The sequence below is a fragment of the Camelina sativa genome, chromosome 20 (genome assembly GCF_030686135.1).
Source record: "Camelina sativa cultivar CO46 ecotype springtype chromosome 20, ASM3068613v1".
Lineage (NCBI taxonomy): Eukaryota > Viridiplantae > Streptophyta > Magnoliopsida > Brassicales > Brassicaceae > Camelina > Camelina sativa.
Window position 1 is genome coordinate 14,361,864 of NC_141899.1, and position 126,844 is coordinate 14,488,707.

Genomic DNA, 126,844 nt, shown 5'->3' on the forward strand with positions numbered 1-126,844 from the left:
TATAAACTACATAGGGTTCTCCCTGCTCAGGCAAAGCCAACACTGGCGTAGTAGTCAACATCTCCATAAGGCTTTCGGAGCCCTCCTCACACTCCTGTGACCACACAAAAGGAACATCCTTCCCTGTCAACTTAGTCATAGGGAGTGCTCTACTTGCAAAACCCTGTACAAACCTCCTATAATATCCTGCCAAACCAAGAAAACTCCTGATCTCTGTGGCATTCTGCGGTCTAGGCCAACCTCTGATAGCCTGAATCTTCTCCGGATCTACAGAAACCCCCTCTGCAGAAACAATGTGGCCTAGAAAACCCATCTCACACTGCCAAAAACTACACTTGCTCAGCTTCGCAAACAACTTCTGCTCCCGTAGCTTCTCAAGAACTGCCATCAAATGCTCTGCATGCTCGTTAGGACTCTTAGAATAAACCAGGATATCATCGATGAAAATGATGATAGACACATCCAGAAACTCCTGAAACACGCTGTTCATCAATCTCATAAACGCTGCTGGCACATTAGTAAACCCGAAAGGCATCACCACAGACTCATAATGCCCATACCTCGTCCTGAAAGCCGTCTTCCTCACATCTACCTCATCTATCGGTATTTGATGATAACCCGACGCCAGATCTACCTTGGAGAACCAAGTAGCACCCCTCAACTGATCCAATAACTCATCGATCCTAGGAAGAGGGTACTTGTTCTTCACAGTGACCCAGTTCAAACCTCGATAATCCATACACAACTGGAAACTCCCATCCTTCTTCTTCACAAACAACACCGGCTCTCCCCACGGTGATACACTAGGACGGATGAATTCCTTACTCAACAAATCCTCGAGCTGCTTCTCCAGCTCTGCCATCTCTGCTGGAGCCATTCGGTAAGGAGCCTTGGATAACGGTGTTGTCCCCGGTTCCAGTTCAATAGTAAAAAGATCCGACCGAGATGGTGGTTATCCCTGCAATGACTGAAACACATCCTCAAACTCCTCCACTACTGGAATACCGCTAACCGTAGACTTCCTCACTGAATCTGGCATAGATATAGTAACCAGATAAGCCTCACGACCCTTCTCGCTCATCTTCTAAGCCTGAATGGCTGTGATCACGAGACTCCCTGAAGTCGGTCTAATACCCTGAAAAACCAACATCCCTCCTGGATGTTCAAACTCCACTCTACCCCGATGGCAATCCAAATGCACCATATGCCGATGCAACCTATCCATCCTGATAATAACATCATACAACTCCACTGGACTGATAAGTAAATCCGCTGGCCACGACTCTCATGCGATCTGAATATCAACTCCTCTAACTCGTCCAACAACTCTTAGGAACTTGCCTCCCGCAACTCTGACAACTCCTGTACGCTCCTCGGGATCTCCTCTGATTCCCGCACTCTCTGCACACTCTGGAGTAATGAAGCTATGAGAAGCTCCAGAATCAAACATAACGTGGGACTTAAACCCGCCCACCAACAAAGTCCCTACATAAACCTCATGTGTTGAGAACCTAACACTTTATCACAGGAAAACATAAAATCTGAACCTACTAAAAATTCACAAAGCTTAGTTACCAGAAATTATACCTGTGATCGCCCCGGCACTGGTTCCACCAGTCTTTGCAGTCGTGTAAACCCGTGGCGCTTGCTCAATCCGTGCCACCTGCTGACCTCCAGGCTGCACCTGCTGCAACACTGCCACTACTGCCGGCTGCAACTTTGGGCACAAAGGCCTGATGTGCCCTTGCTCCCTACAATGATAGCATACACGAACCCCTGCCGTCAGAGCACTCCTCCTGGGACAGCTAGCAAACTTGTGATTCTTGCTCCCACACTTGAAGCAACTCGCACCACTCGACGTCTACATAGTCTCCCACCTCCTCTTGGTTCCCTGCATAGGCTTGCCGCCCCTGCTAGAACCTCCATGATGTTGAGCCTTACTAGGCTGAACTGCTGGACTAACCGGCACTAACTGTGCCCGGATATCCTCCTCAATCTCTGCTGCAGTCTCAACCAGCTCTGTACGCGTAGCATAACTACGTCCTCTACAATGGACCCTCAAGTCATCACAAAGAGCCCTCATAAACCACATGATCTGGGCCTCCTCAGGCTCCATAACCCGACCCCCATAACATAGAAGCCGACTGAACTCCAAGTCCAGCTCCCGTACTGACCGTGTCCCTTGGGACAACTGAAGGAATTGCACCTCCAACCGGTCCAATGCCTCTCTAGGAAAATACTTGCGGTTGAACTCCAAGACGAAGTCAGCCCAAGTCATCTACCTCTGCACTCTCCTAGCAGCCACTGATATCCACCACACCTGAGCATCACCAACCAGATGATGGACCCCTATGTCCACCAAAAACTCCTAAGGACATCTCAGAGTATGGAAGTTACGTTCCACACTCGTCCTCCACGCATCTGCTGCAGTAGGATCTGTACCACCCGAAAACCGCGTAGTCTCGATGCCCTTCATCTCCTTGAGCATGGAAAAATAACGTCCATGTGCTCCTGCATCCGCAGCCACTGGCTGGCGCTCCTCCACCACCACTAGTGGCACTCCCTGAACCTGAGTCGGTACCACTGCTGGCAACCGCTCCAACAACTGTGCTAGCATAGCTGATAACATCATTATTTTACCCATTTTAGCTATAGTTTTATTATGCATTTAGGATGAGTTTGATATGACTTCAAGGATTTAATGTCTATTATCAAGTATTTTGGGTTTCAAGAAGGTTTTACAGGTTTTATAGCAAAAAGGACCAAAAGGCAAGGAAAATACGTTTTAGGAAAGTTTCAGAGCTTTACAGTACGAGCAACGTTTGAAGAACTTCCAAAACTCATATTTCGACGTACTTGGTGTCTATGGAAAGCTGAAAGAGTCATCTTTCTCTTCGAAGTGGAATAAAGTCGATCCATACAACTATCCGGATGATATGCCCGATTTACCTAGACGTACCTTAAACCGACCTAAGAAGAACCATCAAGCCCATGGGCTTTAATTTGAAGGCCTGATCACCGACCACCACGGCGGCCCAGTCCAAATCTTCACCACCGTTCTAGAAGCTTCCTACGCCGCCCTTGCCATGCACTTATCAAGAGAAGACGTTTCTACCCTTACAAAACCCCAAACCTAGACAGTTGCCTATAAATACTCTTCTAAACCTTAGGGTTTAGAGTGTGCAATCATAGGAGAAGCCAAGAGACACGACCAGAGGAGCAGCCGACGTCCAGACCTCTCCCTTGTCACTCTCTTTGAAGCTTTGAGATCCACCAAACTCTTTCTCTTTCTCTTGTTCGTTTGATACACTAGTTTTCTTAATGAGAAGTCTTTACATCTTGTACTTGATTCTAAGAAGTAATCTCTAAACCTTATTCTTACTTTTTATTTATTTATGTTTATGAGTTTATTAAACCTTGCTTTGAGGATTCCCTTAAACATTCTAGAGTAGTTTTCTAGTTGGGTTTAAAGGGATAAATCAAAGGGGGGAGATGATCTTAGTTTAGGTGACAATTTTTAGGGTTTGTTAGATTTAAATTCTGTTTATTCTATGCTTTAATTCTAAGTCTTTGCTTAATGCTTTAAGTTAGCCTCATCAACTAACTATGATCTAAAGTGTGTGTGCTTTGCCAAAAGCTTGCATGTGTGCTTGACTTAGCTTAGATGTGTGGGGAGACATAGGAAGCACATACACCTTACCTATGGAATTCCATGGATGTTAGTCGAACCTGTTTTAAATGCTTTGATCTATGCGTTGTAGCCTGCGACAGTTGAGTTACGGGGTGTAGTGATCTTAGACGGTTAGCTTGAGAACTTTAAGTTAACGGTTTATTAGTGTTTTGTAGTCCGAGTTTTAGATAAACAAACCAACCCTAAAATTTCCTAGATAGATAGATCATTGAACCCCTGCGATTTCCCCTTGATACCCTACGTTTGTCTCATTTATTTTACTTGCATTTTTATCATCGTTTATTTGCTTGCTTTCCGTGACAACAAAACCCCCCCTTTTTATTGAGTCCTAGCCTTACTTACCTCTGTCGGATTCTCTAAACATCAACTCTCTCTCTGTGGGATCGATCCTTAAATACTACTACTGATTAGCTGTGCACTTTCAGCAATTGTGTGGTCTTTTAAGGTAAAAGATTTGAAGTGAAAAACCACAGACATCAATAGCCGCAAAGTCAACACTAGGGACTCCACCTGCTGGGAATCTCACACCCGGGACCCTATCATCACCGGCCACTGGAGTATCAACTCCGCCCCTTCCGGCCACACTCATGGAATCCTCCTGGACACCCTGCGACTCGCCAACACCCTCAGCTGTCACACTCTCGTCCGCAGTCTCACTCACTGCTAGGCCTCTGCCCCTACCACGACCACCTCCGCGTCCACGACCACGTCCGCGTCCACGAGCACGACCAGCAACTGCACCATCTCTAGCCATCTGCACTACCATGGACAGAAGACTAAGCAAACAATTATATTATTACACAGAAACATAAACTCACCATGGAATACCAAAGTAGGCTCGAAGAGGATGTTCTAGGACTCCATGCCACACATAATTGACTAACTCACATAATCAATCAAAGCATGCAAATCCCAAACATCTACAGCACAAAGCCTAGTGAACCCAAACCTAGAAATGTAAGGACTCTGATACCAAACTGAAAGGACCCAACTTTCTTAAAAAATAATAAATAAAAAATATATAAAATAAATATAATATAATAAATAAACTACAACTTGTGGTCAGATACCCACTAGCCACCTAACCACAATCACATTCAACAGTAGAAATAACCAGTATCAATATCCAATAGAATAACCAATAATAATCCAATAACAAACATTCATTCCAAATCATAAACTAATAATCCAATCAACATAAACTAGAGAACCATCAATCCTAAACAATATTCTAGGACTCAACTCTAGCAACCTAACAGAAGCCAGACAACCAAGCGAACCACTAGAACAACCTCCTCTTCATTGCCTTGATTCCACAGTCACACTTTGCCTTTACCTGCACCACAAACACAACTTGCAATGCATGAGTATTTTATAAACACTCAGTAAGGCAATCCTCCCATCTACTGGGCTATACACACAAGCAATAGAGACATCTCTAACCATCAACCAAAAATCAACAATCAACAATAACAAACCAGGACTCTGCATCGACCGACACCAACATGCATCGACCGACACAAGGTTGCATCGACCGATGCTAGATGCACATGCATCGATCGACACTCGCACTGCATCGACCGACGCATGCTCGACATAACACGAAAACCCTAGGTTTTACGCGCCGTCCTCGCACTTGCATCGACCGACGCACAAAGTGCATTGACCGATGCAATGCCGAGCATCGTGTTTTCCCCGAAGCTTCTCACCGGATCTTCGTTCCTACAACCACAAAACTCGATCCCAAGCCACAAGAAAGCTTCCTAACGTCCCAATTATCAATCTAACAATCCTAACAACACATAACAAGCAAATCAGAGAGATCTCTAGCTTAGATAAGAAATGGTCATGCACTTACCTTTGCCAAGAAGATTTTGAACCTTAAACAAGCAAAACAACACTCCTAGGAAGCTCCTACAACGATCCTAGCTACTGATCTCTACACGAACAGCCTCAAATCTCCAGAAATCACCAAGAACACTCAAGAACACTTAGGGAACTTTTCTCTCTTTTGTTTTCTCTCAAAAATGGCCAAATCCGTCGAATGAGACAAAAACACAACTTAAGGGTTTCCTAACCCAAAACGCAGCGTTTAACTTAAGTCAAAACGCAAAAAGTTGAACCTGCATCGACCGATGCACCATCTGCATCGACCGATGCAATCCCCTAAACCGGGATATCGGTTTGCGGATGTTATAGATCTACGGAAGGTCACCTCTAGGTGATAGACTCACGCTCCAGGCATTATTTGCTCTCGACTTTTGGACTTTCCTTTACCCATAGGTCTAAACCTTGAGTTTTTATTGGCTCCTCATCAGACCTAAGTCTGCATGCCATAATGTTGGCTCCTCATCGGGCCTAAGCCTGCATGCCATATATAAAAGGAAGTCCAATATTCGTCTCTTGGGTTACCACCCTACAGCGCGCCCCTGGATCGTCATCCGAAGTCGATATTCCAACTATACTCCCAAGCCACAAAGTCTCAGAAAATGGCAGTACTAGGAGAACCAACGTCCCCCAAGAGTCGCGAGCAAACAATTCTGAACACGTCTGAGTCATATCCCTATCCAGGTTTCCTTCCCATGGCTCGCGTAAAACATCCCAATGTCCTACCAACCACATATCCCCTCACTGGAATACCTCATGACCGCACAAGGATCATATACATGCCACAAGGGCCAAACAAATTTCCTAAACAGGACCGCCACCAAGGCCACTCGTCCCGAAGGACCGTCACAAAGACCACTTGTCCCGAAGGACCGCCTAAACAGGCAACATTGGCTAAACAGTTCGCCACAAAGGCAACACATCTGGCTAAACAGCTCACCACAAAGGCCACACAATTGGCTAAACAGCCCGCCACGAAAGCCACAAAACTGGCTAAACAGCCGCCACAAATGCCACACAATGTCTCAAAATACCGCCACACATGGGCACAATGACTCAAAAGTCCGCCACTAAGGCCACACAAGCCCCTTTAAGGCTCACAACCACTAAAAATGGACAAATTCTAACTCAAATAAAACTTTTCAATTTTAGCACTTTCCACTTTTGGAAACCTCTATTTCAGGAAACTTTCCTCCAAACCCCGCTTCACGGAAATTTCGTACCCCTAACACCACCTCATCTTGTTACTTAGTGAAACGACCGACCTTTTTTTTTTTTTTTAATAATAAATAATAAATATAACATAATAAAATAAACTACAGCTAGTGGTCCCATATCCACTAGCCACCTAACCACCAACACATTCAACAGCGGAATAACATAATCAATAACAACCCAATATTATAGCAAAGGCAATATCCCAATACCAAACAACAAGAAAACAAGGAAGCAGCAACCTAGCAATGTTTCTAATGACCCAACTCTAGCAACCTAGCAATGCCAGACAACATCCAATCGAGTCCCTAGAACATCCTCCTCTTCATTACCTTGATTCCACGATCACACTTTGCCTTTACCTGCACCACAAACACAAATTGAGATGCATGAGTATTTGATAAACACTCAGTGAGGCAGTCCTCCCATCTACTGGGCTATACACACAAGCAATAAGATCTCTACATGCCACAAACAACAATCAATAAAACAAACCAGGCATTATACAAAGCACACAGCAATCCGTCGTAGCTGAAAGAAGGGTGTCGACCAACACTAGATGGTGTCGATCGACACTGACAATCTGGTGTCGACCGACACCATACTGGTGTCGACCGACACCCTGCCCGACACTCCCGAAAACTCTAGTTTGTGTCGACCGACACCTCCACATGGCATCAATCGACACTCGCCAAAGTCTCGAGCCGTCCTCGCGTTGGTGTCGACCGGCACCCCAACTGGTGTCGACCGACACCGTTGCCAAGCAGCGATTTCCTTCGATCAAAAACTCCGAATCTCGCCTCCAATCTTCTCCAATCCGCTCCTTACACTTCCAGAGGCCAAACCTAGCCAAAACAGCGACGAAATATCATAGAGAACTCAAAGAAACAACCACATCAGCACCAAATCACATAAAATCTAGAGATCTTAGCTTAGGTAAGCCATGGTCATGCACTCACCTCTTACAAGAAGATTCTGACCAACAAGAACGAATTCCCTCACTCCTAGCAAGCTTCTAGCTCCTTCCCAGCCTTAGATCTCCCAAGAACTGCAAGGAATCTCACCAATCTCTCTCACAAGCTCAAGAACACTCTCTCTTTTGTTTTTCTCTCAAAAACGGCGAATACTGACAAAAACACGACCTTGGGTCGTTTTCCCTCTTTTACACTCAATTTAGGGATTCCCTAAACCAACCACGCAAACCGGACAAATAAAAACGAACCGACCAAACCGGCCACAACTGGTGTCGATCGATGCCTCACGAGAAGGTGTCGATCGACACCCTTACCAAATTACCAAAAATTGGTTTGCGGGTGTTACACTTAGTCGCACAACCAACCACCCCTAAGCGACCAAGTAAACAAGAGAGATGGGCTGTAATACTCCATTCCCGCTCCAGCCACGGATTACAGATGGGACCAGGCTAGACAAGCTCAAGTCGCGGCTTGCTTCTCATACCACTTCTTAAACCTTGCCTTCATCCTCGCCTCAGGCTCCCAAATCTGCTCCTCAACACCATCACAGTCCCAAAGGACTCTAATCAAATAAATCTTCTTCTTCCGAAGTTCCTTGATCCTCCTCCCGAGAACATTCACTGGTCTCGCCTCCAAAGTCATGTTAGGCTGAAGATCTTTAGGAATCTTAGCCAACAACTGATAATCCTCACGGAGACACTTCCGCAACATAGAAATATGGAAAACCTTGTGGAACGCACGCATAACCTCAGGCAACTCCAGCTTATATGCTACCGGTCCCACCTGCTTAATCACTCTGAACGGACCCATAAACCTCGAACTCAACTTAGTCTGTCAATGATCTGTTTGGACCCCGCAACATAGCCATCTTGAGGTACACCCTGTCTCCTACCTGAAACTCAAGATCTCTCCTCCTCCTATCCGCATAACTCCTCTACCTATCCTGAGCCTCCTTCATGTTCAGCTTGAGAACCCGAATCTTCTCTGAGGTCTCCTGAACAAGATCTGCCCCAAACATGCTCCTCTCCCCCACCTGAGTCCAGCATAGCGGTGTACGGCATGGTCTCCCATACAAAGCCTCATAAGGAGCCATTAAATACTCGCCTGATAACTGTTGTTGTAAGCAAACTCTACCAGGTTCAGGTGATCTGCCAAATGGCCACCCCAATCCAACACACACATCCTCAACAAATCCTCCAGCGTCTGGATCGTCCTCTCTGACTGTCCATCTGTCTGGGGATGATAAGCTGTACTCATATGCACCTTAGTGCCCATCTCTGCCTGAAATGCCTTCCAGAACACTGAAGTGAACTTAGAATCCCTATCAGACACGATACTCACTGGCACCCCATGCAATCTAACTATCTCCTTCACATACTTCTTAGCCAAGACCGCTGCTCCATCAGTCTTCTTATTGGCCAGAAAATATGCTGACTTAGTCAACCGGTCCACAATGACCTAGATAGCATCAAAAGTCCGAGACATTGGCAATCCTACCACGAAATCCATCGTGATCATATCTCACTTCCACTCAGGAATTGTGATAACACTCTGATTTACATGTTTTTAGCATCCTTTTTTTGTCCATATTTTGCATTGTTCATACCTTTAACTTAGCATTTTTAGACCATTTACTGTAGGAATCAAGTTTTAGAGCATTTAGGGTGTCGCATTTCTGCATTTGCATATATTGGATGAAAACAGGTGCTAAAGAGCCAAAAATGGGGAAAAACAAGGACAACTTGAGCATGTACCCGAAGGAGCCATCGAGCTACAAGAACAAGTCCGAACCCCAACACGATCGAAGAGGATCGAAGAGCGTGAAGAAAACCAAAGATTCACCCGAGGAGTTACCCGACTCAAGCCTCGTGTACCCCATCGAGTAGACCATCGGGCAGGTCTGGGAAGCTAGGTCAAATGGGTTTCCATATATAAACCCCTCTTTCCCTAGCTCGCAAACGAGCACGCCGCAGACCCTCAAACCAGAGAGCGAGAGCTTCTGTGAGAGAACTGAGCGACTCAACATTTTTTCTTGTTTTTTGTACTTTTAATTTGTAGTTTTTCATAGATCTTTTATCCCTACTCTTTTCTACTCTACTCTATCTTTTAAAATAATGTCATTTTCGTTTATTTCTATGGCTTTATCATTCGTTTCTATGTCCGAGTAGTGTAGCAAAGTTTCTTGGGATGGGATAGATGATTAGGTGTTCTTGATCGGTTAGGATGCTTTAGTTGATTGTTATGATAGATAAATTTCCTTCTAGGTTGATGTTTTTAATGCGCTCAACAGACCGACATGTTGAGATTAGATCTAGGGCGTTTACAATGCTACAGGCCGAAAGGAGTAGATAAAATGCTTGATTAGGTAAATGCTAGAGGTATACTTAACTTTGATTGACAAAATCAGATAAGTCTAAGTGTACTGACAAAAATGAATTGTTCTTAATGCCTGCTTGTTCATATTGCTAGTGCGACAGTGTGGTAGTATGTTCAAGGTTGATTGTTACTAGTGCGACAGTGTGGTGACAAGGTTTTAGAGGTTCATTGTCTAGGAAATAATTGCTTGAGGCATGTAAGGCATCCGTATTGGTCTAGAACACTTAGGATTCGATTACCCCCATCCTTAGGAACTTTCGTATTTCATTTCTTGCATTTTCCTTACTTACTCGACCACTTACCCGATCAGGTACACGATAACCTGCATCGAGTAATACCTCGAGCTGTTCATAGTTCACTTGTTTACTCGATCACCCCACTCGATCCTGTACTCGATTGCTTACATCGAGTGCTTAGGTCGTGTGGTTTACTTGTCTATATTCTTTTACCCTTTTTATATTAGGACTATTAGAACCAAACCCCCTATTGCTTGGCTTGACTTGCTTGATTCTGATTGCATCCTATCTGCTAGCAAAACACAACCATTTGGATTGATAACCCTTTGTACTACAACTGCATAGGGAATTGATACTCTTGGTGAAAACTAGTCTATCAATTTGGCGCCGTTGCCATTTGGTTGTTTTATTTTGCTACGTTTAGGATTTCAGGACTTGCTAGATCAAGTTCGTTTGTTTATATTTGTTTCGGATACTGACTTGTTTGCTTTCGCCTTTGTTTATTTTCACTCTCAGGTACAACCCGAGCATCCACCCGACCCGTCACTCGATCACATGGATCGAGTTGATCCTCGAGTACACACTCGGATACTTGCCTGTGCATGCAAACGCGATCCAGAGGTAGCCAGAACCTGAGTCCTTTCATCGACAACATCAACAGACCTTGGCTACTCAGACAACAACAAGTTCAACCGGAACTAGCAACCATTAAGGAGACGATGAATAGTGAGAACGGTCCACCAGCTCCTCAAGCAAGGACCAACATAGGAGCAGGAGATGCTCCGACTACTCACACTCAGAGGAATGGCATTGTGCCACCAGCTGTGCAGAACAACAATTTTGAGATCAAGAGTAGTCTCATCCAGATGATACAAAGTAACAAGTTTCATGGACTGACAATGGAGGATCCATTGGATCATCTGGATGAATTTGATAGGCTCTGTAGCCTAACTAAGATAAATGGAGTCCGTGAAGATGGATTCAAGCTCAGGCTTTTCCCATTCTCTTTGGGAGATAAAGCACACATCTGGGAGAAATCGCTCCCTAAGGAGTCCATCACCACTTGGGAAGCGTGCAAGAAGGCATTCCTGGCCAAATTCTTCTCAAACTCCAGAACCGCAAGGCTGCGAAATGCAATTTCCAGCTTTGTACAGAAGAACAACGAAACATTCAATGAAGCTTGGGAACGTTTCAAGGGGTACACAACTCGATGTCCACATCACGGATTCAGTAATGCTTCATTGCTGAGCACACTATACCGAGGAGTGGTCCCCAAGATACGGATGTTGCTGGACACCGCAAGCAATGGTAACTTCCTCAACAAGGATGTTGATGAAGGTTGGGACCTAGTTGAGAACTTGGCTCAGTCTGATGGCAACTACAATGAGGAATATGATCGCTCTGTGCGATCTACAGGAGAGGAAGATGCCAAGTACAAGAGGGACATGAAAGCCCTCAATGACAAGCTCGATCAGCTCCTCAACCAGCAAAAGCATGTACATGCTATATCAGAGGAAGAGCAGTTTCAACAACAAGATGGGGAGATTATGCAGCTAGAGGATGTTAACTACATCAACAACCAAGGGGGTTACAATAGAGGGTACAACAACTTCAAGTCGAATCCGAATCTGTCTTATCGGAACCCGAATGTTGCGAATCCTCAAGATCAAACCTACCCATCTGCAGTTCAAGGGAACCAGACCCAACAGAAGCCTTTTGCCCAGTACAACCAAGGCTATGCGCCTAAACAACAATACCAAGGGACCTACAACCAACCACCAGGGTTCCCACAACACCATGGTCCACCGAAAAAGTCCCAAGAAGCCGAGTTACGTAGTCTTATTCAGCAAATGATTCAGCAACAGGCTACAGCTTCTATGGACATCACGAAACGATTCGCCGAAATGAGCAACAAGATCGACTTAGGATACAATGACCTAAATGCCAAGTATGAATCACTCAACATAAAGGTTTGATACCTGGAAGGCCACCAAAACAACCAACCCGCACCAAAGATCAATCAACTGCCGGGTAAAGCTGTTCAAAACCCCAAGGATTATGCGACTGCTCAAGCCATTTTCCTGGATGATGACTATGAGGACTACCTCACTGGGGACAGTGATGATCAAGATGGGGAGGATGTGGATGAATCAATGAAGAATGAGGCCAAATACTATATATCCGAGTATGAACCCAAGCTTACACCCAAAGAGACTGATCGAGTTGATGATCGAGCACTAGTTCGAGAATCACAAACTGACGAACAACTCGAAGTGGAACCCGATGACCTACACGATGGTGTTGATCGGATGATGCATCGAGTAGATATTGAGAAAAGAGATCAGCCTCAACCACCTGCACTGGTAGGAGGGGAGTTGGAGGAAAGGTTCAATGCTGCACTTGACATCCAGTTGAAGGCGCTTGCAGAGCGAATGGCTAAGCGCAAAGCTCCACCACCTAAGCTTTTGACCCCACATGAGCTTCAGCAGGAAGCTGCAAAGGAAGCAGCTAGATTGGAGAATGAGGTTAAGGAGGCTGTCAAGGAGATCGGATTTGAAATTCTGAGAAGTGGAATTTGTTTGGATCCCTAGGTAAGAATTGAGGAAAAACTTGAAGATCCTGGCTCTTTCACATTGCCGTGTTCAATAGGATTTCAGATTTTCAAGAGCTGTTTGTGTGATCTTGGAGCTTCGGTCAGCATTTTGCCGCTTTCAGTTGCTAACAAGCTGGGATTCACCGACTTCAAACCAAGTAAGCAGTATCTGGTTCTAGCTGATACAACGGTAAGACATCCGACTGGCATTTTAGAGAATCTGCCTCTAAGGATTGGGAGACTGGAAGTGCCTACCGACTTCATGATCCTGGATATGGATAAGGAACCGGATGATCCACTGATTCTAGGAAGACCATTCTTGGCAACAGTTGGTGCGGTGATCGAAGTGAAACGAGGCAAGATCAGGATATAACATGGTGAACACCTCAAGATGGAGTTTGAGGTGAAGAAAGGGGTTAAGAGGCCAACCATAGATGGTCAAGCTTTTTCCACCAGGACCAAACAAAGAAAAATGCTACATCTTGAAGAGGTTAACACCACATTTGCAATGGAACCTGGACAAAATCTGGGAGATCTTTTGAACCAACCTACTGTAGTGGAGAGGATTCCAGAACCTCTTCCACATGGATCCCATGCTTAAGAAGCATGAAGAGTCAAGCTTAGTGACTTTAAACAAGCTCACTTGGGAGGAAGTCCCAAAGGTATCTTTTAATTTTAGTCTATTTGCTTTATTTTCTTTTATTCAATTTTTTTTATTTTTGTAATTTTATAAAAAAAAAAATGGAAAATTGGGAAGAGGAAATTGGTAAACCCGAGGGTCAACCCGACACCGTACTCGACGCGCTTGATCGTGTCCCTGCTCGGGTAGCGAGTGGAGTCCAAATTCCACAAGCCAAGCCCACTCTCGGCGAAGCCCACCAACCAAACCCTAGCTTATTTAAGGGTCTCGACTTTCTCTCCCCAAGCATCACCGATAAGTTTCTCTCAACCCTAAAGCTTTTGTGTTTCATAGTTTCTATCATCTCTCAACCTCAAGTCTTACTCGATTTTCTTTGGAGACTAACCCTATTAATCCCAAGAACTAGTTTTTCTTTCTCTTCTCAAGTAATCGATATGGAGCCAACCGCTAGAACCTACCAAAGGAAAGGAAGAAGATCCACCTCCGCGCTGCTACAACCGGCAGAGACGCCGCCGATGTTCAACAACCCCAAGGAAGAGGAAATGTTCCACATTTCCGACCTGGTGGACGTTTAGCCTCTCTAACCCGATGCACAACTCGATCCACCACCCGACCAGATGCTCGAGTAACCGATCGAGTAAGCCCCCGAGTTCGCTCACCGAGTCCAATGGCGAGTACTGTCCGCCGTTCTCCTCGACGTAGGGACCTGTCTACGTCCAAAAAGACACTTACTTATATAGGAACCCAGATGAGGAAACCCAAGTGGATAGATGGAAATAGGCAAATGGTTGATAACACTGTTCTGCCTATTAGGTGGGTGATAGATGGAGGGCAGTGAAAAGATGGTGAATAGACAAATGGTTGATAACACTGTTCTGTCTATTCGGTAGCAGTGGAAGATGAAAAGATAGATGGTGGAGTGAAGGACGCCACACAGATCTGTGAAAGGATCTATGATAAGTCAAATCTCAGTCTTCAAGGATTCACACACAAGAAGAAGGAGAAAAGGGTGGTTGCTTCTATCTCAGAAGAAAACCTAAGAAAACTCTCATTTTATTTCATAAAAACTTGAAAGGTTACACTGCTGAGAAGGGAACTTATATAATGGTCCAGCAGCGGGGGACCTTCTAGGGTCGAAATTTATTACAAATAAAAGGACTAAACTTGCTAAAAAACAACAGACTCGATTTTAGAACTTAAATAAATAAAAAAGACTCATAAAGACCCAACGGTCGATTCCTGCAAAACAAGAAAGAACCAACATTTATTATTTGAATTCAAACACTTACCTTGATAATAGCTCTCATGCACGCTCCAGCCCTTCATTGATTGCTTCGGAAATGATGAAAAGAACGGGTTCTTTAATTCCTTGTAGAACTGGAAAAAATGATGCTTGTGGAGTCTTCTCTTTGGAATCTTCTTGTTCAATGAGAGTAATCAGACTTGCAATGGACTTGTTGAATTGTTCCCTTAAGGTCCTTGCTCCCAGCCTTGTCATAGGTTTGTGTATCATTGTTGGCAGAATGGGTTCTTCAGGAATTGGTAGAACGGGTTCTTCAGGAAATGATAGAATGGGTTCTTCGGGAAATGGCAGAACGGGTTCTTCCGGAAGTTTACTATTGATGTCCTCTTCATTCCCTCTCTCTTGAGAAAGTTCTGTCTGCAGAACTATTTCATCTGCATGTAAAGGAGATAAATCAGCAACATTAAAGGTAGGAGAAATGTTCAACTCACCTAGTAGCTCAATTTGTAGGCATTGTCATTGATTTTCTCTAAGACCCGAAATGGTCCATCTCCTCTTGGTGACAGCTTGGACTTCCTCTCCTTGGGAAATCTCTCTTTTCTCATGTGTAACCAGACCCAATCTCCAGGTTCGAACGTCAGCTCTTTGCGGTGCTTATCCGCATGCTCTTTGTTCTTTGCACTCTTCTTCTCAAGATTCTCTTTAACCTTTTGGTGGAGTTTCTTTACAAAATCAGCTTTGGTGACTGCTTCTGCACTATAATAAACAGCTTGGGGCAGAGGTGTGATGTCTAATGGGGTTAGAGGATTAAAACCATAGACAACTTCAACTGGAGAGAATTTGGTACTAGAATGCTTAGCATGATTATAAGCAAATTCAATATAGGGTAAACAGGATAACCAGTTTTGGAGATTCTTACCCACCGTAGCTCTCAAAAGAGTGGAGAGAGTACGATTAACTACCTCAGTTTGGCCATCAGTTTGAGGATGACAAGTGGTGGAGAAGAGTAGCTTAGTTCCTTGCTTTTTCCACAAAGTCTTCCAAAAAGTGGCTGAGAAATTTGGTGTCTCGATCTGAAACAATGGTCCTTAGGATTCCATGTAAACACACAACTTCTTTGAAAAAGAGCTCAGCAGTTTGAGTAGCATCATTTGTCTTGTTACATGGAATGAAATGCACCATTTTAGAGAACCGGTCCACCACAACAAAGATAGAATCTCGGTTGTTGATCTTAGGTAGCCCTAAAACAAAATCCATAGAAATATCTATCCATGGTAGGTTAGGAATAGGCAAAGGCATATATAAACCATAAGGATGTGACCTGGATTTTGCTTTCAAACAAGTGATGCACTTTGCGCAGAACCTTTCCACATCTCTTTTCAAATGCGGCCAAAAGAAATGTTCCATAAGAACACTTAGAGTTTTATCACGCCCAAAATGTCCCATAAGTCCTCCTCCATGTGCTTCTCCTATTAGCAGCTCTCTCATGGATCCTTGAGGAATGCACAGTCTTTTGTCCTTAAAGAGAAATCCATCATGTTGGTAGTATGACCCATAAGCGGCTTTGCTTGTTTCCTCAAAGGCTTCTTTGAAATCTGGATCCTCCTCATATAGACCTTTGTTATGATCAAATTCCATGACTTTAGCCTCCATTGTAGTGATCAGAGCATGTCTCCTTGATAAAGCATCAGCTACAATGTTCTCTTTGCCCTTCTTGTACTTAATCACATATAGAAATGTCTCCACAAATTCAAGCCACCTTGCATGTCTCTTCTTAAGTGTAGTTTGTCCTCTTAGGTGCTTGAGTGTCTCATGATCTGTATGAATAACAAACTCTTTGGATAACAAATAATGTTGCCAAGTTTCTAGAGATCTTACCAAAGCGTAGAGTTCTTTATCATATGTTAGATAATTAAGTGCAGCTCCACTGAGTTTCTCACTGAAGTATGCTACTGGTTTTCCTCCTTGAGTTAGAACAGCACCTATTCCTGTACCAGAAGCATCACATTCAATTTCAAACATTTTATCAAAGTTAGGAAGTACCAAAATAGGTGCATTTGTTAGGCTATCTTTGAGCAGTTTGAATGCATCCTCTTGTGCTTGAACCCATTTGAATTCCACATTCTTTTTAATCACTAATGTCAAGGGTGCAGCAATGGTACTGAAATTTTTCACAAATCTCCTATAGAAGCTAGCCAGCCCATGGAAGCTCCTAACATGTCCAATGGTTGTTGGAGTTGGCCAGTCTTGTCTAGCTTTGATCTTTTCCTCATCGACCTTTAGTCCCTGAGAACTCACAACAAATCCTAGAAACACAACTTGATCAGTGCAAAACGTGCATTTCTTAAGATTAGCATAGAGATGTTCAGCCTTTAGCGCTTTTATCACCATTTCAAGATGCTTTACGTGATCTGCAAAACTTGTGCTATAAATCAAGATATCATCAAAATAAACAACCACAAACTTACAGATGTACTCCCTTAGGACCTGGTTCATTAACCTCATGAAGGTGCTTGGAGCATTGGTGAGTCCAAATGGCATGACTAACCACTCATATAATCCTTGTTTTGTCTTGAAAGCCGTTTTTCATTCATCACCTTCTTTCATTCTGACTTGATGATAACCACTCCTTAGATCAATTTTAGAAAAGATAGTAGCTCCATTAAGCTCATCTAGCATGTCATCAAGCCTTGTAATAGGATGTCTATATTTGACAGTGATGTTGTTGATTGCTCTGCAGTCTACACACATTCTCCAAGTTCCATCTTTCTTAGGCACTAGAAGAACCGGTACAACACAAGGGCTTAGGCTTTCACGAATGTAGCCTTTTGACATTAGATCACGAACTTGCTTTTCTAGCTCCTTTGCTTCTTCAGGGTTTACGCAGTAGGCTGGTCTGTTAGGCAATGCTGCTCCCGGAACTAGATCAATTTGATGTTTGATTCCTCTTATAGGCGGTAGTCCATATGGTATCTCCTCAGGAAAGACCTCTTTAAACCTTCCTTGTAATTCAAGCACTTCTGGTGGTAAATCATTCTCCTCTTGAACTGAAAACAAACCTTCCTTAAAGATCATTAGTAGCACCTTGTCCTGTGAATTAATTGATTTCAAAACAGTAGAAGGTGTTATGTAAAGATTGGTTTTGTTTGACTTAGCTCCCTTTGACATTGTTTGTTGCATTTCATGCACTTCTTGAGGGGTGAGTGGAGCTAGAGTATGCTTCTTGTTGTTGTGTGAGAAGGTGTAGTAGTTGGTTCGGCCATTGTGTAAAGTCTCCTTATCAAACTGCCATGGCCGTCCTAGAAGAAGGTGTCCAGCTTGCATAGGAACCACATCACACACAACTTGATCTGAATATTTGCCAATTGTGAATGGTATGGTGACTTGCTCGGAGATCCTTAGTTCAGCCTCATCATTGAGCCACTTAAGTTGATATGGATGGGGATGCTTTGTCTTTTGGAGACCTAGCTTATCAACCAAATACTTGCTGGCTACATTAGTACATGAACCACCATCAATGATTAAGCTACATACCTTGGAGTTTATGGAGCAGCGAGAGTGGAAGATATTTTCTCTTTGAATTGTTTCAGGATCAAAAAGAGTGCTAAGAGCCCTCCTTATGACTAGAAGCTCTCCCATCTCTGGATAGTCCACAATATCCTCCTCAGATTCAACATGTTCTTCTTCCTCATCTTGTGATTCATACTCTCCATTGGCTTTAAGGATCATTACTCGCTGGTTTGGGCACTCCCTTGCATAGTGTCCTTTTCCCTGACATTTAAAACAAGTAATATCACGAGCTCTTTGGTTAGTAGGCTTACCTTGCTCTGGTTTGGTTACTTTTGATGCCTCAGGTGCAGCTCTTTTAAATCTCTGGTCCACATCAAGAGATTTTCCCTTGTCTAAAGGTTTTTGAGGTGGTGGTGTCCATGGAGTCTTACTGCGGTTAGTAGAAGTTGTCTTCCTATTGATGTGTTGTTCAGCTTGGACTGCTAGATGCAACAGCTCTTCAAGATCATGATATGTTTGTCTTTCCACCTTTCTAGCAATCCGATCATGAAGACCATCTAGAAACTGCGCCATCAAGTTCTCCTCAGACTCTTCTACCTCCAATCTGTTTTTAAGAGATTCAAACTCTTCAAAGTATTCCTCAATAGATTTGCTTCCTTGTGAGAGCTTGCGGAACTTCTTTTGTAGCTCCCGGTGGTAATAAGCTGGGACATATCTCTTTCTTAGCTGAAACCTCATATCATCCCAAGTAGTGATTGGTATATGTCTATGCCTCCTCCTTTCAGATACATCTCTGTCCCACCAAGCTAAGGCATTATCTGTAAGTTGAGCTGCAGCTAGGGATACCTTTCTCTGTTCAGAATAGTTGTAGTAGCCAAAGATATGCTCCATACGTCTTTCCCAGTCAATGTAAGCTTCAGGATTAACCTTTCCAGCAAATGTTGGCGGATTGAGTTTAAGATCATAGCCTCCTTCTCTTATGTTGCCTTCATCTCGTCCTCTACCTTGTTGGTAGTGTCTCCTTGGCCTTTGGTGTTGATTAAGATCTTGATATTCTTCCTCTGAATCAGACTGATCTCCATTATCAACCTCATGATTTCCTCTTGGCAAGTTACGAACTGGTGCTCTTGGTGCAGGTGTGGGTTGTTCAATTTGTGTCATGCGATCACCAAGCGTTTGGAGTTGGGTTTGAATAGCTGCAAGCATCTCAGCCATGTTCACCTCTCCTCCTTGTTCTCCCATAGTTCAAATCGTTTCTTTAAAGAGTAAGAAAAGAGATCAAGTGCACAGGAAGTCGAAAAGTCCAAATAAATGACAGATCTAGGATTTGGGAGGGTTTTGGGACAATCAAATAAACAGATCTGAATTTTTTTTTTTTTTTTTTTTTTCTAAGAAGACAAACAGTCAAATAGAGCAAAACTCACGAAAATAACAGATATAAAAGTACAAAAACGAACTGAAACAAACACAAACTGAAATAGACACAAACTGAAGCAAACTAAGGGAAACAAACTGAAACAAAAGGATAGATAAAACCTGATTTGGAGCGTTTAGCTCTGATACCAGATGATATAGGAACCCAGATGAGGGAACCCAAGTGGATAGATGGAAATAGGCAAATGGTTGATAACACTGTTCTGCCTATTCGGTGGGTGATAGATGGAGGGCAGTGAAAAGATGGTGAATAGACAAATGGTTGATAACACTGTTCTGTCTATTCGGTAGCAGTGGAAGATGAAGAGATAGATGGTGGAGTGAAGGACGCCACACAGATCTGTGAAAGGATCTATGATAAGTCAAATCTCAGTCTTCAAGGATTCACACACAAGAAGAAGGAGAAAAGGGTGGTTGCTTCTATCTCAGAAGAAAACCTAAGAAAACTCTCATTTTATTTCATAAAAACTTGAAAGGTTACAATGCTGAGAAGGGACCTTATATAATGGTCCAGCAGCGGGGGACCATCTAGGGTCGAAATTTATTACAAATAAAAGGACTAAACTTGCAAAAAAACAACAGACTCGATTTTAGGACTTAAATAAATAAAAAAGACTCATAAAGACCCAACGGTCGATTCCTGCAAAACAAGAAAGAACCAACATTTATTATTTGAATTCAAACACTTACCTTGATAATAGCTCTCATGTACGCTCCAGCCCTTCATTGATTGCTTCGGAAATGATGAAAAGAACGGGTTCTTTAATTCCTTGTAGAACTGGCAAAAATGATGCTTGTGGAGTCTTCTCTTTGGAATCTTCTTGTTCAATGAGAGTAATCAGACTTGCAATGGACTTGTTGAATTGTTCCCTTAAGGTCCTTGCTCCCAGCCTTGTCATAGGTTTGTGTATCATTGTTGGCAGAATGGGTTCTTCAAGATTGGTAGAACTGGTTCTTCAGGAAATGATAGAATGGGTTCTTCGGGAAATGGCAGAACGGGTTCTTCCGGAAGTTTACTATTGATGTCCTCATCACTTACCGACCCTATGGAGGTCGATTCTGATGCTGGAGGAGAAGAACAAGGTGAGATCCAAACCTCTCGATCAAGGAGTAGAGCCGCAAATGCAAGGGGGAAAAGACCGGCTTCGGAGAAAGCTGAGAAGGTGGTTGAGAGAGTAGTGGTTGAAGAAGATCAACACGCTGAGGAGGAGGAAATAGAAAGAACACTTAGTATTCGATTACCCCCATCCTTAGGAACTTTCGTATTTCATTTCTTGCATTTTCCTTACTTACTCGACCACTTACCCGATCAGGTACACGATAACCTGCATCGAGTAATACCTCGAGCTGTTCATAGTTCACTTGCATACTCGATCACCCCACTCGATCCTGTACTCGATTGCTTGCATCGAGTTCTTAGGTCGTGTGGTTTATTTGTCTATATTCTTTTACCCTGTTTATATTACGACTTTTAGAACCAAACCCCTTATTGCTTGGCTTGACTTGCTTGATTCTGACTGCATCCTATCTGCTAGCAAAACACAACCATTTGGATTGATAACCCTTTATACTACAACTGCATAGGGAATTGATACCCTTGGTGAAAACTAGTCTATCAAATGGGTAGACTCTTTAGTAACCCGCCTAGAACCTGATGATCAGCCTTCACTAGCTGACATACATCGCACCTCGCGACTGAAACAAGATCTTTTTGGTGTGGTGAATGATGAATGATGATGAATGTATGCAATGGTGAGATGTGAATGGATAGATGGATGGGTGTTTCAATTCCCCTTATGCTGTTGCAGTATAAGAGGTATCAATCCTAAATGAGTGTTTGTGAACAATTAAGATATGTATATGAATCTAAGTTAAGCCAAATGCAAAGATTGTTTGTCACTACAATCCTAAGATGAAAATGTAAAGATGCAGAAAGTAAAACTACAAGAACTAAGAACTAAAAGTGAATGGAACAGAATGATTATGACTATATGAAGCTAGAACAGAAATAGAAACTACTATGATGAACTAATGCAAGACAATAATGAACAGGACAATGAGTAGATGAAACAGAAATGCAAATAGGAATGAAACAGAACAATCAGAAATCATAAACAAGAGTTCTAGGGATGAACTCGAGCAAGCACTCGACCGAGTGTAGGTCGAGTGCAGGGTCGAGCTGGATAAATCCGGGAAACAGAGCAACACAATAAAAACAGAGCAATGCAAATACGAATCAAACAACAAGCAAGCAGCAGGATTAAGACTTAAAAATCAATAAACAAAGAAGGCCTTGAGGAGGGATTCATGGGCTGAACTAATCATTGTGGTTATCTAACTTGGTCAACAAATCTCAAGCAAACTTTGAGCTAATCTCTAGACATATAAATCTAAGACAAGTTTCTTCCACTCTCATGGCAAGAAACAATCAAACCCTTGCAATTCTAGACTTGTTCTCACACAGTAAAGAATCTACACAAGCAGGCATTAAGCAATACATCTCATACCAAACAAGACCTCTAATCTCTTAGCAAGCCTAATGGTAAGCTCTAGATCTAGCCTTATCTATGCTCCTTAAACATTGGTGTGATGCTAAGATGCTTCAAATCAAACCCTAACCTCTCAGTTCAGGATCAGCATTAAGAACATCTAGCCTAGAAGAGATCTACAACAATCAAGCTTGACCAAATCACACAAACCACAAGATCAATCCAGCCTAACCCATCCTCAAGATCCTAAAGGACTACTCACAAGAACACATGATGAACACAAAAATCATAAACCCAAAAAATATTGAAACTTGCATCAAATGAAAGATAACACAGAGATCTACAATATTGATGAAGAAATAAAACTCGAAATCTTTATATCTTGAAAGTTATGAAACCAACAAAATACAAGAATCTAATCTTTTCTCTCTCTCAAACAAGTACAAAATCTAAGGAAAAATAAAAAGTGCAAAAAGAATAATTCCCAAAAGGGTAAAAACTAGGTTTAGAGAATATCTAAAAGCTGGACTCTTTTGGTGGCTGCAGGTACAAGGCTTTATATAGGAGAGGGGGTGGAAGCCCTAAAAATACTAAAAGACAAAATAGTCAACGGCTCGGTCAACTCGACCTGTGCTCGGTCGAGTGGCAGGTCAAGCTGGCTTCTCTCGTGCATTCTCCACTCGGTCAAGTCCTCCTCAGCACACGGTCGAGTGTCTGGTCGAGTGTGCGGTCGAGTTAGACTCTGGACCTTGTTGTTTCAGCCTTAACTCTCTTGCTTTCCCTTCATGGTTGCTTCACTTCTCCTCAGCATTGCTTCCAAGCTTCTTAAGCTCCAAAATCACCTGAATATGCATGAAAGGATGCAAATGCAATGCATCTAAACTATAATGCATTATTAGTGCTAAAGCTACACAATAATGGCCTAAATGGATAGCAAAAGATGCAAAAGATGTGAATAAACTAAGGGAAAACCAGGTAAAATATATGAACATCAGCGACCCAACTAGCTACATCCTTCTTCATCCCGACCCAGTGATAGTACCTCTTGAGATCATGGTACATCTTAGTCGCTCCTGGATGAATAGAAAACTTGCTCGCATGAGCCTCTCTCAGGATCTCCTGCCTCAACTCCTCATCCTTGGGCACAAAATCCGACCGTGCACCAAAATAGTACCATTAGCTGAGACCTGATACTCTGAATCAACATCGTTAGAGGCATTCACCAGCCCTAAATCCTTCTCCTGAGGCAACCGCACCCTGCTTAGAAGATCTGCTCTATTAACCACCTCCAAACCCAACGGTTCCTGAGAAGCAGCACACAACCTCAATGCACTGATCTCTCCTACTAGAGACTCCATCTCCTGCTCCTGAGCCGAAGCTACCCTCTTCCGATTCAGAGCATCTGCAACCGTGTTAGCCATAACTGGGTGATAATCTATCTCCAAATCATAATCTGCCACAAGCTCCATCCACCACCTTTGTCTTACATTCAGCTCAAGCTGAGTGAATATATACTTCAGGCTGAGTGAATATATACTTCAGGCCCTTATGATCTGTAAATACCTACACCTTTGCACCATAAAGATAAGATCTCTAAATCTTCAGGCAAAAACTACAGCAGCCATCTCCAAATCATGAGTAGGATAATTGCCCTCATGCTTCCGCAACTGCCGCAAAGCGTAGGCAATCACCTTCCCATGCTGCATCAACACACACCCCCAAACCAACTCTAAATGCATTAGTATAAACCACATAGGGCTCTTCCTGCTCTGGCAAAGCCAACACTAGCGTAGTAGTCAACATCTCCTTAAGGCTTGCAAAGCCCTCCTCACACTCCTGTGACAAAAAAAAAGGAACATCCTTCCCTGTCAACTAAGTCATCGGGCGTGTCCTACTCGCAAAGCCCTGCACAAATCTCCTGTAGTAACCTGCCAAACCAAGGAACTCATAAAACCCATACCTCGTCCTTCTTCTACTCTTACAACACCGACGCTCCCCACGGTGAAGTTATAGGACAAAGAATCCCATGCTCAACAAATCCTATGGTTACTTCCTCAGCTCTACTAAACTAATAATCAAATATGCCAACATCAACTCGCCGCCACCTGAAAATCACCAATCAAAGATCCTTGAGAACTGATCATCTCATCTGTGACCACTCTTAAGGTCATCCATTAAACTTTTCGCCTCTCCGGCAATTCACATCCCCCTTCCAAAAATAGACAAGTCCTAACTATTCACCGAACTTTCTATTTATGGAAACTTTCCTTTTCTGGAACTTTCTATTTTTTCTTTGCAACGACACTTTCCATAAATAGCAAAACTCTAACTCCCTCAACACTTTCCATATTTAAAATCACATAATCCCTTAACCTATTCCACATCAAGTTCATAAGAACTAATCATCTTATTAATTCTTCTCCAACAACATTGTCAGTAAATCTGCAATACGGTCATCTCGGTCTGAGCAAAACCTGTCACCACACTCACAGCACCCGCTGGACCTCCAGCAATACCAGTAAGCACATCGGCCAAACAACTAAAATCCAAGATTAGACCACCATCAATTCTCGAGGTCTACATTCCATTGTTATGTTTATACTCACGTCCTAGGCATTGCTTGCTCCAAACTCCTCCACCCTTAGGTCGCAACCTTCGGGCCCTACCGATCTCACTCTCAGACTCGCGTCTTCAAGTTATACCGTCTCACTCTTGGACCACAATCCTCAAGATCTCGGTATCAGAGGAACTACTCATCCTCTCAGGGAAACATCATCAATATCCCTAACGACTATAAACATCTCTCTACAAAAAGTACCTCCCGTGGTCCGAGTATAACATTGCAATGTTACACCTGCCCACTCAACTTCTAATATCCAACTGGGTTAACCACCAAAACAAGAAATATATGCTCCAACTGCATATGTCCACCTATCTGCCTCTCTAGGCCCGATACCTCTTGAGAATAATCTCATACCGGTCATCTACAACTGCTCCATCCTCTTAAGATAAGATGAAAACTCCTCAACATTCGCAGCCCTCGGCTGCACCCCGCCACATGCGGTACAACTGGAGCCTGCACTGGTACCCCTCTCGGTAACCGCTCCAACAGCACGCCAACAGATCCGCCAAGCGATCATCTCGACCCTGGGCTCTACCTGCTTCAACCCCACACCTGGGTTCCCAGCACCCACGGCACGCTCACCGGCTAACCCTCTCTTGTCCCTCCTGATATGCTTGCAACCCTCTAACGTACCTCCTCGTGAAACTCTGGACCACCCACTTGCTGGCCTCGAGACCCGCCCGACCATGACCACGACCACGTCCCCGTCCATGACCAACAACTCAAACACCTTTAACCAATGCACTTCCAAGAACAGAGGCTAACAAGTAATCTTAACATAACACAAAAACACAAACTCACTGTGGAATCACACTGTAGGCTCGAAGTGGATGTTCTAGGACTCCATGCCACACACAATTGACTAACTCACATAATCAATCAAAGCATGCAAATCTCAAACATCTACAGCAAAAAGCCTAGTGAACCCAAACCTAGAACCGTAAGGGCTCTGATACCAAACTGAAATGACCCGAACCGCTTTTTTTTTAAATAATAAATAATAATAATAATAATAATAATAATAATAATAATAATAATAATAATAATAAATATAATAATAATAATAATAATAATAATAATAATAATAATAATAATAATAGTAATAATAATAATAATAATAATAATAATAATAATAATAAATAAACTACAACTAGTGGTCTCATACCCACTAGCCTCCTAACCACAATCACAAACAACAGTGGAAATAACCTCTAATAATAATCCAATAATTATAACATAACAATATCCAAAATTCAACCAACAGGAATCACAGAACCAACATCCTAGCAATGTTTCTAATGACCCAACTCTAGCAATCTAGCAATGCCAGACAACATCCAATCAAGTCCCTAGAACATCCTCCTCTTCATTTTCTTGATTCCACGATCACACTTTGTCTTTACCTGCACCACAAACACAAATTGAGATGCATGAGTATTTTATAAAAATCCAGTGAGGCAATCCTCCAATCTACTGGGCTATACACACAAGCAACTGTAATTCCAATGTTCCAAACAATCAACAAACAAAGCATACAAACCAGGAAAACAAACACCGTCTCGCTGGAAGGGAGGTGTCGACCGACACCAGCCAAGTGTTGAGCGACACTGGCTCTTGGTCTCGACTGACACTACCCCACAGTGTCGATCGATGCCGCTTCACTGGTGTCGATCGACACTACCTCTGTAACCGCAATCCTCACGAAGCCGAGAGTCGAATCTCACTCTCAAACTCCACCAAATCGTCCAATACTCAAAACCCAAGCCATATACATCCGTAGGAACCTGTAGCAATCAATCCCAGCAAGAAAAACACACAAACACAGCAACAAACAAGCAAGAACAAGGAATCATAGACTTAGATCAGCCATGGTCAAGAACTCACCTCTTTGCAGGAAGTTTCTGACCAACAATGATGAATCTCACACTCCTAGCAAGCTTCCCACACGTTCCTAGCCTTGGATCCTCACTCCCACAACAAGATCTCTCCCAGAAAGCCTTGAAATCTCACAAAAACTCACAATAACTCAAGAACAAACTTTTCTCTTCTTTTCTCTTTGTTTTCAGCGGCGACACAACAACAAAACACGACCCTAGATCGTTTTTCTCACTTAATAGTCCGGTTATGTGGTTTTCCTTAAACCAAACCGTCCAAAATTGCCAATTAAAATAATCTGGTCGAACCAGACAGAATTGGTATCGACCGGCACTACCATGGTGACGATTGTCACCCTCCCCCAAAACGCACAGTTTTGGTTTGCGGGTGTTACACCTCTGCAGAATCCCATGATGCAATACATAGCGTGATTACTAGTTGCAATTAGTTTAAATTCCATTATCGTGGACGATACTTAGTTAAATAAAATTTTGTTTTTTACTTTTATTTCAGACTGAAGACATGTAGAGAATTGTGAGAAATTTTAATGCATCCATTTCGTCTTATATAGAGGGAGATAGCTAGGACGCGTACCATAGGTAGGTGAGGTCTTTTGCCTTCTAATGACTTTTTGATTTATTAATTGGACTAAATTAACAAACTGGAATTATTCAACGCTTCTTGTTTTGGCGCTATTATAAAATCGTTTAAACTAAGACCAATTACAATCTATTGCGTTAAGTCTTTAATTAAACACAAAAGAAGTATTTTAAAATATATTACGTATAACATACACATAGTATCAATAAAGCTGAAAGTATTATTTTCAAAGACTCACTAACGTGATCAGTTTCGAGAGGTCTAGGTAGCTCAAATAAACCGAGTACGAGGTCAGCCGACACAACAATTAAAATAGCATTGGTTATTAAAATATGAATGATATAATTAAAGTTACTTTCAAAAGTATTTCTGATGATACATCATGTTAAGTTTGATATAATTCATATTATCTATATATACTCTCCACCTACTCTCTAAAAACCTAAACCTAGTTTTTAGCTGCCGCCTCTCCGGTTGCCCTCCCGGCACCGGAGAGAGCTTTTGTTCCCCTCTTTTCTTAGCTGCTTCTACTGTCATCGTCGCCCTCTGTGAGGTGGTCCTTCGTCTCCGTTCTGGTTCTCTTGTTGGTGGTTTCCGGCGATGTCTCGGCGCGTGAAGCGGAGTCTTCTTTGGGAGGTGTCTTCTAGTGAAGGCTCGACGGACTTGCTTGAGGACGGCAGCGTTTGTTCGTGGCTGGATTTGGCAGATCTGGGTGGAAGACTTTGTGTGTTGGGACTCGCCGAAGGGTTTGTTGGCTTTGGTGAGAAGTGAGAGCCGCGGCTTCTCTTCGGTGAGCTCCGGTGGTTAGATCTGGTGTTTCTCTCACTGGATCTTGACTTCTCTCCGTTCAGTCGAGGCGTTACTTCTCAGTTGGGGTTGGCTTCTTTGACAGGTAAGATTGGACGGTTCTTCATTGTGGGTCTTGGATCTACAATGGGAAGGCAGTGGTGGGTGGTTTGCATCTCCGGCAACAGAGGCGTGGTTTGTCTTCCTCTGATGCAACTGTGGCTTCGGTTTGGATGGTCGGGAAGCTTCTAGATCAAGCCGCGTTTGGTCGCGGTGGAGCTTTTCCCTTGGTTCACCCATCCGCCAGAAGCTGCGGTTGCGGCGGAAGTCGGAGGAGGGCAGGAGGGTATTGTTGCATTGTTGCGGTGGTTAACCTAGATGTTTGACATCCTTAGGGGCTATCATGGGATCCGGTTTATGGAAGATGGATTGAGCCATCATCCTCTGTAAATCGCCATGACTTTGTGTCCACCAGACCGGATTGAAGCAAACCTACCTGGAGGTTGCGGTGGTTGCCGGAGCTGGAAGAGGCGTGTTAGATCTGAGTGAGCGGGTTGCTAGGCACGGGACCTGTCTTCGCGGAGCCTGTCATTGGTGGTTTGAGCTTGTCGGAGGATCTGTAGCGGGTCAAGCGGTACTCCGGAGAAGAACCTGAGACAGAGTTTGGTTGCGGATGTCAAGGGTTTCGATTTGGTGTATCCGCCGCAAAGCCGTGGATCCTGCAACCACCGGCGTTCCTGTTCAAGCTTCTATTTCAGGTCATTCAGCAGGATCCGATCGTTTTTCCGGCGAAGGCATCGACCACCGTTTTCTCCTTTTTGTAACTGCTGGACCTTTGTAATTAGTTCCAAGGCCGAGCCCATTAGTGGGAGGCCCATTTTCATTATTAATATTAATAGAAAAGTTTTAAAAATATATATATATATATATATATTATCTATATATTTTTTAAAAAAAACATTAGTAATAAAATCTATTTTTTCGTCAAAAAATGATGTTGTTATATTGATGATTGAATGAAGCCAATTGGTTTTGAAGCCATATAGACGGTGAAAAACAAGTTAAGTAAAAGTTAGAAGAAATACAACCAAATTTGGCAAGCAAATGAGCTACATTATTACAACATTTTTTTGTGAAAGTAAACTGGATTTCCTTAAATTTCTTGGCCCATTCTCGAATGTCTTGTAAAATGTTCTCCAGGGAGATATCGCCATCTTTGTTGGTTAAAATTCTTGTCAGTATCTCAGAATCTCCATCAAAATAAACTGAAGTAATTTCTCTTATCCATATTTGTTGTATTGCCGTTAAGAACGCCTTTGCTTCAGCTTCTAGAGGTGATGATGTTATCCCAAGAACCATAGCACCCCACCCATTACTTGTTCCATTCTTGTCTCGAAGGATCCACCCTGCTTTTGCCTTTGAAGTAATATGATCATATGCTGCATCGTAGTTACATTTTAACGAAGTTGTAATAGGACGGTTCCATGTGTGATTTGAATTGTGAGGTGATTGTGGTTGATGATGATTTGAAAGAGTATTATGAATGTTCCAGTCTGCAACGTCACTTTTGGCTCGTAATAGTACTATAATTGGTTTGTCTTGTATAAAACTTCCAAATGTGCCAAAGTAACCAAAAAGGTAGATGTTTTGTTCTTGTCAGGGGATCACTCAAGTAAGCTGAATCCAAGAAAGCGGCAATGAACTGTTCACTGGTGAACGTTGGAGGAAGCAATAAATGAATTGGGATATTTGAGAGTTCCCAGATTTCTTTAGCATATGTACACTGGAAGAGGATGTGATCTATTGTCTCATCTGCTTTGAAACATCTTGGACAAATGGGATCCAAATTCATGCCTCGAGTATTCAATTTGGTGATAGATGGGAGAGATTGAGAAATAATACGCAAGAGAAAATGTTATCTTTTTGGCAGAATCTTCAGTTTCCAAATCTTTGTTTTGAGAGTCACTGAGCCATGAGGGATGTCTGGTTGTGCTAATTATCATGATGATGCATATTAAGCCAATATCCAGAACGAACAGAGTATTCCCCTGATTTATTATAATGCCAAATAAGTTTGTCTTGGGAAATTGATTTTGCCAAATATATTTTGTGGATCTCTTGGTGATCAGAGAAAGTAATGTGTTCGGATAACTTTTCTGGTGACCTAATACAGTAGGATCCCGTATCAAAAATCAACTGTGACATGTTCAGAATATTGTCTTGGTGTATGCTTGTTACAGGTCTTGGAGGATGTGCTGAGATAACATTATCAATGTTCACTCAAGCTGTGTTTCCATCTCCAATGATGAATCTTGAACCTTTTTTATTAACTCTAATCCTTCCAGAATAGAAGCCCAACCATAAGATTGATTGAGTCGTTTTTTTGCATCTAAGATTGAACAAACTCTATAGTATCTAGCTTTCATGAATTTTGCAAAAAGGCTGTCACGATAGCGGATTAAACGCCATACTTGTTTGGCAAGTAAAGCATCATTGAACTTAGATAAGTTTTTGAATCCTAGACCACCTTCTTTCTTTGAAAACTGCAAGCGCTCCCATGCTATCCAAGGTATTCCTCTTTCTGCATTTCCTTTTTCCCACCAAAATCTTTGTAAAACTGAATCAATTTCTGATATAATCCCTATAGGTAGTTTAAAGCATGTCATTGAATAGACATGCATTGCTAAAGCTACCGATTTCAACATTATTTCTTTTCCTGCTGATGACAATTTTTTTTGTGCTCCATGATGCAGTTCTTTGCTTTACTCGGTCTATAATGTAGGAGAACATTTCTTTCTTTTTCCTTCCAAACTGTTCTGGTAGCCCCATATATTTTCCTCCTCCACCGTTGTTTGGTATCTCCATAATCATTTTTAATATGTTCTGTGTTTGGCCATGAACTCGTGACCCGAAAGTGATTACAGATTTTGATGTGTTGATTTTTTGTCCAGAGTAGTATTCATATACATCAAAAGCTTCTTTGATTGCTTTACAATTCCGTGAGTTTGCTTGTCAAAGAATTCTCTGCAAATTGTAGATGAGTAACTGCAGGGACTCCATTTCCAATCTTAATTCCACATATATCACCGGATTGGACTCTTGTTGATGCACTAGAGCTCGCTGCCTCGTTAAAACCTCTTTGGTAAACCCATTGGGACAAACCCAAAGTAGGAAAAAGAGTACAGCTCCTTCTAATTACTTAGGTGGAATCTTCTAGTTCTTCCAATTTGACCCGAAACCGATCGATCTAGCCATGAGCAGGTTGAAGAGAGCTCTAACAGGCCTTGGAGGGGCGTCTTCACACTAGCGTGATGGTGAAGACACGCGAATCAAGCTTCCCAAAGCTGGTTGCGACTCAAGGCTCTTCGATGGTGATGCTAGCCATGAGCCATTGGTGTGAAGGTTGGAGCTTGGCTTGAAATGTCTGTTAGGTGTCTTGTCTTGCTCCTCCTTGATAATCCTTGGGGACTCGTTGGTGCCTCACATCACTAGGAAGTCCGGTCTCAAGTTATCCCATGAGTGGTACAAGTGGCCGAGATCTGTCCGAGAGACGTCCAAGAGATGCGAGTGTTCATGGCCGAGTGATCGATCCCGTGCTCGGGAACTTGGTACGGGCGTCTACCGGTGGTCAGAAACGGTACAGACGACTGATAAGGACGGCTGGTACGGATGGCCGGTGATGCGAGCGTTGGACGATGATACACGGAAGATGATACGTGCGCTAGACAGTGATACGCAAATGTGGCTGGACGATCGGACGTCACGCGAACGGTACGACCGATGGCTCGATCGGTGGATCGGTCGTGACGTGCAAATGGTACCTCGTCAAAACAAAAATGAATATTCGTTAGTGTAACGCGTCTAAAGCTGGCAGATAAGATATTTCTTTGGACAAGACAAAGATTGAGGACAGCAAGGCAAAAAAATCTTATGACTAATCAAAAGTAAAAGCAAAAGCAAAAGAACACTACAAGACAAACTTTTTGGGACCACAAACACAAAATGAAAAGCAACACTCTACTTTATGGATCTATCAATTCCTAAGCAAGAACGACGATTAACAAACTCAGAAACAAGATAAATAATATGAACGCTAAACAACCTAAACAAATGCCTAACAACACAACACATGCACCAAATTAAAGTAAAAGACCAACAAAACATGTGGAAACGAGATAAAGCTTACACGACTAACACAAATGCTCAAGATCCAAACTTTGACCAAAAGAGATGAGTTTCTAGGTTAGAAAGACACAACCTTCAAGCTAGGAGCTTTGAGCTGTGATACCAACTGATGTGAGCACCGGACGGCCTAAAGCCTCGGACGGAGTTCTACTTCGCGTGACGGACGGAAAGGCAAGTACTTTTCTCGGACAAAGGTGGTGGGATGAGAGTAGAGTGCGGATGAGTTGCGGAGACGAGATTTGAGGACGAACGGATGAGGGATTCGTGAGTTGCACGGTAGCCTCGGTCTTGTTCGCTTGGACGAATCGATGCGGATGGACCGATACGACACGGGGAGCGACTTGTGGGACGAGAGTGATTTCACGAGGTGGAACGAGGGGGATCGATGCAACGACACAAGAGAGATGGCTCAGCTCGTGATACGGTCGAACTAGGGGATTACGAACCCGGTTCGTGAATCTCCTAGGGTTTCTCAAGAGCCAAGTCCCGGACTTGGGCTAAGGAGAGAGGCGAGACAAGGAACAAAGATTCTCTCTTTGGAAATTTAATTCAATCTTCAAGTATCCGTTTTACAATGAGGGTTTAGGCCTTTATATAGGGAGGCTTACATAAGGAGACACTTAACCCTAGAAAAAATGGCCATGATCTAAACCACACACATGGACAAAAAGCAAAAGCAAAAGTAATTCAAAGGCAAAGACCATCCAACGGTCATAAGAGGGTTCAAGAAGAAATTCAAAGGAAGGAAGGGAAAGAGATAGGATTGCCACGTCATTGGCTGGACGCGGTGATAGGATCTTCACTTCCTTGGCTCCTAAGCATTTCAATGAATGTTTCCAAGTCATGAGCCAAGCGGGAACAAAGTGGAGATGCACTAGAGCTCGCTGCCTCGTTAAAACCTCTTTGGTAAACCCATCGGGACAAACCCAAAGTAGGAAAAGAATACAGCTCCTTCTAATGACTTAGGGGTGTCTTCACACTAGTGTGATTGTGAAGACACGCGAATCAAGCTTCCCAAAGCTGGTCGTGACTCAAGGTTCTTCGATGGTGATGCTAGCCATGAGCCATTCGTGTGAAGGTTGGAGCTTGGCTTGAAATGTCCGTTAGGTGTCTTGTCTTGCTCCTCCTTGATGATCCTTGGGGACTCGTTGGTGCCGCACATCACTAAGAAGTCTGGTCTCAAGTTGTCCTGCGAGTGGTACGAGTGGCCGAGATCTGTCCGAGAGACGTCCGAGAGATGTGAGTGTTCATGGCCGAGTGATCGATCCCGTGCTCACATCACTTGTTTTGATCAAATGACTCATGATGTCCGCACAAAGGATGAATAAATACGGCGAAAGAGTAACTAACCGTATTCCCCTTTCAGGAATGATCATTCCGTGTGGTGCACCATTGATAAGGACAGAGTAACTAACCGATCGAACTGCTGCCATTATCCAGTTGATCCAATTTTCAGAAAAACCAAACAAATGCATCGTGACTTCCAAAAAGTTCCATTCTACTCTATCATAGGCCTTACTAACGTTTATAAACGTTGAGTCGTTTTTTTTTTGTCAACAAACGTTGAGTCTCTTGATCATAATTAACTATTTATAAGAAAAAAAAATATTATAATGTTTAAAAGGAAAGATTGTGTTACTTATTGTGACATTTCGTTTGACTTTTTTTTCTTAAGATCTTGTTTTAATTATAAACACATATTTTCTACTTCTGATTTTTTTTAGAGAAATACCCTTAAATAGCACTAATCTAAGTTTTTTTTCCAAACCTAGCACATATTCTCAAATTTTTCAAAATTAGCATTTGTGATTAAAAAAAAATCAATTATAGTTTTTATTCATCAACTTATCGTTTAGTATACTTACAATTTTCATAGTTTCAGGTGAAGCTTACGGACGGCGAAGGTTCCGGCAAAGCTTGCAGCGGCTGACGAAGCTTCAGGAAGGATTATAATGGGGGGGGGGGGAGCGTTAGTCACCTTTTCTTCTCTGTTGCTGAGACCACCATTGGAGCTTCTCAAGGTGAAGGAGGAAGTACAAACAGAGACGTTGTGCTGGATGAAGGAGGTAAACAAGAACTTCAAGCTTCTCCAGTCGATGCTCTTGAAGATTTCTGATTTCTCTTCTGCTCAGATCCTTGTGATTCATCTTCTAGGTTTCCTCAATTCTTGCTCCGTTACAGATGCCGTTCATGATTTCATCGGTCATAGCTGTCAAGAAGTTGCCTCTAAGGTTGATTTAGCTATGGAAGTACCCCTTTCAGATTTGGATTGGTACTTGAGGCTTACCCCTTTTTTATCATGTTTAAATCTGGAGTATATTGGTTTGAATTTGACTTGCTGAGCTTAGCCAAGTCTTATGAGTGGTGGCTTGCATTTTTTGGTATTGGAATCTGTACAGTGAATGAAATTGAAAACATGGGTAATCTTCATCGTTTGTGGGTTCAGCTATGCCTCCGTTTGCTTCTGATTTGTGTTTTTTTTATATGTTCATCCTACTTCATTGTGATCTTGGATCTCAGTTTAAGGTGTCAATCATATTTGCAACTTGTAGAATCTACAAGCTAATAGTTATATTCATGAGTTTGATACAATTATTCAAATACATACAAACTGCAAATCCAAAGTTGGCTACATAGGTGTGTTGGTTTAAGACATTTAGGAATACCTTCATAAATCACAGAGACTGTCTTCCTAAACAATATGAAATCCTTCCTAAATTTAAAGAAATGAGATTTGACCCATCTTTTATTAATATTTTGCTTCAGTATAACACATATTACTCCATTTAGTGAGGAATATTGATATTATTTTGTGTTCATCATGAAATTATATATATATATATATATATATATATATATGAGTAATAATTTGATTTTGTATCTTTCTAAATTTTTATGAAGACTATCCTGAATTTTAAAGTGTCATTCCTAAATATTACAGAATCCTTCCTAAATTTAAATAAATATATTTTTAACTCTATTTTTGATGTTTTACCTCAATATGTCAAAGATTACTCCATTACTAAGGGGTATTGTGCCATATCAAGGTATTTTACCAATATCTAGACTTTTATGAATGTCATCATGAAATCCAAACTCTTTATAAAGGTCATCATGAAGTTCAAAGTATCCTTCCTGAACTTCATATAATCCTTCATGAATTTTCAAAGAATCCTTGAAATTAAAGAGAACATGTAGCAAATTCAGTCGCGTTATAGTATTCTTGTGATCCATCATCCACAACTATTGTAACCTAGATTAGCCTACAGTATAATGGAACCTATCTCCTTTGTATAGGTATCAGCTTCAACAATAAAAAGAGAAAGAATTACTCAAATGTTATCCAAAAGTTGGTTTATTACTCATATCTATAAATCTTTTGAAAATTACTAGAATGTTTAGTGCCCTGGGTGTAATTACAATTTACCCCTTGGATTTTATTTCTCGAATTTGAGTAAAAAATTAAAAAAAAAATACATATCAGCAAATTAAAATACACATTAGATATGATTTAACACAGTCATTAAGCATTTTTTTTTAGATCGCAGTTTTATTTTTAGATCCACAGTTTTGTTTTCTTGTTTATATCAAAGAGAGGGAAAGTGAATAGGTTTTAACTGTTCACAAACCGCGAAAAAAAAAAATATCGAAACTCTCGTTGTCTCTTGTCGCCGGCGATACTCTGTTGTTGTCTACTCTCTTGCCATCAATCTCCCGCCGTCATCTCTCGCCGTCATCTCTCACCGTCTTTACTCGTTCTCTCTATCTTTGTCTTCGCACTCTCTTTCTTCGTCGTCGCTCTCTCTTTCTCTTCGTCTTCTTTGTCTTCGTCTATCCGGTATGTGTTGACTGTTTAGTTTCGAGTTTTCCGGCTGAATGTGGGTTTTTTCGATGATTTACCGCTGGAGTCGCCGTTGTTAATGACGGCTGATTTGTTAGATCTATTCGATTTGATGGCTGATTTACTTTTTGTTTTATGTTGCGGCTCAGTTATTTTAGGGTTTATGGCTGATTTGTTAGATTTATTCAATTCGATGGCTGATTTACTGTTTGTTTTATTTTGCGGACGGATGAGTTGTGACTGAGATATTTTGTGCTTTAGATCTGAGTTATGTGTTTGTAGCTGAGTTATGTTATGCTTTGTGTATGAGTTTGTTTTATGTTATGGCTGATTTATTTTATGATTTACTTATGAACTATAACAGATGTCGATGGTGATTATTTCTTCTGAAGAACAAGCAAGGGATTACCCCCCAAGACTATACGCTAAAATAGAGTCTAGAGATATAAACACAAATTTCAGGATGAAAGAATTCCCTCCAATTAGGGAATCAATAGGACTGGATGCGTGGGAAGAAACGAAGAAAGTACCTATTGGAATAATCTCTAAGCTAGTTGATAGCCAATTCGTCTGATATGGTAAGGTTGTTCATTTCCTACTATGTAACCAGTTAAGGGTACATAAGAAGGAGCTTTGGTTTGTGGTCGGCGGTCAACCTATCAGGTTTGGGTTGAATGAGTTTCATTATCTGACGGGGTTAAACATAGACCCAATGCCTACTGAACGGTTTGAACTTGAAGAGGAACACAAAGATTTCTTCAGACTTTTGAAAGTGCCTGGTGGGGCAGGTCCAACGCTACTTGAACTCAGGGAAGCATTAAGAGTGTGCCGGGGATGGGTTAACCTTGATCATCGTAAATGGTTGGGGCTGTTGCTTTTTCAACACATTGGACTCTATGGTTTGCATCATAACTCTAGAATTCCATATGAAAGTGCCAAAAGAGTTTTTGATGATGAAGCAATGAAGACGTATCCGTGGGGTCGGTCAGCATTTGAAGCTCTTGTTGATTCCATAAAGATGTTGAACCCTACGGGAAAGTCGTACACCCTCAGTGGGTTTACACCCGTGTTACAGGTTTGGGCGTATGAGTCCATCAAATGCTTTGGAGAACGGTTTGGGAATGCATCAGCTGAAGATGGTGGCATACCGATGCTTCAATGGGGTGGAAACCGTACACGTTCATCGCTGGAAACCGCAATTGCTGAAGAGATCAAAGCGCTTGGTGAGGTAAGGTTTATATCTGGTTGAGTGATTGTTTAGTAATGGATGAGTTATGATTTAGTTATGGCTGAGTTACTGTTTAGTAATGGCTGAGTTATGTTTTAGTAATGGCTGATTTATGCTTTAGTGTTGGCTGAGTTATGTTTTAGTAATGACTGATTTATGCTTTCATTAGTAATGACTGAGTTAAAACTTACTGATGGGTTTCATAATCTCTTATATTACAGCTGCGTGTGATTAATATGGTTATGAAGGAAAATGGCTGCGAGCTATTTCATTCGTGGCCAGAACAAGAAGACGACCCAGCAATCGATCGCCTGATCGAAGACATACATATGAATACGTTTGTTAAAGGTTTTTGGGATGTTAAGGGGAGTGATAAGAAGAATAAGAAAAAGAAAGCTGAAGCAGTTGTTGAGTCTGAATCTCCTCCAGCAAAGAAGCGGAAAGTCCAGAAGATGAAAGTTTCCAACAGTCAGGAAACTAGTGAAGGAGTTGCACAGGGGAGGAAGAAGAAAGGAATAAAGGTAAGTGAGGAGGAAGATGTTGGGGAAGATGGGTCGGTTAGAACTATCGAAGATGAGTCGGTTAGTACTATCTACGAATTGATCTCTAAGTTATACACAAGGTTTGACACCGTTGATAGGAACATTGAAAATGTATCGGCGAATCTGGAGAAGAAGATGGATGAAAGGATTGAAACCAGGCTTGGATCTTTTGTGACGGACCTCAAACAGATGAAAGAGCTCGTGCTTCCAAAGAGCACGAGTGACCAGACTTTAATTTTGGGACAGGAACTAAATAACCTGGGACATGGACAGGAACTTCAGACATCAAAAGGTCCACCAAAAGTTCCGGTAATGTCTGATTTATATTTGTTTTATGGCTGATTTTTTAGAATGTTTAGGCTGAGTTATTATAATTTTAATTGGCTTCACTATGATAAACAGGAAAAGAACTCTTTGACTTCTCCTAAGAAGTCTCCAGATGCTAAGAAGTCTCCAGCTGCTAAGAAACTAGCTGATACGAAAACAGGGCCTTCCACGAGGAGAAATGCCAAAGAGTTAGAGGCGTCAGAGAAGGCCAAAGAGTTAGAGGCGGCAAAGAAGGTAATGTCTGATTTATCTTTGTTTTATGGCTGATTTTTAGAATGTTTAGGCTGAGTTATCATAATGTATGATTTATCTTTGTTTTATGGCTGATTTTTCAGAATGTTTAGGCTGAGTTATTATAATTTTAATATACAGGAAAAGAACTATTTGACTTCTCCAGATGCTAAGAAGTCTCCAGCTACTAAGAGACCAGCTGATACGAAAACACGGCCTTCCACGAGGAGAAATGTTAAAGAGTTAGAGGCGGCAGAGAAGGCCAAAGAGTTAGAGGCGGCAGAGAAGGCCAAAGAAGTAGCTGCGTTAAAGAAGCCCAAAGAAGTAGCTGCGGCAAAGCAGGCCAAAGAAGTAGCTGAGGCTGGAGGTAGAGGTGGAGGTAGAGGTAGAGGTAGAGGTAGAGGTAGAGGTAGAGGTAGGGTGCCTAAAAATCCTACTGCTGCTGTTGTTGCTGCTGGTGTTAAGCCGTTGAAATTTGTACTACCTGGAGAAGCTGGTTCAGAAGCTGGTGTAGAAGATATTACAAACGAGTATTTTGCTGAAGCCAACTCACTTGAACCTGAATCTGAGGATGATGAGGAGGAAAAGATTAGGCTTGATAGAATTAAAGCTTTAAGGCTGGAGAGTGTTAAGCTGTCAGCGGATGGGAGTGCATTGAATACACAACAAAGATCATCCAAGCTGGATTTTCCCTAATATTGGAGACAACGGACTGACGTGCATGAGGAAGAACTGTTCACCTGGACCTGGAATATATGATCCTCTGGCACCTGTTGATCCGGTCAAGTTGCAGAAACTTTTGGAGTACCTAAAGAAAGCCGAGTATGACCCTTTAGACCCTTTTGCTTAACAAGTTAATAACAGCTTGTTAACATTATATTAACTTGTGTTTATTTGTTTGTTAGGAATATCCTGTTAGGCAAAGGCGGAATGGAAATTGAATTCTATAGGGTGCTAATCACCGAACGAAAGGACTGGCCAGTGAGGCCAGAAGAATATGGTAAATATGGGTGGCTTACTAATGAAGTAAGTTTATCTTAATGTCTTAGTTATTGTTGTCGTTGTCTGGCTTATATTACATTATGGCTGCGTTGTCGTTTACTACTCAGTTTTCTGTTGTACAGCACTTGGGTGCGTTTATGAGAGTCCTTAGGTGTAGGTACAAACAAGATCCCTTCCCATTCCACAACAAACGCATTGCGTTTATAGACCCGTGGTTCACCAGTGAAATGGTTCACCGTCATTATCCGATGTTCAATATACAGGTGATCCACATCTTCTATCCACTTCAATATACATGGTTCACCGTCATTATCCGATGTTCACCGTCATTATCCGATGTTCAAGTCCGAACCCAAGTTTGATTCCATCAGATGAATAAACTAATTTGAAGTGGATAGAAGATGTGGATCACCTGTATATTGCTCCACAAACTGGAGGCGATCACTGGGTGGCGCTGCACGTGGATCTCAACAGAAGGCATATTGATTGCTATGATAGCATCGTGGGACAAGTAACCAATGACAGTGAGCTTAGAATGCTGAATGCTTGTAGGGCGCTTACGCGGATGATTCCAGCAATGATGAACGCGAACGTTCCTCACGAAATTCTTAAACCTACTTTCAAACAGTTTACCTTAAGGAGGAGGACAGTCTCCAAGGTCCTGCAAAACATACAGATTGGTGACTGTGGCGTGTACGCTTTAAAGTTTATAGAATGTCTAGCGCTTGGTGTGTCTTTCGATGGAATCTGTGATCAAAACATCCAGGGTATATGTGTTATAATGGCAGCAGAAATCTACGATGAGTCACCTGATTTTATGAATCAGTTCACGTAAAAAACATTTGTATTTCTTTTGGTAGGTATGACTTGTACTTGGATATGTAAAAAAACATTTGGATTTCTTTTGGTAGGAATTGTACTTGGATATTGGAAAAAATTGGATTTCTTTTGGTAGGAATTGTACTTGGATAAGAAAGTCCTTTGTTTAGTATCTTTTCAATGTTACGGCTGAGTTATGTACTTCACACGGCTGAGTTATAATTAAATATTAAATAAACATATATGTTATGGCTGAGTTATATATTTCGAAAGGCTGAGTTATCTACTTCGTACGGATGAGTGAGTTATGGCTGAGTTATGTACTTGGTACGGCTTCGTTTAGTCTTTCGTGCCGTGCCTCGATATTACTAAAAGTGTTGTTGGGAAGCCCAAACAATAATTCTATGCCTGCTCAGATCCACACGCGTAATCAATTTATAAAGTTAGCTTTCTCACAATATATTATACAAAATAATTAAAAAATTGAACTCAAAATTCGAATAAAAAATCTTAAAATTCCGACAAAGTGACTAAGTGATGGCTGAGTTATTGACTTACACGGCTGACTTATAAAATATTCGTAAATTTACATTATTATAAATCAACATTTAAATGTTAAATTGACTTATGAATATTACAATTATTATAACCAATAAAAAATAATATTTATAGAGAAAGATTGATTTTTACACACTCTCACCAAGGATGTCTAAAACATGACGTATAGGGGTTAGGGTTAGGGTTAGGGTTGGGGTTTAGGGTTTGAGATGTAGGGTTCAGATTATTTGATTTTTGGATTTGGTTCTAATGTGTTTTAATGTGTATGGTTTAAGGTGGTAATATGGATATAATAATATTATTACCATTTGAATATTTTTTTAAAAAATCAAAAAATCAAAAAAATTTTGGTTATTTCCGGTTATGGGTCGGTTATATTAATATCTAACAATAAATAATCCAAAATATATTGTAATTAAGTAGATTAGCCTAATATAACCGAAATTAAGCCGAATATATCCGAAATAAACCAAACATACCAATTCAAAAATATCAAATTGGAAAATTTATTTTATCGGTCGGTTCGGTTTAGTCGGTTATTTAGTCATTCTAATTTGAGGGTTGGCTGAGATATCGTCTATTGACGGCTGAGTTATAATTAATCAGCGAGATTCTCGGGACGCAGTGAAAATCTCGCTGCACTCTGATTGGTGGATTCAGCGGCGGTTACTTCCCATAATCCCGTATAAATAGGTTTGAGAGCCTGAGAGATTGAAATATTCCAACCTCCACAACTTTCCAAGATATAGAGAAAAAGAGATGGTGACAACTCGATCTGCGAGGCTGAGACGGGCTCGGGAAAGGATAGCCGCTTTGGCGAGCGGTTCCAGCCGAACTGAAACGTCGAAAAATCCCTCTGCCCAAGAGGGCGTGGAAACGTTCCGCGTTCGCGCACCTGTTCTGCATGTCGATATGACGGGTGCAGAAGGGAGCCTCGTATGTCAGGAACTCCGAAGGTATCGAGCTCGCCGCTATAGGCTGGGGGCTCACCTTATGGCGAGACGCCGTAGATTGGCCAAAGTCTGTCGGCTTTATCGTTTGGACGGGACTATTCGGGTCCTGAACGAAATATTCGCCGAAAGTTTCTTCTTGGAGAAGTGGCGTATGACCGGGCTGCTCGCCGCGCATGCGGCGTGCCAAGAGCTGGTGGCGAGTATGGAGGTGCCTGTCCTTTTTGAGGCCGACTGTCAACCTCTCGAAGATACCGCGCACCCGTTTACTGTGGATATCTGGGCCTACCGGGCTTCCATAGAGAGATTAAGGTGGTACGCCAATTTCCTGGAGTCGGCCGGCCCAATTTTCCGTGAGAGGCACTTGGTCGAGGGCCCGTGTTCCTTTTTGGAAAACTTGGCGTCAAGAGGCATCGAAGTTCCGAGGGAGAGACTGGAGACCCTAAGGCTAGCTCGTTAGTTCTGGCGAACCGAACTGGACAAGGTAACGGTGGAGGAACCGCTGGCAGATGATCTATCAGGTCCACGGCCTCCACTTCGTCTACAGGACCAACCCAGACGGTGATGGTGAAACCCCGACCGTTCCGGACTTAGAATTTGGACGGTTTTTTCTTTTTCTCATCTAGGACCCTTAGTCATCTTAGGTGTTTTATTTTAACGCTCGGTTCGGTTTAGTTAATTAAACATACCAATTCAAAAATATCAAATTGGAAAATTTATTTTATCGGTCGGTTCGGTTTAGTCGGTTATTTAGTCATTCTAATTTGAGGGTTGGCTGAGATATCGTTTATGACGGCTGAGTTATAATTAATCATGACTGAGTTATAATTAATCATGACTGAGTTATTAAAATAGATTGATAAAACATCACAACATAGAAAGTTCATATCAATTCCAAAAAAAAAAAAAAAAACAACGGAGCTTGACTAATCTCACAGATACTTGTTCAAGCTCTCAAACTTCTTCTCCAGCGCGTCATATTTCTTTTCCAAATACAAGATCATTTCTTCTTGAATCTCGATGCGCTTCTTGGATGATCCAAGTCCTGCTTCATCTCATTCTTCTCCTCCTGAATAACCCTAAACTCTTCGCGCACTGCATCAGTCCACCACTTCCTGAAACCGCAGCCTTGACCGGGACCCTTACAAATAGTACATAATTCATATTAGACTAAAAAAAAGTCAGAAACAGAACACAAAACTCAAAAATAAGAGTACAAAAATCTTTACATCTATGATGTCATACGGACAACTTAAATAACGTTCTCCTCTCGTGGTAGTATCATTAGAAGTGGCAACGAGAAGCACCGTACCGCAATTACACCCGATTGGAACGCCCTTGTCTCGCCTCCGGATTTTGCCGTACCTCATTTTCATATTTATTTCATTACGATTCAGCTCCTACAGTTCCACAAACACAATATTAAGATAATGCTTTGAGATTTCAGATAGTCCAGAGATCAACCTCAGCTAGTGCTTCAGAAGCAGTTTTCTCATCAGCCCTGGAGTTGCCGCCGTAGATATCTCTATTTGCCATCATCTTGACTCGATCTCGATTACTGAAGCAATAAATCACAACAAATCCCTTAATTTATACTAAAACAATATATCGAACGACGTCGTTTGACAGTAATATACTTGAAGGCTGAGTTGTGTTCTTTACACGACTGACTTAGGATAGTCAGTTAAATTAACAACTTTGTTATGGCTGACTTATGCAACGGCCATAATAATGGTATTACGGCTGAGTTATCCGACGGCCACCCTATTAATTTATTATATACCCGCTGGGAATGCAAAAAGGGTTGTTGGGAAGACGCAAACAATAATTATGTTTCTTGTTATCATTCATACGCTTAATAAAAATATTTTAAACGATTTATTATTAAAAATAAATTTAAAAATTTGAATTCAAATTTTTTATGTATTTTTATTTATTATTAAAGAAGGGCCAGTATGTGTGGTCACTCACATAGATCATTTTCAATTTCTCTCTCAGGCGGCATTCCCGAAGCACTCGTCTTTTTAGCTTGCTCCGACGTCGGCGAGCCATGGCTCGCCGACGTTGGAATCTTCCTCTCGTGTGTTTCCTCCCCGTTCTTTGCTTTGTAGATCTCGCGCTGTTTAAGGACAGAACCTCCTTCTCTTTTTCGTGCTTTGCTCAGGGATAGCAGAGACGGTTCACCAGAATTGTTTTTGGGGTCTCTTTGTTTGTCTCCGTTGCTGTTCTTTTGTCGGTGTTTCTCAGAAGTTCGTGTTGTCATCTGCGACTCCTTTCTCCTGTGAGCTATTGGTCTCGCAACCTCCCGCCGTCGTGCTGTGTGGATTCTCCTTCGAAGGTCAAGGCACTTAGACCGGATCCTGCTATTTCGCGGGGAAACTTCTCCTCCGTCAACCGCCGCTACGGTGTTCCATTGTTAGATCTGAAGGTCATGGCTGCTTCTCGTGGATACTTCTCCGCCGTCAACCGCCGCCATGGTGTTCCGCTGTTCGATCTAGGGTTTTCTTTCCTGAAGCAGTGGTTGCTTTCTTGTTGGGCCAGGCCCATGAAGTCGTCTCTAAGGATTGGTTCTATTTCCTTCTTGGACCCTCCTATCATCAGGCCCATTTGGATCTTTTATTTGGTATGGCCTTTTAACCGTTGCGCTCATCTTCAAACTCGACGGTCTTCCGCCGGCTTATCCTTTGAGCTAGGTTCCATCGGACACTTCTCCGGTCGCTTCACCGGATACTCCTCCGGCTTGTCTGTCAACTTCTCCCTTGGTATCGCCCTGCTCGCGCCTGAGGTAGGCCCTGTTTTCTTCCAATCTAGATCCGCCTCTTCTGGCTCGGATTCCGCCCTTATCCGGCGAAGTTTGTTTATCGGATATTTCTCCGAACCCTCCCTGCTCGCGTCTGAAGCAGGTCTAGGATGTTTCCAGAAGAAAACAACCTCTTTTGGTTTGTTTTTCGTTTTAACGTCACCATACATTGTGACTATCTCCGTTCCAGTTGATGACTCTGTGTTGTTTGCGTACTCTATCTTGGATTTGATTCTGATAGGTTGCTTCATCACTTCTCCTGGTGCCATATCAAGCTCCCTACAGCTTGTGTCTCTATGTTTAATTCCTTCTTGCTCATGTACTTTTGCTGTTCACTTTTGCGACTCGGGTTTGTCCGAATTTGCCATATCATCTGTATCTTTCTGATTGAATTAAGAGTTTGGGTGCACAAAAAAAAAAAAAAAAAAGAAAAGAAGGGGCCAGTAATTTGACTAAGTAGTGGTTGGGTTATTGACTTAAACGGCTGAGTTATGAGATATTTATAAAATAAGGTTATTATAACTCAAAATAAAAATTTAGAATGGCAAAATGAATATTACTATTATTATAACCAATAAAAATAATAATTATAGACAAAAAGAGTGATTTTTACATATTCTGATCAAAATGTGTCAAACATACCAAAACATGTTGTTTAGGGGTTAGGGTTAGGGTTAGGGTTTAGGGTTTAGGGTTAGATGAGGTAACATTATTTGTTTTAATATAACAGTTTGGTTTTGGCTATAATGTGTTTGGATTAAGGTGGTAATATGGATATACTAATATGAGTACCATTTTGAAATTAATTTTTTAAATTTTTTTTTAAAATTTTGAAATTAATTTTTGGTTATTTTCGGTTATGGGTCGGTTAGATGAATATCTAACAATAAATAACCCAAAATATATTGTAATTAGGTAGATTAGCATAATATAAGCGAAATAAGCCGAATATAAGAAAACTAGGCAAACATACCAATACAAAAATACCAAATTGGGAAAAATTATTTTTTCGGTTTGGTTCGGTTTAGTCGGTTATTTAATCATTCTAATTTGAGGGTTGGCTGAGATACCGTTATGACTGCTGAGTTATCTTTCCAGCATCGACAGTTACAATGAGAGGGAAAGTGAACGGTTTTTAAACCGCGGAAAAAAAACTCTCTGTCCTTATCGTCGGCGAAATCTAACCCTAATTCCGCCAGCGATAATCTGTCTTTTTCTACTCTCCCGCCGTCATCTCTCGCCGTCTTCGCTCGATATCCTCATTAGCTCTTTCTTCTCTTCGTCGTCGCTGGTCTTGTTCATTTCCGTCTAAGCCGTCTCGTCTTTTAGTTCCGGTATGTGTCTTCCTATTTATTTTTGAGTTACGGGTGATTGTCGCCGTCTTGGATGGCTGAGTTTGGACTGAGTTATCTTATGCTTTACGACTAAGTTATGTATTATGGCGGAGTTATTATATGCCTTGCGTTTGCCATATGTTATGGTTGATTTATTTTATGCTTTACTATCAGATGGCTAAGGATATTTCTGAAGAACAAGCAAGGGATTACCCACCAAGACTTTGGCCAGAAATGAAGTCTATTCTACATACTAAACAAATTAATACCAATTTCACGATGTTAGAATTACCCCAGATTAGGGAATCAATAGGACTGGATGCGTGGGAAAAAATGAAGGATGTACCAATTGGAATAATCTCTAAGCTAGTTGATAGCCAATTCGTCTGGTCTGGTAAGGTTGTTCATTTCCTAATATGTAACCAGTTAAGGGTACATAAGAAGGAGCTTTGGTTTGTGGTCGGCGGTCAACCTATCAGGTTTGGGTTGAATGAGTTTCATTATCTGATGGGGTTAAACATAGACCCAATGCCTACTGAACGGTTTGAACTTGAAGATGAACACAAAGATTTCTTTAGACTTTTGGAAGTGCCTGGTGGGGCAGGTCCAACGCTACTTGAACTCAGGGAAGCATTAAAAGTGTGCCGGGGATGGGTTAACCTTGATCATCTTAAATGGTTGGGGCTGTTGCTTCTTCAACACATTGGGCTTTATGGTTTGCATAATAACTCTAGAATTCCATATGAAAGTGCCAAAAGAGTTTTTGATGATGAAGCAATGAAGACGTATCCGTGGGGTCAGTCCGCATTTGAAGCTCTTGTTGATTCCATAAAGATGTTGAACCCTACGGGAAAGTCGTACACCCTCAGTGGGTTTACACCCGTGTTACAGGCTTGGGCGTATGAGTCCATCAAATTCTTTGGAGAACGGTTTGGGAATGCATCAGCTGAAGATGGTGGCATACCGATGCTTCAATGGGGTGGAAACCGTACACGTTCATCGCTGGAAACCGCAATTGCTGAATAGATCAAAGTGCTTGGTGAGGTAAGGTTTATATCTGGTTGAGTGATTGTTTAGTAATGGATGAGTTATGATTTAGTTATGGCTGAGTTATTGTTTAGTAACGGCTGAGTTATGTTTTAGTAATGGCTGATTTATGCTTTAGTGTTGGCTGAGTTATTATTCACTGATGGGTCTCATATTCTCTTATGTTACAGCTGCATGTGACTAAAATGGTTATGAAGGATGATGTATGGGAGCTATTTCATACGTGGCCAGATCAAAAAGACAACGACCCAGCAGTTGATCGCCTTATCCAAGACATACATGAGGATAAGTTTGTTAAAGGTTTTTGGGATGTTGATTCTGACTCTCCTCCCGCAAAGAAGCAGAAAGTTGATTCTGACTCTCCTCCCGCAAAGAAGCAGAAAGTCAAGAAGGTGGTAGTTTCCAACAGTCAGGGTGGTGGATCTGGTGAAGGAGCTGAATAGAAGGTGGTAGTTTCCAACAGTCAGGGTGGTGGACCGGTTGGAACTCTCATTGAGTTGGTGTTTAATTTAACCTCAAGGTTGGACACCTTGGAAAAAAACATTGGAGATAGAATAGAAGAGAGGATGAATGAAAGGTTTGAAACCAGGTTTCGTTCTGTTGAGAGTGATCTCAAGCAGATGAAAGAGCACGTGCTTTCCTTGGGTGTTGGGCAAACTGGCCAAAACAATTTTGAAGACCTTGGGGATGAACTGTTGTCACAAAACACTTGTAAAAATTTCAAAATAAAGAACCTTATGGATGAACTGTTGTCACCAAAAAGTCCACCAGTACCAGCAGTTCCAGGAAAAATGCACCAAAACTACTCTGTCAACAGTCCTCCGGTAATGTCTGAATTATGTTAATCTTATGGCTGAGTTTCCAGATTGTTTAGGTTGAGTTATCATTATCTTTAATTATAACTCAACAGTCCTCCGGTAATGTCTGAATTATGTTAATCTTATGGCTGAGTTTCCAGATTGTTTAGGTTAAGTTATCATTATCTTTAATTGTCTTTGCTATGTTATACAGGTAGTTGGCAGTGGTTTGGCTGGGGTCAGTAGGAATCTGAATAAAGAGTTTGATAAGGATGAGTTTGATAAAGATCATCCTCTTAATTTCATTGAGAAGCCTCCAGCTGCTACGAAACCAATTTAACGGACTAACACGAGGAAAAATGCCAATGATGGAAAGAAGGATGAAGAATTAGATGCAAAGAAGGCCAAAGTTGAGGCGGCCGCTGCGAAGAAGACCAAAGATTTGTCGGCAAAGAAGGCCAAAGATGAGGCGGCGGCTGCAAAGAAGGCCAAAGATGAGGCGGCGGCTGCGAAGAAGGTCAAAGAGTTGGCGGAAAAGAAGGCAAAAGATGAGGCGGCGGCTGCAAAGAAGGTCAAAGAGTTGGCGGAAAAGAAGGATGGAAATAATCCGCCAAATAGAAGATGTAGAAAGACTACTAATCCTAAACAAGTCATTGAACCTGAAGAACCTGACAGCAGTATATGTGATATGACAGCCAAGATTATGGCTGAAGTCAACTCACTTGAACCTGAATTTGAGGATGATGAGGAGGAAAAGATTAGGCTTGATAGAATCAAAACTTTAAGGCTGGAGAATGTTAAGCTGTCCCCGGATGGATGTTCATTGAATAAATTACAAGCTACACATGCGAAGATTTTTCCTTATATTGGGGACAACGGACTGACGTGCATGAGGAAGAACTGTTCACCTGGACCTGGAATATATGATCCTCTGGCACCTGTAGATCCGGTCAAGTTGCAGAAACTTTTGGAATACCTAAAGACAGCCGAGTATGACCCTTTAGACCCTTGTTAATCACATCTTGTTAAAATTATATTAACCTGTTCTTATTTTTTTCTTAGGGGTACACCATTAGGCAAGTCAACACCAAATATTGAATTCTATAGGACTCTCATCACCAAAAGAAAGAACTAGCTGTCTGGTACATTTGGGTGGCTGTCTGATAAAGTAAGTTTAACTTGATGTCTGAGTTATTATGTTTACGGCTGAGATATTATACATAATGGCTGAGTTATTATGTTTACAGCTGAGATATTATACATAATGGCTTAGTGATTATGTTTACGGCTGAGATATAATACATAGTGGCTGAGGTATTATGTTTACGGCTGTGTTATAATACATAATGACAGTAGGTGGCAGTGGTATGATTTGTTATTGTTTATGACTGACTTATATTACATTATGGCTGAGTTGTTGTTTACTAATCAGTTTTCTGTTTTACAGCACATAGGCGCGTTTATGAGACTCCTCAGTATTAGGTACAAACAAGATCCCTTCCCATTCCACAACAAATGCATTGCGTTTATAGACCCGTGGTCCACCAGAACGATGATTCGTGATTATCCGATGTTCGATATGAAACCCAAGTTTTTTAAAATGACTGGCAATAATTATGAACGTTTAGTTAAAGGTTTGTTACCACTAGATGAACCGACTAATTTGAAGTGGATTGAAGATGTGGATCACCTGTATATTACTCCACGAACTGGAGACAATCACTGGGTGGCGCTGCACGTGGATCTCAACAGAAGGCATATTGATTGCTATGATAGCATCGTGGGACAAGTAACCAATGACAGTGATCTTAGAATGCTGAATGATTGTAGGGCGTTGAAGCGGATGATTCCAGAAATGATGAACGAGAACGTTCCTCATGAAATTCGTACACCTACTGCCAGTCAGTTCGGTTTCAGGAGGAAGAGTGCCTCCAAGATCCCTCAAAACGTACAGGTTGGTGACTGTGGCGTGTACGCTTTAAAGTTTATTGAATGTCTAGCGCTTGGTGTGTCGTTCGATGGAATCAATGATCAAAATATCCAGGCTATACGGGTTAAAATGGCAGCAGAAATCTACGATGAGGCATCTGATTTTTTGGATTCAGATTAAATAATGCATTATGTCCTTCGTTTCGTTTCTTTTGGAATTGTACTTGGATTATTAAAACTTTGATTTGTCTATTTTCAAAATTATGGCTGGTTTACGGTTATGTTACGGCTGATTTACATACTTCACACGGCTGACTTATGAAATATTTGTAAATTAGAATTATTATAACTCAAAATTAAAATATAGAATGACAAAATGAATATTACAATCATAATAAGCAATAAAAAGTAATAATTATAGACAAAGATTTATTTTTACACATTCTCATCAAAGTGTAAAACATTCAAAACATGACATTTAGGGGTTAGGGTTAGGGTTTGAGGTGTAGGGTTCATATTTCCATCATTAAGGGTTTTAATATAACAGTTTGGTTTTGGTTATATTGTGTTTGGTTTAAGGTGGTAATTTGGATATGCTAATATGATAACCATTTTTCAAATTTTTATAATTTTTGAAATTACTTTTCGGTTATTTCCAGTTATGTGTCGGTTAGACGAATATATAACCATAAATAACCCAAATGTTATCCAAATTAGGTCGATTAACTTAATATAACCGATAGCAAGCCGAATATAACCGTAATTGACCAAAAATAATGGAAAAAATAGTTTCTGGTTTGGTTCGGTTTGGTCGGTTATTTAGTCATTCTAATTTGGGGGTTAGCTGAGTTATGGTTAAGTTATGGCTGAGTTATCGTTTATGGTCTTCTCAATATTATGAAGATATGAAAACATATTCTTCTTTCTTTCTTGGGTCTTTTGTTCTGTCAGTTTCCTAATAAGTATTAAAACGTCTCTCGATATTACAAAAAGTGTTGTTAGGGAAGCGCGAAAAATCACTAATTCTTTGCCTGCTCAAATCCACACGCATAATAAATTCATAAAGTGAGCTTTTTATCACAATATATTATTGCAAATAATTTAATAATTATTATTCGAATTTAGAATTTTATTTTTCTTAAAGTATTAAGAAAAGTCTCTCGATATTATTAAAACCTTTCACGCATTTTTATTTTTTGTAAAAGTATTTGTCCGACAATTTGAAATTATTATTCAAAGTGTTACGTTAAAGTGATGGTTGAGTTATGCTATATTGTGGTTGACTATTGAACTTTATGATTGATTTATCATTCTTTGATGGCTGAGATATCGTAATAACGACTGATTTATATTAATATGAAAGTATAACATAAACGGAAAAATAAAAAACACAAAATCATAGTTCGTAGTTCATAGTTCATTAGTTCATGTAGAAGACGACACAAAATCATCACTTTTTGAAACCGACGTCATCTGGGCCAAATTCTTCAAACATATCGACCAAATCATTCCAAACTATGCAAGTCAGCATCTCGGGTTTATTGCCACCACTCGCCCATATCCTCTTGAGAGCACGTATCTGGGATCTGAATAACGTTCTAGCCACCAAATTAAACTGCGTCCAGACCGTTAAAGTATGCTTCGGATCCCACGTGTATTTACGTTACAATTAAAGGAAAGAAACGATAAGAGTATAGAATAATATCAATATGGTTTGTTTTATTGATCTTACCGCGAGGAGGAGAAACCACCGTCTCTTAAAGTAGAAGGGAATCAATCGGTACGTCGGCCACGCATGGTGCCAGTTGTGTTGAAGTATTCCTCCAATCGCGATAGAGAGAACGTGAAGGAACTTGAACCACGTAACAGTGGTTTTGTCAACCAAGGAACCCACACCAGAGTTTAGAACCGGAATATTCTCCCGACCAGTGGCGCAAATGATCGCTTCGACATCTCTAAAAAATTGTCCATAGATGTGAGGAACAACTTCCATGTCGATAAGAAGATGTAACAGATAGACAGATCTGTGATTTAAGAGAAGATAAAGAGAAACAATAGAAACGAAGAAGAGATGAAAGAGAGTAAGACATATGACTGAGGAAAATATAAAGGAAAAACAATAGGAAAAACAAAAGGTCGCGTCTATTATTAGGTTAACTTCTGGTTTCCCGCCAAAATATCGCTTGACGGCTGAGTTATAATATTTACAGAAAACGAAAGGACATATTATAACTGAGTTATGGAGAGTAATGGATGGGTTATCACAAGGAAAAATTTTGAAGGTAAATGAATGATATATTATAACGGCTGAGTTATCAAAAGAGTTATATTATTTACGGGAAAACGAAAGGTCAAGTTACGACTGAGTTATAGTGAGTTATGGCTGAGTTATCAAAAGAGTAACGGCTGATATTTTCACTTTACAGCTGAGTTGTAATACTCTGGTCCAACCAAATAATATACTATTATTCCATCTCTGTATATATACAAGTATTCCCGTTACTTTAGTCCATTACCTCTCAACTACAAACTAGAAAAAAATTATTTTTTACAACACTATGTCCGCTCGAGCACCCAAGATGCCGGATCTCCCCGATGATGTTTTCATAAAAATCGTTTCCCTTGTTGCAGAAGATTGATGGTCCTCACTTGGTTCTATTTTAAGGGCTGGTCATAGGGGGAAAAATGCAGTATACAGTGATGAAGTTCTAAAGACAGCTTCTATATATTGGCTTTATATTGATCCATCAGAAATCAACACATCCAATGCTCCTGATTGTGGCCTCCAAAATGAAGGGCGGCACAGGCCTTTCTTCGTCAAATGCTTTGAGGCCGGCAACCCCATTGCCATTTACTACGAAGGGCTAAGGGTTGGGGCTGAGGATAGGGATATCCAGCGTGGGATTGATATTATCAGTCGTATTGTACCGGCCGATGCTTATGCCACCTTAGCATGTGGGGTACTAAGTATTTGTCAAGGGAATGAGGATATGGCCGTCCATTACCTCCAGCTGTTTGATGCAAATCATTCTCCTCAGATGTCTTCAGGTGCCATGTTAACCGGTAATGATTTTATGTTTGAGTTATCTCGTTATAAGACGGCCCGAAAAAACTCATACACAGCCTCCCTTCGCTATCCTGACAGCCCGCCACTTCCTTCACCCGCTTGTGCTGTGATGTATTATTTAGATAACGGTCTCCATCATCTCAATGGTCTCCTTCCTCTCCAATGTGGAGACAGTTATCAAATAATGTGCAAAAACTGTTATCTTTGGTGGTTGTCCATCAAAGTCCCTGAGATCCTTTAGGGTTTCCAGCAGTGAATTCCAGTTTTACCTTATCAACTCGTGATTCTAAATTCGGTTTATTTTAAAATAATTATTTTCCATTTCTTAGGCAAGTATCTTTTTTCATGTATTAAAGGTCCCTACACTATTTTCCACATTTTAGTATCTCGCCTCATTTATCGGCTGAGTTATAGTAAAGTTATGGCTGAGGTATCACAACAAACAATCTGAAAGCAAACGACTGATTTATACGAATTTATAGCTGAGTTATGGTATTTAATGGAAAACCAAAGGTCTCGTCGACTCATATAACGACTGAGTTATATTGATTTATAAATCCGTAATGGCTGAGATATCGTAATACCGACTATATTATAAATCCGCAATGTAGAATTTTTATAGACTTATAGTGATTTTTACACGTTCTATTATTAGGCTAACTTATGGTTACGGTAATATATCGCTTTAAGTCTGAGTTATAGTGAGTAATGGCTGGGTTATCACAAGAAAAATTTTGAAGGTAAATGAATGATATATTATAACGGCTGAGTTATCAAAAGAGTTATATTATTTACGGGAAAACGAAAGGTAAAGTTACGACTGAGTTATAGTGAGTTATGGCTGAGTTATCAAAAGAGTAATGGCTGATATTTTCACTTTACAACTGAGTTGTAATACTTTGGTCCAACCAAATAATATAATATTATTCCATCTCTGTATATATACAAGTATTCCGGTTACTTTAGTCTATTACCTCTCAACTACAAACTAGAATAAAATTATTTTTTACAACACTATGTCCGCTCTAGCACCCAAGATGCCGGATCTCCCCGACGATGTTTTCATAAAAATCGTTTCCCTTGTTGCAGAAGATGCTGCAGAAGATCGATGGTCCTCACTTGGTTCTATTTTAAGGGCTGTTTATAGGGGGGAAAATGCAGTATACAGTGATGAAGTTCTAAAGACAGCTGCTATATATTGGCTTTGTACTGATCCATCAGAAATCAACACATCCAATGCCCCTGATGGTGGCCTCCAAAATGAAGGGCGGCACAGGCCTTTCTTCGTCAAATGCTTTGAGGCCGGCAACCCCATTGCCATCGAAGGGCTAAGGGTTGTGGCTGAGGATAGAGATATCCAGCGTGGGATTGATATTCTCAGTCGTATTGTACCGGCCGATGCTTATGCCACCTTAGCATGTGGGGTACTAAGTATTTATCGAAGGAATGAGGTTATGGCCGTCCATTACCTCCAGCTGTTTGATGCAAATCATTATCCTCTGATGTCTTCGGATGCTATTGTAACCGGTAATGATTTTATGTTTGAGTTATCTCGTTATAAGACGGCCCGGAAATACTCATACACAGCCTCCCTTCGCTATCCTGACAGCCCGCTACTCCCTTCACCCGCTTGTGCAGTGATGTGTTATATAGATAACGGTCTCCATCTTCTCAACGGTTATCAAATAATGTGCAAAAACTGTTACCTTTGGTGGTTGTCCCTCAAAGTCGCTGAGATCCTTTAGGGTTTCCAGCAGTGAATTCCAGTTTTACCTTATCAACTCGTGATTCTAAATTCGGTTTATTTTAAAATAATTATTTCCCATTTCTTAGGCGAGTATCTTTTTCATGTATTAAAGGTCCCTACACTATTTTCCACATTTTAGTATCTCCTCTCATTTATCGGCTGAGTTATAGTAAAGTTATGGCTGAGGTATCACAACAAACAATCTGAAAGCAAACGACTGATTTATACGAATTTATAGCTGAGTTATGGTATTTAATGGAAAACCAAAGGTCTCGTCGACTCATATAACGACTGAGTTATATTGATTTATAAATCCGTAATGGCTGAGATATCGTAATACCGGCTATATTATAAATCCGCAATGTATAATTTTTATAGACTTATAGTGATTTTTACACGTTCTATTATTAGGCTAACTTATGGTTACGGTAAAATATCGCTTTAAGTCTGAGTTATAGTGAGTAATGGCTGGGTTATCACAAGAAAAATTTTGAAGGTAAATGAATGATATATTATAACGGCTGAGTTATCAAAAGAGTTATATTATTTACGGGAAAACGAAAGGTCAAGTTACGACTGAGTTATAGTGAGTTATGGCTGAGTTATCAAAAGAGTAATGGCTGATATTTTCACTTTACAACTGAGTTGTAATACTCTGGTCCAACCAAATAATATAATATTATTCCATCTCTGTATATATACAAGTATTCCGGTTACTTTAGTCTATTACCTCTCAACTACAAACTAGAATAAAATTATTTTTTACAACACTATGTCCGCTCTAGCACCCAAGATGCCGGATCTCTCCGACGATGTTTTCATAAAAATCGTTTCCCTTGTTGCAGAAGATGCTGCAGAAGATCGATGGTCCTCACTTGGTTCTATTTTAAGGGCTGTTTATAGGGGGAAAAATGCAGTATACAGTGATGAAGTTCTAAAGACAGCTGCTATATATTGGCTTTGTACTGATCCATCAGAAATCAACACATCCAATGCCCCTGATGGTGGCCTCCAAAATGTAGGGCGGCACAGGCCTTTCTTCGTCAAATGCTTTGAGGCCGGCAACCCCATTGTCATTTACTTCGAAGGGCTAAGGGTTGTGGCTGAGGATAGAGATATCCAGCGTGGGATTGATATTCTCAGTCGTATTGTACCGGCCGATGCTTATGCCACCTTAGCATGTGGGGTACTAAGTATTTATTGAAGGAATAAGGTTATGGCCGTCCATTACCTCCAGCTGTTTGATGCAAATCATTATCCTCTGATGTCTTCGGATGCTATGGTAACCGGTAATGATTTTATGTTTGAGTTATCTCGTTATAAGACGGCCCGAAAATACTCATACACAGCCTCCCTTCGCTATCCTGACAGCCCGCTACTCCCTTCACCCGCTTGTGCTGTGATGTGTTATATAGATAACGGTCTCCATCTTCTCAACGGTTATCAAATAATGTGCAAAAACTGTTACCTTTGGTGGTTGTCTCTCAAAGTCGCTGAGATCCTTTAGGGTTTCCAGCAGTGAATTCCAGTTTTACCTTATCAACTCGTGACTCTAAATTCTGTTTATTTTAAAATAATTATTATCCATTTCTTAGGCGAGTATCTTTTTTCATGTATTAAAGGTCCCTACACTATTTTCCACATTTTAGTATCTCCTCTCATTTATCGGCTGAGTTATAGTAAAGTTATGGCTGAGGTATCACAACAAACAATCTGAAAGCAAACGACTGATTTATACGAATTTATAGCTGAGTTATGGTATTTAATGGAAAACCAAAGGTCTCGTCTACTCATATAACGGCTGAGTTATAATGATTTATAAATCCGTAATGGCTGAGATATCTTAATACCGGCTAAATTATAAATCTGTAATGTAGGATTTTTATAGACTTATAGTAATTTTTACACGTTCTATTATTTGGTTAACTTATTGTTTCCCGCCAAAATATCGCTTTACGGCTGAGTTATAATTTACGGAAAAACAAAAGGTCATGTTACGATTGAGTTATATTGAGTAATGGCTGAGTTATCGAAAGAAACAATATGAAAGTAAATGGCTGATATTTACAGGAAAACGAAATTCATCTTCCCAATAATTTTCTTGTAATCTGGTCCAACCAAATAATATACTATTATTCCATCTCTGTATATATACAAGTATTCACGTTACTTTAGTCCATTACCTCTCAACTACAAACTAGAATAAAATTATTTTTTACAACACTATGTCCGCTCTAGCACCCAAGATGCTGGAGCTCCCCGACGATGTTTTCATAAAAATTGTTTCCCTTGTTGCAGAAGATGCTGCAGAAGATCGATGGTCCTCACTTGGTTCTATTTTAAGGGCTGGTCATAGGGGGAAAAATGCAGTATACAGTGATGAAGTTCTAAAGACAGCTTCTATATATTGGCTTTGTACTGATCCATCAGAAATCAACACATCCAATACCCCTGATGGTGGCCTCCAAAATGAAGGGCGGCACAGGCCTTTCTTCGTCAAATTCTTTGAGGCCGGCAACCCCATTGCCATTTACTACGAAGGGCTAAGGGTTGTGGCTAAGGATAGAGATATCCAGCGTGGGATTGATATTCTCAGTCGTATTGTACCGGCCGATGCTTATGCCACCTTAGCATGTGGGGTACTAAGTATTTGTCAAGGGAATGAGGTTATGGCCGTCCATTACCTCCAGCTGTTTGATGCAAATCATTATCCTCTGATGTCTTCGGATGCCATGGTAACCGGTAATGGTTTTATGTTTGAGTTATCTCATTATAAGACGGCCAGGAAAGAAACAATCTGAAAGGTCTTTACGGCTGAGTTATATGACTTTACGGCTGAGTTATAATAATCTGATATATATGACTTTACGGCTGAGTTATAATATTTACGGGAAAACGAAAGGTCTCGTCGATTCATGTGACAGCTGAGGTATAGTGATTTATAAATCCGTAATGGCTGAGATATCGTAATACCGGCTAAATTATAAATCCGTAATGTATGATTTTTATAGACTTATAGTGATTTTTACACGTTCTATTATTTTGTTAACTTATGGTTTCCCGCCTATTATTAGGTTAACTTATGGTTTCCCGGCAGTGGAATCAATGGGGGTTGCGTTCCAAGTTTTAGTATAAATAGGGAAAGGGTTGGAAATGTTCAGAGCATTCCAAACTAGAACGAAACTAGCAAAGATGCCAGTGACTACCCGATCTGCATGGTTGAAACGGGCCCGAGAACTGACAGCCGCTGGAACTAGCGGTTTCGATCCGAAAGCGTCGCATAATTCCCCCCCTCAAGAGTCTCCGTCTCGATCCCGTTACTTTAATCCTTTGCAAAAGGAACTCCGGATGTACCGAGCTCGCCGCAAGAGACTTGGCGCTTATATTAAAGCATTTCATCTTAAATACGAGCAAGTCTTTCGGCTCTGCCGATTGGAAGGGACTATCCGAGTCCTGGATGAGCTCATCGCCGAAGGTTTTTTTCTAGCGAAGTGGCGCATGACTCGTCTACTTGCTGAGCATGCCTCTTGCGTAGAACAGGTCTCCCGTATGGTGGTGCCCAACTTACCCGAAGGTGATTACGAACCTTTGGGAGATTCTGACTTCCCGCACAATATGGAAGTCTGGGCCTACCGAGCTTGCCTGGAGAGGCTGAGGCGGTACGTCAACCACTTGGAGTCAACAGACCATTTCTACCGCGAACGCCATGACGTAGAAGGTCCATGTGCCTTCTTGGAGGAGATGGTGTCCAAGGGCTCCGAAGTGCCGATGGAAAGGCTTGAATCCTTAAGGCAGGATTGTCAAATCTGGCGATCTGAACTGAGCAAGCTGGTGGTGGAAGAACTGTTGGAGTCCGATCTATTCGGTCAGCTCCCATCCTGAGACTTCAGGACCGTCCAGAATGCTAGAGACGATAGCCTTCCCATGGGAACTAGTTCGCTAATATGATGCTTGTCGCTTTTTGTATTTTTTTTAATATTTTTGGCGAATTGCAGAACTGAATGTAATCAATTCGAATTTAATGGAAAACAAAAGTTGAGTTATAGTGAGTTACGAAAGCCATGTGACGACTGAGTTATGGTTTAGTTATCACAAGAAACAATTTGAAAGTAAATGAGTGATATATATGACTTGACGGCTGAGTTATAATATTTACGGGAAAACGAAAGGTCATTTGACGGCTGAGTTATAGTGAGTTATGGTTGAGTTATCAGGGTTTACGATTTAGGGCTGAGTTATAGCGCCATATAACGTTATGGCTGAATTATAGCGACCAGAGGCTTGTAAAACCGTAATTGATTGAAGGCGTAATACGCGAAGCGTCGCTTTAGTTCGGTTATAATTACGCGTTGAAGGGGTAAGAATTATGTATTTATGATAAAGGCGGACAGAATTATGGATTTATGAAGTCGAAGGGGTACTTTTTGTAAACCAAAGCGACGCTTCGCCGATTATAAATACTTTTTGCTCTTGACTTACACATATTACCTTTGTCTCACGAAAACTCCTAAATAATATCCCAGATTCGAAAAATCTATTTAAATTCTTCCTTCAATTCGTCAGGAATGACCCGTCGTTCTCCTTCAAAGCATATAAGTACTGATCTGAAATGTCTGAACAGGGATCTTTCGCCAAACATCACAGCAGGTAAACACATACATCTTCAGATTAGATTTGTTTTACTGTTAAGGATAAAAGAGATTGAGTGTTTGCCTTTTTTTTAGTAACTGTTGATGACGACATTTTCCGTTGGGAGGCTACTCTAATCGGACCGGTGAACACTCCTTATGAAGGGGGAGTGTTTAAACTTAGGCTTAGTTTTCCACCTGATTACCCAAGAAGTCCCCCCAAGGTATCTATTTTTGATTATACTCCTTTTTATTTTAGCAACTCAATATTAGGACTCCTTTTTTTGCAGCAACTCAATAGTTTTTTAAATAAATTTTCTTGATAATGCAGGTTGTTTTCATCACAAGAATTTGCCACCCAAATGTATCAGATAGGGGAGGCATTCACCTAAAAGTTTTGAAGCGCGACCGTTGGACGCCCATGCCCATTGTTAAGCTTTTCAAGGAATTAGTGGAGAAGTTGAATGAACCAGAGGTCAATGATGAGGAACAGACCATTGAATATCTTGCCAACCTCTACAAATCTGATAGGAGAAGGTTTGAAGCCATGGCTAGAGAGATGACTAATCAATACGCTGGGAGAGGAAACTGAAATATAAACTGAAATAGTTCATATCTATTTTTAAGAACTCTTGAATAATTTATCTTGTTTTTGTTCTTTTTAACAAAATATTTCAGTCTCTGGTGTTGTAAGGTGTTGTAAACTCCATTTTAAAATAATATTTTATTCAGATTTTACTGTTTTAAAACATTAGAAACAACTTGTAAAGCTTTTAGAAAAGCAAATCAAATTGATATATATCATTATAAACAATTTGTAAAACCTTTTAAAACTTTCTAAAAACCAGATATACTCTTGTAAATGAATGATATATATAACTTGACGGCTGAGTTATAATTTTTACGGGAAAACGAAAGGTCATGTGACGGCTGAGTTATAGTGAGTTATGGATGAGTTATCACAACAAACAATTTGAAAGTAAATAAGTGAATAAGTGATATATATGACTTAACGGCTGAGTTATAATATTTACGGGAAAACGAAAGGTCAGGTGACGGTTGAGTTATAGTAAGTTATAGCTGAGTTATAGTAAATTTTATTGCTGAGTTATTTAAAGAGATTGATTAAACACCACTAACAACACAACATTAGTTTTCTTGGAATCCATAACCATTAACAACAACATTATGGAAACATAATCCCATCATACACTAGCTCATCCTGCTATCTTAATTAGACCAAACATGATCATATAACCAAAAACTATCACAACTATCATCATCTTCATCCTTGCTTTCAATTCTGATTTTGCATCTTCAACCCTCTCAAATAGCTCTTTCTCAAGCTCCATTTGCATCTTCTTCTCAATCTCCATTTCCATTTGTAGTTTTACAGTTTGAAGAGAGAAAGACTCTACCTCATCCAACAGTGCCTCATCGACCCACTTGAAGACGTGGTCATCATTCATAAGCTATCAAGGTGATGGAGACAACAATTGGAACAAGAACAGATTCAACATAAACCAACAAGAACATATTCAACATAATGAAGAACAGACTCTACCTTCTTCGCAGCTGCATACCCACAACGGAAGTATCGTCGACAAGGATTTGACTCCGATTTCAAATTTTTGGCCACGATTGCTTCTCCACACCAACATCTCTTAGGTACGCCAACAACTGTACCTCGTCCTCTCTCTCGAACATTTGATGCACAACTCGAATCTCCAGATACATTGCTCATGATTTACGAGAATTTGATTTTTTAGGGTTTAAGCATTCGACATTTGGGGATTTTCGTTTTGAAGAAGAAAAACATCACTCGGTCAACAATTGAATATTAATATTATTAGGTTAACTTATGGTTTCCCGCCAACAATTTGAATATTAACATTACTAGGTTAACTTATGGTTTCCCGCCAAAATATCGCTTTACGGCTGAGTTATAACCATTACTGGAAAACGAAAGGTCACGTAACGGCTGAGTTATAGTGACTTATGGCTGAGTTATTATCACAAAAAATAATTTGAAAGTAAATGAATGATATATATGATTTGGCGGATGAGTTATCATATTTACGGAAATTCGAAATGTCTCATCGATTCATGTTACGGCTGAGTTATAGTGAGTAAGGCTGAGTTATCAAAAGAAACAATATGAACGTAAATGGCTGATATATATGACTTTACGGCTGAGTTATAATATTTACGGTTAAACGAAAAGTCACGTCGATTCATGTGACGGCAGATTTATAAATCTTTAGTGGCTGATTTATCATAATACCGGCTGAGTTATATTCATATGAAACATTACAAAAAGAAATAAAAATAAAACAAGTTCAGAGTTCATAAAGAAGAAGACACGACATTACAATGGAATTCACTTCTAAAAACCGATTAAGAGGAGGAGGAACCATGAGCTTTTAGTTAATCCCAATCAACAGGAGGAGGAACCACACACAGATCGGCATCGGCCTCCGCAATCTCTCTCATCTCCTCTAACTTCTTGTGCTCTGTCGCTAATTCGACAAGTTCTCCAGCCAAGATTTGATTCAGTTGGTTTAGTTGAGCGTCGATTAGTTCCAGTTGATGCACGAGGACGGTCTTCTCTTCCTTCTTCTTGATATGCTCATCCATCATACGCAGAATTTCTGTGTAGCGATGCTTTGACTCCGCCTCGACTGCGGCCCTTCTCTGAGAAAAGGCTTCGGACACGGCCAATAGTGATTCCTCTTCCCACTCGTGATCTGGGACTCTTGCTGGCGATAATGCTTCGTCTACCTTGCATTTTTTGACGTCTACTGGAACCCTCTCCGTCCATAGCTCGGCTATCAAAATAAAAACAACCTTCACCAACTGATAGGTGCAATGATCGGAAAATATGCAATAGATTGAGAGGGGATGGAGAGGATACTTACATATGCAATGATCGAAGGATATATTGATATTGGTTGTAGAGGAGATTTGTAGGTGCAATATATTGTGAGCGGAGAAGAAGGAAACGATACAATGAGTAAGAAACCGAAACAATACAATTAATTAAGAGAATTTAAAGGAAAAATAATAGGTCCTCAAAATATTGCTTAACCCTAAAAATATTAGTCTATTTATTACCTATCAACTACAAATAGAACCTCGTGACTGAGTTATAATATTCCAGTTTTTAGTCTATTACCTCTCAACTACAAACTAGAAAAAAATTATTTTTTACAACACTATGTCCGCTCCACCCAAGATGCCGGATCTCCCCAACGACGTTTTCATAAAAATCGTTTCCCTTGTTGCAGAATATGGTGCAGATTATGATCGATGGGCCTCACTTGGTTCTATTTTAAGGGCTGGTCATAGGGGGAAAAAAGCAGTATACAGTGATGAAGTTCTAAAGACAGCTGCTATAAATTGGCTTTGTACTGATCCATCAGAAATCAACACATCCAATGCCCTTGATGGTGGCCTCCAAAATGAAGGGCGGCATAGGCCTTTCTTCGTCAAATGCTTTGAGGCCGGCAACCCCATTGCCATTTACTACGAAGGGCTAAGGGTTGTGGCTGAGGATAGAGATATCCAGCGTGGGATTGATATTCTCAGTCGTATTGTACCGGCCGATGATTATGCCACCTTAGCATGTGGGGTACTAAGTATTTGTCAAGGGAATGAGGATATGGCCGTCCATTACCTCCAGCTGTTTGATGCAAATCATTATCCTCTGATGTCTTCGGATGCCATTGTAAGTGGTAATTATTTTCTGGATGATTTACCTTGTTTTGATACGGCCTGGAAAAAATCATACTCAGCCTCCCATCGCTATCCTGACCGTAAAACCTTTACAATTGTAGCCGATATCTTATTACGAGTCATTCCGCCACTCCCTTCACCCACTTGTGCTGTGAAGTGTTCCCGTTCTCTCCGCTACAGAGACTTTGAAATCAAGTGCAAAAACTGTTACCTTTGGTGGTTGTCCCTCAAAGTCTCTAAGATCCTTTAGGGTTTCTAGCAGTGATTTCCAGTTTTACCTTATCAATTTGTGACTCTAATTTCTCTTTATTTTAAAATAATTGTTTTCCATTTCTTCGTATAGTTTTCCATCTTTTTCATGTACTAAACGTCCCTTTTTTCTTCGGCTAATTCTATGTATCCACCTTTCATGCTTCCACATTTTAGTATCTACTCTCACTTTGAGGCTGAGTTATAGTTTTACGGGAACACGAAAGGTCACGTCGATTCATGTGACGGCTGAGTTATAGTGAATAACGGATGAGTTATCAAAATGAACAATCTATATGGCTGAGTTATCAAAAGAAAGGTCGCGTCTATTATTAGGTTAACTTGCCAAATATTTCTTAACGGCAGAGTTATTGTGAGTTATGACTGAGTTATCGAAAGAAACAATATGAAAACAAACGTCTGATTTATACGACTGATCTATAAGGCTGAGTTACAGGTCATGTGACGGTTGAGTTATAGAGAATTATGACTGAGTTATCATTATAAAATATTTGAAGAAATGACCTTCGTTTCTAATGATAACTCAGCCATAATTCTCATCGATTCATGTAAGTAATGGCTGAGTTATCAGTAGGAATAATCTGAAAAGGTCTCGTCGATGCGTCTATTACAGGAATAACTTATGGTTTCCCGCCAAAATATTGCTTACCAATAAAATTAGGTTAACTTAACTTAATTTTATTGTTTAGTTTCCCGCCAAAATATTGTTTTACGGCTGAGTTATAGTTTTACGGGAAAGCGAAAGGTCATGTCGATTCATGTTATGGCTGAGTTATAGTTTTACGGGAAAGCGAAAGGTCACGTCGATTCATGTCATGTTATCAGTAGGAATAATCTGGAAAGGTCTCGTCGATGCGTCTATTACAGGAATAACTTATGGTTTCCTGCCAAAATATTGTTTAACCCTAAAATTATTAGTCTATTTATTACCTATCAACTACAAATAGAACCTCGTGACTAAGTTATAATATTTCCGTTACTTTAGTCTATTACCTCTCAACTACAAACTAGAAAAAAATTATTTTTTACAACACTATGTCCGCTCCACCCAAGATGCCGGAGCTCCCCGACGACGTTTTCATAAAAATTGTTTCCCTTGCTGCAGAAGATGCTGCAGAAGATCGATGGTCTTCACTTGGTTCTATTTTAAGGGCTGGTCATAGGGGGAACAATGCAGTATACAGTGATGAAGTTCTAAAGACAGCTGCTATAAATTGGCTTTGTACTGATCCATCAGAAATCAACACATCCAATGCCCCTGATGGTGGCCTCCAAAATGAAGGGCGGCACAGGCCTTTCTTCGTCAAATGCTTTGAGGCCGGCAACCCCATTGCCATTTACTTCGAAGGGCTAAGGGTTGTGGCTGAGGATAGAGATATCCAGCGTGGGATTGATATTCTCAGTCGTATTGTACCGGCCGATGCTTATGCCACCTTAGCATGGGGGGTACTAAGTATTTGTCAAGGGAATGAGGTTATGGCCGTCCATTACCTCCAGCTGTTTGATGCAAATCATTATCCTCTGATGTCTTCGGATGCCATGGTAACCGGTAATGGTTTTATGTTTGAGTTATCTCGTTATAAGACGGCCCGGAAAAACTCATACTCAGCCACCCATCGCTATCCTGACATCCCGCCACTCCCTTCACCCGCTTGTGCTGTGATGTGTTGTTTGAATTATGGTTTCCATTCTCTCCGCTACAGAGACTATGAAATCATGTGCAACAAGTGTTACCTTCTGTGGTTGTCCCTTAAAGTCTCTGAGATCCTTTAGGGTTTCTAGCAGTGATTTCCAGTTTTACCTTATCAATTCGTGACTCTAATTTCTGTTTATTTTAAAATAATTATTTTCCATTTCTGAGTTAAACGTCCCTTTTTTCTTCGCCTAATTCTATGTATCCACTTTTCATGCTTCCACATTTTAGTATCTACTCTCACTTTGAGACTGAGTTATAGTTTTACGGGAACACGAAAGGTCACGTCGATTCATGTGACGGCTGAGTTATAGTGAATAACGGATGAGTTATCAAAATGAACAGTCTATATGGCTGAGTTATCAAAAGAAAGGTCGCGTCTATTATTAGGTTAACTTGCCAAAATATTGCTTAACGGCTGAGTTATCGCTTTACGGGAAAACGTAAGATATAGTCGATTCATGTCATGGTTGAGTTATAGTGAGTTATGACTGAGTTATCGAAAGAAACAATATGAAAACAAACGACTGATTTATACGACTGATTATATGGCTGAGTTATATTTTCTGACGGCTGAGTTAGGAAAACAAAAGACGCATTTCATTAAATGTGTTGCACGGTCTTTTATAGTTATTCTCGGGACACAGCGGAAATTTCGCTGTAGTCTGATTGGTGGACTCAGCGGCGGTTACATCCCATGACTCTATATAAATAGGGTAGAAAGTTGGGGGAATAAATCATTCTAACTTCCACCAGCGTAAGAAATAGAAGGATGCCATCAACAACTCGATCCGCCGCATCCGGCAATCGGGAGCCGGAAAATCCCATCCCACAGGAGGTAGGAGAGACGTCCCGATCTCGTGAGGTCGCTCCGAACTCAAATATTGACGACCCCGGTGTGTCTCCCCTTCAGCTAGAACTCCGAGAGTACCAAGCTCGGCGAAAGAGGATGGGCGCGTATATTCGGGCGCTTCGGCTGAAACTTGACCAGCTCCATCGTTTTTACCGTTTAGAGGGAACCATTCTAGTCTTGGAAGACCTTATCGTCGAAGGTTACTTCTTGGCACACTGGCGAATGGTCCGTCTATTTGATGAGCACAAGGCGTGCAAGGAACTGGTCGATCAGATGGATGTACCCGATCTCCCAGAAGGCGATCGCGAACCCCTGGGGGAAACCGCCTTCCCGTTCCTGACGGATGTCTGGGCCTATCGAGCTTGCTTGACTAGGTTAATCCGATACGTCAATTTCCTGGAGTCGTCGGGTCAAGCCTTCTGCGAGCGCCATCTTCTTGAAGGCCCATGTGCCTTTATAGAGGACATGATGTCCAGAGGCTCCAGATTGCCAATCGAAAGGCTAGAGGCCTTACAACGGGTACGAGATTTCTGTCAAATTGCGGTGAACGAACTCGCAGGGGAGGAACCATTGGAGACCGACATATCTGGCCCAGCTCCCGTCCTGAAATCATACCAAACTCATCCTAAATGCATACTAAAACTGTAGATAAAATGGGTAAAATAATGATGTTATCATAATTCATAGATGATTCATATTCTACCAAGTAGACCTAAATTGAATTCGGTATAGTACTTGGCAACTTGGCAAAAACAATACACAAAAGATGTAAAGAATGACACATTCTTGAATAAATAAAAGACAACACTTTTTCAAATGTTATCAAAAAAGTCCACGCCACTTGGATTCAAATAATATTGGCTATGGGGCTTTGAATTTTAATATGGTTTACCCCGGCTCCAAAAGATTAGTTTTTAGGTCTAAGAAACCTTTAGGATCACTTCTGAGTTATCAAAAAAAAAAAAACACTTTTTAAGATGTTAGGAAATGTCTTTTGGGTCAAGCTGCATAAGTGTTGAAAATGGAGGTTCGAAGCAGGAATGACACATCTTTCTGGTTTGAGTAGTTTTCCCGATTAGTCAGTTTCAAGGAATGTGTATAGTGGAATGATATAATGGAATCATAGTGATATAATAGAATGCTAGTGACGGACCCGCACATTCGTGCGGGATTTTTTCTTATTTTTTTTTGTTATCTTTACAGTATTTCATAGTTGAAAGTCTTTTGTAAATTAAAAAATCGATTACCGCATGTATATACTATCAGTTTTTAATATGTTTGAAGTCCATAGACCATACATATATTGTTAATGGTCTTAAGGTTATTGATAACAAAATAATGTAGATGGGCTGTATATTTTTTATTTAACTGGGAAACGTTATTATGGGCAACTCACTAATTTCTTATTCGGACAAACTGAGAAAAGGAAAAAAAAAAATAAACAAATGAACAGAAGACAACTATGTTTCGGGGTTACCGAATCGATTTCACTTTGAGCATATGATTCTCGACGATAATAGCTCATTTGCTGAATCGGATCTATTTTGAGCATATGATCTTCAGATAATTATCGCAAAATCCATATCCGTCTGCTGTATCCAGTCTCGTTGTTGTATCGTTTGATTGAGTGAATGGGTAAGGTTTAAGTTAGATCTGTTTTCCAATTTCAGAATAACAATGGATTTTTTTTTCCATTTTTCTTATCTTATTGTTGTGTTTCGTTTGAATATAGTGTTGTTGTGTTTTTAAAAAAACTTGAGACTGGATTTAAGTTGTGTTCATCAATTTCCAACAACTGCGAGAGATTGTTCTTTACGACTTATAGTGTTTTCGAAATTGTGAAATTCCAGTGTTGTTAATTCATTTTGATTCTTTGTTTTAAACAGATTTTAATCAATTCGTCAAACAGGAAAACAATGGGCATCACAAAAGAAGATAAGTCACCGAAACAATTTTAAGATTAACAATCTCTTTTTTTTTTTTTTAAGAACACATCTAATGGTAATTTTGTTATTCGTACAGGATCGACATGGGTTTGGAAGAAGATGATTTATGACTGCAATCGTTTTGGTCTGCAAAATCGGGTGTAAGTTTTGTTTAGCAATTTGCAACTACTGCGAGAGATTGTTCTTAATGTTAAGACTACTGTGAAATTTCAGTCTTGCCATATTTTTTTTTTATTCTTTTTTAACAACAGCGTTATAATCAATTCGGAAAAGAGGAAAAGAAGTGAAGAAGACAATCTGGAAGATAAGTCACCGAATCATTTTTAACATTAACAACCTCTGATTTATTTTTAAAAACACAACTAATTTTATTTTGTTATCAGTATAGGATTGTTCTGGGATTGGAAGAAGATTATTAAACTACAAAATTTGAAATGGTTGGATTGTAAACATCTAAAACTGGTAAGTTAAGGAGTAAAATTGCATATCTATCTCATGATTGAGGTTTAAGTAGAATCTTTAATCTTTATAGTTTCCAATTATAAATGACGAATATGAATATATACATGTAAATTTGGGTAGCTCTCTTATATACTGTTTGAGTTTTAATTTGGATTAGTACCTTCAAGCAGGAAAATCTATACTAAGGTCTTAGCAAATATACATAACTTGTAGCTCTCTCTTGTATCATATAACTTTTTTATGAAAAACATTTTTATTAATGTGGACTTCTGTATCCTTGTCTTATTTTGTATATTTGCAGACGGATTTCTCGGATGATAACTCAATAGTTGAAAGATAGGACTGTACAAATCAAAGAATAAGTGAAACATGATTGTTGCCAGACGACAGGTACTCCTAAAAAACTATTACTCCAATATTAGAGTTAGGCCTGGGCATTTGGGTGTTCGGGTCGGGGTCAGGTTCGGGTAATTTGGGTTCGGGTTTTTCGGGTTTACGAATATAGGATCCGAGCAGGTGTTCATATAATTTCGGGTCGGGGTCAGGTTCGGTTCCTCTCGGGTTCGGGTTATTTGGGTAATGACTTTAAAAAACCTGTAATGTATCCAAAATATATTCGGTTATGGATAGTACCTACTCAAACATATCCAAAGTACCCACAAAAACCTGAAATGTACCCAAAAAACCCGAATAACCCGAAACAAATGAAACTGCATAACATGAAATCTTAAACAAATGAAACTGAGCATATCATGTCTCGCAAAACAATTCAAACACATACCATGTCTCGCAAAATAAGCATCCCAACAAAGAAAAGCATGTCGTAAAATCTTAAACATCCCAATAAAGCAAACGAAACTCAAACATCCCAACAAAGAAAAACATGTCTCGCAAAAGCATGTCTAGCTGCTATGAACGGAGAACCCAAAGATGAGACTAACAGCGGAATTAGGTTTTGGAGATCCAATTTGAGAGTTTTGGTTTATAAAAGCCAAAGATTCTTGAAATCGGACAAAAATTGGCAACTTCGACATGTTTATGCAAAGTAAAGAAGATTCACAAGGATTCAAGGAGAGGAGATTAAGGCAAACGGAAATATGGCAATATATGTGATATCATGTATGAATAAATGTGTTCTCGGGTTCAAACAGATATCGTCGGTTCCTCGGGTTCGGTTCGGGTAATACCCGATACCCATGGGTATTTGGAAACAAAAACCGAGTGGTTATTTATACAGAAACGGGTCGGGTTTTTACAGGTCAGGGTCGGGTCGGTTCCTCGGGTTTGGTTTATTTGTCCAGGCCTAATTAGAGTAATTTAAATGTATAGTTGATTTTATTTTTTAAATTAGTATGGAAAAAAGTTTGAATTATAACCCAGAAGTTGGTTACTTTCAAACTAAAAAAAACCATACTAATTTGTGAATGCAGAATCTTAAATAAAGATAAAAGGAAGTTCAGTGTCGTTTAAAACAAAGTTTTTGTGGTAGACACTTTCTCTTCTACACCATTCCTCTTTGCATATGCTTGTTAAAAATTGAAAACCTGCAGATCAGTATAAGTAAAAAAGTACTTTGAGTACTATATTCGTAAACACACATAAATTTAAATGTTTTGAGTTCTGTAGTATAGATAAAGGTAAGTTTAAAAATTGTTACCTTCACCAAAGTATTTTCTTCTGCCACACTTCTTATCTCAGATTCTGAAAGACTTCTTTGAATACCACATTCATTGTTTTCTTCTCTGGTTTTCCTTCTTTATCCAGAATCAGAACCTTTAATCCTTTTTTAGAAGTTACTCTTGAAACTGCCACATAAAGCTGACCATGTGAAAAACATGGTCTAGGTAAATACAATCCAACATAATCCAAAGACTGTCCTTGACTTTTGTTAATAGTCATTGCAAAAGCTACCACTAAAGGTAACTGTCTTCGACGTATTTTGAAAGGAAGTTTAGTGTCCGAAGGAGTGAGCAATATCCTTGGAATGAGTACTTTGTCGCCGACTCTATCTCTTGTAATGACAATAGCTTCCAAAACAAACTCAGCCATTTGTGTGATCTGCAACCTTGTACCATTCATTAGCCCTCCTCTTGGATCTATATTTCTTAATAGCATTACTGGACAACCTACTTTCAATCGAATTCTATGATTAGGCACTCCTGATACCTTTAGACTATTTAAAAAATCAGGTGTAAGGACTGGATTGTTTTCAAAACGTTTGTCAGTTGGATCTATAGAATCTGAACTTAGGTATGTTCTTTCCTCACCTACATTCAAAAAATAGTCATCACATAAGGATTCCTTACAATCTCGTAACGAAATTACATGTACTCGAAAAAGGAAGTTTTGAAACAGAAAATATTGTAGTTACCTTCTAAAACAACCCTTCCTGTTTTTTTTTTTTTTTTATACCTTAATTTACTAGTGGTCCCATACCCACTAACATCCTAACAACAATCACTAACCGCGGATAACCAAATAAAACAATTCCATTAATCCAATAAAATTCCAACATAAATAATCCAATAACCAATAACACCATAATCCAAACAAGGAAATAACCAAAAGCTAACATCCTACAATGTTCCAATGACTTAATCTAGCAACCTAACAACAGCTAGACCACAATCAATCAAGCCTCTAGAACATCCCTTCATCATCGCCTTGATTCCACGATCACACTTTGCCTTTACCTGCACATCACAAACAACAATTGAGATGTGTAAGTATTATCATAAATACTTAGTGAGGCCGTCCTCCCATCTACTGGGTTATACACACAAGCATATGAGACTCCCAAGTCAACAAACAACAATAACACAATCAATACATCAAACCAGGAAAATAAGACTCGGCAGGTACTAGTGTCGACCGATGCTCAATCGGTGTCGATCGATGCTACAGAAACTGGTGCCGACCGATGCTGGAATGGTGCCGATCGATGCTACTCAAGACGGTGCCGATCGATGCTCCACAAAAGTGGTATCGATCGATGCCTCTTCTGCAGACACGATCTGTGCGAAACTCAGCGACGAACTCCGATTCCAATCAACACAGAATCGACTCCAAACACGTCTAACCATCTCGGAATTCACTAGAAATCACAAATACAATGTACCCAAGTAAGCAAACACCACAAATAACAAGGAATCACACAAAAACAAAGGAGATCTCATGCTTAGATCAACCATGGTCAAGCACTCACCTCAAGAACAGGAAGATTGAATTGAGAAACGTGGAAAACAACACCCCCAGAAGCTCCCCCTTCGTTTCCAGCAACAGCTAACACTTCTACTGCCTCAGATCTCACCAAAATCTCCAAGAACAAGCCCAGAAAATCTCAAGAACGTTTTTCTCTCTTTTCTCTCTTTCTTTTCCACTCAACGACGACCAAAGAGACTTTCTGAAACCCTTCATTCGTCTCAGACACTTAAAACATGAATTAGGGATTTCCTTGAACCAAACCAAACCAATCAGCAATTAAATCAAACCCGACCAAACCGGAAAAACATGGTGTCGATCGATGCCACCAAGGGTGTCGATCGACACCCACACCAAATTTACAAAAATTGGTTCGCGGATGTTACACCTTCTAGCTGGTCAAGCATATAATCATTAATAATCCCAACATCTTCATTGGTCGGACATAAGATTGCTCTTTCTTGAAAGAAGAGTGGATCTTTTTTTTCTTTCAAACACTTAGGATCTCCATAAACTTCCCTGCTTATTACCTGAATAGGATTGTCTGCTTCTGTGATTAAAAACTTGTCATGAATATCTATCATCGCTTCACCGTCATTAGGTTCACCGATCTTTCCATCACCAACTTTAAGTATCCATTCTGAGAAATCCTTAAGCTCTTTAGCATCTGTGGGATTCAAATCCTTTGCAAGAAGCCTCATATTTTTGGTTAATCTCAGAACTTTGCAATGCTCCCAAAGATAAGAAGCATTTAGTGCACTCATACATATCTTAGCTCTTCCAGCATTAGGAATGATTGGTAGCACCTGTCTGAAATCTCCACAAAAAAAAACCACTTTTCCACCGAATGGTCTGTTACCAGCTCCTTTTATAATATCTGAGAGACTTCGATCTAAGGATTCAAAACAGTGTTTGCTCATCATTGGAGCTTCATCCCATATTATCAAAGATGCTTCAGCCATTAGTTGTACTTGATCAGATCCAGGACTCATTGTACATACACTACTTTCATGAGGATTAAGAGGAATACCAAACCTAGAATGTGCTGTCCTTCCACCTGCTAGCAAGAGAGAAGCAATACCACTGGATGCAACATTCAAGACAATTGATCCTCTTGCTCTTAATGCTGATGAAAGAGTCTTATAGAGGAAGGTTTTACCCGTTCCTCCAAAACCATAAACAAATAATACACCACCCATGTCATTATCCACTGCTTCCATGATCTCACCGTATACTTGTTTTTGCTCATCTGTCATTGACTTTATCCATCTATCATGTTTTTCCTTCTGGTCATGACGATTATAGTTTTTCTCATCCACAATCAATACAGTTGTATCATCGAGGAAATCTTCTGGTACTTGAGGCATTGTTGCAAAGGCTTTCAAAGATGTTCCATTGCTTTTTAAAATGCTATCTATATCTTGTAAGGCAAACCTCTGCTTCTCCTCATCAGATAGAGTGAGTTCTAAAATGAAAGAAATAAAAAATCATCACAAACAGATAAGAATATACATCTCTTTTAACCACATTAAGTGTAATGTAAATTTAAAATAATCATAGATTACCCGGTCGTTTAAAGTATATTCTCCTTTCTTTCTCAATATCTTTAGATAGTAGTTCCCAAGTTTTTTCCCAAACAACCTCTGGTTGTGATAAACTAAAAGATTGTAGCATGACAACGAAGAGACGACGTAAGAAGGCTGCCATACTCCAAAAACTTGTTCTTACTATATCGTCAATATACTCCTGATCATTGTCAAGCAATCCAAGAGCAAAACATGCCTCCTTGTAAGTAGGATATACGACACCTTCAACAGTCTTGATGTCATCAAAACATTCTGGATCTGTCTGACTGTTTAGAAGCACTCGTAGATAATATCCATCTTCCATACCAATAGGAACATAGTTTATCCTTCCAATAGCAGTACCTGGTCTCTTCCGGAGATTAAACTTCTTTCTCTTCCCATCGTACGTGAAGAACTCAGGAATTTGTGCATAAGTTTTTGTTTTGGCCAATGAACTAACCTTATTCAATTCAAACCAAGCGAGGAACATAGAATTGGCTAACTCACCTCTATCCAAAACGGTTTGTACTTCATCATCACCCTTGAAATAAATTAGATGCTTCCCTTCTAGATGAAAAGATAACCTTTGAACTGATGTTGATCTGTAAGTTATTGGATTTTTCAAAATTCTCCAACCTGCTTCGCAAGCTGATACATACCTGCGATTTAAATTTGAATTAGATGTTGATCTATAATCTGACAACCAAGTAATAACATAAATAAATGTTATATGATGTTTAAACGTAAGAACAAAATTTATCTATAACAGCTGGTACCTGCAATCGAAAAAATCTTTTATCTCATCAACACCACTGCTACCATCAGAATTTGTAACCGAACTATCCTTCATAACTTTGTTTCCCGCCGAACTTTCTGTGACTCCTTTTTTTTGACGATGGCTCCACAACAACAGCAACCCGATCCTGTCCTTTCGTAATATACTTGAATAAGTACTTGATGGAACCTGTTTGGTTACACCACTCGACATTAATGTGTGCCCGGTACCGTAAAAACAATACTTTGTTATATGGTATTACATATCGATTGTCACACTTAAAACCATTCTTCTCAACAAAATGCTTTGATTTTCTTCTTCTATAAACTGGAAAACCTTCTTTATCAACTGTTGTGTGATCTATGTGCTTCTTGGGGAAAAACTTTGAACATTTCCCTTCTTCCATACATGGTGAATTCATGTTGAGAGATCCACATGGGCCGTGAATCATCATATCCTTAACCATCTCATACAGTTCAGGTTCCTTATTCTTGTCTGGGATTTCAGCGGATATCATCTTGTCAATGTCTTCAGCTTTTGGCAGTTTTGAATCTGGGTGCATCCACAATAAAATGTGGGCATGGGGAAGTCCTCTCTTCTGGAACCCGATTGTATACATAGCTGAAATGGATTTAGAGCAAAACATATTAAACAAATATCTTGACCAACACAAATCACTTGCAAAACAAAGTACTAAATCTTTTTTTAGCTTCTATCGTTACTAAACAAATTTGAAAGACAAAACTTACATGACAATATCCGGCCTAAAATATGTTTCTTTTTTAGATCATCCATTAGAGAGTTGAGCTTCATCTTGAACACTCTACTTATAATCTCTGGCCTATCATCAATGTTCAAATTTCTTGCTGAACAAAACCGTACCAGCTCCGGCCATTTTGGGTTGCAAGTGAAGGTGATAAACAAATCTGGGAATCCATAGTACTTACATATTGCCATTGCATCTAGATACATATTCCTCATATATCTAGGTCCACCAACAAAGGAAGCTGGCAAGTAACATTTAGTTCCTTGGTCATTCAGATCTGTGTTGCCTTGATTAGCAGCATCCTTGACTGTATCATAATTAGCAGCCCTCAAACTTGACTGATTCAGCTTGAGATAAGTTAATCTGTTTGTTTCGATAGTGGTGTAAGCGTCTACTAAGAATTGTTGGTACAATCTCTTGGACATTAGCAGATTATGTGATTCGTTCTTCCTTTCCTGTATGCGGAATGCAAACCATTGACGCATGCTGATACACTTCCTCTCTTTCTCTGTATCTGGATTCTTTTTCTTATTTTTACCACCACCTGGCCCTTTTAGTATTCCTGGTCTGTAACCATCCTCACCTTTTGGAAACAACAAAGGATATTGAAGAGCGAGATACGACGGATGTATTTCACTAATTCTCTGTAATTCCCCTGATTTTTCTTCAACAACAATGTCACGAGTAGGCATCTCTACATGAAAATCCCCAGGAATCAATGCAGCAACCTCTGATGCAGTGGGAACTGCGTATGTTCGTCCATCTTTTAAACGATCACTTACTATTCTCATGTGAAAGCTTTCTTCAGGATTAGTATCTAACCGCTCTTTCGCTGATCTGAAGTTTTCAACATATGGGTTGACATCATCTAACATCTTGATTATAGCTGCAATTACTTCTGGCCTCAACTTTTCTTTTTTTTTATATTTTCTTCCATTCTTAGATTTGCTGAAATAAGAAAACCGTATATTAGAAAAGGAAAACAACTTGCTTAGATATCGTTTTTTGTATAGTAGGTCAAAATTCAATTAACATACCTTAAAATACCAGCTCTGTTTTGCACCTCATTCTCTGTATCTACGATATACAGTTGTGAAAACTTTGGAAAATCACCATTGATAGGTTTCAAACTACCAAGTAGATGGTAATTCTCTCCTTGTATCTGAAACATATTTGGACCTCGTCCTTTAACAACAGAGTTTTCGCAACACCCACCTAGTGAAGTAAACGAAAAAATCATGTTGTATGCTCTGACATTTTCCCTGAAATGCCTACTCAATTCATCATTGTTTGTTAGGAGAGCCAATAACAACTCAGGCTGATTGTGTAGTAAAGGCAACTTTACAGCTCCTTGTAAACAACATTGGGTAAATGTACGATTCTTATCCCTCCTGTTTCTGTTAATACGCTCCCCATACCACATGATAGCATCACAATATGAACATGAGTACGTAGGGTCACCATGATCAAGATACTCTACAGGGTTTAATTTCAATTAAAATTGGTTGTTTGTAGTTTGAAAATTCATTGGGTAAAGTTCAAGTTGGATATCATACCTGTAACTTTTTTTCTAGCTTTAGTTCTCGCCGTCTTTTTAGTTTTGCACTCAAAAGCTTTCGTGATACTTTCATCTAACATGTCTAATATTTGATACCCTTTCAGGACATCGCCAGGGATATCCTGAAGTTCACCATCATCTCCTGAAGCTTCTGACTCAGTATCTTCAGAACTGCTGGTGCATTGGTATGTTTGTTGATCTTTACATCCATTTCCTTATATGTTTTAATCATGATCATTAGAGGTAATGGGTAATAACACTCCCGTAAAATAATAAATATATGGAATTAATGATTCAGGTTGAGATCTAACCTGTGAATTATGACCCTAAGATATCCACATTGGTTGTTTGGCAAGAGTTAGATACACAACCTTGGTTGTTTTTTGCTGGTTCTACTGTTGTTGGATCATTGGGTTTCTTTTGCCTTGCAAGAAATTTCGCAAGCCTTAAAGTTGTTCTGGGTCTTGTAAGTATTACTCCTTTTGATGCTATTATCGAGGCTGATTTGTTTTTAAAAAAACAATAATTAAAGTGATAACATTAGCTTCTCGACATATTTATCATCAGCTTCTATAAAAAACAATTATCATCTTTTATCTTGTTACCTTGTTTGCTATTAACAGATGGAGGACTAATATTTGACCACCTATTGCTGGATTGTCTTTGTTTTGTAGGTGGTGTATCTTCAACAATTTCTGACTGATACGTCAAAGATGTGTCACTCTGTGATTTCTGGAATGATGCAAAGCCATTGCTCTCATTTGTTCCTGATTGAAAGCAGCCAAAATGGTAATTGAAGACTTTTTTAAAGTTAACAATTGTAATCAGTATCCACAATGATATTATTAACATAAGCAAACCTTGATTAGATATTCCAGATTGAAGATGCAAATCTTCAAATCGTTGGTTTGTTGGTTTCCTCTTGCTTGACGATGCACGCAGGTCAGGATTAGACTGCTCAGTTAGGTTTGTAATGTCATATAATACTCTTCTTGGTTTGCCTTTGAATCGATTAGTATAACCTGTTTGTAAGAAAAGATAGATTTCAACATATAATTATTTGTATCAGAGGAATCATATAAAGAATATGGTTTTGTTTCAAACTATATAACATGCTTTGGTCTTGAGAAGGAAGCGGACGTTCTTCAAGATTTGCAACACAATGACTATTATCAGGTTTGTACTTTAAACTTTCGAAAAGTCTTTTGAAAACTGCTTAAACTTTAATAACATCTCCATGATTCCTCTGAATGTTTGGATTGAGGTTTTCGTCATTGGTTGGAGCCCTCTTTGGCTTCCCATTAGTGAGTTTTGGGACTTTTGGGGATTCAAGAGGTATAGTATTTTTCCTCTTCTTCATTTTTCAATCTGAGACAAACTGAATTCTGTGTACTTAGTAATTTACACATAAGCTAAAACATATGGTGCACGAAGTAATGTAATCTAAACAATAATTGAAAGCAAAACAAATTAGTTGTTCTATTTTTATTTATGGTCACAGCTGATTTGATTTTCTTTCCAAAATGGTAATCTTAACTTACTGAATCAAAATTTAATCCATGATTTACGCACCTGTTTGATTGTTTTCCTTTGTTTACCTTCAAGGATAGTTATCTCAAATAAACATTCTCACAAGTTCCCAGTTGTAGGTATTAGGCCTGGGCATTCGGGTACCCGTTCGGGTTCGGTTCGGATATTTCGGGTTTTCGGGTTTTTGGGTTTAGAGGTATAGGACCCGTTCGGGTATTTTTAGATTTCGGGTTCGGATCGGGTTCGGTTCGGGTATTTCGGGTTTGGATTCAGATTACCCGAAGTTCACAAAACTCAAAATTTTAGTATCTAAGTTAGTCTAAATTATTCAATAATACGCAATATATCTAAAAATTTAGAGTATTTTCTACCCAAATTTACTACTCCCTCCGTTTCAAAATATAGGATGTTTTAAGCAAAGCATGCAGATTAAGAAATCTTCACTTTTAACAAGTTCAACTAATCAGAAACAATACTGCATAATATAAAATACTAAACTAATCTAAAATTTGCATTGAAATTTGAAAACATCCTATATTATGAAACAACAAACTTCTCCAAAACATCTTATATTTTGAAACGGAGGGAGTAATAAACAGTTTAAATACTTCAAACTGTCGAAAATATCTAAAAATCTGAATATTTTGAACACTTATATTATTAAAATTATAAATATTACTAACATATTACTACTATATATTAATAATGTTGGTATATTCGGATACCTGTTCGGATTTCGATTCGGATCGGGTTCGGATTTGGGTTTTCGGATTTAAAGATTTATAACCCGTTCGGGTATTTTACAATTTTGGATACGGATTCGGATCAGGTTTTTTGGATCGGGTTCGGATCGGATATTCGGATCCGGGTATTTTGCCCAGGCCTAGTAGGTATGTCATTTTCTTAGTTAACACTTAATCTTCTGATATGTTCATCGCTATAGTAAGTCAGTCTGATATTGATATTGAAATGTTTAGTAGTGGCCTCCATTTATTCATTTTAACAGCTTGAGTAGTTGCGTTAAACAAACAGAGTAAGGATCGATCTAAATATTCTGACCGGTTTTGTTTGTTTCTCTGTAGGGGTACCACTTTTTTTTATTGCAATGGATTTTGATTCAGTCCATGATTGTAAAAGGGTGTCAGGTTTGTTAGCAGACCTTTACTCTTTACTCTTTTTTATAGTCTTATACCTATTTATTAATTTTGCAAAAAGAAATAGTTAATAATAAATATTATTAAAATTTAACCGAAACAATGAAAAGAACAAATCCAAAGTATGGAAAAAAGTTTCAAATCTAACCTATTCTGATAGGATAGGCCAGGTCAAAACATAAAAAAAACATACTAATTTATTGAAAATGAATCAAAATAAACCTTCTACCCTACACGACCATAAGATGCTTCTTAACCCTCATTTGCTTCATTTGTTGGAGCTTTTACACCAGCCTCATCAATGGCTTCTTTGATTGATGGTAGACATATCTTTTTAGATGTTGAGGAGTGTGCAGAAGCATCTTCAGTAGCTTCTTCTTTACGTTTCGATGAAGGTGTAGTGACAGATGTCCCAGTGTCATTACCATGAGATAGACAATCTTGATCCTACAATTTACAAAAGCACATCATAAAATATATTTAATATTCGTTCTAACTCAGAATCCAAAATTTAGTTGCCTTAGTTTATTACCTGTTCTTCAATAGATATCATATCTCTAGGATCAGTAGGTGATTCTGAATCTTCAATATTGTCAACATGAGTAGAACTATCACCCATTTCAATGTAAGAAACTTTGTAAGTCTCTTTGCCATTCACAATGTTTGCAGTTTCTACTGAAGCAAAAAACATAAAAGTTTTGCCCACCAATGATTGCAAAGCACCCGACACTTTGGTAGGATCTTGTATCTGAAATGTTTTGATGGTTATTATAATCTATACCTAAAAGAAGATTCATCATGTCATGCTAAATTAAGTTATCGATTTAAATAGGGTTTCCTTAGTATACCTCATCATAATTTCCTCCGAAAACATCTGTTGCAGTTTGGTTGACCAATTTGAGAGCATTGTGGTCAAATAGGATAAACTTAGTTTCACCAGTGCTATCCATCACATCAAGAACCAACTTGTACCTATTTTTTACCACACCAAAGAATAACATATGTTTCACTAAACTAATGACATGGAAATTAAATATACTGACAATGAATATTATAACTTTGATAACGAATTACCTGCAGTTCACCTTCGTCACATCCTGATTGCAACCCTTACATTCAAACAAAGGTTTTTTTGTTTTGCTCACAATTTCGTTCTCCTTTTTTGGTATCAAGAGACATGTTCCCTTGTATTTCACACAAGTAAAGTAATACCAGCCGAATTCCAAATCGATATGATAGATAGCACACACCAGCTTAAACTTCCCTTCCTATGATACAAAAAAACCTAAATGAATACCACCATGTATCGCATGAAGGAATAAAACTGTAGAGGATATTTAAAAAAACATTTTATAATATACCATCGTTGCTTCGAGGAGGTCTAAGACAGTGCTTCGAGGGAATTGGTTGATATAATCATCCTTGTCATTGTTTTGCTTTAAAAACTTAGAGTTTTTTTCACAGAAAGTAAGTTTGAGATCATCTTTGGGCAACCTGCAACAAATGTTTTTTACTATAATTGAAATATTTAATAGAAATAATATTCAAATCATATAGGTATAAGGGTTCTTACTTAGACACAAAATCAAACACATCAGGGTAGTCTGGATTGATTAGCATCAACGACATTTCGTATGCATTTGAAATTGTCCTTGTACCTATATAAAAGTAAGAAGACGGAAATTTGTTTATCTACAACGTTGGACAAACACGACTGCTATGTAATATTAGTAATTTAAACACGCACCATTGTATGAGTTGATCTTTGCAAGACGGATCAAACATATCACCATAGAATCATTTGCATCATGGCATGCTGTCCAAATGTTATCAGCAAACTTTCCCCAAAGAGTGCATGATAAGCGCTCGTCACTGCATAACAACATGTTGCCAATATTTAGTGTTTTGAAATTGTGTAGATAAACGATAAAGCAATTCATATTACTAATATTACCTAGCATCACGGAGCTCAACCTCTACTCTTTTCTTTGGCTTGTCGTTGATCTCGCACGTCTTCATGTCACCTATAGAAACCACCTGTCCAACAACATCTAATATACATATCCAAATTAATCTATTATCATTTTTATAGAAATTTATCATGTACCACTTCTTATAAAATAGGTACCTATCAAGATGTTGTCATTCAGACCATCTTCTGCAAGAATATCTGAATATGTAGCGAGATCCAAGAAATAGTCTGGTGCATAAGGAGGGCACCGGGTCATGATAGTGGAGTTCATGATCGTCATCTTGTAAGGATGACTGGTTGCCCTAAATTTCCCAGAAGATCTTGTTAGCTGAAAGTTTTCGATGGTTCTCCATTCGCCAAAGACAATATGTCTTTGGATCTTGTTCAGTTGCTGCTTTTTCACTGTGGCATGGATCAGAGTACCCTAACAGAAAAAAAAATGTATACTATTAAGATGAGGATTATCACATATTAGAAAACAAAGCGTGTAAGTAGAATAAGAAAAACTTACATTGATGTCAGCCAATATCATCTCCATTGTTTCACCACTGTAAGTTGTGTATTGCTTCCAGTTGTGTACAATTTTGACTTTGACCCTCCATGTTGTTTTGAAGGGTTTGATATCGGACAGAGGAGTTGTACCATCATTGCCGGCTATTTGCGATTGCTTGGTGAGTTTTTGAATACTATTATGCTTGATGTGTCTGGAATCCAATGACGTCTAATAGGGTTTTTATATTAGTAATATAGGTGAGTTGTTGAGATCGTAGTAATTATAAAATATATTTTCAGTTATTGTATTCCAATAACTTAAAGATTGTGTTTGATAGAAAATGATTTTAGAAGAGATTATCGATATGATAAATTGTAGATTTGGATAGTTTTTATAATGATTAAGTCAATATCATTAAATTAATTATGATTTTGGTAGATTTTCAGTTATTGTTTTCGTTTAATAGTAATATGCGGATTGATATATAATGATATTGAGAAGATTCTGCGAATATCCATTGTTATATTTGTTCTCAGTATTAAAGATTTCGAGAATATGAAAATGATAAACTCCGTTTTGGATAGTTTTTATTGTGTAGAATGATTTTGAGAAGATTTTGCGAATATCCATTGCTATATTTGTTCTGAGTATTTAAAATTTTGAGAATATGGAAATGTTAAAGTCAGATTTGGATTGTTTTTATGATATACCATTTATGTCGGATACTAAATTAGTTATGAGATAGGTTTGTTATTCAAATACTTCCAGGATTGCTTAGCTATTTATGGATTTTGTTATATTTCTTTCCTAATTATATTATGATTTGTTTTATAGGTATAGATGAGATAATCTGTTTGGAAACGTGGAAAGCTTATTGAAGATCCAAATAGTGTTATACTTTGATAGTAGAACCAACAGAAGGTCCGCGTCTTTTTGCTTTATTTTTTTACGAAATTGTCCCTTTTTTTTTTCTTCTTCTTGATTTCTGTTAAGCGTAGTGGTATTTCATGTCATGTAAAGAAATATTTTTTTTTTTTTATACCTAAGTGTGCCTCCCAATTAATAGTATAAATGTATAATGGGAGTTAATAACATGCAAAAGTTCATGATGCTGCCTCGGGGCAGATAAAGGCATTTACATCACGCCCCAATATATAAAGGATTTTTAAGGTTTCCAAATCTTAAGAACACGGTGTATCACAAAAGTTTTGAGGGACATTTTATTCATGAATAAACACTGGTTTGATTTTTCTGTTTTGATTCTTTAACATACATAATAAAATGTATTCTTTTTAAAAATGATAAATCTTTATTTTTTATTTTTTTATTTACGTCTTTCTTTTAAAACGGTTGAAACCTTTTTCAGTACTTCTAAATCTTCATTAACTTAACATATACTAATTTTCTTTATAGTAACTTTGTTTATGAATTATGATTGTGATGATTTGATATATTATTTTTAAAAAAAACTTTAAAATCTAGATTATGAGCATTTGGTGAAATAGTTTATTAGAACATAAAAAAAAGACTATGCTTTAGTTTTTTAGACTATTATTTTATTTTTAGTTATTTATATCATTTTAAAATTATTTTATATTTATTTTATTTTAGAAAAAAGCCTCCCATTTTAATTTTGCCTTAAGTTAGGATTAGTCTGGGCACGGCAAGACGAACTCGTGGGACACCTCTGCCAGTTCCAAAAGTTTTATTTGTTATTTTTTTGTTCTCGTCAAACGTGAGCATATCTTAATGATGTATTTCTGATCAAGTAGATAGTATATTTTCATTTTTTTTTTAATGAAGCCCTAGATTCCCGCTCGACAACATAAGATGTAACATGTTCTTTTATAGTCTTAACTCTTAAGTATTTTTCAAAATATTCATTTCTGTCCACTTTAGTAGCTGAACATTATGTCACTATCCTTTAAATTATTTTATTTTTGTTACCGTTTTCTTTCAAATATTTTTATTCATCTTCCAACTTTCCTAAAGGGGCAACATTTGGAAATTACAACGCAAAGCAGAGATGGAAAGATGAAGGAAAATACAAATAAGGAATATAGAAACTCTTGTCAATGAAAAAACAACTATTATTAACTTAATGTCATAAATTACTAAACTTTTCATAAATTAAAGCTAAAAGTTTTTGGGACTTAAATCCCGCATCCGCAGTTAGATTTGGAGAAAACTCTGTAAATTGTGTCTCTTAGTAAGACTCTTCCCCAGAGAGTGCATGATAAGCGCTCGTCACTGCATAACAACATGTTGCCAATATTTAGTGTTTTGAAATTGTGTAGATAAACGATAAAGCAATTCATATTACTAATATTACCTAGCATCACGGAGCTCAACCTCTACTCTTTTCTTTGGCTTGTCGTTGATCTCGCACGTCTTCATGTCACCTATAGAAACCACCTGTCCAACAACATCTAATATACATATCCAAATTAATCTATTATCATTTTTATAGAAATTTATCATATACCACTTCTTATAAAATAGGTACCTATCAAGATGTTGTCATTCAGACCATCTTCTGCAAGAATATCTGAATATGTAGCAAGATCCAAGAAATAGTCTGGTGACAAAGGAGGGCACCGGGTCATGATAGTGGAGTTCATGATCGTCATCTTGTAAGGATGACTGGTTGCCCTAAATTTCCCAGAAGATCTTGTTAGCTGAAAGTTTTCGATGGTTCTCCATTCGCCAAAGACAATATGTCTTTGGATCTTGTTCAGTTGCTGCTTTTTCACTGTGGCATGGATCAGAGTACCCTAACAGAAAAAAAAATGTATACTATTAAGATGAGGATTATCACATATTAGAAAACAAAGCGTGTAAGTAGAATAAGAAAAACTTACATTGATGTCAGCCAATATCATCTCCATTGTTTCACCACTGTAAGTTGTGTATTGCTTCCAGTTGTGTACAATTTTGACTTTGACCCTCCATGTTGTTTTGAAGGGTTTGATATCGGACAGAGGAGTTGTACCATCATTGCCGGCTATTTGCGATTGCTTGGTGAGTTTTTGAATACTATTATGCTTGATGTGTCTAGAATCCAATGACGTCTAATAGGGTTTTTATATTAGTAATATAGGTGAGTTGTTGAGATCGTAGTAATTATAAAATATATTTTCAGTTATTGTATTCCAATAACTTAAAGATTGTGTTTGATAGAAAATGATTTTAGAAGTGATTATCGATATGATAAATTGTAGATTTGGATAGTTTTTATAATGATTAAGTCAATATCATTAAATTAATTATGATTTTGGTAGATTTTCAGTTATTGTTTTCGTTTAATAGTAATATTCGGATTGATATATAATGATATTGAGAAGATTCTGCGAATATCCATTGTTATATTTGTTCTCAGTATTAAAGATTTCGAGAATATGAAAATGATAAACTCCGTTTTGGATAGTTTTTATGATGTAGAATGATTTTGAGAAGATTTTGCGAATATCCATTGCTATATTTGTTCTGAGTATTTAAAATTTTGAGAATATGGAAATGTTAAAGTCAGATTTGGATTGTTTTTATGATATACCATTTATGTCGGATACTAAATTAGTTATGAGATAGGTTTGTTATTCAAATACTTCCAGGATTGCTTAGCTATTTATGGATTTTGTTATATTTCTTTCCTAATTATATTATGATTTGTTTTATAGGTATAGATGAGATAATCTGTTTGGAAACGTGGAAAGCTTATTGAAGATCCGAATAGTGTTATACTTTGATAGTAGAACCAACAGAAGGTCCGCGTCTTTTTGCTTTATTTTTTTACGAAATTGTCCCTTTTTTTTCTTCTTCTTGATTTCTGTTAAGCGTAGTGGTATTTCATGTCATGTAAAGAAATATTTTTTTTTTTATACCTAAGTGTGCCTCCCAATTAATAGTATAGATGTATAATGGGAGTTAATAACATGCAAAAGTTCATGATGCTGCCTCGGGGCAGATAAAGGCATTTACATCACGCCCCAATATATAAAGGATTTTTAAGGTTTCCAAATCTTAAGAACACGGTGTATCACAAAAGTTTTGAGGGACATTTTATTCATGAATAAACACTGGTTTGATTTTTCTGTTTTGATTCTTTAACATACATAATAAAATGTATTCTTTTTAAAAATGATAAATCTTTATTTTTTTTTTTTATTTACGTCTTTCTTTTAAAACGGTTGAAACCTTTTTCAGTACTTCTAAATCTTCATTAACTTAACATATACTAATTTTCTTTATAGTAACTTTGTTTATGAATTATGATTGTGATGATTTGATATATTATTTTTAAAAAAACTTTAAAATCTAGATTATGAGCATTTGGTGAAATAGTTTATTAGAACATAAAAAAAAGACTATGCTTTAGTTTTTTAGACTATTATTTTATTTTTAGTTATTTATATCATTTTAAAATTATTTTATATTTATTTTATTTTAGAAAAAAGCCTCCCATTTTAATTTTGCCTTAAGTTAGGATTAGTCTGGGCACGGCAAGACGAACTCGTGGGACACCTCTGCCAGTTCCAAAAGTTTTATTTGTTATTTTTTTGTTCTCGTCAAACGTGAGCATATCTTAATGATGTATTTCTGATCAAGTAAATAGTATATTTTCATTTTTTTTTTAATGAAGCCCTAGATTCCCGCTCGACAACATAAGATGTAACATGTTCTTTTATAGTCTTAACTCTTAAGTATTTTTCAAAATATTCATTTCTGTCCACTTTAGTAGCTGAACATTATGTCACTATCCTTTAAATTATTTTATTTTTGTTACCGTTTTCTTTCAAATATTTTTATTCATCTTCCAACTTTCCTAAAGGGGCAACATTTGGAAATTACAACGCAAAGCAGAGATGGAAAGATGAAGGAAAATACAAATAAGGAATATAGAAACTCTTGTCAATGAAAAAACAACTATTATTAACTTAATGTCATAAATTACTAAACTTTTCATAAATTAAAGCTAAAAGTTTTTGGGACTTAAATCCCGCATCCGCAGTTAGATTTGGAGAAAACTCTGTAAATTGTGTCTCTTAGTAAGACTCTTCCCCAGAGAGTGCATGATAAGCGCTCGTCACTGCATAACAACATGTTGCCAATATTTAGTGTTTTGAAATTGTGTAGATAAACGATAAAGCAATTCATATTACTAATATTACCTAGCATCACGGAGCTCAACCTCTACTCTTTTCTTTGGCTTGTCGTTGATCTCGCACGTCTTCATGTCACCTATAGAAACCACCTGTCCAACAACATCTAATATACATATCCAAATTAATCTATTATCATTTTTATAGAAATTTATCATATACCACTTCTTATAAAATAGGTACCTATCAAGATGTTGTCATTCAGACCATCTTCTGCAAGAATATCTGAATATGTAGCAAGATCCAAGAAATAGTCTGGTGACAAAGGAGGGCACCGGGTCATGATAGTGGAGTTCATGATCGTCATCTTGTAAGGATGACTGGTTGCCCTAAATTTCCCAGAAGATCTTGTTAGCTGAAAGTTTTCGATGGTTCTCCATTCGCCAAAGACAATATGTCTTTGGATCTTGTTCAGTTGCTGCTTTTTCACTGTGGCATGGATCAGAGTACCCTAACAGAAAAAAAAATGTATACTATTAAGATGAGGATTATCACATATTAGAAAACAAAGCGTGTAAGTAGAATAAGAAAAACTTACATTGATGTCAGCCAATATCATCTCCATTGTTTCACCACTGTAAGTTGTGTATTGCTTCCAGTTGTGTACAATTTTGACTTTGACCCTCCATGTTGTTTTGAAGGGTTTGATATCGGACAGAGGAGTTGTACCATCATTGCCGGCTATTTGCGATTGCTTGGTGAGTTTTTGAATACTATTATGCTTGATGTGTCTAGAATCCAATGACGTCTAATAGGGTTTTTATATTAGTAATATAGGTGAGTTGTTGAGATCGTAGTAATTATAAAATATATTTTCAGTTATTGTATTCCAATAACTTAAAGATTGTGTTTGATAGAAAATGATTTTAGAAGAGATTATCGATATGATAAATTGTAGATTTGGATAGTTTTTATAATGATTAAGTCAATATCATTAAATTAATTATGATTTTGGTAGATTTTCAGTTATTGTTTTCGTTTAATAGTAATATTCGGATTGATATATAATGATATTGAGAAGATTCTGCGAATATCCATTGTTATATTTGTTCTCAGTATTAAAGATTTCGAGAATATGAAAATGATAAACTCCGTTTTGGATAGTTTTTATGATGTAGAATGATTTTGAGAAGATTTTGCGAATATCCATTGCTATATTTGTTCTGAGTATTTAAAATTTTGAGAATATGGAAATGTTAAAGTCAGATTTGGATTGTTTTTATGATATACCATTTATGTCGGATACTAAATTAGTTATGAGATAGGTTTGTTATTCAAATACTTCCAGGATTGCTTAGCTATTTATGGATTTTGTTATATTTCTTTCCTAATTATATTATGATTTGTTTTATAGGTATAGATGAGATAATCTGTTTGGAAACGTGGAAAGCTTATTGAAGATCCGAATAGTGTTATACTTTGATAGTAGAACCAACAGAAGGTCTGCGTCTTTTTGCTTTATTTTTTTACGAAATTGTCCCTTTTTTTCTCTTCTTCTTGATTTCTGTTAAGCGTAGTGGTATTTCATGTCATGTAAAGAAATATTTTTTTTTTTATACCTAAGTGTGCCTCCCAATTAATAGTATAGATGTATAATGGGAGTTAATAACATGCAAAAGTTCATGATGCTGCCTCGGGGCAGATAAAGGCATTTACATCACGCCCCAATATATAAAGGATTTTTAAGGTTTCCAAATCTTAAGAACACGGTGTATCACAAAAGTTTTGAGGGACATTTTATTCATGAATAAACACTGGTTTGATTTTTCTGTTTTGATTCTTTAACATACATAATAAAATGTATTCTTTTTAAAAATGATAAATCTTTATTTTTTTTTTTTATTTACGTCTTTCTTTTAAAACGGTTGAAACCTTTTTCAGTACTTCTAAATCTTCATTAACTTAACATATACTAATTTTCTTTATAGTAACTTTGTTTATGAATTATGATTGTGATGATTTGATATATTATTTTTAAAAAAAACTTTAAAATCTAGATTATGAGCATTTGGTGAAATAGTTTATTAGAACATAAAAAAAAGACTATGCTTTAGTTTTTTAGACTATTATTTTATTTTTAGTTATTTATATCATTTTAAAATTATTTTATATTTATTTTATTTTAGAAAAAAGCCTCCCATTTTAATTTTGCCTTAAGTTAGGATTAGTCTGGGCACGGCAAGACGAACTCGTGGGACACCTCTGCCAGTTCCAAAAGTTTTATTTGTTATTTTTTTGTTCTCGTCAAACGTGAGCATATCTTAATGATGTATTTCTGATCAAGTAAATAGTATATTTTCATTTTTTTTTTAATGAAGCCCTAGATTCCCGCTCGACAACATAAGATGTAACATGTTCCTTTATAGTCTTAACTCTTAAGTATTTTTCAAAATATTCATTTCTGTCCACTTTAGTAGCTGAACATTATGTCACTATCCTTTAAATTATTTTATTTTTGTTACCGTTTTCTTTCAAATATTTTTATTCATCTTCCAACTTTCCTAAAGGGGCAACATTTGGAAATTACAACGCAAAGCAGAGATGGAAAGATGAAGGAAAAATACAAATAAGGAATATAGAAACTCTTGTCAATGAAAAAACAACTATTATTAACTTAATGTCATAAATTACTAAACTTTTCATAAATTAAAGCTAAAAGTTTTTGGGACTTAAATCCCGCATCCGCAGTTAGATTTGGAGAAAACTCTGTAAATTGTGTCTCTTAGTAAGACTCTTCCTCGTATGTGAAGTTAGCTAAGAAATAATGAAACATCTATACTTGTATTTTTGCAGCGGTTTTTGCTCAAAAATACTTTTTGGAAAGTTTTTACATTTAATGCATTGACTTTAATATTAGTTACCAAAACTTCAAAATTAATTATAGGTAAGATTAAAAAAATAAGGAAATCTTTCTACCTCATTCAAACATAAATATTTGATTCCCTTTCATTTTTTATTTGAATTTATATTTAAATTATTTTGAATTATTCTATAATACAATGGTTCAGAGTCATACAATAAAAGAGACCAAAATATTTCCGAATATAAATGAGAGTAAAATGCTTGATTTATCAGGCATTCAAACTTTAAAAACTTTTATTTGGTTTATTTCAGTTCTTTATTTTAAAGATTTTTAAAAGGTTAAATATAAAAAATATTTAAAACTTTTTAAAAGTTTAATATGATAAATATTATACCGTAGATACAAAATAAATATTCAAAATTAAGATGATATAGTGTGAGTTAAAATATCTCGAGACGAAGTTATATAGCGGGACGAGTTTTATTGATATTTATATAAATTAAAAAAAATATCATTAATTCGGTGTTACAGGGTAACACATCATTTCATTATTTTGTTAACATTGTCGGTATCAAAGAATAGACATATCTACTTAAATTGATTAAATAAATATTATGTAAAAAATAAATTATATTGGGATATTATATAGTTTATTTAAAAATTATTATATAATTATAACATATTTAATCAACAAATACAACTTATAGTTTAAATATTTTAATTATAAATAATTTTGTCCCGCGGTGTACCGCGGGTCCTAATCTAGTTATAGAATAGAATGCTAAGTTGTTTATTCATATGGTAAAGTGTGGTATTTATACATGTACAAGTTGCCTAATATGATATAGTCGTATCTTAGAGAATATATTGATACATATCCTAATACCCTCCTCACGTTGGTAAGTCGTAATTGCGAATATCCAAGGTGGACAAAAGATAATCAAACACCGGTCGAGGTAAGGACTTGGTAAGAATATCAGCAACTTGGTCATGTGTAGAAATGTGTTCGGTAGAAATCAACTTGGCTTGAACAACATCACGAACCTGGTGACAGTCCCGTTCAATGTGCTTGGTCCACTCATGGAAGACAGGATTGGCAGCAATGTGAATAGCCGCCTGACTGTCACAAAATAAAGGAATAGGATGTTTGTGGTCCACGCCAAGAGTCGTCAGCAGAGACTTCAGCCATTTGATCTCTTTAAGAGCAAAAGCCATAGAACGATATTCAGCTTCGGCTGAGGACAAGGAGACAATATCTTGTTTCTTGGTCCGCCAAGAGATAGGAGAATCACCGAGGTACATAATATAAGCCGACAGAGACCGGCGGGTACGTGGACAGGCACTATGATCAGCGTCGCAATAAGCGGTGAGAGACAAAAGACTAGCAGACCGGAGAAAGATTCCTTGTTGAGAGGAACCTTTAAGATAGCTAACGAGACGGAGAGCAGCCTCCCAATGAGAAACAAGAGGGTCTTTCATGAATTGTGATAAAATATGAACAGCGTAGCAAAGATCCGGTCTAGTAATAGTGAGATAGATAAAGCGACCAACAAGGCGTCGATACTGTTCTGGATTGTCAAATACCGAACCTTTAACCGTACCAAGTTTGAGATTGAGCTCCATAGGCATAGCAGAAGGTTTGTAGGCAAGCATACCAGCTTCCTTAATAATGTCCAGCGCATATTTGCGTTGGGAGAGACATAACCCATCCTGACCACGCGAAACCTTGATTCCCAGAAAATATTTTAACTTGCCGAGGTCCTTCATGTGGAAACACTTGTGAAGCTGATCTTTAAAACGATTGATAGCAGCAAGTTCATTACCGGAAACAATGAAGTCATCAACGTAGACGAGAAAACAAGGAGTAATCTTCGTAGCTTTGAGTAAAACCAATGTTGCGGAAAGCGGAAGACAACTTCTCAAACCAACAGCGAGGAGCTTGTTTAAGACCTTATAATGACTTGCGAAGGCGACAAACCTTGGTCATGTCAGAACATTTAAAACCAGGAGGCAACTTCATGTAAACTTCCTCCTCAAGATCACCATGAAAATAATCGGATGAGGGATATAACACCTTACCAGAGACCAAGTTCAAGGATTGAGAAGTGGGGAGACCAGGGAAGAGAACGTGAGAAGAAGAGTGTATTGGGGGTACAACATAATCCTTGAGTAAGATAGAAGGCTTTTTAACCCGATGACCTTTACCAAGTAATTCAAGAAGATCAGGTGATGAGGAACTAGAGTCAGCAGGGGTGGAGACAGGTTCAACTAGCAAAATCAGAGCACGAAGCGGACTAGAAGACGATGGAGAGACCGGAGGAGAGACCTCGTCTCTTCCGGAGGCAGGATTTGACTCCAGAGAAGAAATGGCAGGTGGAGAAACCAGTACCGGTAACGGACTAATCAGTTCAGGGGAAAGAGCAACATCAACCAGAAGTTGTGATGGAACCGAAACGATAGAAGGTGGAGCCACATGAGCAAACCAATCATCTTCTTCGACATGAAAAGGTGGAGATGGTAAGTGTGGAGTAGAAGGATCGGGCGTAGCGAAAGGAAAGACATCATCTTGAAATCGGACATCCCGACTCGTGAATATCCTACCAGTATCAAGATCATAAACACGCCAGGCTTTCTTCCCATAAAGGAAACCAAGAAAGACACATTTGTGGCTGCGAGACTTGAACTTATCTCTATCGCGATGACGAATGTGTGCATAACACAAACAGCCAAATGTACGGAGCATATCATAGGAGGTTTGTGTACCAAACAAGATTTCATATGGTGTCTTGCCATTCAAAACCAATGATGGTGTCCGATTGATGAGGTGAGTGGCCGGGAGAATGCTTTCCCCCCCAAAACTTAACAGGAAGATTGCCTTGAAAAAGACAAGCACAAGCCACAATTAAAATGTGACGATGTTTACGCTCAGCCTGACCACTTTGTTGAGGAGTATCTACACACGATGTTTGGTGAAGAATGCTGTGTTCTTGAAAGTAAGAAGTAAGACACATAAATTCAGCACCATTTTCACTGCGGACAACACGAACATAGGTTTACCAAATTGACGTTCCGTCATGGCACAAAAATTTCGTATAAGGTGAGAGACCTCCGACTTTTTCGGACATAAGATATGTCCAAACGGAGTGTGAGTAATCGTCAACAAGTGTGAGAAAATAAACGGCACCAGTGGTAGATGGAGTACGATATGGACCCCAGACATAGCAATGAACCAAAGAAAAACATTCCATTGTTTTATTGATACTAATAGGAAAAGAATCACGTGTTTGTTTAGCACGAAAAAAAATTTCACAACTTGCAATATTGCCAACATCATGTTGAGATTGTCTACAATCCGGTAAAGAAAGCAAAACACTAGCAGAAAGATGTTCTAATCTTTGATGCCACAAGGCTCCAGACGACGCTTGAGCCGACGAAGTTGTGTGGACCCAAGCAGCAAGAACACCCGTAAAGTAATACACTCCCTTACGTTCTTCCCCCGCCCCAATCAAAGTCCTCGAAAAAAAAGGTCATGTAAGAAACACAAAGTGTTAGTGAATATCGCAATAGAACCCGTTTGTTTAAGCAGTTTCGAGACAGAGATCAAGGTGCAATCAAAATCAGGAACATAGAGAACATCGCGCAGTTTATAAGTTGAGTTGAGAGGAAGAACGCCTTGTCTGGTTGCGCGAGACGCAGTACCATCGGGCTTGGTGACAGCAGAGGGAATAATATCAATCACGTCATGTAAAATAGAACAATCTCCTGTCATATGATGCGAAGCACCATTATCAAGTATCACATCAGTTAGATAAGTTTTACCCGATAACCGTTCAGAAGACACATTAGGACGTTGAGCTTGAAGAAGGGAGATCAGTTGAGAAATCTGATCGGTACTAGTGACAGAGGAAGAAGCAGCTTGCACACTGTTAACACGTCTACGACCATGAACAGTACCTCTGTTCGAGCGTCCGCCACGTTGAGAAGCTTTGTTGTCGAACCGCGAGTCTCATGTCTCAGGAGTAGAGCGAGGAATACTCTTTTTCTCATAATACCAGTCCGGAAAGCCGTGAAGCAGGAAGCATTCACTAACATCATGATCCTGGTGGCGGCAATGTGTGCACACATGATCAAGAGGTTTAGGAGCCGTGACCGTAGCGACCTTCGATGGTTGTTCAGCGTGAACCGAAAAACCAATCGCCTCTGGTTTTGTTGTTTCTTTGTGACGTGCCACATCTAGGTTTTGTTCTTCACAGATCACCCTCGAATAAACTTGGTTAAGAGAGGGTAAAGGATCCTCATCGGTTATTTTGGAGCAGATGTGAGAGAAACTTGGTTAAGAAATTGATGAATTTGATCATCCTCACGTTCTTTGGCTGCATCAGGCGCAGCTTCACAACGACAAATTTCTACTGGATCTGTAATTCTGGAGTTCCTCCCATAGCTTGGAGAGACGACCATAGTAGTCAAGAACAAGTTGACCATCTTGTTTACACAAAGCGATCTCATCCTTGAGAACCTGCTTGCGGACTCCGTTCCCAACAGAGAACCAAACACGAAGACTCTCCCACAGTGTTGAAGCTTCGGAGATGAAAGAAACAGTGGAACGAATGTGAGGATCGATGGACGTACAGATCCAACCAACGATCATGGAATTCGCCGCGAGCCACTGAGCAACCTCGGGATTCGCAGCTGGCTTAGGAGTCGAGCCATCAAAGAACCCAAGTTTCTGCTTCGCCTGTAGAGATTTGCGAAGTTCGGTGGCCCATTCAGGATAGTTATCTTCCTTCAAGACCACCAAGGAGATGAGAGAACCAGGGTTGTCGGAGCTGCCGAGCGAGTAGGGGTTAGTTACCGTGGTTGACACGGAAAGTTGATTTGCGGTAGAAGAGTCCATGTTTCCCGACATCGGAAGAGTGGTGGAAGAAAATAAAATATAGAAAATGATAGAAGAAAGCGGCGGTCACAAACAAAGTGACGGCGGCGAGGAGAGAAAAAAAACTAGGTCAGAATCTGCTGCTCTGATACCATTAAATATTATAGAATATAATGTTAAGTTGTTTATTCATATGGTAAAGTGTGGTATTTATACATGTACAAGTTGCCTAATACAATATAGTCGTATCTTAGAGAATATATTGATACATATCCTAATAAATAACAACAAATTTCTCACAAGACAACTGGACTAGTCTTGGTCCCCTTATTGACATCGCTAGTCTTCTCGGACCATATATGGTGGGGTTGCCCTTGAATGTAGTGGTCAGAGATGCTTGGAGGGGTAGAGATTGGCGTTTCTCTTCATTCCGGAGCAGAAATCCCATCATCACCCTCATAAAAGGTGTTTTACCTAGTCTAGAGAGTATTATTGATTCACAAGAGGACGATTGTTATCTGTGGAAATTGGATAATCATGCACCTTAAAACACTTTGTCTAAGACTTGGCTTGCTCTTCACGCTGCATCTGTCATGGTCCCTTGGCACAAATCGGTCTGGTTCAAAGGTCACATTCCGAAACATGCTTTCATTGCTTGGGTTGCTACTTGGAACAGACTGCACACAAGGGACAGACTAACGAGATTGGTTGTCAGTCCCTCCTAATAGTGTTCTTTGCTCTGCTCAGAAAGAGACTGGGGATCATTTGTTTTTTAAGTGTACTTTCAGTAGTGAAATCTGGAATTACTTCACTCGGAGAGCAGCTCAAAGGCCACCAACCGAGTTTTCTGCCTGTCTCATATGGTTACAGACAGCCTCTAGAAGTAAAAGTATCTCTCTCATTCTCCATCTCATTCATCAAGTCTCCATCTATCTCATTTGTCGGGAGAGGAACCAACGTATCCACTCTGCTTCTCCTAAGACAGCGCAATTGATTATTAGGGAAATCAAACCCATCATCAGAGCTCGTCTTCTACGTACCTCTCTCACAAGATCAGACTTGCTCATCTACTCGGCTAACTCTTCTTGCTACTTGGTTCTTCTTGTTCCAATTATCCACTCCTCTGGTACTCTTATTGCCTTGTACGTGTTCTAGTTATTCATTCCTCTGGAACTCTTATTGTCTTGTACTTGTTATTTCTCTTTCTCTCCTTGTTTCTACTTTTGTATATGTTCATGTCTTTTCCCTTGAGTGGGTTGTTGCTGCTGGTCAGCCTTTTCCAGCAAGATGGTTTGTTTCTTGTTTTCGGCATGTGTGTTGTATGGCTTTTTAGCACTACAAGAAATATGTGTATTCATAGCACATGAGGATAGCACTAATTTGGAAACTGCTATTGTAGATAGCAAACTTGGTTAGGGTACTTTATTATAGCATTAGATTAGTGCTTTACCGTAATTTTACTATGCGGGAAGCTAAATTGTGTTTTGGAGCCTAATATTGTGCTATAAGCGCCAATACTGAGCGCCATACTTAGTAAAAAAAGACAACTTTCTTAAAGAAAAAAAAATATATTTTTGACTAAAAGAAAAAACATCTCAATTTCACATCTCTCTCTGCTACAATCTCGATTTCAATCGATGGTAACAATCTCTATCTTTGACGGCAATAATCTATGTTCTTTGCCGGCAATAATCTCTATCTTCGACGGCCTCCACATTTCCGGTGCTTATCTCCACCTTCGGCAGCTGAAATTTGCATCTCCATCGTTCAAATTAGGGTTCTTCAGATTCGAGTTCACATTAGATCTCTGCAAGAAGATGAAACTCGAAGGTACGAATTCACCAATCTATACCTCGATTAGGTTTTCCTTTACCCGAATTGTATCTGGTAATTTCGAGCTTCGACGGCTTCAATTGTCCTCTTTGATGTGCTTTGTGTTTTGTGTTTCGGGTGACACTGCTTAGCCCAAATGATTGAGTGAAGAAGACGATGTCATTAACGACTCAACATTGTTCAATTTAGGACTCAACATTGTTAAATTTAGGACTCAACTTATGAGTGTGAGATTGTTCTTTTGTTTGTTATTTTTAGAACTCAAAATTGTTAAATTTAGGACTCAACATTGTCAAATTTAGGACTCAATTTAGAACCTATTAATAGTCAGTATTTGATTGTTCTTTTGTTTGCTATTTTCACTTGAATAAGTCGATTAGGTTTTTCTTCAACTTCAGTAGTTCGTATTTTACTTACTAATTAATTTTGTTCTTCTGTGTTTCAAGCAAGGGGTAACAAAGAAGCCAGTTGTTTTAGTACTGAAAAGAAGCAAGACAATCATCTCCTTGAGGCATTTGGTTATAGAGGTAAGAAGCAATGTTCCCCAATGTTCATGTGTGTTTGACATAAGCTTTTATTGTTATGTCTATGTGTTTGACAAAAGCTGTTATTGTTATGTCTATGTGTTTGACAAAGAATAATATATGTGATTTTATCTTAAATGTTTTTCTCGATAACAAAGAAGGTAGCTAGTTTTTCTTGTGTCTTTGACTGTTGAATAAGCTGTGAGTGTTATGTATATGTTATTAAAATCTGTTAATGATTAAGTTGTTATTTGGTATTGTTATTTGAATAATCTGAGTTTGATGAACTTGTTTAACCCTTCACTAAGGTTTAAACATAAAATGTTGGACAAGGCATGGGTTCATCTTCGCAGGTATGGAGTATATATATATGTAGGTTGTGTTTTAAATGAGTGCTCATAGGATGAATAAGAGTTTATGTTTGTCTGCTTTTATACTACTACACTATAGAGCTGATCCTGCATATGAGAGAGGTGCTTGGAGCTTTGTTAATGCGGTGTTAGGAGATAGTGACTTGGTAATATGTCCATGTATAGACTGTCAAAATTTAGATCGTCATCAACCAAGCACTATAGTGCATCATCTTGTGACAAAGGGAATCGATGAGACTTACAAGATGTGGAATGATTGGTTTCATCATGGAGAAGTGGACTCAGAGGCTCAAGATGGAAGAAAAACTTCCCAGTGGAATGATGAGATTTTCAGATTATTTCAAGCTGCTGAATATTTAGATGAAGAACTGTTTCAGAAGGATGACTTATATGAGATTCCTGAGGGTGAAGACAAGCAAGAAGATGAGTTCTTATCAAAGATAGCAGATGCGGAGACACCTTTGTATCCAAACTTTGAAGAAGACGGACGAAAAACGTCCTATAATAAGAACCGTTTTTTCAATAATGGGCCTTTTAGAATTAAATTAAATCCATAAAAAATCCAGGGACGGCCCGAATCGACGGCGTTGCCCATGGTCTTAGTAGAGAAACCTATTTATGTCCCTATGGCTTCCTATTGACACTGTTGAAAATTTAAAACCAGTTCTATTGTCCGTGTCAGTATAATTTGTACCAAAATATATAAACAATATGACAGCACAAATAAAATTTAACAATATGAATAACGTCTTTCTTTTCTTTTGGGACAAATGAATGTAACAACATAACATGCAAAATAGCATATTTTCTTAATTTTTAACAAACTAAATGATAGATATAAACGTAAGGTCGAGAGTTAGTTGGGTACAAAAAAAATAAAAACATAAGGTGGAGAGTATTTCTTCTTCTTCTTTCACTTAGCGCGATGACCTGCTTCAACGTTTTTATAGATTTTTAGTGCTTCTTCCGTCATATTGACTCAAGCCAAAAGTTGTGACCTTTTTTATCGAGAGATGTGTCCGTTGCTTTTATATTGTATACCTGGGCGCTTGTATGAAACTCCACAACATACTGGTTTGTTAATGCGGAGTTTCATACAAGCGCCCAGGTATACAATATAAAAGCAACGGACACATCTCTCGATAAAAAAGGTCACAACTTTTGGCTTGAGTCAATATGACGGAAGAAGCACTAAAAATCTATAAAAACGTTGAAGCAGGTCATCGCGCTAAGTGAAAGAAGAAGAAGAAATACTCTCCACCTTATGTTTTTATTTTTTTTGTACCCAACTAACTCTCGACCTTACGTTTATATCTATCATTTAGTTTGTTAAAAATTAAGAAAATATGCTATTTTGCATGTTATGTTGTTACATTCATTTGTCCCAAAAGAAAAGAAAGACGTTATTCATATTGTTAAATTTTATTTGTGCTGTCATATTGTTTATATATTTTGGTACAAATTATACTGACACGGACAATAGAACTGGTTTTAAATTTTCAACAGTGTCAATAGGAAGCCATAGGGACATAAATAGGTTTCTCTACTAAGACCATGGGCAACGCCGTCGATTCGGGCCGTCCCTGGATTTTTTATGGATTTAATTTAATTCTAAAAGGCCCATTATTGAAAAAACGGTTCTTATTATAGGACGTTTTTCGTCCGTCTTCTTCGCCACGTGGTCTATTATGATTGGCTGTCGAATTCTCTAGGGTTAAACCAAAAAAATTTGTCGAGACAAATTTTGTTTGACTTCTTTCTTCTCTCGACGGCAACGACAAAGGCGATACACATCGTCGACGATATCACGAAGGCGCTCCGTTCTTCTCACCGGAATTTCTTTAGAAAATACCGAAGCCGATATTCTGTTTCTCCCGAAGCCGGTCCGATCATCTGTCTCGAAGCTTGTCCGGCGATCCGATCTTCTCTCCCGAAGCTTGTCCGGCGATTCGATCTTCTCTGTCTCCCGATGCTTGTCTCGTCGATACCAAAACAACGGTCTTGCTTCTAATCGCTTACATCGTTGTTGTCACCGTCTTCAATCTCTTAGTTATTGGATCAATCGCTTACAGTGTTTTCCAAGGATTTTACGGTAGACCTGTGAGATTGATCTCCGCCGTTAAATCGAGCTTCGCCTCGTTTCTACCACTCCTCGCTACTTTGATTTCATCCAATTTCATCGTTTTAGGGGTTTTCTTGATTCTAGGGATTTTAGCTTTCTTGTTTACTAAGCTAATCCAGATCATCCCAGGTCTTCAATTCGGTTACGCTTCTCCGTAATTCCAAACTCTCACTACGGTAGTAACAATCATCTCGATTCTAGCTGTGGTTAAGCTCTATGTGGATTGGGTTCTTGCTTGGGTTGTTGTTGTTGTTGAGTCAGCTTGGGGTTTAGCTCCATTGAAGAGAAGTAAAAGCTTAGTTAAAGGAATGAAGAGTGTTTCTTTGTCTATCATCTTCTTCTTTGCAACAACTGAGTTGATTCTAGTTTGGATCAGTACCGTAGCTGCCTCTGCTCAGCTCGACGATGATGGTGGGAAGTTGTGGACGAATGCTTTCTTTGTGTTGCAGATTGTGATCACGTTTGCGGTTTTGACGCTGTTGATGCTGTATAATCTTGCGGCGACTACTGTGATGTATATGTATTGTAAAGCTGTTCATGGTGAGCTTGCTTGGAAGATTGCTGAAGAGTTTGCTAGAGAGTATGTGAGTTTGCCTTTTGATGATGGTAAAGTTCCTCACTTGGTCTCTGTAGCTTACAACAACATCTGATGATGAATCATACTGATGATGATGAAGTAAAGATCTATGTTTGCTTTTGTGTGTTTAAGGTAGTGTTTGAAAAATCTGGTCTTTTTGTATTATAAAAGCATGTTTTTCACTTTGTATATACATTTAATGTTCTTGTGACTTCAAAACTTTTGTAATGTCTCTGAAATGATCCAAAATGGTTGATCCTTCGGGTCATTTGCTGCTCTCTCTACATGTTTCCTTACTCCACAAGCCGGTGTTGTACACTTATAGTAGCTCCTGTGAATTAGATCAAAAAGCATTAAGGAAAAAAGACCGATGAACTCTATCTTTAAACTCGATGACTGGTTTCTAAATTCACCTTGGATAAGGATTTCCTTTGACTACTTTCTGACCATACTTGCGCCACCTATATCCATCATCTAAGAGATCAACTTCACTCGTTGTTTGGACAATAATCCTAGGCTCTATCACAGTTTTGTGCGATGAAGCAACTGGTTCTGAAACCCGAACTTCAATATTTCTGCAACAATCAAAGATTGTCTTAATCTCATCAGAAACACCAATACATATTTGGACTAACTTTGGACATCTTCCGGATAATGAAGATTGATTTTAAAATTTCTATGAGTTGAATAAAATGTTTGTTTTTGTTTTTATGTTTTTATGTTATATGTTTTCTGTTATTAATTTCTTAATTGTATGTTTTTGTTTTTTCAACTTTAAATAATTAATCTTTAAACTTTCAAAATATTATTATTTTATTGGGGGGACCAAATACAAATAGACACCAATGCTCATACTAAAAATAAGAAACTATCAAAATATTATTATTAAATGTGAGGGACCAAAAAAAGTCCCCAACCAATGTGGATGCTCTAAGATCTTTCTGTTTTTTGAGACGGGTTATGTAATTTGTGTTCCTTTTGCAAATAGCACTAGGATTTTACATAATTAATAAATTTAATTAGTTAGCATTTTTGAAAATATATGATCATCTTTTATTTTTAATAATATAGTATAACATTGATATAATACTTTCTGTTTTAAACCAAAAGTGTTATACTACAATGTATCGCATGTTAATTAGTATCCACATTTAGATCTATCAATTAAACTAAAGTACGGGGATGGATGTGACTGTGGGTTTAAATGTTTTAATCAAAAAGTTATTTTGTAAATACTATTGTAATCTGTTTTTCTACAGGTTAAAGATCTTTAAACCAATTTGTTGCGGGACGGGTCTATAGCATATGTATTTATACTATTAAACCAACACTAAAACTATTTATTTAAATATTTCATATATTATATATTTAAAATTATAGTTTGGAATTAATTAAGTTATAAATGATATCCATCTTTATCCATACTTACAAAATATACACATATGTCAAAGAAAAAACAAATATTTTATTTATACTGATTCGACTAACATTTTAATAATTAAAAATATTAAAATATATTTAAAACACAATAAAAATAAATTTTTATCCCGCGGTATACTGCGAGTTTAATCTCAGATTAAGTACCCATGGTTTATATTTAACAAACAACCATATATTTAACAAACAACCAATTACACAGTTCAACTAAAACAATACAAAACACACTCCACAAAGATTTGAACCAGCGGTATCATAAAATAACAATACTATTCAGCAGATGAGAAAAATTAAAACAATACATATTAACACACTTTCATACATTTTACTAATATATAGAAATGAATTGTACTAATAAAAATTAAATCAGATTGTGTACCGCGGGTTCAGATCTAGTTTATATGATTAAGGTGCACAAATCTTCCACTTCCCATGCAAGGTTGTCGATTAGAATAGTCAATAATATGGTCAGTTCTGGTAGGCTGACAGGCCCAAATATTACCTATTCAAGAAACGAACAATGAATTTTATACCTATGTCATAAATTAATAGGCTGTATAAAAATGCTTTTGTGGACTAAGCAGGCCCGTGAAGGAATAAAAGTAAAACTGCACCAATTCAAAAACACAGAAAATGTAAACACGGATCGGATGATTGAACAAAAGGAAAGCTGAAAAAGCTAGGGGTCACCTGGAAAAACGAAAGTCGCAGTTATAAACAGGATTATCCTGGAGAGGGATAAAGCAATAAGGAAGTTGTGTACAGTATAGAAACTAGGTTTCCACAATGAATTTGTTTAGTGAGGGAAACAAATTCAATAAAGTAATCTCTCCAGAAAGTCTATCTAAGCTTTGAAATTGGAAAAGGGCTTTAAATCTCTTAGAACTCAAATTAGGGTTTTGCTAAGTACAATGGAAGAACTCAATTATTGTATTAGATGCTCGATGCTTACAATGGAGAAGTCTCTCCCTTATTTATACTCTTTAATTGATTACAAAATATATTAACTTTCCTTATAATCAAACTAAAATATTGAAGATTACTCCTTCTTCTTTAAGTCAATCTTTGGGCGATTGTAAAGTCGGTTGAAGACGGCGAATTGGGAAGTTAGCTTCTCCATCTTTGTTGTTGGGCCTCCTTCCTCCGAACAGGCCTTTAACAAATATTGAATTGGGATTTAACCGGATTCTCGGTTAAGTAATCGAATTATCTTTCTGGTTTAGTTCGGTATGTTGGGGGTGCTAAATCCCGCACCAACATACGGGCTCGATGGAACGAGGATAAAGAAAGCTAATTCGCATACTCGGCCAAGTATTAAGAGGGGAAAGAAAAATAGTTAATGCCAAAAACCATTTAAGTCCGGACACGAAGAAAGAATTTTTCGGCTAAGGGAGCAAGTAAATAAAGAAGAAAATACTGAAGGGTCTCTTTCTAAATCTAGGTGAATGCCATAAACGATTTTGGCTGTACACAGTAATGGCATTGGTGAAATCTTTGCTTATGTTGGGTTAATATATATGAAAGTCAGGTTGAATATGAACTACAAACAAAACATGATAGTTTCTGAAATTTATCTCTATATTAACATGCTATTTTCTATATATACATATATAAAAAAAAAACTAAAGAAATAACTTGTTCTTTTCTACAAGTAATACATATGGTACATATCAATATTCACATACATTCTTATCCCAAAAAGTTGATCAAAAAGAAGAATTAGTCTCCTAGCACACCAAGCGAGCTTAGATCATCTGTAATGCAGACCACCAATTCTTGACTCTCTCAAACAGAACCATTAGCCTTGGCTTTTCGGATCTCTGAAGAAAATGCTTGAACCATTTGGCCGAGCTTTTAGCAATTCTTTTTAAACCATCTGAATAGTCGATGTAGTACAATCCGTATCTCACTCCATATCCATGTTCCCATTCGAAATTATCCAACATCGACCATGTGAAGTAGCCTCTTACGTCACACCCATCCTCACTGTATATTTTGTATTCGTAAGATTAATTAATTTATTATCCCAAGATTTTTATTAATTAATCATATACACTGTATCAGTTTTTATTGAAGAGGTCAATGGAAAATCTCTTACGTGATTGCTTTCTGGAGATGTTGAAGATGTTTTTGGAGGTACATTATTCTCGGTGTATCTTCTAGTATCTCTTCACGTGTGAGTATCCCATCTTCATAGTCATCATAACCTATACATTTACACGTGGTTACTTCTTATTATATAAAAATAATATATGAGTAAACTATTGATGATTAATAAAATGATGTTCATGATTATGCTTCTCACGTTCTTACCGTTTTCAGTGATGTAAATAGTTGGATTATTGTATTTATCTTTGATATAATTAAGAATCTTTCGTAAGCCTTCTGGATATGACCAAAGAAGTTTCGAACCATCCTGAAATTGAAGAAAAATAGAATAAAAAATGGTTATATTTAAGTATTTGTTTGATATACTAATTTTAAAATAAAGTTGTGTGAATATCATTCATGTTCGTACCGATTCTGATGAGATGTAATCGCCGCTACGATTTGTCACTGATAAAAAATAATGATACAATACAAAGTCACTAATTGTAGGTTCGTGAATATTTTAATATGAAAACAAAAAATCCAAACATAAGTGAGATCAAATCTGTTTATCGGTACTTACATCTATATTGCAGGTGTTGGTCGGTTGTGAATCGAGGCCGTGAAAGATCCGCGTGAAGATCATGAGCGATGAAACGTGTTGTGTAGTAGTTTATTCCGATAAAATCAAATGAATTTTTTACCATCATAGATTCTTCTTTGGTGAAAGAAGGTAATCTCTTTCCAGCGTTTGTCTTCATCGTTTCGGGATAATCTCCAAAGACTAAAGGGTTAAGATGCCTATACATAATTGTAGAATAAACAAGATTAGAAAATCAAAAAAAAAAAATGATTAGCAAATTATTTATTTTGTTTCAACTTTGATTACATAGATGACAACTTACCAACCAACATTAAAAACAAGAGCTCGTTCAACTGCTTCTTTATCAGCATTAGAATCAATGTCATATGGCTCGAACCAATAAGGAGACAACACTATGCCTATCTTGGCATCTTTTGAAATCTGTTTCACAGTTAGAATAAATCAAACTGTTAATTTTTTTGGCGTTCAAATCCGTTTTGATAGATTAAATGACATGAAATATCCATACACTTCTTTTTGTGTGTGTGTTGAAAACAAATAAAATTTTTAAAGGAACTGTTTTTTAGGAAGACATAGTTTCTTATTTACCTTGTCACATTTCCTGAACTCTTCAGCAGCAGCAGCGTGAGCAAGAAGAAGGTGGTGAGATACTAAATAAGGCTCTGTGCCCGAATCACCAGCTACACACAAACTGTTTACCCATTTTGAACATCGACCGATTGCTTTATTGCCCCTATCATAACCCGCAACGCTATAAACATATGGCTCATTGAACGTTGTCCATAGATTGACCTTGTCTCCAAATTCTTGGAAACAGAATCTGGCATAGTTTCTAAAATCATCTCTGGATAAAACCACACAACAACAAAAAAATGTCAAAAGACTGAAAGAGCAGTACTTTAAACTTATGTATATCGTGTATGAATCTAAGCTTTTAACTTACATGATTCGAGGACTCAAAAAGCTACCGTACTCATCATCAAGAGCTTGAGGTATATCCCAGTGATAGATTGTTATAAATGGTTTAATACCTGTATGCATGTTTAAACATATAGTGTGATGAGAAACATTTCAAACACAAAACTTAGCTATAGTTAACGATTTAAGCTATGATTCTTACCATTCTTGATAAGTTCATCAATAAGATTCTTGTAGAATTGAACCCCTTCTTTATTTACTCCATCACTTAGTTTTCCACCTGAAAAATTAATATAATAGATAAAACGGTTTAAAACAGTTCTTGGGAGAAAGGTAAAAAAAAAAAAACTGTACGTGTCACGTGAGTTGTATCTTCCAAATTGATAGTAGGAAAAAAAAAAAACCCAAATATTTACTTACTTGGTAATATTCTTGACCAGGATAGTGAAAATCTGAAAGTATCCAAATTCATTTCCTTCATTAATTTGATGTCGTCCTGTTCATTTAACCATTTAATTAATATAAGTTGTTGCAAGAAAAAAAGAAAAAAAAACTATTAAAGCTTGGTTATGCAGATATGTCCCACCAATTATTTTATGCTTATATTTCACAATTCAATCACGTTTCCAATGACAAAAAATGCTGCAAAGCAAGCAAGTATAAAATAATAAAAGTCATGCATGCACAAACCTTGTAACGATGGTAAAAGTCTACAGCAACATCTCCGTTGTCCATGCTTGTCCTTTCTGAAAAATATATAAAACTTTTACGTATAGATATTGGAAACGTTGGAAAAGATAAGTTCTTTATAACAAAAAAATTAAAAACGTGGATGAATGAAAAAAAAAAGGTGAACCTGGGAATTCATGTGTAAAACGATCCCATATGCTCGGGGCCCTTCCTCCTTCTTCTACTGCACCTTCATACTGCATTCCACAATATATTCAAATATCCTGATCAATTACTTTAACAAACTAATTAAATCTATCGAAAAAAAAAAAATCTATCGAAGCATGAGTACACTTGATTGATCAGTACATTACAAACAAACCTGATAAGCGGAAGAAGCAACGCCAAAATCAAAATCAGGAGGAAAGCTATAACGATTTAGAGGTGTCGTAGACGATCTAAGAGATCTTCCCTCTGCAGCATCCCATGATGCTACACTTAGTGTAATTAGTACTAGTGCAACTAGCTTAATTTCCATTTCCTTGGACGTTAATTAGTTTATGGAAGAAAAAGCTTTAGTAAAAGATTTGAGAATTTTGAGATATGTAAAGTCTTTAGAGAACAAGATATGTAGAGACTTCTGAGAAGTGTTAATGCATCAACTTCGTCTTATATAGAGAGAGAGAGGTAGTTAGCTAGGGCACCCGCGTACCATATATTATGAATAGTTTTTGTTAACTATAAAATAATCAAAATCTTTGACTAAACCGGTTGTCTTTCGATGACTATTTGATTAAATTAATTGGATGATTAAAATCGTGACTCTCGTGAGTCTTCGTGACTAAACAAACTTAGTTAGACTGAAATTATTCAAACTGTGTTATTCGCATCTTGTTTTGTGCGCTTTTATATGATTATTTAAACACTTACCAACTACAACGTATCGTGTTAAGTCCGTAATTAAACTCATAACAAGTACGTTTTAAAATATATTAGTATTTGTTTGATCAAAAAATAATAATGTATATTAGTATTCAACAAACAAAAGTGACACAACATCAGTCAAGCTAAATGTTATATTTTTTTTAAACTCTTTATATATATATATATATATATATATATCTTATTTTTAACGACTCACTAATGTCTTCTGTTTCGAAATGTCTTGGTCGATTAAATAAAACGTTTACAAGAACTGTCAACATAACAAATCAAACAAAAGTCCCGATATACTAGCTGAGCATAGAATCGCAGAAGATCATCCTTTCTCTTTCTATAATTATGTCCCAATCGTAATAACACAACCTCTACACTGTCATTATGCTTTATTAAAATAGATAAAGATCTTTGGACAATATATATAAAGGATATGATAATCTTTTTTTTTTAATTTAATTTTTGGGATTAGTTAGACCACATTCTTAATATGCTTGCTCATTTTAATAAAAATTATCTTGATTTTTTTTTAAAAAATTTCTCTTGTTCAAAAAACACACACAACAAATTAAAGGAAAAAAATGAAGTTTATAATTGTTTCAATTTCTTAAAAAGTTTTTCCTTCAAAAATTTAAAAAATAAACTTCAAAAATTATTATAACAATTTATAAAAAATATATTATAAAGTTTTAAATGGAAGATTGTGGTTACATATCAACACATTTTTGGTTGATGTATTTTCTCTAAGGATAGCGTTTTATAATAGGTTTCCTACTTATAGAAACAATCTCAATAAATGCTCCAAAGACTTCTTTATATTCATAATTCATTAGTTCTTTTTTTTTGTCGAACTATATTCATAATTCTTAATAAAATATATTTCATTTTAAAAGATGATTCATATTATCATTAGGACTGGGCAAAATACCCGAATCCGGAGATCCGATCCGAATCCGACTCGAAAAATCTGATCCGAACCTGTATCCGAAATTGTAAAATACTCGAACGGGTTCTAAATCTCTAAATCCGAAAATCCGAACACGAATCCGATCCAAACCGAAATCCGAACGAGTATCCGAATATACTCATATCATTAATATATAGTAATAATATATTAGTGATATTTATAATTTTAATAATATAAGTGTCCAAAATATCCAGATTTTTAGATCTTTTAGATAATCTGAAGTATTTAAACTGTTTATTAGTAAATTTGGGTAAAAAATATTCAGATATATTGTATATTATTGAATAATTTAGACTAAATTATATACTAAAATTTTGAGTTTTGTGAACTTCGGGTAATCCGAATCCAAACCCAAAATAACTGATCCGAACCTGAAGTCTAGAAATACCCGAACGGGTCCTATACCTCTAAATCCAAAAATCCGAAATACCCGATCCGAATCCGAACGGATACCCGAATGCCCAGGATTTTGGAAGATTCTATGGGATTTAGGAAATTTAGAATTTTGATAGATTTTAAAGAAGTTAATATGATGTATGGTAAAATTCTTTCAAATCCCACCTAAAACCACGAGATTTGGATTTCTGTATTTTTAACTAAACAAATCCTCTCAAATCCTCCAGAATTCCTAAAACTTATTAAGGGGGCGTATTCAACTTGACATTTTAAGTGATTTGTGTGAAACTTACAAATACTATGTTATTCAATCATGTATTTTAAAAAGTCTATTAAAATCCAATGTTATTGAACTGATGATTTAAAAATCTACTTTAAAATCCACTGTTATTCAAAATAGTTTGTGGATTTGGATTTTAATGATTTTTGAGATTCTGGAGAATTTAGGTGGGATTTGTTTAGTTAAAAATAGAGAAATCCAAATCTCATGGTTTTATGTGGGATTTGAAAGAATTTTACAATAAATCATATGAACTTCCCTAAAATCATTCAAAATTCCAAATTTTCTAAATCTCATCAAACTTTCTAAAATCATGGTTTCAATACACCCCCCTAAAATTCAAATCCACAAACTGTTTTGAATAACAGTGGATTTTAAATTAGATTTTTAAATCATCAGTTTAATAACAGTAGATTTCAGGAGACTTTTTAAAATCCATGATTGAATAACATAGAATTTATAACTTTTAGACAAATCACTTAAAATGTCAAGTTGAATACACCCCCCTTATTGTACTTATTGTAGGTAGTTTGCAAAACAATACAGGAAAGAATTTTTGGTCAAAGATGTGAAGAGTGACACATACGTGAGTAAAATAAAAGTTACAGAACATTTTGGAAACGTTCGGGAAAGTCTTCTGGTGTCTTGATATTGACGGAAACTCTTAAACTCCGGGGTCAAGCTGCATAAATGCTGAAAATGGAGGTTCGAAGCAGGAATGACACGTCTATCTGGTTCCGGAGTTAGTTCCCACTTAGTCAGTTTAAGGATGTTGTTAGTGATATAATGGAAAACTGTTAGAGATACGTCAATGATTCTCATTCAATACGCAATATTTGATTACTCTGTTTTAGGAACATTCTGTAAATGGTTTAACCTAAAAGTCCTACCCATTGAGTCTGTATAAATAGGGATTTGTACAAAACCTTAATATACAAGAACAATACTTCTTACATGGTATCAGAGCCATATTCGATACCCTAAATTTTTTTCGGCTGCCGTTTCTTATTCTTCTTCTCTTCAATCTCTTCTTCTCTTTCTTTTCGGATCTTGTTCTTTCTTGATCTCAGCCGCTTCCCCATGGCTCAAAACACTGATGGTACTGTCACGGTCACACCTCAAGACGCTCTCAACATCAACATGATAAACATCACAAAGCTAACGCCCACCAACTACATCACATGGAATCTCCAAGTCCACTCCCTACTCAATGGCCATGATCTTGCTGGCTATATCTGTAACGCCCCCGAACCGTCCTATGACCACGCAGGCCAACAGACAGCCACAGAACGCCACTATGGGAACTGCACCGAGGTGATCCGGCCGAGGGACGGAAGCTGCAGACTTCTCGACCGGTCCTCCCTAGCACAATTCCTCCCGCGACCGAGACTACTTAGGCTTTGCAACCCTTGCGGCCTGGTGCGTTGTGTTGGCCCGGACAAGGCTGGAACCATTTGAAAACTAAACAACTTAAATAAAAAGATTTTCAACTCTATTTACTTCATAAAATAGTTCATAAAACATTAATACGAAAATGGCGCCAGGCTTAAGGCCAAAATACGATTAAGTAAATTTTACAAAAGAAAACATCTTGCAAAGACAACACAACTCTACACCGGCTGGCCTAACGTCCTGTGCTCCCCGCTAAGGCTTTTCCCCACTAAGGTTACCTGCAACACAAAAAAAATATGGAGTCTTGAGTGCTAATCACTCAGTGAGTTCGGCAACCTAACAAGAAACCAAAACCCAAACCCCAACCCAAACAAGCAACACACAACATGCAAGCTAACTAACTACATGCAGCACTCAAATGCAACATGCAAACCCAATGCAAGAAAACAAGCAATAAAACATGCAAGTTAGTCAAGCAATCTCCAAGTATACTATCAAAGTATACGCACGCGGAAGCTAACATCTCTTCTTCGTCTTCAAGTCCAAGGGCCCTTCTCTCCTTCACTCCACCACTTCATCACTTCATCATTTCATCACTTCCCCCATACCCGTGAACACCTATACTCACAGCCACAAAGGCACGCAAGCATAGAACATCACATGCGAGTTTCTCTCAACAGGCAATCTCGACTACACCATCGTGTAGTACTCGGCCATAGGCTGTAATCCCGTCTCTCCGAGTCTTCGTAATCCGCACCGATTACGGTCTTTGGGGAACTCTTCACCTGCACAACCTCAACACACAACAAAACAAACCTGCAAAGCACACAAGCTACATGCAAGCTACAAATAACAACATGCAATGCACACAAGCAACATGCAACAACTAGCAAGCGACATGCAAACCTTAGTAACTAGAGAAATATCTAGAAACTAAGCGCTAGACACAACCTCACACCAATATGCAAACAAGCAATAAACGAGACTTTACTTCCTAGAACTTCGATCTAGAAAGAAAAGAAACGAATCTACCCAATACCCCAACGAAAATGCTTAGATTTCACCCATAAATCCTAAGCGAAAACAACCTAAAACCCCACCTATCATGTGCCATATCACACGCTTCAAAACTAACCTGGCTTAGCTGAGAAGAACACGATCTATGCAGACTCCTAGCAAAGACTGGACGCGAACAACTCCTACAGCAGCACCTTGCTAACAACTCGCGGAAGAGAGATCTCTAAAGAAGAACTCTCTCGCTCACTCTCTACCTCTCTCTCTCTCTCTCTTTCCCTAACTCTCTCTCTCAATTTTTCTCTAAGGGAAAGGAATGAGCAAAAATGGATCCTAAGGCTCCTATTTATAGTGAAGTGTGAGTGCTTTGGGCGGCAACCATGGCCAATGCATGGCGAGCAAGTCTTCTATTCTTTGCCACAAAATTTCCTTGGTGAGAATGCAAAGACTTGGCTAAATAATCACCACTTCTTCATTTGATTTGTTTAATCCTCCACCAAGCTTCACTAACTCTACTTTGAATTATTTAATCTCCACTAAACTCCACTTTGAATTGTTTAATCCTCCACTAACTCCACTATCTCCACTTTGATTTAAATAATCTTCCACTAGCTGCATGAAATCTGATTGGTTGATTTTTCATAAATCACAATTTCCTTAATTTTTCAGGAAATTCTCGACAGCTCGATCGATCATCTCTCGGCACTCGATCGGGTACCTCTTGGCAGTCTTCGGCAATCATTGGATACTCTCGGACAGTATCGGACGGTCCTCTCGACACTTCTCGGCAACGCTCGGACGTTCCTCTCGGCAATACTCGGTCTCGGTCCGGACAACTCTCGAATACACCTTGGTCTTTCTCGGACAATTCTCTTGATCCTTTCAAGCTTCTCCCGATCCTCTCGGTCATTACCCGGACAACTCTCGGTCCTTCGCACGAATCGGACGGTACGTCGCGGTCAACTCGGCCATTTCTCAATTTGCTCATAATTTCTTGGACTTGCCTTCAACAATTCTTCTAATCTCCTTGTTGGTTTCCTTTCTTGGTCTTTTGGCCTTGGGTTTTCATTTTGCAATTTACCCCTTGGTGAGGGTCACTACAATGTCGATGGCTCAATCTCCATACCAGCTCAGACGGTCACCACCAATAATCAGTCCATTCTAAATCCTGACTACACCAAATGGCGGCGACAGGACAAATTGATCCATAGTAGTCTTATTGGTACCCTCTCCCCATCCATTCAACTTGTTGTCACCAAGACCACGACTGCCGCAGAAATGTGGACCAAACTTGCTGCCACATACGCTAATCCCATCTGGGGACACATCCAACAGCTTCATCTTCAACTCAAGCAATATCCAAAAGGAAACAAATCTGTCGATGACTATATGCAGGTACTTACGACCCATTTTGACCAACTTGCTCTCTTGGGCAAACCGCTAGAACATGAAGAACAAGTTGAGTTCATCCTTGCAGGATTACTTGAAGACTACAAGTCAGTTGTTGATCAGATTGAAGGACATGAGAAACGACCCTCCATCACCGAAGTTCATGAGAAGCTCCTCACGAGAGAAGAGAAACTGTTGATTGCTGCCTCCTCTGCCTCCACTCTCGTTCCAGTCTCTGCTAATGTCGCCTCCCGTCAACATCAATCCCGCAACTACAATGGTAGTCACACTCAGCGATAGACTCAACCCTGGACCAACAACAATCAGCAGCAGTATCAGTCTTCCCGACCAGACAACCGCACTTCTCGCGGCTATCAAGGCAAGTTTCAGTTATGTGGTGTTTTTGGTCACAACACCAAACGGTGCAGTCAAATTCAACAGTATAATCATACATCTCAATCTGGTCTGCTCCCATCTCCTTTCCGTCCGTGGCAGCCACATGCGAATCTAGCAACAGCCTCCTCCAATCCATGGGTGGTGGACAGCGGCTCTACTCATCACCTCACCAGTGATCTCTCGAATCTATCACTTCACCAGCCCTACAATGGTGGTGACAATGTTCTCATAGGCGATGGGACTGGTCTTCCCATCACTCACACTGGTTCTGGTTTTCTACCCTCTACCTCTCGTCCTCTCTATCTCAACAATGTCTTGTGTGTTCCAAATATACAGAAAATATCATCTCTGTCTATCGCCTATGTAATGCTAATAAGGTTTCTGTCGAATTTTTCCCTGCTTGCTTTCAGGTGAGGAAGTTGGGCTCGGGGGACCCGTTGCTCCTCGGCAAGTCTAGGGGTGAGTTATACGAGTGGCCAGCCTCACCATCAACTCTCTCCTCTTTCTTTGCTTCCACTAAACCAAAAATAACTACGGATGACTCGCACTGTCGCCTTGGTCACCCGTCACTCTCTATTACCAATACCGTTATTTCTTGTTTTTCATTATCCTACAACCAATCTGTAACCACAAATACCTTATGTTCAGATTTTTCTATCAATAAAGCTCATAAACTACCTTTCTTTCACAACTCAATTGTCTCCTCTCGTCCCCTTGAATACATCTACATAGATCTCTGGAGCTCTCCTATCCTTTCTATCGACAATTACAAATACTATCTACTACTCGTAGACCATTACAGCCGATACACCTGGTCGTTTCCACTTAAACTAAAATCCGACGTCCGTGCCACTTTCCAAGCCTACAAAGCCCTCGTTGAAAACCGCTTCTCCACCAAGATCGGCACTCTTTACTCAGACAATGGCGGCGAATTCATTGCCCTTCGGTCCTTTCTCTCTGCCGCTGGCATCTCTCATCTAGCATCCCCACCACACACACCAGAGATAAACGGCATCTCAGAAAGGAAACACAGACATGTGGTGGAAACTGGTCTAACATTACTGACCCATGCCGCTATGCCTAAGACCTACTGGACGTATGCACTTGCAACTGCTACTTACCTCATCAATCGGCTATCGACACCGGTGATTGGTATGGAGACTCCATTTCAAAAACTCTTTGGTACAACTCCGAATTAGTCAAAGCTCCATGTTTTGGGTGTCTCTGTTTCCTTGGCTCCGCCCTTACACAACCAACAAGTTAGAAGATCGATCAATGCCTTGTGTCTTCATTGGGTACTCTCCAACACAAAGTGCATACAACCAAATTCTGGCCGCATATACATCTCTCGCCATGTGAAATTTGATGAAAAAGTTTTCTCTTTCAATCGATCTAAATCTTCCCCGTCACACCTTCTTCGATTCCAGAACCTGCTTCAACCAACTTCAAACCATACACCACAGTTCCCCTACATGCTCCACCACATCCATTGCCACTGCCCTCACCTTAGCTGTCTCTGGTCTTGCCGACGACGCCGGGATTCACGAGCTCAGCTTCTCACCAGGTAAGCGAATCTTCGACACCACCTTCACACTCCGCCACAACCCCGTCAATTTCTGTCACGAGCACCTCTACTCAATCCGACTCTGCAACATCAGGCCCAACATCGGTCCATTCTCACACCACACCACTTCAAAGCCCAACTCCGGATTCAGGCCCCAGTCCACCAGCCTCTTCTTCTCGCGATGAATCCTCTATACCTGCAACAATCTCTGTTTCTCATTCATCAAGTTCTACTACGGCTTCCTCTGACAATCATGCTCTGCCGGCCAATCACCACCCCATGGTCACCCGGCGGAAAAACAACATCAACAAACCAAATCCAAAATACATTTATGCTATAGCTCTCTCCAAACTCATTCCTGCTGAACCTCAAATCGTGAAACAGGCTCTACAAGACGAACGGTGGCGTCGTGGAATGTCCGTGGAAATTGATGCATATGCGAAGAATCAGACACTTGATCTCGGCTCTCGTCAGCCACACTTCAATGTCGTCGGCTGTAAGTGGATTTTTAAAAATAAGTTTTTGCCCACTGGTTCTTTAGACAGGTGCAAAGCCCGCCTAGTGGCAAAGAGATACAATCAACGGTACAGTGAAGATTACACAGACACATTCAGCCCAGTCATCAAATCCACCACAATCCGTTTGGTTCTTGATGTTGCAGTGACAAACTCCTGGCCGATAAAACAATTTGACGTCAATAATGCTTTTCTACAAGGCACCCTCACCGATGAAGTGTACATGGAGCAACCACCAGGCTTCTTTAACACCGACAATCCGTCCTATGTTTTTCGCCTCCACAAAGCTATATATGGGTTAAAACAAGCTCCCAGAGCATGGTATACTGAACTTCGGACATATCTTATCAGTATTGGTTTTGTGAATTCTCTTGCAGATACCTCCCTCTTTGTGTTAAAGGTGGGTCAAACATTTGTCTATCTCCTCGTCTTTGTCGATGACATAATAGTCACAGGAAGCACCATCGCCGGAGTTCAACGAATTCTCGATCTCCTAGCTGAGAGGTTTTCCGTTAAAGACGCTGAGAACCTCAACTATTTCCTTGGAATCGAGGCACACCGGACTCAAGCTGGCCTTCATCTGTGTCAACGGAAGTACATCCTTGACCTCCTTCATCGTTATGACATGACCAACGCCAAGCCTGTTACCACGCCCATGGCATCCTCTCCGAAGCTCAAACTTGACACCAGCACACCTTTAGACGATCCAACGCAATATTGCAAGCTTGTAGGCAGCCTTCAGTACCTAGCCTTCACACGTTTGGATATTGCATACGCCGTTAATCGTTTATCTCAATTCATGCACCGCCCTACCACTGATCAATGGCAAGCAGCCAAGCGCATTCTTCGTTACTTGGCTGGAACACCCACCCATGGCATCTTCTTTTCTGCCCGAAACAACATCAACCTTCATGCTTATTCTAACGCTGACTGGGCTGGTGACTCTGACGACTACGTCTCCACCAACTCATACATTGTCTACCTTGTCCATCACCCCATCTCGTGGACAGCAAAGAAACAGAAAGGCGTTGCCAGGTCCTCTACCGAGGCTGAATACAGAGCCGTTGTTAACGTAGCCGCAGAACTCAATTGGGTCTGTAACATTCTCACTGAACTTGGTGTCTCTCTTAAGCATCCACCAGTTGTCTATTGTGACAATGTGGGTGCTACGTTCCTGTGTGCGAATCCCGTGTTCCACTCGAGGATGAAACACATTGCTATTGACTATCACTTTGTTTGCAGTCAAGTTCAAGACGGTGCCCTGCGAGTCTCCCATGTTAACACTAAAGATCAACTCGCTGATGCCTTGACGAAACCGTTACCTCGCGCTCGATTCCTCCATCTCCATGACAAGATTGGTGTCACTCACATGCCTCCATCTTGAGGGGGAGTGTTAGAAATACGTCAATGATTCTCATTCAATACGCAATATTTGATTACTCTGTTTTAGGAACATTCTGTAAATGGTTTAACCTAGAAGTCCTACCCATTGAGTCTGTATAAATAGGGGTCTGTACAAAACCTTAATATACAAGAACAATACTTCTTACAAAAAGAATGCAAAAGTCTCTGATGCTGCCTCCATCTTCAGGGAATTGTAAGAGAATATTCATTCTTGCACGTAGAAAACCTTTGCAGAGTTGGAGTTTTTGATACGGGACTAACCTCTTTGGTTTATCTTTGAGTCTATTTAAAAGTCTAATTTCTTGGCTAACAACACTTTCGATCGAAGCTCAAGAGACTTATTTCTTAATCTTACAAATTACCAAGATATTTTTTCCTGTGTTTTATTCTTATTTTCACGGTATAAAGTATTGTCAACACGAGTTGCAACAAAACAAGTGTACTTTGATCTATGACATACACAACCAAATCAATTCTTTTCGTCTCTCTATATGCACCAACATGTTTCATAATTAGGATAATAATTAAAAATACTCTCATTGACAGTCAGAGCATAATGTCTGTCACCTCATACCGTATAAGCCGGTATTGTATTACCTGTAACGCCTCCACCACTGACGTTCGTGGCCTCCGATCCCACACCCTTTCTTAGCCGGTGGCCTCTATCCTCTTCATTATATTGTGCACTACTTCTAGAGATTTCAAAAGAATTGTTTTACTAAACATACAAATTACCACAAGATATTTTTCGGTTTACGTTTCTTCATTTACACTGTTTTAAAAATTACTTTCTAATAAGTCAACCATTCTTTAATTGTTCTAATCCAAGCACAAGTAATGCTAGTGTTATATCAGAATGAGTTACAGAAAATATGAGTGAAAATTAGTGACATAATTAAGTGGTCAAATTTAATTATTGTAAGCTCTTTTTACACGCCTCATTTTCTAGAAATCGGGTATTACATAGCGTATTTATACACATAGAGACAACACTGTGTCTTCGCATTGATTGGTTTGGTAACAGTGTCTCTATGTTTGCATACTATATCTATATATGTATATATATATATATATATATATAATTTTCGAATTTAATATATACAGTGGAAAGAGAGGAAGATAAAAGGAAGATGATGAAGATAATTGTTTAAATCGTGTGTCTCACAATATTTAAATCATATGGACAAAAGTTGTTGAAACGGAATAGTAATCAGATATTGGAAACAAAATTGAGTCGCAAATGAATATTATTGGAACATATTTAACGATAATAAGTGTTCTGCTAATAAAAGTTTACTACACGATACAATTAAAAAACTAACATATTGTTTGAATTCCACCAAATTCTACACGATACAATTTACAGCCATTATTAATGCTAATGAAGTAATGAGTAAAATATACAAAGATGGTCAAATGAAAAAAAAAACAATAGTCAATAGTCAATATATATATATATATATATAATATTGATAAAAAATTAACTATCAGTTTAAAAAAAAAGTAAACAAAAGAAGCTCATTATTAAATAATCATATTATATGACTAGATGATCGCTGGCTTAACTCGCATTTTCCATGCGTCGAATAGAATAAAATAACTACTTAATATTTTAATCAGTTGTCGACAGGTGACACAATTCTTATTACGGATTGACTGGAAAATACATACTTTTTTTTTAATACATACATACTTTATTTATCATTGACAAAGCAACAATCATAAATCATAATATAAAAATATTGAATTTATTATTTATACTTTTAATTAGGAAAAATGAATAGGTATTGTGGGATATTTATTAGAAAAAGTATAAAATACAATTTATTTGTGTTCATTAGTATATGTATATTCTGTTTCTCCTCATATATTTTTTTTCTTTTTCTTTTGAACAAAATCTCCTCGATTCTTCCCGACAAATATCTCCTGCATGTTCTTTGCTGCATCTTTCCACCAGTCCCCCTGGTCCCATTTTACTTTTTCTCAAATTTAAGGTATTACACAAAATGGCTGGTGAGTTTTTTTTTTTTCTTTGTCAACAGGTGTTGTATTGACAGATAAAAGTTCCATACAATTTACAGTCAGAAAATACTTCCTAGAGATCCAAGGTATACACTTCTTCCCTTGATCGGCTAATAGAACACAAAAAACCACAAAGGCCTATACACAAATTCCTTGTATAACCCACCCTACCAACTTTAAAACTCAAATTCAATCAGAGGTGTGTAGATTCTCCTCCGTAAACAAGCCATTTAACCAAGACGGATGCCCTGTGGCCACATAAGATTGCAATCTGTAGTCGTTAGTGACACTCTGAGCTATAAGCAAAGCTCCTCTGTTTGAAGATGAGTTTTCCAAAAAAAAATTTCAGTCATTAATAGACTTAAGAGACAAACCAACCTCCATAGACAGATATCTAAATGAAGGAGAAGCTGCAGGTTTGGTAATCGCATTTACCAAAAACACTTCCTGCAACACAAAAACCACTCTGTTAACTCGGTGACTACCCATGCTATCAATTGCCCACAACAATCCTCTGAGTTGAGCTTCTTGTTTATCCCTGCAACTGGATAAAGCTCTTTTACTATGTAACAACACCTCACCTGCATGATTTCTCAAAACCCATGCACAACCCGCGAGCCTGTTTCTGTTTGACCAAGAGATGCCAATGTTACATTTTAACCAGTTTGTAGGCGGACGCGTCCATCCTTTCCTTTTCTTTCCCCGTCTAACAATTTCGCGCCCCACATTTGTTACTTCGGTTCTCTCTTGCTCAATCTCTCCTTTCTCGTCTAACTTTTATGCCTCAACCCAGTCCAACCAGTCTTCTCTTATCTTTTGAGCAGATTCCAACGGCGAGAACCCATTTCCTTCAAAAGAGAACATACTTATGTTCTTCCAAATTCTCCAAAGCATCCAAGAGAATGACTTCTTCAGTTCATCTGGCCAAAGAGGGTTTCTATTATTCATTAGGAGGTAATGTATATTAGAAAACACTAATCCATTATGAAAACCATCTTCTGGTGAAGGAATTCCAATTAAAGCCCAAATTTGTCTAGCCAAAGAACAAGAGAATAAGACATGGTTAACCGATTCAGACTCTCCTCCAAAAATTTGACACCTAGGATCCACATTCATACCTCTTCCATTCAACTTTGTTGCAACTGGTAAGCCTCCACATAACATTTTCCAGAGAAAAACCTTTATCTTTGGGTCTGTATTATACCTCCCATATTTTGGCTTTGAGAACATTTGTAGATGGCTGTTGATTTCCTTCAGCTTTTACAGTAGAACTGGAGGATTGATAGCCCAACCAATACGCTGACTTAACCGAAAATCACCTTTTTGTTATGCTTCCAAGAGTAGAAATCTTCCTCTTCTGATGCCGGTTTGATCCTCAGTATTCTGTGAATATCCTCAGGGAAAAAAAGTTTGGAGTTTTTGGGAATTCCAGACTCGTCTCTCCACGTCAGCCAGTTCAGAAACTCTCAAGTCGGGATTGAAAAAGTAATTTCTCCTCCATGGTGCTCTCCATCCCTCGTCATCTTCAATCCAATCATCTAACCAAAACTTGAAAGATTTTCCATTCCCCACATTCTTTTTTAACCCTTGAACTAGCAAGTCTCTACCAAACAAAATGCTTCTCCAAGCATAAGATGGTCTCAGTCCTAAGGGAGCTTCCAAGAACTGAGACTGAGAGAAATACCTACTCTTCATCATTCTAGCAAACAAACAATCAGGATACAGCAGGATTCTCAATGCTTGCTTGACTAGCAAAGCTTGATTGAAAATTTGAATGTCCCTGAAACCTAACTGTAACGCCCCCGAACCGCTCTATGACCACGGAGGCCATCGGACGGCGCCAAAACGCTATTTGTTGTGGGAACCGCACCCTGGTGGTCCGGTCGAGGGACGGAAGCTGCAGCTTCCCGACCAGTCCTCCTGGACGTGACTCCGCCCGCGGTCGAGGTTCGCTTAGGCTTTGCAACCCTTGCGTTCCACAGCGCGTTGTGTTGACCCGGACAAGGCCGAGTATCATTTGCAACTTGCCATGTTTTACCCGAAAACCGAATATATTACTTTAACAAAATATTACATTGTAAATAAATCATCAAAGCAATATATATAGATAGTCGGAAAATTTTACAGTAATTGTTTAGAAAAACATAGGGTTTTACAAAGAACACAGAAAAACCCTATCCGGTACCCTAATGTTTGCTCCAGCTCTAGACTCACTTAGGCTTCCCTGCAAGACAAAATATTATCATGAGTAATCTAAAATTACTCAGTGAGCCTGGGCACCCCTTTTCCTAAACAGGATTCTACTTCCCCAACCCGACTACCCCGGCAAGCAAAGAAAACAAGCAAGGCAAACAAGCTAGCAAGTAATCAAAGCAACGCAACAGAAACAATAGCGGAAGCAATAAACAATACACCTGCGAGAATTGGTTAGATCTACGCGACTCCAGTCGGACGATCTAAACTCGCAAAGACGACTAGAAATAGACAAGAAACACTTGAATACTCTAGACTCTTCCTACTCAACAAATCAACAACCAAGGACATCTAGAGAATACTACAAGGGACACTTGAGATACCCTAGACTCCTTCACCTATGGGCCCTCGATAATCTGTTCCATTCCACAACAATTCCCATGCCGAGACCACAAAGGTAACCGACATGAGCCACATATTTGCTACATCGTCATGTAGCGGTCACACTAGTAGCTAGCTAGTCGTGACATTGTCTCGCTCGAGTGGTCGTCAGGAACTCTCGCGAGACAAACCGTATTTGGAAACAGAAGATCGACACTCTATTCTAGCTAGGACTCGAGAAACAAATTCAAGAGACTTCGCTAAAATACACCTACACCTTCAAGCAAGAAAATCAAGCAATACAAGCAAGAAATTCAAGCAAGAAAACATGCAACAATCAATAAGCATTACGAATGACAATTCAACTTAGATTGTTCTACATGCATGCAACCGATTCATTTTACTTAAGCAAATTAATGCAACAAGTTTATTTATGCATGCAAGCCAATTTTTAAGCGATTTAACTCAATTAAATCCTTTAAGTCCGATTAGGCATGCAAGTTAATTTACGCGATTTAACCAATTTAAATCCTTAAGTCCATTTATGTATGCAAGCTAACCTCATTTGATTTTATGCAATAAAATTGCAAATAAACTTTACCAAGTTTTAATCATGCATGCAACCGGTTTTTAAGCAAATAAAATTGCTAACAACTTCAATTCTCATCTCGCATGCAATATCCTTTGTCCAAATTTTAAGTATGTCCAATTTACTTAAATGCATCCAAATTCATTCGTGGTCTTGCATGGTGATTCCTAGCTCAAATTCGATGTAATCTTTAACATGAATCTAGCATGAATCCTACCAAATTTATGCATGCAACAATTTAACTGATTCTACCGTGAATCTAGTCTACATGCAACACACAATTACCGCAGAACTCATCTTTATGTGATCGGTGATGATTGGACTTCACGGCACCACAGATCAGACAATTTCCCTCTTGCGCTAGACAGCTTCTCGTCCAACTTTACCGCAATCTCCGTCTCTTCTTGACTCTCTCTCTCGATGCAAGCAGCACTTTGCTTCGATCTCCCTCTCGACGATCTCTCTCGTCTCTCTCTTGTTTCTCTCCTCTTTCTCTCTTCCTCTCCTTTCTTTCTTTCTCTCTTCTTTACTTATGTTATTTTTGGACAAAAATGAGAGAAATTAGAGGTCCTTATATAGGGGAAGAGGGTGGCGACTTGGCCCAATGCATGCTGGGCGTTTGCCAAGACTTATAGCCACAAAATTCTTGTTTGGCCCAATGCATGCTCGGCCATTCTCCGACTCACGAATATTTCTTTGGACTTCCTTGGGTCGTTCTTCTTCGTTTTACTTCCGCTTCCTTCTTAAGTCTTTTCCGGGCCATTTCCTCGAATTTTTATTTTGGGATTTCTACCCTTAGTGAGGGTCACTACACTAACCCTCCTTAACCTTTCGGTAAACATAGTTTCTCCTAGCTTAACCAGTGGATATTCTTTGAATGCTCAGTATTACTACACCAGAAATCCGCCATTATAGCAGCAAGGTTGTCACATGTCGTCTTAGGGAGCTTAAAGCACGACATTACAAACACTAGCATAGCTAGCGCTATTGACTTCAAAAGAACTTCCTTCCCACCTTATGATATCAATCTAGAGTAACACCAAAAACACTTTTCTTTTACTCTATCTTTAATGTAACTCGATAATTCAACCTTAGAGCCAGAAAAGCATTCTGGCATTCCCAAGTAGGTACCCGCTCCTCCTTCTTTGAGAATACCCATCTTGTTCTGAATACTGGTTTTGATCCCCTGATTAACTTTGGACCCGAAAGTGATGGAAGACTTACTGAGATTTATGGCTTGACCTGAAGCAGCCCCATATCTATTCAGAGTCTCCAGTAAGAAGGAACATTGAGTTACCGAAGCTTGACACATAAAGAGGCTGTCATCAGCAAATATGCCTTGAAGTCTCCAGTAAGAAGGACCTTCCTCTATGAATTTTATGCCTTGAAGTCGTCCATTCCGTTTTCCCTGGTTGACTGAGTTAAGCCTTCCGTTCAAAGTACAAACAAGAAGGGAGACAACGGATCTCCTTGTCTGATGTCTCTTTGAGGTTTGATCATTCCAAAGGGGTTGTCAATTATCAATACCGAAAAGGTAACCGTTGATACACACTTCATAATCCACTCAACCCACTTGAAATGGAAACCCATAGCTATCAATAATGTCCTCAAATAGCTCCATTCTACTCTGTCATACGCTTTTGACATGTTCGTTTTAACCGCCATACACTGAGTGGAGATCTCCGGGTGCGTAGATAGACTATGCACCACTTCATGAGCCACCAAAATATTATCTGATATCAACCTATTGGCTACAAACGCTGATTGATTGGGAGAGACATCTCAGGTAGCAAAGGTTGCAATCTGGTTACCAAAATTCTGGAAATAGCCTTGTAGAGTACCAAGCATTAGCTGATAGGTCTCAGATCGATCACCTCTGTGGGACGCTGCATTTTCGGGAGTAAGCAAAGATGTGTATAGTTTCACTCCACCGGGAAAACTCTTTGTCAAAAAAATCTTTGATCTCCTGAATAACTTGGTTTCCAGCAATATCCCAATATTGTTGAAAAAATAAGCCAGTCAACCCATCAGGTCCATGAGCACTAGTGGCATCAATAGCAAACATAGCCTCTCTTATCTCCTCAGAACAAAACTTTTCAATTAGCTTTTCATTCATCTCACCGGAGACTTTGGCCGGAAATTCAGAGAACCAATCCTGGAAACTCTGAGGATTTGAAGATTTAAAAAGATTGTTGAAATAATCAGTGGCCACTTCCCCTTTTGCCGCTTTAGATTTCTTTGGGATCCCATTGACATCGTTAAGAACTTCAATTCTCTTCCTCGATCTGTTACCTTTAACGAAATCATGAAAAAACTTTGAGTTCCTATTCCCCACCCGGAGCCATTTCTGACTCCGTTGACTCCAATAAATTTCTTCACTTTTATAAGCCTGTAAGTTTGGAGAAGAATGAATTATAGCTTTGGTCGCAAGTAATGAGAGAGTTCAAGAGAGAATGAGTGTATCAAATCAAGAGAGTGTAGAAGTATAGTGTAGAAGAAGAAATTATTATTTCTTACTTGATATGGTTCCTAGATACAAGCTAAATATAGACACTTACAATCGAATATTCTAAGTATATGTTGTACACAATTACACATAATGATAGTGACATTTCCTTAAGATCACATGTGATCTTTGTTTGACCTCCCACTTGTGCACACACTCACCAACGGCTCCAAGAGGAAGAATCTCAAAGTCTTGTGACCGTTAGAGGCTGCTCTTCATGGGCTTAACTCGCTAGGCCTCTAAACTGTACGGACGGCCCGCCATGTTGATTATACGGGCATGTACGGACATGTACGGATAGTGGTGTGTGTTTTCATACTCCCCCTCAAGCTTGATCAGGAGCATTGATCAAGATTGGACTTATGAACACCCACCTCATTAAAAACCTTAGTATAGAAAACCACTTGGAAAAAACTATACATAAGGGAAAAAAGTGTAGGTGCCATGTTTGAGACCTTATGGCCGAGTGAGGTCTTTAAGACCAAGTTTGGAGTGAATATACTCACATACTTGTGGACTGGCTGCTTTGGTGAGTACATCGGCCAATTGTTCGGAGCTTTCGGTGTGGCATGGTAGGACGACTCCAACTTGAATTTGTTCTCGAACCTTATGGCAATCTACTTCAATGTGTTTGGTCCTCTCGTGGAACACCGAGTTGGTTGCTATATGGATGGCGGCTTCATTGTCACAATGCATTGTGATTGTCTTTGAAGATTCAATTCCAAGATCCTTGAGAAAAGCTTTGAGCCACATCAGTTCGGTTGTAAGTTTCCTCATGGCTCTGTATTCTGATTCAGCGCTTGATAGTGATACCACCTTCTGTTTCTTGCTCTTCCATGTGACCAGGTTGCCGCCTAGGAACGTGCAGTATCCAGTAGTAGAACGACGGTCTTCGCGATCTCCGGCATAGTCAGCGTTGCAATATCCCACAAGCTCAGTGCTCTCATTGCGTCCCATCCAAATGCCTTGTCCCGGTGAGCCCTTGATATATTTGAGTATTCGGTTCACCATGTTCTAGTGGTGTACGGTTGGTTCTTGCATGTTCTGGCTCACCTGGTTCACAGCAAAACAAATATCAGGCCGTGTGATAGTAAGGTATATAAGCTTACCTACTAGGCGCGTATCACTACAAGAAAACAGGCGTTAGCGACTACACTATTAGCCGCATTGTAGTCGTAAAAACTGTGTTTACGACCAAATAGCGACTAACTCAGACAGTCGGAGATCGAGAGTCGCTAATTAATGTAGTTGTATTTATAGTCCCCTTTTAGCGACTATTGTACGACCAAAAAATGTTGTCGTTATATGGTCATGAAGTAGTCGTCTCGTAGTCGTTAATTAGTGTCTGTTTTACGACTATAGTGTGATTAATTAGTAACTGAGTGTTTATAGTCGCTATATAGTCACTTACCGTAGTGACTATTTAGAAACTACATTACGACTATTTGGCCACTGATGTTAATTTCAGAATCTGTATGTTACGACTATTTAGCCACTGATGTTGAATTTAGAATTTGAAAGTTTCATATACTAATTTCCCATTATCCTCTTCTTTTCATTCCCATTATCCTCTTCTTTTCATTCTTGTATACAAATTTTAATTGAAAGATTCGAATTTGGAAAGACATAATATCGAAATATTGAAATACACGGTACATCCGAGTGGAGTGAGATAGAGTTCATCCAAAAAGAGTTAAGACATAGAAGAAACCTATTAAGAAGTGGTTGATGGAGTTGGAGTTGGATCATCTTGGGGAAAAGGTTTTGTTGTTGTCTGTTTGCTTGCAACAAAATTCTCAAACCGCAGATCATATTCCCTCAGAAACTCCTCTACGATTGAGAAATGGTAAATCTTGTCCTTCTGGGCAGCAATAACTTTGGATTGCTCAGCTTCACCGACAACTGTTTCTGCATCACGCCTCCGCAGTTGAGCAGCCTGTTCTTCTATCATGCGTTGAGCTTCCTTCAACTGTTCTTCGAGAGCCACAAAGGTAGAAGAGCCACATGCTTGCTTATGCTTTCCATTGACAAGGCAGTCCTTGAGGCTTCCAACACCATAAGGTGTTCCTCTTGTATCTTTCTCAGTGGAATTGAAAATAAGAGAAAAGTTAAGATTAGTGGATGACAAATTAAACTACAAGACTATAAATGTGTATTGGTTTTTAAAAAAGTTACCTCAAGGAAACTTTCTGTATATTCTTCTATTGTGAAGTCCTGTGGCCGTGATTCTCCATCTGACACAGCAAAAGACTCTGCCTCGAGTTGAGACAACCTCTCTTGAACAGTCTTCTCATATGTTTCTGCAATCTTCTCTGCCTTCCGATCAGCATATGTACCATCAGGCTTTGTATGTGCCTTGTTAAAAACCTCACCAAGTCGGACTTCTCTTCCCAATTCCTCAACCTACAATGTTAGCAAAGAAACATAGATTAACCTAAAAAATAACAGCTATGTAAGAATTGAAAGTGGCAAAAATAACAGCTACTTAACCATTTCGTCTTGAAGCTGTCGATACGACTTTGGCCCTGAGAGGTGGACGTGAGGACCTAGGCCATTACGGTCAGACATACGGGCATCAGAGTAGGTTTTACTCCTTTGTTGTGCTTCTTCAGTGTCCCAGTACGCCTCCATCGTAACCCAGAGAGTGTCGCCAATCCAGTTTGGTTTAACTCGACTAGTCCTCACAGTGCTAACCATGTCTTTGATCCGGTTTTGACAGATTCCCTCAAAGTAAGACTGAACAGTCCCGGTTATCAAAGGATCCCAGGTGTGGGTTTTCTAGAAAAAAAAGGAGCTATTGTGAGTGAAAAGAAGACATGTAAAGCTATGTATGAAGGCTATGTATGAAAGCTATGTAAAAAGGAGCCATCCTTACCGCGAACTCAAGGAAGTATCTCTCTTGTTTATCCCGCGGCACACATGTCCAGCTGTAGAAGGGACCTTTGAATTTGTTTTGAAGAATTTTAGTAATCTTCCGAACAAGTTTCGATCCATTGTCACGAGTAAACCTCCATACACATGAACCAATAAAATAAGTAAGCAGATTACTTAGAAGCTAATAATAGACAAACCAACAGAAATGAGATCAATACAAGAGAAGACCACAACCATTGCTATTCGCACAAGACAAGACCACAATCATTGCTATTCGCACAAGACAAGACCACAACCATTGCTATTCGCACAAGACAAGACCACAACCATTGCTATTCGCACAAGACAAGACCACAATCATTGCTATTCGCACAAGACAAGACCACAACCATTGCTATTCGCACAAGACAAGACCACAACCATTGCTATTCGCACAAGACAAGACCACAACCATTGCTATTCGCACAAGACAAGACCACAACCATTGCTATTCGCACGAGACCACAACCATTGCTATTCGCACAAGACAAGACCACAACCATTTCTTTTCGCACAAGACAAGACCACAACCATTGCTATTCGCACAAGAAAAGACCACAACCATTGCTATTCGCACAAGAAAAGACCACAATCATTGCTATTCACATGTGAAGAGGAAAATCATACTATTGGGTGTTCGGTACGGGTGTCGGAGAGAGGACGGTGGTGAACTTATCCCTGTCTAGAACCACAAGTAGTGAATTTAGAGCACACAAGACGTCCGCCAGTAGTTCGGGCAACACCGGAGAAGATTCTTCTTCGAAGTTGTTCGCTTGAGGACGACGGATGCGATGGATGCTCCTGACTTCTGGCCTAACTTCTCGCCTGAGTT

General features: G+C 38.8%; 6 protein-coding genes, 3 long non-coding RNA genes, 1 other non-coding gene and 3 pseudogenes across 32 annotated transcripts; 5 read left to right on the top strand and 8 right to left on the bottom strand.

Annotated features, from left to right (window-relative positions):
- Positions 1–11,500: 11,500 nt before the first annotated feature.
- LOC147918864 (small nucleolar RNA R71) lies at positions 11,501–11,607 on the bottom strand. The gene has a single exon (XR_015594248.1). It is a non-coding gene; the product is annotated as a small nucleolar RNA R71 (small nucleolar RNA).
- A 5,834-nt stretch (positions 11,608–17,441) lies between these two features.
- Positions 17,442–18,615, bottom strand: LOC147918865 (uncharacterized). Its single transcript, XM_087503745.1, has one exon. It carries the CDS (start codon positions 18,582–18,584, stop codon positions 17,442–17,444), a length of 1,143 nt encoding a protein of 380 aa, XP_087359871.1. The 5' UTR covers positions 18,585–18,615.
- Positions 18,616–51,212: 32,597 nt separating this feature from the next.
- LOC147918866 (uncharacterized) lies at positions 51,213–51,755 on the bottom strand. Its single transcript, XM_087503746.1, is given in 1 exon segment — positions 51,213–51,755. A coding segment is annotated over 1 exon segment (543 nt).
- Positions 51,756–59,141: 7,386 nt separating this feature from the next.
- On the top strand, positions 59,142–59,796 carry LOC147918867 (ubiquitin-conjugating enzyme E2-16 kDa pseudogene; annotated as a pseudogene).
- Positions 59,797–60,421: 625 nt separating this feature from the next.
- LOC147918868 (uncharacterized) lies at positions 60,422–60,948 on the bottom strand. The gene is made up of 2 exons (XM_087504899.1): positions 60,769–60,948; positions 60,422–60,676 (listed from the first exon to the last, which is right to left on the bottom strand). The coding sequence occupies exons 1-2, from the start codon at positions 60,946–60,948 to the stop codon at positions 60,422–60,424; spliced, it is 435 nt and encodes a 144-aa protein (XP_087361025.1).
- A 6,191-nt stretch (positions 60,949–67,139) lies between these two features.
- On the top strand, positions 67,140–82,356 carry LOC104774365 (uncharacterized). Of its 23 annotated transcripts, XR_015592039.1 has the most exons (15): positions 67,150–67,390; positions 67,642–67,694; positions 67,778–67,841; positions 67,953–68,163; positions 68,465–68,553; positions 76,133–76,213; positions 76,327–76,494; positions 76,703–76,817; positions 76,898–76,994; positions 77,098–77,204; positions 77,293–77,363; positions 78,388–78,448; positions 78,641–78,703; positions 81,299–81,355; positions 82,012–82,356. It is a non-coding gene; the product is annotated as an uncharacterized LOC104774365 (long non-coding RNA). The 23 variants fall into 23 exon arrangements; XR_015592036.1 differs by lacking the exon at positions 78,388–78,448 and adding an exon at positions 75,768–75,843 and having other exon boundaries at positions 67,140–67,390; positions 67,642–67,841; positions 76,907–76,994; XR_015592037.1 differs by lacking the exons at positions 76,327–76,494; positions 78,388–78,448 and adding an exon at positions 75,768–75,843 and having other exon boundaries at positions 67,140–67,390; positions 67,642–67,841.
- On the bottom strand, positions 69,853–75,261 carry LOC147918869 (uncharacterized). Its single transcript, XM_087503747.1, has 7 exons — positions 74,454–75,261; positions 73,800–74,325; positions 73,706–73,768; positions 73,418–73,588; positions 72,930–73,384; positions 71,753–72,829; positions 69,853–70,430 (listed from the first exon to the last, which is right to left on the bottom strand). Exons 1-7 carry the CDS (start codon positions 75,259–75,261, stop codon positions 69,853–69,855), a joined length of 3,678 nt encoding a protein of 1,225 aa, XP_087359873.1.
- Positions 82,357–83,430: 1,074 nt separating the features above from the next.
- LOC104719208 (uncharacterized) lies at positions 83,431–85,105 on the top strand. The gene is made up of 3 exons (XR_015592054.1): positions 83,431–84,014; positions 84,142–84,198; positions 84,855–85,105. It is a non-coding gene; the product is annotated as an uncharacterized LOC104719208 (long non-coding RNA).
- A 1,587-nt stretch (positions 85,106–86,692) lies between these two features.
- Positions 86,693–87,824, top strand: LOC147918870 (uncharacterized). The gene is made up of 3 exons (XR_015592195.1): positions 86,693–86,850; positions 86,978–87,034; positions 87,691–87,824. It is a non-coding gene; the product is annotated as an uncharacterized LOC147918870 (long non-coding RNA).
- Positions 87,825–96,690: 8,866 nt separating this feature from the next.
- LOC104720454 (uncharacterized) lies at positions 96,691–99,514 on the top strand (annotated as a pseudogene).
- Positions 99,515–102,436: 2,922 nt separating this feature from the next.
- Positions 102,437–105,797, bottom strand: LOC147918871 (beta-glucosidase 32-like). Its single transcript, XM_087506041.1, has 13 exons — positions 105,538–105,797; positions 105,343–105,412; positions 105,177–105,232; positions 104,907–104,982; positions 104,689–104,766; positions 104,512–104,599; positions 104,157–104,412; positions 103,870–103,988; positions 103,548–103,765; positions 103,395–103,432; positions 103,190–103,292; positions 102,975–103,083; positions 102,437–102,862 (listed from the first exon to the last, which is right to left on the bottom strand). Exons 1-13 carry the CDS (start codon positions 105,691–105,693, stop codon positions 102,622–102,624), a joined length of 1,608 nt encoding a protein of 535 aa, XP_087362167.1. The 5' UTR covers positions 105,694–105,797; the 3' UTR covers positions 102,437–102,621.
- Positions 105,798–117,619: 11,822 nt separating this feature from the next.
- Positions 117,620–118,546, bottom strand: LOC147918872 (uncharacterized; annotated as a pseudogene).
- A 2,897-nt stretch (positions 118,547–121,443) lies between these two features.
- On the bottom strand, positions 121,444–124,110 carry LOC147918873 (uncharacterized). The gene is made up of 5 exons (XM_087503749.1): positions 123,951–124,110; positions 122,520–122,885; positions 122,121–122,353; positions 121,654–122,076; positions 121,444–121,539 (listed from the first exon to the last, which is right to left on the bottom strand). Exons 1-5 carry the CDS (start codon positions 124,108–124,110, stop codon positions 121,444–121,446), a joined length of 1,278 nt encoding a protein of 425 aa, XP_087359875.1.
- Positions 124,111–126,844: the final 2,734 nt, after the last annotated feature.

Bases quoted from the DNA above. Each gene is read 5' to 3' on its own strand.
- LOC147918865 (XM_087503745.1), bottom strand. From the start codon at position 18,584: ATGATCCTTAAAGCCAATGGAGAGTATGAATCACAAGATGAGGAAGAA.
- LOC147918868 (XM_087504899.1), bottom strand. From the start codon at position 60,948: ATGAGCAATGTATCTGGAGATTCGAGTTGTGCATCAAATGTTCGAGAG. The intron at 60,677-60,768 runs GTAGAGTCTGTT...TCACCTTGATAG, and splicing joins GGTATGCAGCTGCGAAGAAG to CTTATGAATGATGACCACGT.
- LOC147918869 (XM_087503747.1), bottom strand. From the start codon at position 75,261: ATGAGAATAGTAAGTGATCGTTTAAAAGATGGACGAACATACGCAGTT. The intron at 73,385-73,417 runs GTTCCTCGCTTG...GAATAAGGTTAG, and splicing joins GGTGAGTTAGCCAATTCTAT to TTCATTGGCCAAAACAAAAA. The intron at 72,830-72,929 runs GTAATCTATGAT...CTTTCATTTTAG, and splicing joins AATATACTTTAAACGACCGG to AACTCACTCTATCTGATGAG.
- LOC147918871 (XM_087506041.1), bottom strand. From the start codon at position 105,693: ATGGAAATTAAGCTAGTTGCACTAGTACTAATTACACTAAGTGTAGCA. The intron at 104,600-104,688 runs GTAAGAATCATA...ACATGCATACAG, and splicing joins TGATGAACTTATCAAGAATG to GTATTAAACCATTTATAACA. The intron at 102,863-102,974 runs GTAAGAGATTTT...CAAAATATACAG, and splicing joins CATCTCCAGAAAGCAATCAC to TGAGGATGGGTGTGACGTAA.
- LOC147918873 (XM_087503749.1), bottom strand. From the start codon at position 124,110: ATGGTGAACCGAATACTCAAATATATCAAGGGCTCACCGGGACAAGGC. The intron at 122,354-122,519 runs GTGAAACTATAC...CCAATCAATCAG, and splicing joins CAAAGAGTTTTCCCGGTGGA to CGTTTGTAGCCAATAGGTTG. The intron at 122,077-122,120 runs GTATTGATAATT...CAAACCTCAAAG, and splicing joins TATCAACGGTTACCTTTTCG to AGACATCAGACAAGGAGATC.